The 142,985-nt window shown below is 47.1% G+C and overlaps 5 protein-coding genes across 6 annotated transcripts; 3 read left to right on the forward strand and 2 right to left on the reverse strand.

The window, feature by feature from the left end:
• Nucleotides 1-58,774: 58,774 nt before the first annotated feature.
• Prelid3b (PRELI domain containing 3B) lies at nucleotides 58,775-66,539 on the forward strand. Its single transcript, XM_048441262.3, has 6 exons — nucleotides 58,775-58,934; nucleotides 62,106-62,274; nucleotides 63,145-63,234; nucleotides 64,184-64,254; nucleotides 64,342-64,444; nucleotides 65,672-66,539. The coding sequence occupies exons 1-6, from the start codon at nucleotides 58,903-58,905 to the stop codon at nucleotides 65,792-65,794; spliced, it is 588 nt and encodes a 195-aa protein (XP_048297219.1). The 5' UTR covers nucleotides 58,775-58,902; the 3' UTR covers nucleotides 65,795-66,539.
• A 975-nt stretch (nucleotides 66,540-67,514) lies between these two features.
• On the forward strand, nucleotides 67,515-70,074 carry Atp5f1e (ATP synthase F1 subunit epsilon). The gene is made up of 3 exons (XM_048441263.2): nucleotides 67,515-67,674; nucleotides 68,584-68,710; nucleotides 69,915-70,074. The coding sequence occupies exons 1-2, from the start codon at nucleotides 67,643-67,645 to the stop codon at nucleotides 68,705-68,707; spliced, it is 156 nt and encodes a 51-aa protein (XP_048297220.1). The 5' UTR covers nucleotides 67,515-67,642; the 3' UTR covers nucleotides 68,708-68,710; nucleotides 69,915-70,074.
• Nucleotides 70,075-71,857: 1,783 nt separating this feature from the next.
• Nucleotides 71,858-80,757, reverse strand: Tubb1 (tubulin beta 1 class VI). Its single transcript, XM_048441261.3, has 4 exons — nucleotides 80,562-80,757; nucleotides 75,341-75,449; nucleotides 74,588-74,698; nucleotides 71,858-74,456 (listed from the first exon to the last, which is right to left on the reverse strand). The coding sequence occupies exons 1-4, from the start codon at nucleotides 80,616-80,618 to the stop codon at nucleotides 73,372-73,374; spliced, it is 1,362 nt and encodes a 453-aa protein (XP_048297218.1). The 5' UTR covers nucleotides 80,619-80,757; the 3' UTR covers nucleotides 71,858-73,371.
• Nucleotides 80,758-93,956: 13,199 nt separating this feature from the next.
• Ctsz (cathepsin Z) lies at nucleotides 93,957-105,631 on the forward strand. Its single transcript, XM_048441259.3, has 6 exons — nucleotides 93,957-94,197; nucleotides 94,632-94,795; nucleotides 99,284-99,463; nucleotides 103,612-103,762; nucleotides 104,063-104,228; nucleotides 105,220-105,631. Exons 1-6 carry the CDS (start codon nucleotides 94,049-94,051, stop codon nucleotides 105,328-105,330), a joined length of 921 nt encoding a protein of 306 aa, XP_048297216.1. The 5' UTR covers nucleotides 93,957-94,048; the 3' UTR covers nucleotides 105,331-105,631.
• A 3-nt stretch (nucleotides 105,632-105,634) lies between these two features.
• Nelfcd (negative elongation factor complex member C/D) lies at nucleotides 105,635-116,964 on the reverse strand. 2 transcript variants are annotated; one of them, XM_048441257.3, is made up of 15 exons: nucleotides 116,817-116,964; nucleotides 113,298-113,413; nucleotides 112,989-113,098; nucleotides 111,678-111,787; nucleotides 110,777-110,884; nucleotides 110,185-110,337; nucleotides 109,897-110,027; nucleotides 109,205-109,370; nucleotides 108,703-108,837; nucleotides 108,194-108,333; nucleotides 107,170-107,284; nucleotides 106,746-106,841; nucleotides 106,529-106,669; nucleotides 106,210-106,339; nucleotides 105,635-106,126 (listed from the first exon to the last, which is right to left on the reverse strand). In XM_048441257.3, the coding sequence occupies exons 1-15, from the start codon at nucleotides 116,901-116,903 to the stop codon at nucleotides 106,092-106,094; spliced, it is 1,773 nt and encodes a 590-aa protein (XP_048297214.2). In that variant the 5' UTR covers nucleotides 116,904-116,964; the 3' UTR covers nucleotides 105,635-106,091. The 2 variants fall into 2 exon arrangements, with proteins under 2 accessions (XP_048297214.2, XP_048297215.2); XM_048441258.3 differs by having other exon boundaries at nucleotides 113,298-113,410; nucleotides 116,817-116,945.
• Between the last annotated feature and the right edge of the window lie 26,021 nt (nucleotides 116,965-142,985).

Here is a 142,985-nt window from a genome sequence, read left to right on the forward strand (position 1 = left end):
TATTAATTACAAACTCTTTGGCCAATGGCTCAAGCTTATGGCTAACTAGCTTCTACATCTTAAATCAAACCATTTCTATTAATCTATGCATTGCCACGTGGCTGCAGCATTACCTCACATCTTGCTTCTCCAAGGGCTGCTGGCCTCTCCCGGACTCTGACCTTTTCCCTCCTGTGTCTCTGTTTGAATTTTCTGCCTGGCTCTATTCTGCCTAGCTATTGGCCAAATCAGCTTCTTTATTTACCAATGATAATAAAACATATTCACAACATACAGAGGCACCCCACATCACCTCAGATCTCCTTGTACACCCCAGCCCTTTCCTATATTCTTGCTCTCCTTTTCCTAAGTCATTGATTGCCCCCCCCAAAAAAAAAACTATAATAGAAATCCCCACCTATATTAAAACTTCCTGGTAGGGCTGGCAAGAGAACTCAGTGGGTAAAGGTGCTAACGGCCAAGCCTGAAGACCTGAGTCCGAGTCCCGGGACCTACATAGAAGAAAAGTACCCTCAGATCTGTGTATGTGCTATGGCACAAGAGTGTCCTCACACTAATTAATTAGCTAATATGGTAAATTTACACAAATCTTTGTCATCTGTTTATGTGTAGAGTTTAGTGTATAACTGATACTTTTTCTAGTCTTTCCCCTCATCTGTCTTGAGCCCAGCGCCTTGTGTGTGCTTGGCATGTGCTCCAAGCTGCAATCTCATTTGATCAACTTAAATAAATGATAAATAAATTCCCACACGGGACCATCCGCTTGTGGGATCAGATGTGCCCTTAAAGAAGTGACCATGACTGTTTTTGGAGACAAAATCTCATCTTCTCTTGTCATATGACCATGATCTTACTGGACTTTAGCCTTTGTTGTTTAGGATGAGGCAGTTTACAGTTACAAGAGATTAAGTCAGGGTTGACGGGGGGAGGGGGGCGCTTAGAGCAGTGGTTCTCAACCTTCCGATGCTGTGACTCTTTAGTACAGGTCCTCATGTCATGGCACAAAGTGCTCGTCCGACCTCCACACACGCATGTTCTATCCAGCACACACACACACACACACAGACACACAGACACACACACACACACACACACACACACACACACAAGCATAAATAAGTAAATAAAACAATAGGGTAAATACTGAGGAAGAAAATATCTCTTTTGTGATGATTTCTATTTCCTTTCCTTTCATGGAGCCTCAAAATTGTCTGTAGAGTTGGTCACTAATCAGCAGCTTGTCTCTCCAGGCATCCTAGAAGTGCTGGGTGTAAGAACAGGGCACAGCTCAGTGACAGGACACCTGCCTAACACCATGTTCAGTGCCGGCTATTTCATTATTTAAAAAAAATCTTACCTATAAATTATAATGGAGGAATAATATTCTATGGGTAAGATAAATTACAATTTTAAGTTGATTTTGTTATTTCTAAGCTGTTGCACCTATGGTAATATATATATTTCACTTCTATGAAAAGTTAATAACAATGATGATTTTTTTATTAAAGGTATTCTTAAACACATAGGTAATTAATTCAAAGCTTTACTTTTTAAAAATTTTATCTATTTATCTTCTGTGTGTGCATGCGTGTGCACACGTGTGTGTACATGTACATCCCATGTGCACATATGGCACTCAGAGGACAACATGAATGACATTTCTCTCCTTCCATTACATGGGTCCTAGGAATCAAATTCAAGCAAACAGACTTGGCGTAAAACACCTTTTCCCACTGAATCATCGCCTTAACCTTTTAAAAAATCATTATTTATTTTCTCCCAAGGAATACACAGTCATCCGGTCTGTCTGAGGGGCATCCAAGTCACTGACTCTCGGGAGGCTCATGCCGCAGAGTTGCAAATCTGTACTTACTTTCAGCCTCTTAGGAAGACCCTGTCTCTAAATGAAATTTTTTTTAAAGGATAGGGATAAGTCTCCATGGGGAGGGGTAGTGCTTACCTAATGCTTGTCAGAGTCCTGAGTTAGCACCACGGAAACAAAATAAAATGAAAACCTCTTGACAACTAGGAGAACCTGTGAGACAGATCAGGGGAAACTTCCAGCTAGCTGCATCATTGAGACAAGCTTCGTAACAATGAACAAATCATGGCTGTCCCCCAACGAGCACTTTTGACTTGGTTTAGGCAAGCAAGGTGGTTTTGAATTCCCACTTTTGGGTGTGACCATCTCTGGAGGCAGGATTTCCTTGGGGTCAAGCAAGGCTTGATCTTGGGATGTGCAGGTGTAGGCAGAGACTGCTTGTCCATTTCCCGGTCACTCTGACTTGAATAATCACACTGAAATTATATTAATTAAAACACTGCTTGGCCAACTCAGGCATTTTCCTAGCTAACTCTTATATCTTAAATTAACCTACTTCTTTTAATCTGTGTGTTGCAACGAGGCTGTGGCTTAACGGTAAGGATCTGGCATCTATCTCCTTTGGCAGCTACATGGTATCTCCCTGACTCCGCCTATTCTCTCTGTTTGGATTTCCTACCTAGCTTCACTCTGCTATGCTATTGGCCAAAACAGCTTTATTCATTATCCAATAAAAGCAACATATCTACAGAAAGACTTTCCACATCATCTTTCCTTTTCCGTCTAAATAAGAAGGAAGGTTTTAACTTTAACATAGTAAAATTACACATACAAAACAGTTATCAAGCAAGGATTATAGTAGCAATATTTACTCCATTTACTATTTGTCAAATAAAGGGAAATACTCTATCATCTATCCTATCTTTGTGAATCTAAAGTTTTATATCTAATTTATCTTTTATCATAACGAAGGAAAGCTATAATTATAACTATCTGTCTTTAACTCCTTAAAGACCCCAGAAAGATATATTACCTAAGTAAACAGGAAGTGAATTGTAAGCAATTTTCAAAACTCTAGAATTGACAGAGACATTTCACTGCCTGGATAGTCACCCAAAGTTCTTCTGTAATGTTGGGGCATCCAGCCTTCAACCTACAGGTCCATAGTATCCAGCAGACTTTTCCGTGAAGCAGGAAATTTAAAGATCTCTTCTGTCTTATAATAGAAAAAATTCATTAGTTGCTTTCTTCTGTATCCTGCAGAATGTCTGGCAGACTCTTTCATGAAGCAGGAACCCTGAAGGACTGTCTCACCTTCTTTAGGCAAGTTTAGCAGTCATTTTCTATTGGTCCTGCATGTCCAGTTCATACAGCACAGCGTCAAACGGTACAGACAAGAGCAGTTTCTTACCCAGATGGTTAACCAACTCCATAAGGAGCCCCTTCAATGTCCATCATCCTCTTGACGTAATTGGTGTTGTCAGGAACAGATGTGTCTCATTGTCATGAAAAGTCTAAGGTCTTCAAAAATTTTAAATACCATATTCTGTAGGTCTTTGAAGTACTAAAGATTAGCTATCTAATGGAACTATATCTCTATATATCTAGAAGACCTAACTAATGTAATTAAAAGTTCGATTACAGATGACTATTAATCTGTGTTTCTTAACTATACATTGCATTTTTTAAAATGAGCTGTGCAAACACAATACCTTAAACAAGAGCAGAAATACAGATACAGTGTAGCAAATGGACCCTAAATTTGTATCACTAGACCAAGAGTCATACCAGTGCAGGGTATTCATTTTTATATCATATCCCCTTTATTTCATTATCCATCTATAACCAATCTTTTTAAAATAAAAACAAATATAAACAATCATCTTGAGAATGTGGGGATGCTGTTTTCTCCAAGCTGCTTCCTATTGTTTATTAGGTGAAGTATTTTTAGTGTTCATAGAGACCTTTAGGGGGGGTCTTGTTCCATCAAACCATGTTAGTCTAGAAGGAATCCACAGGTTCTTATCACCTGTAGAAACAAAAGCAGAATCTCATTTTCAAAGTAACATATCCTTAAAGTCAAATTTTGAAGTCAAGATACCTTTATGTTGGTTTAACTTAGCAGCCCCCAGAATCAAATGACTCTCTATAGTCAAAAAATTCAAAGAAAACACAAAAATATACCTAATCCAGACTCTCTGTTCATAGTCCATCTTTATGTGGCTTATTTTTCTTTACTTTTTTAATCTACGACTATCTGTACTCTTTTATATTACTTTTACTGTTTCTTTAAAGACTTTATTTTTTAAACTATTTTTTTCTTTTTATAACCATCTATTCTCTTTTTCCTCTATCTCCCAAGCCTGTGTACATTTATCCAACATTGTGACCCATTCAGAGGTCTTTCTCATCAGAATCTGTTTTTATTGCATATCCATAATCGTTTTCTCACCAGGAGCGTTTTTTTTAAAATGCTAAGTGGGCATGGCTAGGACCAATTCCATGACCCTGTCTGTTTGCTCTGCCCAGTCCAACATGTTGGAGGTATGTTTACTGCCTCTGTGAGCAGTACACACTGCCCCAGCTCCAGAGACACAGTGGGTCTATGTCACCATTAAGCAATTTGTAACACACTGTTCACAGACCCCATTTAAGTGAAGAGCTACCGAAAAAGCCAGAGTTTGTCCTACCAGCACGAACCAGGAAGCCAGATCTTAAAGAAGCTGTGCAACCTTTTGTTGCTAACACTGAGCCTGGAAGATGTCTCTCCAAGAAGCTGCGTGCGCCTCTACTTGCCGTCAGCAAATAGAGTCCATCTGAAAAAAAAAATGCAACTACCAAGAAGCTGTGCTTAACTTTGTTCTTTTGTGTCTAGAATTCCTTCCCAAGCTCTCTCAGGTTTTATGTGGATGTAGTGGCCCCACGTTGGTGTGCCATTTTCATTAACCAATGGCAGCAACACATATACAGAAGTACTTCCCGCATTACACAGGTTAGACAACATCTAGAAATGACGTCGCAATAAAACTCACATCATCAACCTCAGCCACAGGGAATCTAATTAGTCACTGTCTGCTTGATTGCTAATTTCCTGTCTCGGTTCTGAAACAGCCTCCTCTCTACTAAAGTGAAGAACACTTTCGTCCTTCCATTTTAGGGTTTGGAGATGTATTCTGTGTTGTGTTTGATGCGGTTTCCCATTTGCTGGTATAACTACTTAAGCTGTTACCATCCACACAAAGCCAAGATGTGTTTCAAGCTTCCTGAAGAGCCAAGATATGAACAAGACATGCCACAGGCTCCACAGACAGAGCTGACCCAGCGACCGCACCCCCACACCACCATGGAGTACTGTCATGGGATTCCAGGAGCCAAAATAAACCCTTATCCCCTTAAAGTTGCTCCTTCCAGGTTTTCTGCCACAGAGAAACAAGAAACAACTAATGCAAGCTTTGAGAGACAGCGCATCTAACGAGCCGACCACAGCCTCACGAGAGCGGGGAGTCCAGGACGACAGTCACAGGTGCCCCGACAAGCAGATACCCGTGGGAGGGACCCAGCTGGACCCTGGAGTTCACATTTTCTGTTCCTGCCACATTTGCCCACTTTGTAGGACACTGTCTGAGCCCTCTGGCTGGTTCTGTGAACCATTGCTCCCCTTCCCTTAAGACCCTGCCCTTTTTAGTTCTTTAGAATCACTTTCTGTTGGTGGCAATTTGATTGTTGACCGTTGATGGACAGGCGTGCACCTTGACATGTGAATTTTCAACTTGAAGCTGATTATGTCTACTGACTGAGGGTAAATTTGAAATTCAAATTTAGTAAAACTGTTTGGGACTGCTGCTGAAGACTACGGTTACCATGAAGATCAAAGACAGGCTGGTGGAGTCAACTTGTCTCCTGTCCATCACTGACCTTGGGAAATGATGCTCTCGCTGAACACGAGCCCTGTGGCTGTTCAAGTTGCCAGGAAAACAATCCTGCTGCCCAGTCTAGGATAGTGATCTGCGATGTAAGACCTACATTCGTGCAACTTTGAGGGAGTAAAGCAGAGATGGAGGTGATGCCTCAGGAGGGCGCCTGCCGTACCAGCATGAGGACCTGAGCTCAGTCACAAAACCCACGTAAAAAAGTCAGGCATGTTGGTAGGAATTTGCCATCTCAACACTGGGGAGGCAGGAACTTGCAGACCTCTGGAGCTTGCTGATGAACCAGTCTAATCCAGTCCACAAGTTCCAAGCCAATGAGAAAGACCTTGTTTCCAAAACCAAACAAAAACCTGAGAGTGGGTGGGAATTCCCTGAGAACCAACACTGGAGGTGTTCCTCCACATGCACACACGTGTGCATTCACACTCGCTCTCACACAAGAGTAAACCAAGAGCCTGTGCTTTAGCTCCTCTGTCCTGCTCACAAGTCCCCCAGTGGGCCTCATTGTCTCACCACACTGCTTCTCCTCCCAGAAGAAGCCCTAACTCAGCTTCCATTTTAATATAATAAATAAATAAGGCAGCGGTATTTGCCGACACCTGCAATTCCAGCAGTAGAGAGGCTGAGGCAGGAGGATCACAGATATGAGCCACATAGTAAGGTTCCTCAGCAACAATATTAAGGATAACATTCAGCTGCAGATGTAGTCTTGGGCAAGATGGGCCAGGGCTGTCTGTGTGGCACCAGCTCTTTCTTTCTGGTTGCTTTCATACTATTTTCCAAATGCCTCCCTTCTCTCTCTCTCTATTACACACAGAATCAGAACTCAGCCAACAGGACAGGAGCCGCTGCTGGCAGTGCGCTGTGCCTGCCCCATGCTCCTGGGCCACGCCCATCTCATTTTATCAAACACTACTTCAACATTACTTTCCCACAGCAAAGGAGGAAAGGGCTGTAGGAATTGCTTTCCAATTGTTGCTGTGCAATGGTATTTAATGGTTTATTTCTTCAAAATTTGCTATTCTGGATTTAAAATGTATTTGCTCAGGGAGCTGGAGAGATGGTTCAGTGGTTAAGAGCACTGGCTGCTCTTCCAGAGGTCCTGAGTTCAATTCCCAGCAACCACATGGTGGCTCACAACCATTTGTAATGAGATCTGGTACCCTCTTCTGACCTGCAGGCATACATGCAGGCATACATGGGGGGGCAGAGTGTTGTATACATGGTGCGGGAGAATTGTCTGTATTCTGTCAATCATATTTTAATAAAATACTGATTGGCCAGGCAGGCAGTATAGGCAGGTCAATCAGACAGGAAGTAGAGGCGGGGCAATGAGAATAGGATAAAGCTAGGGAGGAGAAAGCTCCCTCAGCCATTCCTGCACAGACAACCGAAGAGGCAACATGTAAGCTGTCACACTGAGAAAGGTACTGAGTCCATGTGGCTAACATAGATAAGGATAATGGGGTAATATATGTTATAAGAGTTAACAAGAAGCCTGACCTAATGGGCCAATCAGTTTATAACTTTATGGAGCCCTGTGTGTGATTTTCTTTGGGATTGGCCGGCTGTGGGGTACTGGGCGGGAACAGATACCCCAACAAGCCGGCCCTCATGTTACATATACATAATAAATAAATAAATCTATCTTTTTTTAAAAAATGTATTTGCTCAGAAAATCTTAAGTTTCAAGCCAAGCCTGGCAGCACACACCTGTAATACTTGGGAGGTGGTGGCAGGAGGATCCGGAGTTCAAGACCATCCTTGGCTACATGGTTAGTTTAAAATAAAAAAAAGCCTCGGTTCCATAAGTCTCTGTCTCAAGAAAGAAAAAAAAGTAGAGAGAGAGAGAGAGAGAGAGAGAGAGAGAGAGAGAGAGAGAGAGGCAGAGGCAGAAGACAGATAGAGAGAGAGAAAAGGGTGTGAGGAAGATGAAGAGATGAAGAAGGGATGGGAAGGAAGGGAGAGAGGAGGGAAAGAGAAGGGGAAGGAACAATGGAGAGAGGGAGGAAGGGGGAAGAAGAAAAACTTTAAATTTATTTTGTCTAATTTTTTTTATTTCAAAAAGAAAACTCAAGGGCCAGCAAGACGGTTCAGCAGGTAAAGGCACTTGCAGCCAAGCCTTACTATGCAAATTCAATCCCAAGCTCCCATATGGTAGACAGAGAGAGCACACTCCTGCTTGCTGCTCTCCAACCGCCACACTATATGCTCTTTCCATTCGGCAAGCATCAGAGCTGAGACCCAGAGGCTCATGGGGCCTGTGGCTGGCAGGGAGAGGGGGCAGTGGCCGCAGAACATCCAAACCCAGATCTGTGGGCACCACCCTTTCTACTTTGACAGTGACTCTGGTGTTTTCATTTATCATCTACCCTCATTTGGGGCGGAAAGAGCAACAGGACTTATTGAGGCTGCCTCTGGCATTTAACATAACTGTGAAAGTTAGACATGTAATTAAGGGGAAAGCAGTGAGAAGTGTCCTCTTTCCCTGCACTGTGCCACCGCTCTCTCTGGTTCTGTGGAGCTGCTCTGGTAGCGTATGTCAGGACCAAGCCATTATTCATTATTCAATGCTGTCTTCGCTTCCAGGGAAGCTTTGTGTACATGCTCAAGGGCTGCACCCCGCATAAAAGGATGGCATTCATGTTTTAAACTAGCTTATGGAAGAACACACAAGTGGTACAAAGATTTAAGGCCTCTCAGACAAGCTCTGGGTATCCCACACCTGTGCACACGGCTGTGAATGCATGCCTAGGACCGCGTATTCTATACACACACTCTGAGACAAATGGGGGTCTTCTCACCCTTGCAGCCCTTCACATCCTCACCGGACTCTGAACCCAACATGGTCCCCCAGCTTCAAGAGAAGGGAAGATGGGGGCCAAGCAGGGCATCACAGTATTCTCTGCTTCTGTGGATGTCAGCTCCTTGGTCACATAGAGCTCAGCAGCCTGCTCGGCACAGGTGAGACCTCTCCCCCCTTCACATCCTCAGCAGGTGAACAAACTCTGTAAGAAGGCAGCTGTACCCACCGCACCCCTATCTCTCACAACCCTTAGACTTGCCGCAGCTGCATGAATCAAGAATCTGCCCTTCCTACTGGCAGCAAAAGCAAGCTCACAAGGCCATGGGCCATTTTACCATGTTCAATAATCTCCTGGCACACAGTAGGGACTCGGGATATATCAGTAGAGAGATTGGAGGGTTATATAAGAGTCCTCAACAGTTCTACAGCAATCTCTTCAGAGGAGACTCTTAGCTTCCTCCTGGAAACTTCCTGATCCCTGAACTGACATTTTCTCCAAGAAAACCTGTCTATGAGCTCAGATTCGGGAGGGAATAAAGCCTTGCTGGCTCACCTCCCTTGCAAAGATACATTAGTCTCTTTCCTTTTCTTTAAAGGTCTTCCTTTGAAGTTCTGTGCCCAAGGACAGCGTCCACCTTCCAGGTCAGAATAGAACATGGAAATGTACAGGATCTGACTTCTCTCAAGGTGTCACAAATTAGCAAGTGGAATATTGTCTCGAGTTAGTAAGTGTGAATCAGTCTTAATGACTTCGGGCTCTATTTTCCTGTTGGTTGAATAGACACACAAGTAAAAGCTCATTGTGTAATCTCCCAGGCTCTGAAGGGACAGGAAATGAAACAAATAAAGGAATCTGGGCTTTTCAGCCCTAGACCTTCACATCGCACCCACGGAAGCTTTAAGAAACATGGTATTCTTAAGCCATCCAAAATGCTGTGAATGTTCTTGGGGAAGAAATGAAGCCATTTTCAAAATTACAGATGAATAAAGAGTGCCACTTTTTCATTAGAACTTGACAATAGCTGCTGCATTTAAAAAGATCTTAAAGGGTACCAGAGCCCTCCATTACCGTCAGGGAACTCGCTGCACAAAGAGACCAGAGGGGGCTGCTGAGTCTATCATCCGGCAACAATGTTGCTTGTTTCAATGATGGATAGCCCAGCCCTCGCATGTGATGGTCAAGATAACTCGGGTCAAGTCTGGTTAAAATGGGAAAGTCTACTTGAAGCTTCACTTTGGCACTGTGAGTCAGCCAGGTTGGAGTCTTTAGCTCAACAAGTACCATGAGTCATTGGAAATTATGTATCACATTCAAAAGCAGAAAACTTTTTCAATTGTGTTGCATCCCACCCACCTGTGACATTTGATTCTCTATAGAGTGGGGAAAAAAACAGTATACATTGTAATTTGGTGTCTATTTTTCAGGTAATTGACTTAATAAGTTGAAATTAAATCATGTGCCACCCAGTTTGCATAAGAGATGAGAGAACTGCGCAGAAACTTTGTGGAACGTTGGGGAAGCTCACCCTTGTTATTCTTCATTGGTTTTTTTCCCCCCTCTCTTCCCTGGTGACAGAACAGGCTGTTGGGGGATTTGCAAAGTTTTTCTCCTCTGAAACGCTACTCAGTTGCTCAGGATAGCATATATATTATACACTATTTTGAATTTTAAGCATAAAAATAAAATGTTGTATGGTTCAAGTTCTCAACAAGAGAATGGGAAATGGAGAAATGCAAGTGTATATGCATGCTTGCGTATGTGTGTGCATGTCTGTGTGCATGTGTGTATATATACATGTGTTCATGTGTGTTCATGTACATGTGGACATGTGTGTGCATTTGTATGGGCAGTCCAGAGGTCAATGAAGAGCATCTTTCCTTCACTCTTGACCTTTAGTTTTTGAGGCAGGGTATCTTACTGAGCCTGAAGTTCATTTATTAGGCTAACTTGTCTGACCAGCAAGCACCAAGGATGTCCCCTCCCCATCTACTTCCCATGTAGATTAGATCCATGTATGTCTCTCTTAGGATTCTCTTTGTTATCTAGGTTTTCTGTGGATGTGAATTGAAGGCTGTTTTTTCTGTGCTTCATGTTTAAAAGCCACTTATCGGTGTTTATATATTATATTTGTCTTCCTGGGTATGGGTTATCTCACTCAATGTGATGTTTTCTAGAACCATCCATTTGGCTGCAAATTTCAAGATGTCATTTTTTTCTGTTGTGTAGTACTCCATTGTGTAAATGTAACACATTTTCCTTACCCATTCTTTGGTCAAGGGGCATTTAGGCAGTTTACAGATTCCTAAGTCATCTCAACAGACCTCCCGGCTTAGCTCTCTACAGGGGGCTGCCTTCTAGTGACAAAACTTTCTTCCATAAGAAATGAATTCTGACTTCAGGATCTCCATAGGTAATCTTGGGGTGGGAGCTAAGCAGTTTGTTTTGGGGGATTTCCCACTCATTCTGGCTGTCTCCTCTGTTAAGGTCGCCTCAGGTCTCTCATGAGCATGGATTCGGGCATCTGGAAGTACCGAACTCCATGCAAGGTACCAAAACCAAATGACAAGAAGTGAAAACCCCACCATAGCAAGTATCTTAACAGTTGGTGTTCTCTGTACGATAGGCTCCAGGCACCCACATGGGCACGCTCCAACCCTTTATCTCCTCCTTCAAGGTGCGGCTCAACCCCATCCCTCTGTGGTTTCCTGACACTGAAAACTGCTTAGTACAACATAGACCATGTTTCCTAGCCTCCATCCTTTTTGCCTTTGACGGTAAGCTTTTCTGATCTTCACAGGCGGGCTGAGAAGGGACTTTACAAATGGGCTGAGGTCACAGTGAAGGTCGCCATGTATCTTTTGTTTTCATAGCACCAACATCCGTCCTGGGCATCATGGGCCCTTCAGTAAATCTCTGTAATTAATCAGGGCTGTGCTTACTGCAATAAATATATTCTATAATAGTTTACCAACACCAAACATTTATTATGAACATTTATTTTAAACCCCATTATTTTCAAAAGAGTCACAAAGGCCTCTTATTGATAAGAATAATCACACCCTAGTTTACGTCTTAGAGATGTCCAGGCTTGCATACTGGAGGAACTGTGGCAAGTGGGTTGGCCTGTTGAAGAGCTGTAAAAGATCGAGAGACTGTGTTTGCTGCAATGGCGATGTCCTTTCATGAAGTATTGGTCACTGAAAGCAGTAACACTGCAGTGCACACCCGTGGTGCCAGGATCAGGCACTTGCTCAGACCATCCCCGCCACACAGCCACCTCAGGCCAACCTGGGCTCGATACTTTAAGCCAAGCCCTGTTCTGAAAGCATGCTTGGTTGCCCTGAAGGCTCGCAGGTTCTCCCAGGGATCTGAACTGCTTACTTTCCTCATTTTTCTCCAGCAATCTTAAAAACGAGAAGCTAACAGTTCCTCTCAGTCCAGGAGCTCCACTGGGCACTTCCGATGGTATGCGTTTTTGAAAAACACTGGAAGAGAGAGAAGAAGGGAGTGAAGAAGGGAGGGAAGGAAGTAGGGAGGGAGGGAAGGAGGGAGGGAGGGAATTGCAGGCACCCACCCTTGTTGTGTCCTTTTACAAGAAACCCTCTCTTTTGAGAAGATAATCTCTGACTAGGAGGCTATGAGACTCTGGCTCAGGTGGGAGTTGAACTGACAGCTTTTGATTCACTTGTTATTGAGAAAAATAAGGTACTTGTCACATGGGCATTCCGGAATGTTCTGAGGGAGACAGCCTCCCCACAAGCTGCGTTCCTCCTGGTGGCTTTTCTGCCAGTGGTAACAAAAAGACCCTGCAGGAGCATCTGAGGAGTTTGTTGGCATCCGACCTTCTTAAGTCCCACAGAGATGCAAGGAGTATGGGGGGGGCAACCCTAGATGGTGTAACAGGTACACCCAGGCCAGCATGACAGTTTCCATAGCAACGTGCCACAGTTGGACTTAAACAGCACACACTGAGCACCTCACAGGGCTGTAGGGTGGAAGTCCAAACTCAGGAAGCCACGGGGCTGCTTCCTCCAGGGGAAGAGAAAGAACCTCTGTCCCAGCCTCTCTGATAGCTTCTGCAGTTTTATGTGTTTGCTGTGTCTGAGTCATTTTTGTAAGAACATATTGGGAGCCCACTTTATTGTTTGGTTTGGGTTTCGGTCTTGGTCTTTGAGGCAAGCTCTCCAGTATCCCAAGTTGACCTTGAACTCACTATAAAACCAAAGAGGACCTTGACCCTCTGATTCTCCTGACTCCACCTTCCAAGTAGGGGGATTACAGGTGAGCTAATTACCACATCCGGTTTAGGCCTTGCTGGGGCTGCAACCCAGGACCTCAGGCATGCTGGGAACCCACTCCATCAACAGCGTCCCATCCCCATCCCCTGGTTTAAGACTTCAGTCCCTAAACCCTGACGTCACTTCAGGTTGCTGTCTGCAAAGTCCTTTTCCCAATAAGGTCAAATCTACAGAGACTAGGACTTCAGCATCACGAGAACAAACACAGCTTAATCTGTAACGGTAAACAAATCAGGCTCTGCAGACCCAGAGATCACCAGCCAAAGCTGCTCATTGCTCTGTGATGACATGAAAGCCTCCACAGTGAGCGTGTGTCCAGACTGCTTGTGAAATGTGACTTCCATGTGGCTTTTCCTGTGTCACAGAGCAGGATTTTTTTAGGTCAGAAGTTATCACAAGCACCCTTATCTCATGGGCCTGACAGTGGCCAGATACAGCCTTGAAAATATCACCCCAAGCCGGCCTTGAAGCACACGTGTTCCTCCCTGAGTTTGTGTTCATGGAAGTCAGGCAAAGTCAAATTCATGTCTACCATGTGTTCACAAGACACATGTAGGAAGCCAGTGTCCTGGACCCACAGAAGCCCTGAAGACCTTGGTTCAGAGAAGAGATGCAAGTAACAGTGTGTTCTTTGAGTCACTGAAGATGGTGTTAAAAAAAAAAAAAAGAAGAAGAAGAAAGGAAAGACACACTGGGCTCCAGATGACAATGTGAGCCTCGTGCTTCACAGCCCGTAGCTGAACGTGTTCATTGAGATGCGGGCGGTCTCATCCCTCTGAGTGCTGCTCCCAACAGCAGGGGCTGAAAGAACCGGAAATTGGAATGAGTAAAGTGGACATCAGAAACCTCAGATGTGAAAAAGAAATGTTATGTGCATTTAATAAGCTGTGCTGGAGTCTCTTCTGAGAACCATAAATGGAGAGTTTCATTGCTTCTCAGCTACCAGGGTGAGAGAACAGGGCATGGCCCTGTCTGGGTTTGGAGACATGTTTACCTTCCTTCTGTCCCAGCTGAGGCTGAGGGGGAGAGGGGAGAGTGAGGCCCTGGCAGCTGACTCCCTCAGCACAGTCTCTGCTCCCCATTTTCCATCATAGCTACTGAGCAATGTCTGACAGACATAAATTCTAAACACTCAGCAGGGATTTTTAGGAGCCCTGTGCTAGTGGATCCACCTGGAAGCTAGCTAAGCTTCTGGCCTCCCTCTGCCAGTTTCCAGCATTGTGGCGAGCCCAGGATCATTACTCCAATTAAAGAATAACGATATTCCAGTTAAAATACCCTGTCTGTAATGGTTTGGTAACAGTTTTGACATTCTTAAACATCTCTTCTCCTGCTCTCATTTTTATTATTTGATGTTGTTTTATGGGTAAGAGTGTTTTACCTGAGTGTGTGTCTGGGTACCTCTTGTGTGTGTGGAGTCTGCAGAGGCCATAAAAAGGCTTTGGATTCCCTGGAACCTGAATTACAAATGGGAGGTGTTGGAAAAGGAACCCAGGGCCTCTACAAGAGCAACCAATGTTCTTAACTACTGATCATCTCCCCAGACCCTCACATTTGCTTGTAGCTAATGTCCACCATAATTTAAGGAGCCGGTCGGGATCCTGAAACTGCACCTCTCAGTGGCTGATAGGTGACTACAATTGAACAGGATAGCAATTTCTAAAAGGCATAACTTAATGTACAAATAAAATATCTCCTAACATTTTGATTACTTTTTAAAATTAAAATGTAATTGCATCACCTCTCCCTATCCCTTTCCTCTCTCTAGCCCCTCCTATGACCCCCCCATTCCATCTCAGGTTGATTGATGACCTCGTATCTCTTTGTGTGTAGTGTGTCTGTGTGTGTGTGTGTGTGTATTGTGTGTGTGTATGTGTGTGTGTACAACCTGCTGAGTCCATTCAGTGGCTTGGATGTATATGATTTTAGTGCTGACCACTTTGTACTGGGTAACCAACGACGGAGCTCATCACTGGGAGAGGCTAATTCTTCCTCTCTCTCTACCACCATTAGTTAGTTACCTGCAGGTCTTCATCTAAGGTTGGGGCCCCTTAAGATTTTTCCCCTTCCATGTTAGCATGTCTGTTGGTGTTGTCATTGCTCAGACCTTATTTAGGTGTTGTGTGATATGCAGCCATATTGTTGAGGGATTTCAGGTGAAGCTTCCCTGCCATTTCTAGGAGACACAAATCTCACCACAGATTTCGTGAACCTTCTACAATCTTTGCATCTTCTCTTCCTCAATGTTCTTTCAACCCTGGGTGTAGGAGCTGTCACTATGTAAGCTGCCTAGGGAAGGAAGCAGTCACTAGCCATACCCAGCTGTAACACCTATGAACTGCACTAATAACCAGCACGGCAAGATGTCCCTAAAGTTGCAATAGTGGCACATGTATCTTGGCAGTAACCAATGACTGTCTAATTAAGGCCTGCAAAACAGAAGGGAAATCATGCCGGAAACTAGAAACCTAACCAAGTATGGAGGGAATGGAGGTTAGAAGAGGGGCTATGACTTCCATTTGACTAGACCAGCACAATTCCTAACTGCATTCTAAAATGTATCCTTATACCCATGGGTAAGTGTAGCTCTCAAAGACACCTCTCTTGACAGCGGGCAAAGACAGAGAGAACCCTCGCTGATCAGAGTGCAGAAAACAATAGATCATTGTGAGAACCCAGTTTACAAAATACATCTAACCTTGTTTGTTTTTAAAGAAGTCCTACCAGTTGGTAAAGTTCTGTAGCCCTTGCTATTCATGAGGCTGAAGCAGGAAGGTCATAAGCTCAAAGCCTACCTGGACCACAAAGAATTCAAGAATGCTAGCCTGGGAAACTTAGTAAGACCCTGTCTCAAAATAAGAATTGGAAAAGGGCTGAGGACATAGCTCAGTGATAGAATAGTTGCCTAAATAAACAAGGCACCTAGATTCTAATACACACACACACATATACACAACACACACACACACACACACACACACGAGTGGACTGCACAGTATCCAGGGCTGAAGACTACAGCTACAAGAAGCCTTTGATAACATCATCCCTGACCATCCACAGTCATGCAGACCACCCGTTCTCCCCAGCATGTTAGAGATCATTACCAGAAATATGAGCTATTTGCTATCTTCCGTACTGTGCTCGGGGAGATAGCTCAGTAGGTAAAGTGCTTGCCATCCAAACATGAGACCTGAATTTGAGTCCCCAGCACCCGTAAAAGCCTAAGAGGAGCAGCGAGCACCTTTACTCCCAGGAGGACCCTTGAGACTCGCTGGCCAGGTGGGCAGGCCCAATCAGTGAGCTACAGGTTCAGCCAGAGATCTCGTTCCAAAAACTGAGGCAGAGGAAAGACACTTGACACCAACCTTTGGCCTCCAGTTGTGCACACAGACCTCACACATAAGTGCACATACACACCAATGTGTATATGAGCATACACACAAATCTGTGTTTCCATCCATGTGTTGTCATTTGCTCTCTTGCCCTTAACATGTACTGTGTCCTCTGAAAGACTTTCCTGCTATCTTCTGTTTCTGCAAACTCTGGTTGCGTCTACTGCCTCTGGCCTCCTTGATTATTGCTCATATTCCTTTCTTATTATACCAGGTAATTTTTTACTTTATGCCAGACACTGTGGATAATACATTGAGTTCCTGGCTTCAAGCGCCTTCTCATAAAACACGTTTTTAAAAATACTTCCTATTAATATTTTATAATCACAAAAGTAAGAGTATTACAGATGGGATGCTTTTTATTTCTCTGGAGCCAAACTGACATCTTTAGGGATGATAAAGGCGGAAAGATTTCATCTGACACATAGACTCCATTGTTCAGAACAACTGCGAAAAGATCCAGGCTGCTCTTAAGATGATTTCCTTCCTTAGACCATTCTAAATTGTTGCAGCCCCAAATTGCTTCAATCCAATAGCTATCTCTTTGTCATAAATGTGTTCTGTGCTTCTGAAGGTTCCAGAATAAAAGGGCACTGCCTGTCTCTTCCCCCCAGGAATCACGAGCCTTCTCCTGAGGAGACAATTATCCCTCCCGTCCTGCTGCTCCTTCAGATATTAACTCGGTGCTAATTAGAGAATTAGAGTCATAGCTTCCTGTTACCCAGCCAGCTTCTTTGCCTGTCTTGGTATTCCTCCATAATTTTCCTTAAAATGTTTAATGGAATCTGAAGTATTTTATTTTTCATGTTCTGGTCCAGAGAAATCCCCTCTCTGCTCCTCTTCCTATGCCATGAAGTTGCTTCATCTCCAAGGCAACAGTGTGGTTCCTGTGCTCTTTGATACAAATTCTCAGAACTAGCCATGTAGCTGCCCCTCTTTTGCAACATAAGGTAGAATGAAACATACTTGCCTTTTGCTCCCCTCAATGTTTGGGATTTGGTTCTGCAAGGATATTATGTTAAAGGAATAAAACACACAAGAAACAGAACTAGGGAGATGACTTGGGAGATGTCTCAGTGGATAAAGGCTGACCCCGTGGATAAAGGCTTTACAGCCAGGCCGGAGCACCTGGGCTTGATCCCCAGGAGGTTCATGGTGGTTGGAGGAGCTGACTCCCAAGATGTCCTCTGACGACACACCTGCACCATGACACATGAATACACTGGAAACACACACACAAAACAAATGAATGTCACAAAGTTGAGGGTACCTCAAACTTTACGGTGACTGTTTAGCATAGCTATAGGCAAGAACAGAACAGGAAATGAAATTAACTTGTTTTATGAAGTTGCTGCAGGTTCCTGAAGGGGAAGAAAGAATTTAAAAGATCAGTAGCCTCCTGGATTTTCTCTTTATAATAATTAAAAAAAATCAGAGCAAATCTTATTTGAAAAGATTAAAATTTTAAGCCATACTTTAAAGAACTACCATATTTAATTATTGCCTTTGTGAGACTTTTATAAATAGAAAATTTTGGTTGCGCAGGTAAATCCTAATTTTACCTTTATTACCATCAACTTGTGACTCAGAAGATGAACCGACGCCACACTTCCCACAGGTGATTGTTTTTATAGCACAAAATTGATTTTGCACTTAGAACTACAGATGTGCGCCAACTAGCTATTTGGTATTTATTAAATGTCAGCCATGTGTCCAGCTTTGGGACTGTTTAAATATTATTTTTGTGATTACATCCCCTCATGGGATCACTCGCTGGAGAATTTAACCATTTCACGTATAGTGTGCACTCACAGAGGCTTTCCTGTGGGAAGGGAGGGAATTTTGGAAGAGTTAACTAATATCTATTTTCCATCAAGAGAAGAGAACCAATTACATTAATTAAAACAGATAGTGCTGAAATCGGGCCAAATCTGGCATGCTGGACTCTCCTGGGTAAACAGTCACACAAGCGTATGGCACAGGCAGATCTATCGACTTCTTGCGGTTAGTGGTGGCAGCTTCCACGGTGAATGCTGCTTTCCATATATTCTGATGCATGGTCCTAAATTATCTCTAGAAGGTTCCACAAGAGACCGTAGATGCTGCAACATGGCAGAAGCCAGTGTCATGGTCGCTGCGCTGGGAGGAGCTGAGTGTGTTATGCTATGCATTGACCTCTAAAACTCTCCCTTGGTTTTTGTAAGTTAGGTGGTAAAGTCTGCTCCAACTGCTTGCTCTGGGAAGTTTTCTGAACACTGCCGAGTCTAGTGTGATTGGTAACTTTGACCCCCCCCCCCCCCGAGGTCAAGTACAAATTACTTTTCCTTCTACAGAGCAATGTAGCCTCCCGCCATCGATTTCATTTTCTCCCTGCAGGGTCATCCTGATTCATAGATGAGTCTTCACTAGTTCTGAAGGCTGGCTTCGGACTGACGTCAAGAGGCCCGGCCTGCGTCCGTCTCCTGAGGTGCCAGAGCCCTCGTCATCGGCGCCCTCCTCCACACTGGTCCCCTCCATCACGGTGACTCACTGAGCTGTCCTGTGCATTCATTCCACGCCCACGCGGATGTGGGGCCTTGCTCGGTCCGGCGTGAAGCTTCGTGCCTGTCTCCAGTCTCTGGAGAGGCGAGACCCGCCAAAGCAATTTACCAGGTCACAGAAAGAAGGGAAGATAAGACAGTAGAGCCACACTCCAGATAAATTACAAGCTGCAAAGAAAACAGGGAAATTATACAAGGCATCGGTGTTTGGGGTTTGGGAGTTAGAGAGGCCGTGAGAGGAATACAGAAATACATATTCACATTTTGGAGGAAAATGAAGCCAAGAATAAGGGCAGACAAGGGCAGGGGCTCGGAACTTCAGACCCCTGGTTCCCAGGGGCTTCTGGAATATTCCTGCCCATCTTGGCCCCAGAGTGGGGTGCAGCCTTGAAGACCCAGGCCCCAAAAGTTTTTCCATGAAGCTTCATTCCTCTTTACCAAGGAAAACTGGGATTAGGCACATGGTTTTGCCAGCAACAGACTAGTAGTTTGTATGGTATACACAGACGTTCCAAAGTGATCTTCCTCCATGCCTTTTAGTATTAGTGGGGGGGGGGTTGTTAAAAGATAGAGATGACCTGCCGGTTTTGTGAGCCTGGGGGGGGGGGAATCTGTCAGCTTCTGAACACCATCTAAAGCAGTTCTTTGTGGCATTCTGCGTTCAAACGTTTCACCTAATCAGCAGTCACGCTGCTGTATCTTTTGAAAAACAATCCTGTTTGTTAACAAGACATCAGTTCTCACAGTAGCTGCCTAACCTGTTCTCACCACTTCAAACCAGACAACTTTTCATTTTTTAAAAAATTTATATATGTAGGTTTCAGTCTCACTCTTCTGCCCCCTCTCCGTGTGTGTGTGTGTGTGTGTGTGTGTGCCACATGAGTGTGGTTGCCTGTGAAAGTCAAAAAGAGGGCACAGAATGCCCTGGAACTGGAGCCACAGGTGGTTGTGATGCTCCTGATGTGGGTGCTGGGAACCTAACTTGGGTCCACTGAAAGAGCAGCCCACTCTAACTGCTGAGCCGTCTCCAGCCTCAAACGGAGCAATTTTAAGGTCTTGCCACCAGACCTTAATCAGGGTGGGGGTTGTGCAGGTATGCACGCCCCTGTACAGATCAAATAACTAACTGCACAGCATTCTGTTCGTGTAACCAAACAGCGTCTCCCATTTTTCTCTCTAAACAATGGCCGTTAGTCGGTGTGACCCGCCACTAACACGATGTTTCCAAGATGGTGAAGGAAATGCTAAAATTCACCCAGCCTCCCCTGCCCGTGATTCAAGCGCTCATATGTGCTGCTCCTTCTGAATGTGGATACGGAGCTGTGACCACGAAGTCGGCACTATTTAGAATTCTGCCTTTGTTTCCAGCAAAATGTCATATCAGATATTTGTTCTCATAATTTTCCGTCGTCGTGACCGTGAGCTTGTTTGTGGAATGACTGGAGAACCGTGGACTTCACTGCTCTTCCTGCATTGGACACTTAGGTGCCTTCAGATTCTTCATTAAAACAAATTACCCTTCTGTAAACATTTATGCAAGCATTCATTAATTCATCCGTGTGAGGGAATATTAATTGGAGACTGTGCTCTATAGAAAGGGTTTTGGGGGTTTTTTTTGTTTTTTTTTTTTTAATGGATGCAGATGTAGACTCTCCTTTGAGGAGCTCTGGGCGGGCTCAGGACAGCGCAATCACAACACCAGCTAATTAGGGCACTTTATGTTTGCCAAGGCCCGAGGCATGACTCCATATGTCGAGGCTGTCCCTGGGCTCCAAACTCCAGCTGGCAGGATTTGCATGATCTGTGCAGAGCAGGCAGCCCCGAGGTCACCACCTGCAACCACTGCACCCACAACACGAACGAAGAGTGTTTGTCTGTAAATATTCTGAAAACCTTGGGAGAAAAGAATTGCCGTCCATGTCACAGCACAGGAGAGAATGTGGCGGAGATGCGAACTGTCCACGTGTCATTTCGGCCCCTCAGCTGGAGCCTATGAGGGAGGGACCGCAACTCCAGCTGCGCACAAAAGGATGCTAAGCATCATTAAATGTGCTGCCCCCGAAGTGTTAGCATCAGAACTGGAACCTAGAATTCCCAGCTCCAAACTCTGTGCTCCCTCCGGTCACTCCTTTTCTCCTCAGACAGAGGATTATGGCCCGGAAGCAGAAATATTCTTGTTAGCCTGCTTCGTATTGTAGACAGATTTTATTTTTTATAGGAAGGAAGTGATTATTGGCTCACAGTTTAGAGGTGATATTGTGGGGAAGTCATGGTGGCCAGAGTAGGAGGCAGCTGGTCCCATGCACCCACAGTCGGGAAACAGAGAGAGATGAGCGCTGCTTCTCAGCTGGCTTTCTCAGTTTCCTTTTTATTTCGTCTGGGACCAAAGGCCATGGGAAGGTGCTGCCCATAGTCAGGGTGGATCTCCTCTGTAAAATTCTCTGAAAACACTCGTAGACATCCTTCTTTTATTTCTGTTTGGAAGAGTCTTGCCCGTGCCGGGCAAGTAGTAGCTGTAACCTGTCAACAAGAGGCTTTTCGTCTAAGCTCTGGAACAGAGAACCATACCACCCAAGCTGGCCTCCAACTCTCTGTATAACTGGAGGTGACTCTGAACTTCTACTTCTCCTGCCTCTGCCTCCTGAAGCCTAGGGTGACAGGTTTGTGTCATCATATTTGGTTTATATAGTCCTGGTGATGGAGCCCAGCCTTGTGTATTCTAGGTAAGCAATATACCAACTGAGGCCCAGGCTCCATTAATAGATATTTTGTGTGTGTGTAGGGTCTCACTATATAGCTCTGGCTGGCTTGGAATTTAAACCAGGTCAGCCTCAAAGATACGCCACTGAGATTTGCCTGCCCCTGCCCCTCAAGTGCCAGGATTAAGTGCATGTACCCCCAAACATCGCCCTGATAGGTATCCTCCTAAGCATTTTGCTCCTGTCAATAGATTCAGTCCAACGTCTCAATGTTTCTCATGTTTGCTGACTTTTACTTCTGTATGTATTCCACTCGTGACTTTTCCATTTCCTTCTGCCTAACTGGTATATATTGAAGAGGATTCCTTAAATATCAGCCCTTTGCCATATTCGAGTTTCGTTTATTTCAAAGCTTTTCTTTGGAGTTTTGTATTCATTTTATAAAAATGGCAGACAGAGCCAAGGAGATAGCTCAGCAGGGAGAGTCACGTGCCACCAAGTTCAGCAGACTGAGTTTGACTCCCAGGGCCCACAGAAGGAAAGAGAGAACAGACTTTGGACATCCTAACCTCCACCTGCACACCCACACATGCACACAATACATAAACATTTTTAAATGACATATAAACTGAGCGGGACAACACAGGCCTGTAAAACTGGCCCTGGGGAGTCTGAGGCAGGAGGATGGCAAGTTTGAGGCCAGTCTGAGGACTAGAACAATTTCATGCACAGCCCAAGCTACAGAAACCCAGTGGTTTTTAAATGTTAAGCGCTCCTAACTACTGACGGGCTTGGTTTAGGTTTCTGAATGGAATACTACCTGACAGGGAAAAGGAAACCGAATCCTGTCATTTGCAAGCTCATGGAGGGGAGCATTGCGTTCAGTGACAAACACTTCGTTATCTTATGTGGGTTAGAATAGGCTTTGGGGGGTTTGTTTTGTTTACCAAGACAGGGTTTCTTTGCCCTGGCTGTCCCAGAACTCGCTCTGTAGACCAGTCTGGCCTCAAACTCACAGAGATCCACCTACCTCTGCCTCCTGAGTGTTGGGATTAAAGGCATGTGCCACCGCCACGCCCAGCCGTGTTAGAATATCTTTATTTATTTGTTTGTTTGCTTGTTTATTTGGGTTTTTTTTTGAGACAGAGTTTCTCTGTGTGACATTCCTGAATGTCCTAGAATTTTCTTTGTAGACCAGGCTGGCCTTGAACTCACTGAGAATAAGATCTGCCTGCTTCGGCCTGGCCTCCCAAGTGCTGGGATTAAAGGTGTGTACTACCCCTGACTAGCCTAGAATATTCTTCAAAAAGAAGATCTGATAGAAGTTGAGAGCTGAATGGGGGATTTGTCAGTGGGCACTGGTTGACAGTCATGTGGATCAAGAGGGTCAGCCAGGCTTGCTGTCCTGTGTGACTGCAGACAATGCCCACGTGCCACTCACTCCAACATGCTAGAGAGCGCTTTGACAGTTGTCAGGTAAATAAGGTGGAAACTTCGAGGCTAGGGATGCCACTCAGCATAGAGCATCTCCTAGGATGTGCAAGGCCAAGGCCCTAGTCCTCAGTGATAATAATCATACACAGTAAACTATTATAAAAGCAAGAAACTTCTGAGGATATAAATTTTTTACATTACACACACATGTGTGGAAGTAGTAAATATTTGCCCACTCATGAATCCAATTTCGTGTGATTTTAACTTTATTTGTGTGTGTATATGTGCTATGTGTGAGATACATGCATGAGGACGTCTGTAGAGGCCGGGAAAGGGCATCTGAAGTTACAGACGACTGTGAGCTGCCATGTGAGCACCAGGAACCGAAACAGCACCCTCTGGAAAACAGTGAGAGCTCTTATCTCCTGAGTCATCTCCCCAGCCCCAATTCCTTTATATGTGTGCATGCGTGCATGCACATGTGTGTGTGTGCGTGCCTGTGTGTGTGTGCGTGAATGTGTGTTTGTGTGTGTGTTTGTGTGTGTGCATACATGCGTGTGTGTGCACGTGCGTGCATGTGTGTGTGTGGGGGGTGTACATATCACCGTGTAAGTACAGTCATCCGTTCTCTTCTTCACCATGTGGGATCAAACTCAAGTCTTCAGTGTTGGCTGCCAGCAGCTTTCCCTGAGGGACCACCTTGACATCCCACAGTTTTCATGTTTTGAGGTATCATTAAAATATAAATTTAATTCTAATAGTGAAATATTTTAAAACGACTTGTGTTCTGGCTTGGGTCCTCAGTGGCACGGAGGTTGACTTCTCTGTGACTTGTGGTGAATGCAGTCGTGGTTTAGAGCTAAGCACTGGAAGTGGTGACGGACACCTCCACTTTCTCTTCTGCTAGGGCTGGTGGCCAGGCAGGTCCACGGTGGGGCAAGCAGCGCCTACCCTCTCCGCTGTCCCGGGCTGTTCTCACTACTGTCTAACAAGTATCTGTCCTACCTTCTTAGTTCTGTGGTCTTTCCTATGTCTTTAAACCTGACATCATCTCCTTTTCTAGAGGCTCATGTATCCTGCTGTTTCTTTATATTCTATTGGCTGCTTGTTTTTTACTTTGCTTGGGTACTTTTTCCCAAATGGTCATTGAGAATAAGCTTGGATAATCTTTGAATCATTGCAAATCTGTGAGATAAATTGTTTTTGGACAGGGTCTCACTCTGAGGCCCTCAGGACCCACCTGCCTCGGCCTCCTATGTGTGGGATCATGGGCATATACTATCACACTCCACCAAATATAATTTTACACCTTGCCTGGTACTCATGTGGTTTGACTCCTGAAGTCCATCAGTGACTCATGAGGAAGGTAGATGTAGTTTGGTAAAGTTTGCAAAACTGAGTAACCTGGAGAACATGAGGCCAAAGTTCTGCCAGGTGCCGGAGGATATGACAGCCAAGTTTTGAGGCCGTCTGATAGCCAGGCCGCCACCAGGCTCATCTACACTGAACTAAATAGTTTGGATTTCCATAAAGCTGTTCTTTTCTAAGGTATCTTCTATTATTTCTGTCAACTAGCTTGTCTGGTCATTTTAATGTCTACAGGCACGTTAGGTAAATTTAGGGAATTACCATCCCCAGAAAAAATCCACTTCGAGGGCAGGGAGGAAACTCAACAGTGGGCACTTACTTAGCAGGCATGAGGTGCCAAAACTATGTTAGGGAGCAGAGATTACCATGAGGGGGACACGGAGGGGTGAGGGCTTGGGTGGGGGGATATAACCACACTGATGGGTATGTATGAAAATGTTATCAGGAGTCCATTATTCTGTGTGCCACCCAAAGCAAACTTTGAAGGCTAAGGGGGAAAAAAGAAAGAAGGAAAGAAGAAAAAGGGTGGGGGCTAAGGGGTGGAGGATGGGGGGGGTATGAAGGGTAGGCTTAGGGGGTGGAGGGTGGAGGGTATGGAAGGTGGGGGTTAGGGATTTTCCTTTCAGAGCACAGCATGGCTCACATTCAGAAAACTTCTCTGCAGTTTCCAGGACAGCTTCACATGCATGTCGCTTGTAAAGATGGTTTGGAAGGATTTGCTGGGCCTTTATCAGGCTGGTGCATGGCGGTGCTCCTGAGCTGGTCTGTGTGACTCAGCCCTCCATCCATTGCCTGCGTATGGACGGACACTGTGTGCCCCCTCTCTGTGAGCCCACTCTGTAGTCTCCTCCTGTCTTAACTATCCCACAGCAATATTACATGAACCTAGACTTTAACTTCATCGTTGTTGTAAATAGCTCTGTAGGTGTTTATTAGTGTATACGTATCCATATAATTTATGTATTACCAAACTGTGCTCACATGGCTCATAAGAGGCGGTTGAAGTCTGTCATGACAGCTTTCAGAATCTCAGGCGATGGGTCCCTGTGGATCATCGTTTGACTTGCTTATGTCTTAGATTATAATTTTGTGATTGAACCATCCTTGCATTCCAAGGATTCTGTTTTCCTACGATGCATTTTGGGTGGATTTTAGGACTTTGCCCTCTGTATTCCTGACTTCGTCCAGTCCTCCACTTGCTTCTGTTCAGCAGTTGGTGGAAGACACTTCCTGAGGTATACTGTTCACCTCTTCCTGAATCATATTTCTGAAAATTCAACATACAGTCCATTTATTTGAAACTTATTAGTTCCTCGATGAGTTTCTGAATTTATTTCCTCCCTTACCAATCTGTGGAGGCATCCCTCATCTTGAACCAATTTTGAGAACTTTACTTCAATGTAGAGAGACATAGTTCTTTGAGACTTACCAATACAGTAGCATATTGACACATACTTCTTGTAATTTCTGTTTCCTGTCTAACTCCTGGGTTTTCTACAGCTTCATCTCCTCCTTATCTATACTAAAGCTTCAGGGAATCCACTTTGGATTTCCTCAGCATGTAGTGGGTTTTGTAGCTTTTGTTTTGTTTTTAAGGTTTTGGGGGGGGGTATTTTTTCTTATTTTTTTCTTTTTTTGCTAATCACAGCTTTAGTTTTTGCTTCTCTTCTGTGTTCTTTTCTTCTCTATGTTGTTCACTGAGTGAGAAATGTACCTCTTTTTCATTGGAAGGCAGAAATAGTGCGTGCTTTCATTGGCTTTTTCTGTAAAGCTTGATTTGGAGACACTTGGATTCCATTTTTGTTATTTTCTTTCTTTTTAAATAATTTATCTCACTTTATTGTATATGCATTGGTGTGAAGGTGTCAGAGATCCTGGAGCTGGAGTTACAGACAGTTATGAGCCGCCATGTGGGTGCTGGGAACTGGACCCGGGTCCTCTACAAGAGTAGCCTGTGCTCTTAACCACTGAGCCATCTCTCGAGTCCCTGCCAAGGCTTTTATTATAAAATTTTAGTCAGATGTAAAACATCAAGAGATAAAATCAGTAAATGTGCATTGAATAATTCTAAAGAAAACATGTCTTGTTTTGCTCACAGGTTTCAGAATTTTGTCTGATTTGTCTGGGGTAGCATTTGAACACTCTATCTAGCTGAACTTTGTGAGTTTCTCAACACAGTTCACACATCTTTTCCTTGTGTGTTTTGTTTCTATGCTTGTGGGTGTGTTAGTCTCAGCTGTTATATCTTCAGTGTGTACTGGGCCTGTGTTTGTGCAACCATCATTTTCTTTCATTCCAAATGCTCTCTTGAACCACCGCCACCTTTGCTTTTTGTATTGTCACAGCCGTATAGTTATTGTGTTTTCTAATTTGGGGTTACTTTGTGGCTTTTTAAAAAAATATGTTCCCATGTTCTGCATACTATTGAAAGATATTTTAGAAATAGGCTGAACATTTTTGCTTTGTAATGGATGTTCCAATCGTATTTTTATTTGACTTTCATTCTTGGTTTTGTTTTTTTTTTAATAAAGCTGTTAGACTTTTGATTGAATTCAAATCACCCAAGTAACCATTTTCATAGCTTCTATTTTTCTGCTTTAAGACAGCTCGTAAGCATTTTAAAGAACCTGGAGGAGGAAAACTTCCTGGTGCTCACTATACCATCCTGCCACATGAGCGTGAATTATCAAATGACATGTAGCCGCCTCTTGGCTTCCACATCCACCCGCAAACAACAGCTTCCCTGCCTTGCTGGAGCGTTCTTTGCTTCTATAGCTCTTTATTTCTGCTCTGAAATGCTTGTTCTTTTCATGCTCTGAGCCTAAAGCTGATTTAATCCTTCTTCTGTTATGATATTGTTGTCTGTGTCAAGTTTTAAATATGCCATTCAAATTCCTTTTTGTGCCCCAAACACTACCAACCCACCTCATTTTATTATCGTCTCAGTTCCTCTATGCAACTCCTTAAAATTTAATAAGCCATGGCATTTCATCAATTATACTTCATGAAGAAATTTGAAAAAAAAAAAGAAAGAAAGTTTCGACAGCCAAGTCCTTTCTTTTAATGAACACTTCATGAAATATCCTTTATCTAAAGGTCACCATTTTTCTTGGTTAACATCCATGTGAAATGTTGAATGTTCACCTCAATTTTCTTCTAGCGCTTTCTCTCTTGCTATGATGGAAAACTTGTCCAGAAAAAGAACCAACAACCAGCACAATTGAAGTTGTTTTCTACACAGTATCAACTCCTCAAAAACATCATACTTTTGACAGCATACTAGTAGCAGCCTTATATTGACTCTTATTAAAGTGAGAGCTTTATCACTTATGGGATGCATGGTGTTCTAAGTTGGCATCAGTAATGTGTCCTGAGTGGGGAGATGGAGAGTCACCAAGATGAAGGACCAGCCTGAGAACTGCGCAAGTGCCACTCTTGGTGGACGTGGGCATTCCCAGCATCAGTGCACCCCCTACTGACTGAAGTCCAAATGAAGCTGTTTGAAAACCCTGTTCCAACTGACTTCCCTATGAAGAACCTCTGCCAACGGTCTAAGACGCTCTGTTGGGTCCCCAACAGCTGATGGTCACACCTTAACCCTGTCACATGGAACTCAACACACTCAACATCTCAAAGAACTGTCTTTCTGTGTTTCCCAACAAGCACGCCGTCCACACCAACAGAAATATGAGAGGACACAAGGTTGGCCAACGGCGTCCTCACATCCTAAATCCTCTGAGCTTGGCTTGTCTCCTGCCACTGTGCATTCCAAGCCACCATTCCAAGTGTACAACTGTCCCCAGCCCCCCTTCAGTACCTTTTCATGTACCTCCCTGACCCTCGGGTCCTTCCTTCTCTCTAGACCTCCATGAAACACGTCTTTCCTTTGTGAAATGGACAATGTTTCCAACACCGGAGAGGGCTTCATGTTTTGCTTTCCATTCTACATGACAGATAATTCTGCAGTCTGTATCGTTGTTCAATATTCTAGATATTCATCTGTAGAAGGCTCCATTTGTAGGACCCAACAGGGCCAACAGGAACCTTTGAAGCGGTCCCAGCTATTCACCCTTCAGAAAGATTACGTCTGTCCCTGTGTTGGGTAGAAGTGCATGGGAATCTCTATTCCACTTCGCAGGTGACAGCTCTGAACACATGATGTATTTTGATTTGGTAAGTTTGGAAGTTCCAAACTGGTGTGCTCCTTTAATTTGCATTTACTGGCTCCCCACTGAGGGGGATCTTTGTTTATAACACTCAGGACAGACTCCTTTTCAGCCTTCTGTCTTCTCATAGAGTTTTTCTTCTCTAAAAAACAGCTTAGTAGGATTTAGGTGGCTGGTATGAGTTTAATAAACTAAGAAAACAGATTCTGAATGCTTCATGTGTGAGATATTTGCACATTCTCTTTTCTTTTTTTGTGACTTTTTCCATGTTTTCCCATGTTTCTGAATAATATTCATCCTTCATATCCACTTGAGTCATACAGACCAATGGGCTTCTAGTATTTTCTCTCTGGTTGACCCAGGTTGATTGTGACACACTGCCTGAGCAGTGCCCTTTCCCCCAGGATCCTAGCCACCTCTCCCAGCATTTCATTCATTGGTCCCTCCCCTCCCTTTGGACTCAAATCAAGTGCCAATGTGTGACACACACTAAAGTTGGTTTGGAAGCTACCCATTTCTCTCGGCCCATTTTTTAGTATCACAGTGTTTTCAGAGCTGTGACAACATCCCATGGTGCTGCATGCAAAGGTCAGGACCTTCTCTTTGCCATTTCAGGGAGTCCCTGGCGACCCTGCTCACTTTAGCCATTCTAATGGGTTCTAGAATCACTCTGTCAGGTTTCTGGAGTGTCCTGTGGAGATTTTTATTGGAGTTTCATTAAATTTATTTAGGGATAATTGAGAACATGGAAACAAGCTTTTTCTGCCCAGTAGCATGGTCAAGTTTCTTGTAACATTCTTTTGAAAGTGTTTTTGAGGCTGGAAAGTCCCATGATCAAGAACACTTGCTACTCTTGCAGAAGACCAGAGTTCAGATCCTGGGACCCACAACAGGAGGCTCACAAGCCCCTGTAACTCCTGCTCCAGAAACTATGGCACCCTCTTCTGGCTTCCACAGACACCTGCACTCACATGCTCACACATGTGTGATGTGTGCACACATACCACACATACACACAGAGAAACAAATGTAATAAAAGCATATCTTTTTTAAAAAAAAAATTGCTTCTAATTCTTTTGATTTAGGGTCCATATGACTCTTGCTAAAATTTTCTTCCAGAAAACCCACATTTTGAAGGGAATTTTGTACCTGATGTTTACAAATGATCATAGCAAGTATGAACAGAATGTGTCAAGTTTGAGCTTTTCAGTTGACTTTTAATAAAATGCAAAAGGCGGTGGTTTGGGTTTGTTTGTTTAGGACAGAGTCTCATTTTGAAACGCTGGCTGACTTGGAACTCACTGTATAGATCAGGCTGGCCTCAGACTCACAGAGGTCCACCCGCCTCTGTCCCCCAAGTGCTAGGAGTTAAAACATGCGGCATCATGCCTATCCACAAAAGATGTTTTCTTAGGAAGCATAACTACCAAACTGTAACCTCAGTAGACACACAACCAATATGAAGGATTTGTCAGCTGTATTTAAAGTGTAGATATTGGGATGCAGTTGTGGTGCAGGGCACCAAGTGGCTGATGCCAACAACAAGCATCCCGCATTCCAGCCTTTATTTAATACTCCTCTATCAACTGTTTTTCTTGTTGCCACAGCAAAATACCTAACAAGAGCAACCTAAGGAAGAAAGACTTGACTTCACTCTGGCTCGTGCTCTAGGTAATGGAGTCTGTCATGTCAGGGAAGCCAGGGAAGCAGGAGAAGCATGAAGCACCAGGTCACATCCCACCCACAGTCAGGAAGCTAAGGGCCATGACGGCTGGCCAGTGCTCAGCTCACTTTCTCCTCTTTATTCAATCTCCCTCACTTGCCCGGCAGATGCAATAAGGCTCTTAGTAGAATATTTCCTTGATGCACAAATGGAAGCCGAAGGAGCTGATTACATGCTGGTGACACCCAGCCCATTGAAAGTACCGCCCACTTTTAAAGAAGATCTCCTCGTAAGCATTAACCTTGTCTTGGTGATACAATCCCTCACAGGCACACCACCCAGAGATCTGTTTCCAAAGCAATTCTACATCCCATCAGGTTGATGGTCAACATGAACCATCACAGATGCTGTTTGAAAGACACCTTACTTCCTGTACCACTCTTGGGAAATGGGAACTGTAAAGGAAAGAGACTAGGCGTCCACTATGGTCTTCTATCCTTCTCTGTATCCAAAGACCCTCAGCACGTGGGTACCAGACGCTGTTATTCCATTCTCTTGTTGTCCCTGTGTGTGTGCTTAGAACAAAGGCCTGTGTAGATTTAAGGCCCCATCACAGGGTTGGGGAGGTGAGCCATCCTCTAAAGTGCTTGCCCTACCTACAAGCATGAAGACATGAGTACAATGCCAGAACCCATGTAAAAGGCCAGCAGTCTTAGTTAAGGTTTCTATTGCTGTGAAGAGACACCATGACCATGGCAATTCTTATAACGGAAAACATTTGATTGGTGCTGGCTTGCAGTTTCAGGAGAAACAGTCCATTATCATCATGGTGTCTTGCAGGCAGACATCGTGCTGGAGAGGGAGCCCAGGGCTTCTATATCTTGATCCTCAGGCAACAGGAAGTGAACTGAGATACTGGACATAGACTGAGCATAGTAGACCTCAATAGTCACCCCCACAGTGGCACCCTTCCTCCATCAAGACCACACCTACTCCAAAAGCCACACCTTCTAATAGTGCCCCTTCCTATGGGGGTCATTTTCTTTCACACCACCACACCAGGGGTAGTGGTGCACACTTACTGTACTAGGGCTGAGGAAGCAGAGGCAGAAGCATCCCTGGGTTTACTGGCCAGTCAGCCTGATTTAAAAAGCTCCAAGCCAATACAAGACCTTGTCTCAAAGGAAGTGAGTGACAAGTCATCTGAGGTTGTCATCTGGCTTTCTCACATGAGCACACGTATGAATACACTCACACACATACATAATCATCATCATAGTCATCTGTCACCATCGTCTGTGGCGAGCTCTCATTGTTAATGTAACATACAATCCATGAAAGGAGTTTTTATGGTTGGATTTCTGTTTTACTTTGAGTTCCAGCTCCCAAGAACCTGTCTTATTCCCTCACTTGCCCGGCAGATGCAATAAGACTCTTAGTAGAATATTTCCTTGATGAACAAATGGAAACAGAAGGATCTGGGTACATGCTGGCGACGCCCTATATTGAACTCACCTGTGATCATGCTCAGAGGCTGGCTGGGGGCTCTCCAATCTATCTACTGGGCACTTCTAACAGAGACACAAATTGGCTTACCAAGGACATATGGGTCAGCATTTTTTATCTTGGCCTTGAACCCAGACACAGCAGCTGTTTTTTCAACTGAAGGCAGTTTGGGCTGTGGGCACAAGCCTCCTCCAAGCCCTGCTCTGAGCAACCCACTAAACCACAGCCCTGCTTCTCCCCACTCTGATCTCCTTAGGCATGCTCTTGAGCCCAGGGGAACCAGTGAGGCCACTGGGCATATGTGAGTGCCTGCTGGTTCTCTGCCTGTAATGTCCTGTCCATTTTGGGGACCTTCACAGCACGCTTTACAAGTTCCAAATTTTGTTAATTGGTTAGGTTCATTAACTGTCCCCACTTCTGTTGAGTCCCACTGCTAAGTGATACTGGGTGTGCTCAGACGCTGTGGCTCAACTGATCCCCTGTTGATTTCCTTATTTATTCAATAAATGCTTGCTGAGCAGCGGCTCTGTGTCCAGCACTGTGCTTGGGGACTTGTCAGGATCCGTGTGCAGGTGACAGAGATCACCTTAGCCCACAAGGCTGCCTGGTGTTCTTGTTCTGTGTACTGTCTCATGGCAGACCTGAGCAAACCAAGACCCTAGACCCCTGCAGGTTTCTGCATCCCTCCAATCAGGTTCTGTTTGTTTCATCGACCAGATGCTATCAATTGATGTTTTATTTAAAACAGCCTCTTGGCGCATTTCCAGCCTGCTGTTGAAGCAACAAAATGGACAAATTACAGAGTGAGAAGTGGATTTAGAGCTGGAAAGGATGGGGCTTTGTTCTGTTTGCTTTGAGAAGACTTATGATGGGTATGAAAGTGTGAATAAGAATGACCTCCATGGGCTCAGATATTCAAATGCTTACTTGGATTAGGAGGTGTGGTCTTTTTGGAGTAAGTGTGTCACTGGGGGATGGGCTTTGAGGTTTCAAAAGTCCATTCCTGGTACAGTCTCCTCTCTCTCTCTGTCTCTCTCTGTCTCTTTCTGTCTCTCTCTCTCTCTCTGTCTCTCTCTGTCTCTCTCTCTGTATGTCTGTGTATCTGTCTGTCTTTTGCACACACACACACACACACACACACACACACACACTCTCTCTCTCTCAGCTACTTCTCCAGCACCCTGTCTGCCAGCATGCTGCCATGTACTTCACTTGAGGGTAATGGATGAAGTCTCTGGAGCTGTCAGCAAGTTCCCAGTTAAATGCTTTCTTCTAGAAGAGTTGCCTTGGTCATGGTGTCTCTTCACAGTGATAAAACAATGATTAAGACAATGGGCATAGAAGAGAATGTCTTGCCAGGCAGTGGTGGCACATGCCTTTAATTCCAGCACTTGGGAGGCAGAGGCAAGCGGATCTCTGTGAGTTCGAGGCCAGCCTGGTCTACAAGAGCTAGTTCCAGGACAGGCTCCAAAGCCACAGAGAAACCCTATCTAGAAAACAAAACAAAACAAAACAAAAACAACAACAACAACAAGAGAATGCCTTCACACTGTTACTTCCTAAATGTTGTTCCGGGTGATATGTGGGTATTCAAAGGCTGTGCAGTCTACTGGCAGACACTGGCCAGTCAAAGTCTGCTTTCCATGTTAGATATCAGCAATCCAATTTAGTCTTTATGATGCCCCACTGCAAATGGAGACTACTCGCTCATCTCCCGGTCACCTAGACCTGAATAATCACACAGAAACTATATTAATTACAGCACTGTTTGGCCAATGACTCTAGCATAATCCTAGCTAGGGCTTACATCTTAAATTAACCCATTTCTATTAATCTGTGTATCGCCAAGAGGCTGTGGCCTACTGGTAAGGTTCCTAAGGTTCTGGTGCATCTATCTCCTTCAACAGCTACATGGCATCTCCCTGACTCCACCTACTCTATATCTCTTTCAGCCTGGCTATTCTGCCCTGCCATACGACAAAGCTGCTTTATTCATTAGCCAATAAAAGCAGCACATATACAGAAGGACCTCCCACATCAATCTACCTCAATTGTCAATGCAGTCACGTAGAAGCCACACCTGGACTTGTCTGTTGGGGTGTTTCCAGGGAGATTTAACTGAGAAGAGCCACCCTTAATGCAAAGAGTACAATCCACGGGCTGGGGTCCTGGACCAGATAGAAAGGAGACAGAGAGCTGAGTCCCTCTGTCTCTCTGTCTCTCTGTCTGTCTGTCTCTCTCTCTCTCTCTCTCTCTCTCTCTCTCTCTCTCTTCCTCTCTCCCCCTTTCTCCCATTTTCCCTTCCCCTCTCTCCCCGTTCCTCCCCCTCTCTCTGCTTCTTGACCTGATTGTGAACACATGACTGGCACCTCATGCTCCACCTCCACCCCTTCCCCATCATGATGAACTGTATAGCAAACACAAGCCAAGGTAAAGTAAACTGTCCCTTCCTCCAGGTGCTCCCACCAGGTGTGTCAGCAAAGCGTTGGGACACATAGCCTGTGCTATCTTCTTTTGCCTCGCTTGGCAGCCTGCTGAGCTGGTAGGCAACTACCCCTCAAGGGCATGTTGATCCCAGGGCCTTGGAAAAGAATTACTTTTGAGGGCTTCATCTAAGAACCTTCTACCTACAAGGTACCACATGTCAGGCTTCCCTGCTCTGGGTCTCTGTCTGTAGGATGCTGGTTATGTTTTAAGGTGCCAGGTCAGTCCTTACAAGACGACTCATGGCAGACAACTGATGTTTCTTCCCACCCTTCCTCCTTTATATGTTGCTTTTTTGTTTTAATTTTTGTTGGCTTATTATTATTATTTGGACTGTTTTAGACAGGGTCTCATGTAGCTGAGACTAGCCTGAGACTTGCTACATAGCTGAAGATGACATTGGAACAGCTGATCTCCCTGCCTTCACCTCCCACGTGGAATTCCTGACTTATGTCACCATGCCCAGGTTATGTGGCACTCAGGACCAAGCCCATAGCCTGGTCATGTGCAAGGTAGGCATCCTTCCAACTAAGCTCCATCCTCAACCCTTTTAAATACAATTTCTGAATTTGGGAAGAATGTTTACTCTGAGGGATCTCTCAGGGAATCCAAGATAAAGCAAAACACCAACTCTATCCCAAATTCTTTTTTAACGTTTCTATTTATTGGGGGGAGGGCACATGCCTGCCCTAGCATGTGCATGGAGGTAGGAGGACAATCTCAAGGTAATGGTTTTCTCCTTCCATCATGTGGGGTCTTGGGATCAAACTCACATCACCACGCTTGGCATCAAGTGCCTTCACCCACAGAGTCATCTCGCCGGCCCACTACCCCCAACTCTCTGAATAGAATCCACCCGCTATTTAATCACAGTCCACTTATGCTCAGAACATTGCATGACAGGGACCACCTCACCCACTAATGAGTAAGGGACACTCAGTGGGCCATGCCCTGAGAGTCAGCTACTGTACTTTACCGTGGCTGGCCCGGCCCTCAGAATGTGGGAGGGTGCTGCATCACCCAAGTGCATCAATACAGACATTCATGCTGTTGTTGACTCATACTTCAGTCTCCTGCACAACCCAGCAATGAAAGGTTCAGCCAGGACTTGGAGAGGGGCATCTTGCGTCCCTTTGCCTCCATGCCTTGGTCCTGATGTGGGTGAGAATAATAGTCCCTACTTCTCTTCTATACTAGACCCCATACTGGTCAATGTGTGAACAGAGAAGAAGTTTGGAGTCACTGTAGAGAAAGATAAGATCCTGACTCACTCCAGATGGTTCTCTGGCGCTCACCAGTGAAAGGGTTCGGCCCATAGGTATGAAAGGAGTTTGATCCTTTGGAACTGTGGGAAGTCCCAAACTGAACCCCCACCCCCACCCCCAGCAAACGAGTAGTTACTCTCGCTGCCCCCAGTCAACCCACTAGGCACCGACTGATATGTTATCTCTCACAGGTCATCAAGATAAATACCAACAAGAAGGGGCCACACCAAAAGAAGCCACCTGAACCTGTCCCTGGCCAGCACACAGCTGCAAAAGTTGTACTTCCAAGATCCCTGGCGAAGACTGGAAAAGGAGCCCCCTGCAAGGCCCAAGCCTGCTTCCGGTTTGGTCCAGTCTCCCCCAGCATAGCTGGAGAACTAACTTGCCTCCAGTCAAAGGGAGAGAACTGCCAAGTTCCACAGAAGAGCCAGGCTCTGTCCCCTTCAACAAACCTAATTATGCTTCTCACAAAGAGAATGAATCCTGGCTCACAGATTGTCATGCTCTCCCCATCGGTGGCATGAAAGACCCACAGTCATGTGGGCCATGGCCACCAAACAGCAGGCCATCCTTTGAGTGACTTCCAACCTTTCAAACAAGGAAAAAGAAAAAAGAAAAGAAAAGACAGGGTTCTATGCACACCTCATGAGTCTGGCAGCTGGCTTCGGACCTCCTCCTGTCCCTGTGTTCTTCTGAGGAGATAAGGACCAAACAACATCAATTAGAAGAATGGAAGGCAGAAGGGTTCCGGAACAGCTCCTTCAAGGCACACATATAAGGTGACATTTTAGCATCCGGTAAGGATTTTTAGCCAAATTACATCCCCCTGCATGAAAGAGTCTTTTCATGGAAAATGCTTTTAGCATAGAAAGAGAGGGAAGTAATTTAGGTAGAGGCCCCACCGGGTGATGGAAGATTGCTAATAAGGCAACCTGGCTTAGCTTTTCAAAGAAACCTCACCCTTTGTGAATCAGGCAGATACCTCACTGGGCAGAGAGCTTGTTTTCGCCTCCCAAACACAAGAACCTGAGCTTAGTCCTGAGCACTGTGTTAGGAAGCAGGGGTGGTGAAGAATACTGAGCATGTCCCCCTGCCATCCCTGTGCTAGGGAGAGAGAAACAGGGGGATCTATGGAGCTCACTGGCCAGCCAGCCCAGCCAACATGAGCCCCAGACCAGAGAAAACCCTGTCTCCAAACACCCAGGGAAGAACAGTACTTGAGAAATAATAATCTAGGTGGTCGATAGGCCTATATACTGGACACATGTGCGCACACCTGCATATATACAGATTCACAGGCAGACAGACACACACAAACACACACACAAACACACACACACACACAAACACACACACACACACAAACACACACACACACACACACACACACACACACACACACGAAGTTACCCTGAACTTCTCAGGATGAAGAATTACTAAAACTGCCAAGAGACAGGAATTTAGTGATTATTTTGTTAGGGATGTAGGAAATGGAAAACAGGGAAAATCTTATCTAGACAAAAAGTTCTGGGCAGTCACCTGAACTGCTGTAGTGGGGAAAAGGTTGAGTTTGACTAGGGTTTCTTTTTAAAATAATAATAATAATTAGTTCTCTACTTATTTATTGGGGGTACATGTAGGGGTCAGAGGACACTGTATGGAAATCAGTTCTTTCTTTCAACCACGTGAGTCTTGGGGGATCAAATTCAAGTCACCAGGCTTGGCAGCAAGGGCCTTTCCCTGAGGCACCAGCTCACGAGCCTTGAAGGGCAGTCTTGTTAAATGGTGAGAGCCCCACAGTGGACGGGTCTCCTTGGCAGAGGCCTGTAGGCTCAACACAGGGCTAGAAAGACCGAAAGCCTCGGAGACTCCTGCTCTGGTCACTCCTTCTACCTAGCTGAACACTTCAAGAAAGACCGGAAGGGCTATTGTGTTCTCTGCTTGCTCTTCTGGTCATTTCGGTCACTCACTTCGTGGCCAGAGAGACTCTTGCAACATTGCATGAAGGCCACCTGGTCCAGGAAGCGAAAGGGGGAGAATGATCTAAAATTCTTGCCAGGAAAGCTTCCTGAACACGGCTGCCCTTCCATCCTTTCCTTTGGCTCAGCACTCCAAGCTTCTACACTAAATACACATCGCATTCTTCTTCTGGCTGCTCTTCCCTGTGTCCCATCTGTGACCAGTATCTGAGCTAGGGTGACTGTCACTGCAATGAAACACCAGGACCAGGAATAAGGTGAGGAGGAAAGAGGGGTTGTCGTACTCACAACTGGAAATCACAGTTCTTCTCTGACAGCAGTGAGGGCAGGAACCGGAGACAGGAGCTAAAGCAGAGGCCACAGGGGATGCTGCTTACTGACAAGCATGTCATGGCTTGCTCAGCCTGCTTTCTTATAGAACCCAGGACCACCAGCCCAGGGATGGCACCTCCCACAATGGCTGGGCCTTCCCCCATCAGTCACTAATTAAGGAAATGCCCTACAGCCAAATCTTAGGGAGGTATATTCTCAACTGAGGTTTATAGTGGGATATTATTTGTGTTTTAATAACAAAGCTTACCTAAAGGTCAGTGCAAAGCAGCCGCAGTAGTCAGCCATGCAGTCCAGGCAGTGGTGGCACACACCTTCAATCCCAGCAGCCATACTAGTTTGTCATAAAGGCCAGGCAGTGGTGGTGTACACCTTTAATCCCAGCACTAGAGAGGAATATAAAACAGAACGAGACAGGCCTCAGCTCAGTCTCATTCTGAGGATTTGTGGAGTCAAGATGCCATTTCAGTCCGAGGTAGAGGTAAGAGCTAGTGGCTGGCTGCTTTGCTTTTCTGATCTTCATGTTGAACCCCAATCTCTCTCTCTGCGTTTTAATCACTCATGCTACAATTGGCATCCAATGTCCGGGATACAAATTCACGGAAAAGCTACCTGCACAGACCTGAGCTGCCTGTGGGGCTCCAGCCCCTCCTGGCTAGGCTTTCTTTAGCTTTTTCCTCAAGCCTCTGAGCAAGTTTGGGATATTCCTGTTGTAGCCTCTCTGAAACAATCTCCAGCTGCCACTCAAATCCAGAAGCACCTGGACTCCAAACGCCACAGGACTCATCTGCCCCAGACTGGCTGCTTCTTCACTCAAGCAGATCTCCACACATGCTTTTTACAAACAATCCCCTGTGCGCTGTTCAGACAGACAGTGTTCTCTCTGTGTCTCTGTCTCTCTGTCTCTGTCTCTCTCTGTCTCTCTGTCTCTCTGTCTCTCTCTGTCTCTGTCTCTCTCTCTCTCTCTCTCTCCACCATGGGCTGCAGGCTCTCCCTGACCCCCCTCTTGGGCTGCTGCCAAACTAGGTTGCTGTTGTACGCAGCACCATTCAGCCTCACCTCTCCATCAACACCGTCAGTAGATTTGGTAAGGCAAATGGGAATTCTTAAAGGGAGGAATTCGTTTAAAGAGAGAGTTTTCTCCCACGTTAAAAAATGGGGGGAAAAACCATTTCAATGGAGAGATTTGAGCCTCTGTGTGATAAAATGCTAGACAGTTTGAAAACGGAACAATTCAATGGGAGGATATCTGATTAAGATGGGATTTATGTAATGTCAATTGTAAACAATAACTGCCTTATCATTTTTTTTCTTATCACTAAAAAGTTGGTTAATCTGAGCACTAAGATACAGGCCTTAGGAAAAAAACTAATAAAACAGACCACAGAGATATTCAAATCCAGACAAAGGAATTTAATGGAGAGCCAATTTCAGCATTTCATTATAAGAATAGAGAAGAACAGCCCAAGGGTTTCAGACAACCAACATTAATATATCCAGTAACCTTACAGGAATTGCCAATTGACAGAGGACCTATTACAGCTAACTGGACTCCTGTGCCAATGTTAGATTTAAGGAGATTCAAGGACTCAATACTCTCATATGCTGTGCATTTACCCTGATGAAACAAATGTTAAACTCGTGGTCAGTTTGTAATAGAATTGGCCCTAAAGACTGGATAGAATTGGTTAATGGTATTTTAGAGCCTGGTCCACAATTGCAATGAAGTTCCTGGTTCAGAGAAGATGCTAAGATTATTGAACAATGGAGTAAAGCTAGAGGTAGGGAAACTTTCCAAGATCAAATTCTTGGAAAAAGAGACTATGCTATTACAGAAAGGCAAGATGTATATGATAATCGCACCCTGGATTTATGCTTCACAGTAGCTTTGAGTGCTTGGGACAGAATTGGAGAAATACGAAAGAAAATTGAGCCACTTACTAAAGTTATACAGGGCCCAAAGGAAGCCTTTATAGATTTCTTACAAATATTGACAGAAGCAATAAATAGAATGATACCAAATTGAGAAGCTAAACAAATAATAATTTAAACTTTGACTTTTGAAAATGCCAATTCTCTGTGCAAAAGCAAAATTGGGCTGTTAAATACAAGGTCAGCACCTTTGAACGAATGGATCCAAGATACAATTAATATTGAATTTCATGACCATGATGATACATGAATAGGAGAGGTGATTTCCTGAGGTCTGAGGAAAAATCAATATGTCAAATGTTATAATTATGGCAAACAATGTCACTCTAAAGGTGATTGTAGACCGGGAGTTCTTAGAAACAATATTTTTCTAAGAATAATCCATTCAGAATTCCCCTCTCTTCTGGATTATGCGAAAGCTGTGGCAAAGACAGGCATTAGACTAATAAATGTAGGTCAACGAGAAGCATTCAAGATAATTCTTTGCCACTAGGAAACTCCATGAGGGGCCTCTCACAAGCCTCAATGACAAATTCAATTCAGTCTCTTCCTGTCATTGTAGAGAAAACTCCTTTACAGAACAATTAAAGAGCATAATGCCCATAGGAAGAAACCCTGCTGCTCTGGATAAAACAACAGCTATAGAAGAGAGACAAAATTCTCAGAAGAAACTATAAAGCCAATATTTTGACAAACTTCTATAAATGAACAAAGACCAAAATTAAAAATACAAATCAATGACATTGTCGTTGAAAGTCTGGCAGACACAGGTGTGGGAGTAACAACAATTTCATCAGAATCTTAGCATCCAAAATGGACTCTTCAGGATATAAATGTTCAGTTTTTAGGGTTTGGAACTTTAACTCAGGTAAAACAGAGCACACAATGGGTCAAATGATTAGAGTCAGGAGGATAGAGAGAAATATTAAAACAATATGTGGCTAATGTAGCAATGAATTTGTGGGGACATGATTTGTTACAATAATGGAATACTCAGGTTAACATTCTCCCAATCTTAGAAACAAACCATAAATTAATGTATGTTTCTGGGGAAAATATTAGAATGTTTTTTAAAAAAACAGTCACTGATCATTCAGGTTGTACAAGTACAGGGCATAACAGCTGCTGATATTTCAAAGGCACCAACAGCCCTACCTTTAAAGTGGTTGACAAACAAACCTGTATGGGTTAAACAATGGCCTTTAACAATAGAGATACTTCAGGCTTTAGAACAGCTGGTACAGGAGCAACTAGATGCTCAGCATATTGAAGAATCACCCAGCCCTTGGAATTCTCCTGTATTTGGTGTTAAAAAGAAATCTAGAAAATGGAGAATGGTAACAGATCTAAGAACTGTTAATAAGGTGATTCAGTCAATGGGCTCTCTACAGTCTGGCATTCTTTGTCCTAAAGAATGGCCTCTTATAATTATTGTTTTAAAAAAATGTTTCTTCACTATACCTTTACAACAAAAAGACAAAAACTTTGCCTTAGCAGTACTTACTTGTAATAATTCTCAGCCTGTTAAAAGATATCAATGAAGATTCTGTCACAGGGAATGTTAAGTAGCCTCACCTTGAGCCAACAGTTTGTAAGTCAGCCATTGGAAATGATACATAAGCAATTTTCTGAATTTATAATTTATCATCACATGGACGACATTTTGCTGAGTCAAATGTAGGTACTTCAGAAAAATGTTTAAAGAAGTAAAGAAAATTTTGGCATGTAGGAGATTACAAAATGCTCCTGAAAAAAAATACAAAGAGAAGATTATATTAATTATTTAGGTTATAAAATAGGTTTACAAAAAATTAGACACCAAAAAGTGCAAATTAGAAGAGATCTATTACAGATTCTTGATGACTTCCAAAGATTATTAGGAGAAATTTCCCATCTACTGTGTATAGGAGATTACAATAAAGTAGTCCCACACTAGCTCAGAATGGAGTATAATAAAGGATTGATTGATTGATTGATTGATTTGGTGGAAGACTCACAGATCAACAGTCCTCTGCACTAGTAGAAAACAGGAACTGAATGCAACAGCCGAGAGAGAGAGACTGCACACATTTCTTCCTATATCTGTTTTTACAGTACCCATGGCCATGCCCAAAGTGGGCCAGCATCTCAAAGGCCATTGCCTGAAGGGGCTCCCCAGCACCTCCCCTTGTTGTCCAAATAAGACAGTTCCAAACCCAATACAAAACTGTATACAATAAGAACAGATATCAAGTATAAAAATTAGAATTACAACCAGCATAAACAATATCAAGCAAGAAACATATGCTAAACGTTTCAATAATTATCCTATCCTAAGGAGTATAAGTCTTGTATTAGAAATAGCTTAGCTAAGTCATGAGAGGAAAGTAACTATGACTATCTAGTCTTCAGCCCCATCGAAGACCTGAGAAGGGAAATAATATTTCTTGAGTAAACAGGAAGCACAACCAAGCAACTTCCAAAATGTGCAATAAATGAGAGAGACAACTGGCTACCTGGGCAATCACCCAAAGTCTCATTTGCAACGTTGGAGCGACCAACTTTGGTTAAAGCCTAGAGTAATTCTGAAAGAGTTCCCCCAGCAGCGGCGAACTATTAAGATAGGTCCTGATGACAGAATTAAATCAGCTGATATGTTTTAAAGATGTATTGAACTCAGAATGAAAGCCAGGACATACGCGATGTTGGGGAAGGGGTTCGTTTCCACATGAGAAGAAAAGTTATGGATACCATCAAAATTGATAAGGATTCTATTTCAACAAGAGACACCTCTTAATTAGAAGAAATGATAGTTCACTAAGAACAAAGGTCATTTAATCTAAACTAACCTATAAGACTAACAATGCTTTTCATTTGATCAGATATAACTTGCCAAAAAGACTCTCCCCAAAGTTAGGGTGGGGGAAGGGTTTTGTTTGTTTCTTCAGGAGAATGAAGACATCCAGCTAAGGAATCTGAAGACCACTGGACAAATGAGACATTTGAAGAAAAGGGACAAAACATCCAGAAAAAAAAAATGTCTCAAGAAAAAGAGTAAATTGACCTATTGGTATATTACATTTCTAACAGGCTAAAATTTTATAAATGTTCCCAAATGTTTGTTTCTGCTGTTCTCTACAGACATGTAATGGAAATGGTTCTTTTGTAGTCCCAGTCCAATTAAAGATTAAAGCTGGCTTTGGAGTAGGAGTGTGGCTCTCTCCTTCTCTAAACCCACGCATGCTTATTAAAGTGAAATCTAAAATATCTCTCTCATGTCAGAGGAGCCACCTGATGTGGGACAGAAGAAAAACAAAAAAATTAAGGACTACTTTATTGCTACTAATTTCATAATCCTTGGTTATGTATTGACTCTTTAACAACTTTTCTTAAGGTGTAAGATTTATAATATATATTTATATATATCTTAAATATACATAAACACATATTTTTTAAACTTTTTGTCATGATGGTAATGATCATATAGAGTACTAACTAATCTAGAAAAAGTTTTCCTCTACCTTCCTGTACATGGTTTCGGGTTTGAGTCTCTATCAGTTTTCTGCAGTGAACCATGAACATGCCTAACAGTGACCTATGCAGTCTCCAAAAGGAGGACTAGGCCCCACATGCCTGCATGTGTGTCTGTGTAAGGGTGTCAGATCCCTTGGAACTGGAGTTATAGATAGTTTGAGCTGCCCTGTGGGTGCTGGGAATTGAATCTGGGTCCTCTGGAAGAGCAGCCAATGTTCTTAACCACTGAGATACCTCTCCAGTGCCTCCTTTAGAGTCAGAAAAGCAGAGACCCCCCCCCGGTTGGACCAAAGGCTAGACTAACGGACAAAAGTTCAGCGCCCACCCTGACAGAAACTCCCAGGTGAACCAGAGGTCACCGCTGGCTGCCAGAAATACAAACCATAAAGACAGAAGACCAAAGAGGACACAGATCTCAAGAAATAAAACACCCATCAAACAAAGACAAACTCAGAAATCGGCACCTAGACCTATATTCATCCCAAAGCTAGATGCCTGTACATCAGTGTAAGAACACAGTCAGCCAGGGCAATAGGATACCACCGAGCCCAGTCATCCCACTGGAGCAAGCACGAAATATTCCAACATGATGGATGCACATGAAAATGATCTTAAAACCAACTTAAAGAAGATGATAGAGGGCCTTAAAGAGGAAATGAATGAATTCCATAAAGAATTACAGGAAAACACAAACAAACAATGGGAAGAAAAATTAAATCCATTAGAGAAACCAAAACAAACAAACAGAAGAATGAAACCATCTAAGACTTAAAGATGGAAATAGAAGAAATAAAGCAATAAAGAAAACACAAACTGAGGGAATCCTGGAGTTGGAGAAACCAAGCTCAGTGAACAGGAACTACAAATGCAAGCATCACCACCAGAACACAAGGAGATGAGAGATAGAATCTCAGGCATAAAAAAAAAAATAGCAGAAATTGATACACCAGTCAAAGAAAATGTTAAATCTAAAAAGTTCCTGACACAAAGCATCCAGGATATCTGGGACAGTGTGAGAAGACCAAATGTAAAAAAAATAGGAGTAGAAGAAGGAGAGAGTCCCCACTCAAAGGCCCAGAAGATATTTTTAATGAAATCATAGGAGAAAATTTTCCTAACCTAAAGAAGGATATTATTATAAAGGTACAAGAAGCTTACAGAACACCAGATAGATTGGAGCAGAAAAGAAAATTGCCCCCTCCTTGTAATAACCAAAACACTAAACATACAGTGTTGCAGGGGGCTGCTTGTTTGTCCCAGCCGCCCAGACCAGAAGTAATCACACAGAAACTGTATTAACTAAATCACTGCTTGGCCCATTAGCTCTAGCTTCTTACTGGCTAACTCTTACATATTAATTTAACTCATTTCTTAATCTGTGTATCGTCACATAGCTGTGACTTACTGGCTAAAGTTGTATCTGACTCTGGTTAACTACATGGCTTCTCTCTGACTCCACCTCCTTTCTCTCAGCATCCCATTTAGTCTTCCCCACCTAGCTTATTCACAGCATACAGAGGGGAATTCCACGTCAATACTGAACAAAGAAAGAATGTTGAAAGTTGCAAAGGGCCCAGTAACATAAAAGGCAGACCTGTCAGAATTATACCTACCTTCTCAGTGGAGACTCTAAAAGCCAGAAGGGTCTAGACAGATGTCCTTCAGACTCTAGGAGACCACAGATGCCAGCCCAGACTACTACACCCAGCAAAACTTTCAATCACCATAGATGGGAACGCAAGATATTTCATGACAAAGTCAAATATAAACAATATCTATTCACAAATCCAACCCTACAGAAAGCACTAGAAAGAAAACTTCAACCCAAGGAGATTAACTCCATCCATAAAAACACAGTAAACAGTCTCACACCAACAAAACGAGAAGAAGAGAAGCTTGCATGTGTGTGTGTGCGCGTACACACACACACACACACACACACACCTTCCGCAAACAACAACAACAAAATAACAGGAATTACCAATAACCATTGCCACTGAGCTCTCTCATTACCAGTGGGTTCAAGTCCCCAATAAAAAGATACAGGCTAACAGAATGGATGCAAAAACAGGATCCAGCCTTCTACTACATACAAGAAACATGCCTCAACATCAAAGATAGACATTACCACAAAGTAAAGGGTTAGGAAAACAATTTCCAAGCAAATGGACCCAAGAAGCAAGCTGGTATAGTTATTCTAGTATCCAACAAAATAGAGTTCCGACCAAAATTAATCAAAACAAGTGGGGAAGGACACTTTATACTCATCAAAGGAAAAAATTCACCAAAACAACACCTCAGTTCTTAACATATTTGCCTCAAATGTAAAAGCACTCACATTTTTAAAGGAAACACTGCTAAAGCTTAAATCACACATCAAAGCTCACACATTAATAGTGGAGACTTCAATATCCCACTCTCTCCGATGGACAGGCCATCTAGACAGAAACTAAACAGAGAAACACTGGAACTAAAAGACATTATGAATCAAATGGTCCAAACAGACATCTACAGAACATTTCACCCAAACACAAGAGAATAAATTTTCTTTTCAGCACCTCACGGAGCCTACTCTAAAATGGAACACATCTCCAGTAACAAAACAAGTCTCAACAAACACAAGAAAATTGAAATAACTCCCTACATCCTATTAGACCGCCATGGGCTAAAGGTAGATTTCAACAACAGAAACAACGGAAAGTCTACAAACTCATGGAGACTGAACAACTCTCTACTGAATTACCACTGGGTCAAGGAAGAAATAAAGAAATTAAAGAATTCCTAGAATTCAATGAAGATGAATGAACAACATACCCAGACTTCTGGGACACAATGAAAGCAGAGGTAGGAGGGAAGTTTACAGCACTTCATGCCTTCATAAAGAAACTAGAGAGCTCTTGTGCTAGCAACTTAACAGCACACCTGAAAACTCTAGAACAAAAAGAAGCACAGCCAAGAGGGATTGACAACAGGAAATAATAAAACTGAGGACTGAAACCAATGAGATAGAAACAAAGAGAATAATACAAAAATAAAATTAAAAAAAAGTAAAACAAAGAGTAGGGTCTTTGAGAAAATCAACAAGATAGACAAACCCTTATCCAAATTAACTACAAGGCAAAGAGAAAATACCCAAATTAACAAAATCAGAAGCAAAAGGGGAGACATCAAAACAGACACCAAGGAAATCTGAAGAGTCTTTAGGTCATACTTCAAAAACCTTTTCTCCACAAAATTGGAAAACCTAAAAGAAAGGGATAATTTCCTCCATAGATACCACATACCAAAGTTAAATCAACATCAGATAAACAATTGAAACAGACCTGTGACCCCTAAGGAAATAAGAAACTGTCGTAGGATATTTGTTTACACTGTATGCAGATGGGTTGTTGCACTTGGTTTAATAAAACTGAACGGCCAATGCTAGGAAGGAGAGAATAGGCAGGATTTTCTGGGAGAGAGGAATGCTGGGAAGAAGAAAGGCAGTGATGCCAGGAGACTTGGAGCAAGTTGGACATACAGTACAGAGGAGAGATAACTGAGCCACATGGCAGAACATAGGGTAATAAAAACAGGTTAATTTAGTTATAAGAGTTAGTTAGAGACAAGCCTAAGCAAAGGCCAAAGTTTTCATAATTAATAATAAGTCTCCATGTTGTTATCTGTGAGCTGACGGGTCAAGAAGTCTGACTACAAGAAGCAGTGATGAGAAGTCTCCCCAACAGATGATTTTAGTGTAGAATTCCAGTCCTTCAAAGAAGAGCTAATATTAAGACGCCTCAGACTATTCCACAGCATAGAAACAGAGAGAACATCACCAAATTCTTTTTATGAGGCCATAGTTTGACACCCAAACCACATAAAGATTCAACAAATAAAGAGAATTATGGTCCAATTTCCCTCAGGAACACGGATGTAAAAATATACAGTAAAATCTTTGCAAACTGAATTTAAGTGCACATCAAAAAGACCATCCACCACGACTAATTAGGCTTCATCTCTGAGGTGGAGAGACGGTTTGACACACAAAAAACTGTCAGTGTAATCCACCATTTAAACAAACTGAAAGAAAAATAAAACATGGTCATCTCATTAGCTGCTGAAAAAGCCTATGACAAAATCTAACACCCCTTCACGGTAAAGGTCTTGGATAGATCAGGGATACAAGGGACATACCTAAACATAATAGAGACAATTTACAGTAAGCTGATAGCCAGCACCAAGTTAAATGGAGAGAAATTCAAAGCGAGTTCACTAAAATCAGGAACAAGACAGGGCTTTCCACTCTCTCCTTATCGATCCAATGTAGCTCTTGAAGTTCTAGCTAGAGCAATAAGACAACAGAAGGAGATCAAAGGGATGCAAATTCGAAAAGAAGAAGTTAAGGCGTCATTATTTGCAGGTGATATGATAGTATACATAAACGACCACAGAAATTCTACCAGAAACTCCTACAGCTGATAAACACCTTCAGCAAAGTGACTGGATACAAGATGAACTCAAAAAAAAAAAAAAATCAGCAGCCTTCCTATATACAAACGACAAACAGGCTAAGAAAGAAATCGGGGAAACAACACCCTTTACAGTAGCCACAAATAATATTAAATATCTTAGGTTAACTCTAACCAAGTAAGTGAAAGATCTGTGTGACAAGAACGTCAAGCCCTTGAAGAAAGAAACTGAAGAAGATATTAGAAGACGGAAAGCTCTTCCGTGCTCATGGATTGGTTGGATCAAGATAGCAAAAATGGCCATCCTATTAAAAACAATCTACAGATTCAAAGCAATGCCCATCAAAACTCTTACAATTCTTTACAGACCTTGAAAGAAGCATATTCAACTTCATATGGAAAAAAAACAGAATATCTAAAACAATCCTGCACAATAGAAGAACTTCTGGAGGCATCACCATTCCTGCATCCCTGATTTCAAGCTCTAGTACAGAGCTATAGTAATAAAAACACATGGTATTGGCATAAAAACGGGCAGGGGAATCAATGGAATGGAATCAAAGACCCAGATCTAAATCCACACTCCTACAAACACCTTATTTTTGATAAAGAAAGCAGAAATACACACTGAAAATAAAAGGCATCATCTTCAACAAATGGTGCTGGTCTAACTGGGTGTCTACATACACAAGAAAGCAGATAGGTTCACACTTACTACCCTACACAAAACTCAAGTCCAAGCGGATCAAAGACCTCAACATAAAGCCATACACACTGAACCTCGTAGAAAAGGAAGGGGGGACAGCCTTGAATCCATTGGCACAGGAGACAACTTCCTAAACAGAACACCAGTAGCACAGGCACTAAGACTGACAATTAATAAAGGAGACCTCAGGAAATCTAAAAGGTTCTGTAAGGCAAAGGACACCATCAGTAGGACTAAACAGCAGTTCGCAGAATGGGAGAAGAACTCCACACAGGACAGAAGACTGATATCCAAAGTACAAAAAGAACTCAAGAAACAACATCAACAAACCAAATAATGCAATTTAAAAACCAGGATACAGATCTGAACAAACAATTCTCAACAGAGGAGTCACAGATGAGAAGCACTTAAAAATGCTCGATGTCCTTAGCCATTAGGAAAATGCAAATCAAAACGACACTGAGATTCCATGTTACACCAGTCAGAATGGCCAAGATCGAAAACACCTCACAGCTCATGCTGGTGAGGATATGGAGCAAGGTGAACACTCCTCAGTTGCAGGTGGGAGTGCAAACTTATCCAGCCACTTTGGAAATCAATATGGTGATTTCTCAGAAAACTGGGACTCAATCTACCTCAAGCTCCAAAGGACACTCCATCCTACCACAAGGGCACTTGCTCAGTTATCTTCATAACAGCTTTATTTGAAGTAGCCAGAACCTGGAAACAACCTAGGTGTCCCTCAACCAAAGAATGGGTAAAGAAAATGTGGTAAATTTACGCAGTGGAGTATTGCAGAGCTGAAAAAAAAAAATGACATCATCAAACTTGCAGGCAAATCCCATCCAGACTCAGAAAGACAGACAAGGTTTGTATTCACTCATAAATGGATATTAGCTGTAAAGTAAAGACGGGATAACTACGCTACAATCCACAGACCCAGAGAGTCTAAGTAACAAGGAGGGCTTAAGGGGAGATGCATGATCTCTCTCTCTCTCAGAAGGGAAATAAAATAGATTTTGTGGGTGGACTGGGAGCAGGTGGGGATGGGAACAGGAAGAATCATGCTGGGGTGGAGAGAGTACTGGGGGAGACAACTGGAATTGGGGGGCACTTGGGGGGCAAGGTAGAAACCTAGTGCAACGGAAACTCCCAGGAATCTACGAGGATGAACCTAGCAAAGACTCCTACTGAAAGGAGATAAGGAGCCTCGGTCCACCATCCTCTTCAACCAGGCAAGGCTTCCACGGCAGGGACTGGGACACCAACTCAGCCACCAAGTCTTCAACCTACAGTTTGTCCTGCCTGCAGGATGTGCTGGGGTAAAGGTTATGCAGCACTTGTGGGAGTGGCCACCCAATCATTGGTCTGACCTGACACCCTTGCCAGGAGAGGGAGCCAGTACCTGAAAATACCTGGAGTGCCTAGACCCAGAGGCTGGATAGCCCGGAGACCTAGGGAGAAGAATAAAACCAAGCAAGGCAGATTTAAAAAAAAAAAAAAAAAAAAAAAAAAAAAGTCAATAAAATGCTCCCTAATGATCCTCTGCTGTGCTTGTAGACCAGAGCCTAGCATAATTGCTGTCAGAGAGGCTTCATGCAGCAACTTCAGGGAGCAGATGCAGAGACCCACAGCCAAACATTAGTTGGGGAAGAGGGGGAGGAAGGATTGTAGGAACCAGAGGAGTCAAGGACACCACAAGAAAATCCACAGAATCAACTAAACAGGGCTCCTAGGGGCTCACAGAGACTGAACTGCCAATCAGGGAACCTGCATGGGTCTGACCTAGGTCCTCTGCATGCATGTTACAGTTGTGTGGTTTGGCATTCTTGGGGAACTCCTAACAGTGGGAATGGGGATTATCTCTGGCTCTTTTACCAACTTTTGGAACTCTTCCTCCCACTGGGCAGCCTTGATATGAGGGGATATTCCTAGTCTTATTGCACCTTGTTATGCCTTGTTTGGTTGATATCCCTGGAAGGCCTGCCCTTTCTTGAAGGGAAATGGAGGAATGGATCTGGGGGAGGGACGAGATGGAAGGGAGGGACAGGGAGGAGAGGAAGAAGGGATGCAATGTATGCAAGAAGAATAAATTTAAAAAGGAAGAAAGGAAGGAGGGAAGAAAGAAGGAAGGGAGAAAAATCCTCCTTTGGGGTGTGAACTGATACCCAAGAAGCTCTCCCAAAATGAATTCACTCAAAAGCAAAACCAAGTGAACAGTAGAAACAAACGAAGCATAGCTGGCAGTTTTATTCAGCTGTGACAACTGAGAGCTCCATGGCCAGAGAAACAAGTGAGACTCAACAAGACAGACCTCATGCTTCCTTTTGCTCCTGCATTCTAGACTTAAACGTATAGATACACACCGTGTGTATGATATTATACGCACACATGATATTGAAGTAGCTCTGGAACCATGAAAGGGAGGAATGGGCCTAAAGGGGGGGGCAAAAGAGGACAAGGGGAGGGAGGGATAGACAGACAGATGGAAAGAATATATACGTGATGTATTAGAGTGGCTTACAGACTGTGGTCTGGCTATTCCAACAATGGCTGTCTCCTGATGGAAAGGCCAAGAATCTGGTTTTTTGTTTGGTCCATGAGACTGGCTGTCTCAGCAAGTCTTCAGGCTACATTGGAATTCTGAAGAAGTAGGACTAATACCAGTGAAGGAATGCCTCAGCAACAGGATGGATGAACTTGCAAGGGAGGGTGAGGGCAAGCAGACAAAAAGCAAAAGGTTCCTTATCCATGTACTTTAATGTGTAGTGGCATTTCATTTGTACTTTAATAAATAAAGCTTGCCTGAGGATCAAAAAAGTAAAACAGTCACACTGGTCAGCCTTACAGACCCAGGCAGCAATAACACACACCTTTAATCCTAGTAGCTACAATGTCATGCACCTTTGATCCCAGAAGCCACACTAGCTTGCCATAGAACCAGGCAGTAGTGGTGCACACCCTTAATTCCAGAACTAGAAAGGATTATAAAATGGGAGGAGACAGTTCTCAGTCTCAGTCTCATTCTGAGATTCCTGGAGGCAGGATCACCATTTTTGGAAGGAGGTCGCTGTAAGAGCCAGTGGCTGGCTGTTTTGCTTTTCTGACCTTCAGGTTGAACCCCAATTTATGTCTCTGAGTTTTTATTAATAGTCCTTCATTTGATACCCAATGTGGGGTGCCAGATTTAGGGTGGGTCTTCTCACCTCAAATAGTTCAATCAAGAAAACTCTCACAGGTGTGCCCAGCTGCTTGGGTTTTAATTGATTCCAGATGCGGTCAAGTTGACGGCCAAGATTGGCCAACACAGAGGAAGCAATATAAAAAAATCACTTTTTCTGCCACATACAGAATCCGTATGTGATATCTATTCTTTTTTATCAACTTGACTACATCTGTAATTAGCTAAAACCCAAGCAGCTGGGCACACTTGTGAGAGCTTTTTTTTTTTTTAATGAAATCATTTGAAGTGGGAAGAGCCACTTTTATTCCAGATCTTTTGAGTTCGAAAGATCCATCTTTAATCTGGGCCACACCTCTGCTGGCAGCCTATATAAAGGACACTGAAGAAGGAAGCTCACTCTCTTTGCTTGCTTGCTCTTGCTCTTGCTCTTGCCAACAAGTCTATTCCTTCCCTGGCATTAGAGCCTTCTTGTTCGGGATGCTGGAGTATAGTCAAGACCAGCTGAGACATCCAGCCTCGTGGACCATTGAACAATGTGGGAATCTTGGACCTTCTGTTGGTAGACAGTCCTTGGGACTAGGTGGACCACAGCCTAGAAAATCCCTTTCTTTATGCATATGTAGATTCATTCTCTGTGTTCTGTCCCTCTGGAGAACTCTGACTAACACAGCAGACTTAACCAGACAGGGCCGTGTGCACAGCATGTAAGCAGAAGCTGGACCCTTCTAAGGTGGGTGCAGCAGGGAAAGAGAGGAGGGTGGGTAGGAGCCAGGCGCAGAGATGTGCTTGCATGCGATGTCATAATGAAGATCTGTTCTTTTGTATGCTGCCTTAAAATCTAATTTTTGTTGCCAGGCATGTTAGTATGCACTTTAATTCCAACAATCAGGACACTAAGGCAGGTAGGTCCCTATGAGTTTCAGACCAGCCTGGTCTACAAATCTCAAAAACAAACAACAAAAAGAATTAACTTTTGTTAAAAAAAAAAAAGTCCTACCTGTGACTTTAACATGAAAAAAAAATGAGATATAAAATTATGGTAGTATATTTCTACATGGACACATACATATATGTAGTGGTACAAACATATTGCAGATGAAGTCTATAAACCAAACTTAGAATTGGAGCTTCACAAGTCTGTATTACATTCGGGAGCCAGGGACTCATTCTACCATAATTTGCCCCCCACGACTGCAAAGTTGTGCTACCTGCATGTTTGCATTTCACAGGCCCGTTGCGGCCATGGATGTCTGCAGAAATGTCAAAGGACTTGATTCCCTCCGCAAAGGTCTCTCCCAAGCCATCATTCAAGTCATTGTTTCACAGCACGCTGGTCTTGTCCCTCATGGGGGTAGGGTGACCCTGTTGTCTTCCTCTTCAAGTGCTAACTGCCAGCTTGGTATAAGACACCAGAATTCTGGAGTGATCTTCGATTGATCTAGAGTTGTCTGAGAGACTGACCTCTGGGCGTGCCTATGGGAGGTTATCCTGGTTAATTGAGGCGTGAAGACTAAGGGTGGCGTCATTCGACCTGTGCTGCATAAAAAGAAGAATGTGAGCTCAACACAAGCATCCATTGCTCTCTGATCTTTATTATGTATTGTGTTACTCTGTGTGCACGAATGTGGGTGCCATAGTGCTCTTGTGGCTTGTCGGGGTCAGAGGACAACCCTCAGGAGGTGGTCATTCTCACCCTCCTCCTGCTGAGGCTTGGTCTCTAGCGGTTCTGCTAAGAACTTCAGGCTAACCTAGCTAGCCCACAAGCTTCTGGGCAATTCTCCTGTCTCCACTTCCCAGTTTGCCATAGGGATGTTTTACATATTCAAGTCACCAAAGCTGGCTCTTTTCTGACAGTTCCAGGGATCAAACTCAGGTCACCAGGCTTTGAAAGCAAGCGCTTTTCCCTGCGGAGCCAACATGCCCACCCCTTTTGCATTTTTGTTCATTTATCTGTTTCTTGATTGTGGATATAATGTAACCAGCTGCTGCAAGCTACTGCAGCTGGGACTTGCTGCCACGGACTGTAACCTGAAATTGGGAACTAAAATAAACCCTTCCTCCCTCTTGTTTGTTTTCTGTCAGCCCTTTTATCACACTAGTGAGAATAGAAAGACAGCAGCTGAGGGTCTAGGCTGGGGTTTGTGAGGTGGCAATTCTTTGGTGGTGAATATATTTTCATGAATGATCCTAACTTTTTTTTTATGTGGCCATGTGCCATTAAGGACTCAAAGATGAAGAGTGAGTAAGAAGGACTTCGGTATCTTTGACACGGAAGCCCTCCATTTGCCCTTTCCACTGCATGATCCTCGTGTGATGATATGAAATGCACCATGCAGAGTGGGCTTCACTCAGAGTTCCACGAAAGGCACCTCCAAGAGGCCTGTAAGGAGTGGAGTGTTTGAACAGAACTTCAAAAGCTACGATTGCTGGTGGTAAATACAGGAAGAGTACATTCAGGGAGCAGAACACCCAGTCTCGAAGTCCAAGGGTGTGGAAGTATATGGTCACAGGTGGCAGGTTGCTCATGCCACAGTAAAGTGCAGTGGGGTTGGAATGTGGGAGAACACAACATCCAAGCTGGCCAGGTAAACGGACCAGAGTACCAGAGTCTGCCAGCCACATACCAGGGTATCTATCCTGGGATGGCACTGACCTTTGGGGCTACATTCTTTTGAGTTTTGAGGTGGCTGTCACCATCCTGTGCTTGGGAGATGCTGTGCAGCCAACCTGGCCTCTGCCCAGTGGTACCAAGAGCAACTCCACCAACAGCGGAGGCAACCAACCATGCCTCTGAACTGCCCAGTGCCCCATGGGGAAGCTGCCCAAAGCAGTTAATATAGGCAGTGAGGATAGCAATGGCCTAGGGTCCGTCAGGAGCAATTCCTATAGTGAGCAAAGACAAAAGACAGGAAAGGACAGACAGGAGGCTCTCTGAATCGAGGGGCTGAAGAGATGCTAGGGCAATAAAGTTCTTACTGTAGATGCATGAAGACGCAAGTACAACCCCCAACTCCCACGTAAAAATGTTTGACACCCGCCTAACCAGCAGAGTCAATTGGTAAATTCCAGGTCAGTGAGAGACTCTGTCTCAAAGAAATCTGGGGAAGGATAGAGGAAGACACCTGACATTGACCTCTGACCTCTGCACACAAACACACATACATACACAGAAATAACCTACACACACACACACACACACACACACACACACACACAATAAGCATGGCAGTGTGCATACTTCTAATCCCAGAGTTTAGGAGGCACGGACAGGAGAATTCCTGGAATGGGAGTATTGCTGGCCAGCCTAACTAATTGGTGAGCTCCAGGCCAATGAGAGACCTGAGAATAATACCCAAGGTTGTCTTCTGACACACACACACACACACACACACACACTTAAAGAACTAGGATCGAGGATCACATACCCATTTTAAAGGGGAGGGAAGGAAGGAAGCCCAACCCTTCGTGCCAATTAGAGATGAAGGTCATTGCCCAAAAGGTCAGGAGAAAAGTTGAAGGTGGGCACCAGTCTATTCCAAAGTGAGTGACAGTTGGAGAACCTACGGCAGGACACTGGTGGGCCTGGCCTCCTTTTAGGAATTATATGTTTAGCCCAGGCTGGCACAGACACTGGCTGTCTCCTGGAAGCAACCGTAGTTACACAATGGAGCTGATTCTGAGAGTCCCCTCCTATTGCTCTCTCCACACAAACACTGAATTTGAGAGGAGGGCACATCCGTGCAGCCATTGTCCTGAGAACACTTTACTTGGGAGCAGTCTAAGCACCTCATCCTTTGAGACTGCCCCAGTCTCTGCTGTCTTTGGATCTCCGATCTCAGCTTCCACCTGGGCCCTTGCTCTCCTGAGCGACCAGCTGTAGACTGTGTCTCTGGACATGCCCTCCCTGTGTTTATGACTTGCTAGGCTGTCTCAAAGTTCTCAGGGAAAACCCTTCACATTATTATTATAATAACAGATAGTGAGAGTCAGGTGGAGAAGTACACGGGGGAGGGTCCACAAGGGTCCAGGGCACGGGAGTCTCTGTTCCCGTGAAGTTAGGGGACCATCCCTTCCCAGCCTGTGAATGTGCTCGCCAACCCAAAGACCATCATGTCTCCTTGTCCATGACACTTTGTAGGCACCATCTGCAGCTTTGCCCAACCTTCCTTGGAAGTTTGGGAGCAAGGATAAAGGTCCTAGTCCTCAATTGTTCTTTCCCATGCCTGGCTCCATCCCGAGGCTAGTACAGCCCACTTAAGCCATGCCATCTTATTGGCATCTTTACCGTGAACTGAGACATCTAAAGGAACCCAGTGTGACAAAAGATATTCCTACTCCCCAGGAAAACACAAGGTGTCAGTGTGATGGAAACAGGGGACAAGTACCAAACACATACGTAATTACAATCATAGCTGCTTAAGATCCTCTGAGATGTGTTTCAGGACCCACAGTGGATTCCTGGGGCCATAGATGAAAAGCGTACATGACGTGGACTAGCTAGAGAGAGAGGATTTACATCGGTGGGTAGCCTACACAGCATGGATACACTGGAGAAGGATGCTCTCTGCTAGTGGGTGCTACACACCGCAGGGATGTTCTGTACCGCAGTCTGGTGCGTGTCCAGGGTAGGGAAGAATGAGCTGGCACAAGACTTCATCGCCATACTCAGAGTGGCAAGCAATTTAATCTTGTGGCTTATTTACTTCCGGAAATCTTCATTTAATATCTACAGTAGACCATGGATGGTTGAAGAATTATGGAAAACAAAACTCTGGGTGACGATGGATTATTGTATACCACACTGAAACAAAAACTCAGTAGCAATGAATCAGATGGAATAAGGATAATGTAAAATGAAAAGGATGGAGGGCAAATAAGTGGGGCTTATAAAGCAAAGGAGCTGAGGCCCAGGCGGTGTCAGGGCCAGGGCTTGTCCCCGAGGTCCACTAGCACCTGTGCTTGGATGCAATGCCTTTTTTCACAACCAGTGTCTGGTGTCAGTCCCACAGCCACCTCCTCCTCAGTTGTGTCCCTCTCCCCCCACACACAATCTCAGTAAGACCTGAGTTACTGCTCGCTGGTCTCCCCAAGATACAGAGCCTTCTCTTTAAACACCCTCCAGTTTCCTCTTGACTTGGAGTCTGGCTCCCCAAACTACTCCTAGTAGGTGGGAATCACATGTAACAGGGAGGTCGCAAAAACCTCAGTCAACAATCACATCTGTATTTTTCCTCCCAGCCGCAGACTGGGCAGGGTGTTACTCCAGAAGGGCGTGGGGACAGGTGTCATCCCTGGGCCAAACCAAATCAAGTTAATGACCTACTGATGACTTCTCTTTCAGCAAGAAGCAGCATCAGTAATACAGTGCTCAGGAGTCTAAAGAACCTTCCTTTGCTCCCTCAGTGAGCCTCTTAATGGGTTTCTAGGAGGTAGTGACGGAAGATCTTCCTCTCCAAACCCCAGAGTTGCCAGCATGTTTACCACAGGGAGACACAGAAAAGACCCTTGGGCCCCAGACCTCCATCCCACCCATCACTCCACCCCATCACTACAGGTAGCAAAATCAGTAGATTGGTACCGTGGTGTAGACAGGTACCACGGTATAGACTGGTACCGCGGTGTAGACAGGTACCACGGTATAGACTGGTACCGCGGTGTAGACAGGTACTGCGGTGTAGACAGGTACTGTGGTGTTTAGCAATACAATGAAAATGAAGTCAATATTCTGGTATGACTTTGACGACTAAGAACCTTGAATTATGGGGCAGGATAACATTCTTCGGAAGGAAGGATGGATTGGGTGGCTGGCCGGTGAACAGCTTCACAAAGCTCCAGGGCATCAGGGACAGATATTTCTGTACTGACGGCTCCAGAGCCAGCAAAACTCAGCGACAATAACTTCACACATCTTCATCGAGGTTGAGCCCCTCTCAGCAGCCCTTAAAGCATTACCTCCCCAGAAACCACTCAAAGTACTAAATATTAAAAAAAAAATAAAAATCCCAGGTACCACAAGTTGCACTTAGCAGCTATCAACCGTATTATTTCCTTCCATCTAATGCATTTTTTCTATTTTTAAAAATATAAACGGCTTTGGCTATTTAAAAAAAAAGAATTATCCACCCTCCTAAATGACTCTGATTTTTATTTGTTTTTCACAATTGAACAAACTAGATACAAAAATGAAGCAGTAATTCTAAGTAGCTCCTTAAGTACGGAGAGTTCCCTCCACCTGTCATTTCAAATCGTACATTGTTCAGGCGGGAGGCACAGGATGGGGGGAACCGGGTGAGCAGAAGTGGGAAGCTCTACCTGAAACCCAAACCAAGCGGTTCGTCCACCTCACCCAGTGCATCTCTGAATAGAACCGCATGCCATCCGCTCCTGCCCCCTCACTTCTCAGTCACTCAGTCACGCATGTCATCCGTAATTACTAGGTAGGTACAGGGAGGAAATCACTGACAGAGCCTAGCGAGAGCCTCACCCTCAGGTGCCTACAGACTAGAAGTCAAGCATATTAACTAGATGGCTTAATTAATTCATTCCCCCAAATAATTACTGCCTTTTCCAATAACCTTTGAACCTCTGTTATCCAGAGGCGCTGCCGAGGGCCATCATGGAGACAGGCCAGACCTGGCATTCAGGGGCTGATTCTGGTGGGAGGTAAGCAGATAAACAAGATGATCTCAGAGTGATAATTGCTGGGAAGTATGTTAGAGGAAGTTGTAATGGAAGCACAGGAGGGCGTGGGCATCTAGGAGGGGTGGTGATGGGGATGACCTATGACCCCGGGTCATTTGCCTGGGCAGCTGGCTTCTGCTCCAGCCCAGTCTAGGTCTCCACGCTCCGACTGCTCCCGTGGGGGTGCGGGGGAAGAGTGGTCACTGCTTGGTGGGTGAGCAGGCAGGCATCCTGTCCTACCCAGGGTCACGACCCCCAGGGCTGGCAAGGAGAATGCGCATGGAGCTGATAGCGACCCACACTCCTTTAGCCTGGAGCAAATGGTGGAGTTAACTGTCAGACAGCAGCAGGGAAGTGTGCGCCGGTGAACGTTGCCAGGCTCGACCACGTCCAAAGAACCCGCCAAACGCAAACTGGACCGCTGCCAAGGCCCGCGCATGCGCAGGATGGCGCCTGCCCGCCGACTTCCGCGCTAGCCTGCCCTGCGCCGGCGCACTGAACCCTGCAGAGTGCGCCAGGCGCGAGGGACGGGGCCTGAGTGCGCTGCGCCGAGAAGGCGGGGCCTGCGGCGCCGGGGGCGGAGCCTAGCCCAGCTCGGTGAGGCCTTGGGACGGCACTTCCGGGCGTCCCAGCGCTGGGCCCGACGGCGCCTGCGCGGTGCGAGGCCGGCCGGCTGGGACGGGGCGGGGCTGGTGAACTTCTGTGCCTCCTCGTCCCGGGACGCCGCGGGACGCCGGGCGGGCGGCTGGCACCATGAAGATCTGGACTTCCGAGCACGTCTTTGAGTGAGTGTGGGAGCGGCTACCGGCTCCGGCGCCGTCGGGGAGCTCTCTGGCATCGGGTGTGGCAGAACGAGCGGGGCTGACCCCGGGACCGGGGACCGCCAAGGTCACGACCCCTAGCATAGCTAGGGCCTCCGTGACCCCGGGCATGGGCCCTCCGCCACTGACGGAAGACAGGAACCGGCCGTCGGGCATGACCCGGAAGTGACTCCAGGGGTCGCAGAGCGCTAGGTCCCGACGGCCTCATGGTGGCCTGGGGTGTTCGGAGCTCCGACCACCTCGTGGTAGCCTGGAGTGACCTGACGGAACCCCGACGGCTTACGGTGCCCTGACGGAGCCCCGACGGCTTACGGTGGCCTGGGGTATCCTGACGGAGCCCCGACGGCCTCACAGTGGCCTGGGGTGTCCTGACTGAGCCCCCATTGCGTGAACCTTCCACGGACAGCCAGGCAGCCGTCCATCTAGGTGTAGTTCAGTTTGGTGAATTCAGTTTGCACCACCATGGTGCCAAACCTTGGTGTCAGTCAGCCTGAGGAACAGCCAGAGATTCTAGACCAGGGCTTGCTCTTCTGTATAGTTTGTGACCGTGGTTTCCCATATCTGTGAGCCATAACATCTGGCCAGATATCCATTCTCTGCCATCACATCTGGTCATCGTGTTGTGGTTCTCTGAACTTGTACTGGAAAACGACCTGAGTCTGTCGGGTGTTGGGAATGACACCACCCAGGTTCACAGTGCCACATACAAGATAAACAAATGGTTAACCCCTTGTTCCAGCAGCATTCCTCGTTGACTGACCCATTGTTCTGTGACATAAAACGTCCCCTTGTCATAATTATTGTTGACTTAGCCTTTGAGCCCATTTCTGGATGATCTGGGCTCTGCCTCTGTTGCCACACCATTGTAATAGTATAGCTTTGTGGTGTGTTTAACCCAGGCGTGCCAGCACTGTTATGAGGACCCGAGGCCTCTGAGGGCCCACTGTGTGCCCCATAAGGACAGCGCACTGGAGTTAGATGGGACTCGCTCGTTCTTCTGGGACTAGAGTCTGTTCAGAAGAAGGGGTTCTACAACCTCCTCTGCTGGATCTGAGTGCTTTGAAGTTGCTGACAAGTCCCATGCTTAGAACTTAGTCCTCCCTTCTGGTCCTCCACATTCTCCCCTCAGCTTGTCTCCTCTCTACACTCTCCTGCCCTAGGACCTGTTCCTCCCCTTTCCTGCCAGGACACATGTTCAGTGAAATCTGGTCACTGGACTTCACGTCTTTTCATCCATGAGCTTAGTCTTTTGTCACAGACCTCTCAGACTGGGGAGCGCTCCAGGGGCTGTCTCCCAGAAGATAGATCTGCAAATAAACGCTGTTTGTGCCCTGGGAGGAGACCCAGGATGTCATCTCTCCAGATAGGTTGAGCCAACCAATCAAGCTCCCAACCCACACACACTTACAGCACCCAGATCTGTATCTCAAGCAGGTTTGCCGCATGCCTATAGCCCTTACATTGCCAAGTCTGAGGCTAGCCTGAACATAGAGCCACACACAGAGTGTGTACTGGGCAGCCGGGACTGTTTAGCAAGGTGAGTCTCAGAAAACAGGATTTCTGAGCTTCCAACCTAGCCTCCTAAATTACAGCCCCAATGTCTCACTGCCGTTTTCATGGTTCCATCTTGAGAATGATGCTCTCTCAAACAGGTCCCCAAGTCATTCTTCATCCATACATCTTGGATTTTTCAGGCATTTCTGAGGCATGGCATATCGTTAGCACCCAGTGTGGCGTCACTTGCTGAGCCTTCCAGCATCTGCGTGTGCAGTGTGTCCCAGCACAGCTTTCATAGAGTCCAGGACAACCGTTGCCCCTGTCAGTTAACAGTGCGTCCAGTTCCAGGGATGAGATTGACCAGGCTCTCAGCTCCACATTGGTGCTCTATGAACGTCTGCCAGGGTCTTTCACAGAGTCATGCTTTGCTCAAGAAGCTAAAACTAATTGCCAGAACACTAGTGATCACTGGGTGCCCTTGGTCAACAGTGATGTTTAAAGTTAGCCTAGAGAGCGCAGATGGGGCAATCACAGTAAAGCAGAGAGCTGTTTATTAATTTTTCAGAAAGGGAGGGAGAAAAGGTTAGCGCATGGATGATAGACCAAAGATGGCCGTATCTGATCTTCATTTTAGATAGTTGCCTCCGTGGTAGTCAGAGGGCTTGGCCAAATCACTGCCATTGGGGCTGCTTAGATTACGAAGCTTCCACTTAGATACCTGCATTGACTTTAATAGAGCTTAAGAGTAAATAGAAAATCAGGCTTGTTCATGGATATTTTTGACTAAATGAAAACATTACAAACCATGTCACTGGTTGTCTGTGGTTCTGGAGGGTTTTCTTCTGTTGACAGGTGTAGTTGTGAGGCCGGGTTCTCCACAAGGTTGAAGTGATTAATGCCCACCTGCTTTGCTTTTAGATAACAAGAGCACTGTGGTTTGTGTTCATGGGTGAGCGTAGCTTGATATCCATCTCCAGAAAGCAAGGACACAGATAAATAACACACTAAGGGGTGGGGTCAGACGGCAGATAGACCAACCAGCTGTGGTGCTTCCTGAGAAGTGAGTGCCTTTTGTGCCCAGAAGGCAGGTGTGAGTGTGGCGCATTTTGAATGGGTATGTACCCTTTTTCACGAAAGTAAAGAAACTGCAGGTTCTCAACCACTGGAGTGATGAGCAGGTGCTCGTGCTCAGTCATTAGGCCTTGGCATTTCCTCCCGAGTGACCTTTGCAGAGCTGAAGCCAAACTTGGAGGAAAGCAGCACATGACACCCAAGGACGGATGTTCAGCCAGTGTCCCCACGCGCCTTTACTCCTACTCCCAGCATTCGGGAGGCAGAGGCAGGCGGGTCTCTGAGGTCCAGGACAGCCAGGGCGTTGATTCTTCTCGGCTGTGACTGAGGAAGGACTGCTGTGAGACACATGCTCCTTAAGGCTTTGCTTCATGGGCGTCTGCTGTGCCGTGCGGTCTGTTTCTGGAGACACTGGCATCTGTACGCATTTAAAAACCATCAGCACTCATGTCTCCAGAAGTTACTTCCCAGGATAAACTCATCCCACCCTAAAGCACAGCCTCTGTGGTGGAAGAACGGCTTACCCCATCCGCCATTTTACATGTTTGGTGTTTGGTTTGTCTGCAGCCACCCATGGGAAACGGTCACCACGGCTGCAATGCAGAAATACCCAAACCCCATGAATCCAAGCGTGGTTGGCGTTGACGTGTTGGACAGACATGTCGATCCCTCTGGAAAGCTGCACAGCCACAGGCTCCTCAGCACAGAGTGGGGCCTGCCTTCCATTGTGAAGTCTGTAAGTATGCCGAGCCTGGAGCAGTGCGCTAGGGTGTTGTACCGTCTTTCCATTCCGGTGCCGCGTGGGATTTTGCATAGGTTGGAATTCCATTCTAATGGTTGGGGTGTGTGCTGAATTAGAAAGGCTGCTCAGCGTCCTGAGGTACCATGGCTGTAGGGAGCTGGCTCAGTGGAGAGGGAGTTAATGTCTTTCCTTGCTTTTGCTCCAGCCTGAGGCTTATTGTGAAGTTTACAATGGTTGGGTCCTCGCTATTAGGTGACATTGGGTCCTTGTTAAGTGACAAGAGCACTCTTTGGACTGCTGCTTCACCTTTAGGCCATGGTCTGGTACTTTCTCAGAAGTGGTTCTGTTTCCATGACAAACCCCCAAGCTTTAGTGAGCTGATAGAGCCAGTGAGAAACTAGGATGCCTGCTGGTCACGGTACAGCTGGTGGGGTTTGGATCCGGGCTTCTGTGTTGGGTCTCTCTGTTTAGGGCAGGAAGGAGTCTGCTTTCTACCACAGCAGAGGAGGGTGAGCTTGGGACGGACCCCCTCAGCTGTGAGGCCTGCTTTCTTATCTAGCCAATGGTGGGGGGGTGGGGGCTTCTCCCTGGCCTTGGTGAGACACTTGACTGAACTCTACTAGACGGGTCTTCTGACTCCCAGATGTCCCCTTCCATGCCTCATCATCACCCCGTGGCGAGTATGACATCACAGCTCAACAAGCTGTCCCTGATTGCCTCTGGAAGGTTCTTAGGAGGTGTACGACAGTCTTGCTTCCTCTGTGTGAATCCCTGTTAGCTTGTAGTTGACAAATTTGTACCTTCAAGAGAAAGATGGAGGTGCTTGACTGGAGCTCTGGTTACTAACTCTAGTGTTGCCCGTAGCTCATTGGTGCAGCAAGAACGAAAACATACGTGCAGGAACATTCTGTAGTTGACCCGGTAAAGAAGACCATGGAGCTCAGGTCCACCAACGTGAGTCCTACCTCTTTGTTTTTATTCCTTTCTCTTTGACCTGAGATTTCCTTTCTTACACATGAAATAGGCAATGAGGATATACTCTCAAAAGGAGTGCCTGGCTGGACGTTGTGGTGTGTCCCTGTAACCCAGCTTCTTTGAATACAGGGGCAGGAGAATCACAAATTAAAAGCCAGCGTGGGCTACAGATTGCATTCAAGGCCATTTGGGGGCAACATAGGAAGAGACTCCCTTATTTTGTGTGTGTATGTGTGTGTGTGTGTGTGTGTATTGTTTTTGCTCTATTCTTTTTTCAAGATAGGGTTTCTGTTTGTAGCTCTGGCTGTCCTGGAACTCAGATCCTCCTGCCTCTGCTTGGGGGATTAAAGGCGTGTGCCACCACCATCCATCTTCTTTATTTTGTTTAAAGGCCATGGGTGTTGTAGAGCACTAGCCTAGCGTGTTCACGGCCTGAAGTCCAATCCCCTAGTTAAAATCCCAGAGTTAAAAATAAATAAATAATAATGAAGAAGGAAAGGTACTGCACACTTCCTAACCCTGAAGTTCCTAAACTCATTTTCTGTTTTTACATTCGGGGGTGAGGGCATGGCATACTCGGGAAATCCTGTGAAGGGGGTCGGGACGGCTTGCCTTGGGAGTCTGTGCTCTCCTACCAGGAGGTAGAGCTGCCACTGGGGTTGAGCTCAAGTCATCAGGCTTAGGGGAAACACTTGTCTTTACTTGCGGAGCCGCCTCTCTGCCCAAATAAAGTTTGGTGGAATTTAAGTATAAATTTAAATAGGGAAATTTAAATTGTAGTTACCCAATAACGTTAGCCAAGATAGCTTATCTGTAAGGTTTTTTTTGTTTTGTGTGTTTGCGAATAAGAATTGGGGTTGTGTGTTGACTTTAGAAATCTTTCTAGTATTGGTTTCCGAAGTGGCTTGACTTTTTCCTCATCCTGTAGATCTCATTTACAAATATGGTCTCAGTGGACGAGAGGCTAACATACAAGCCGCACCCCCAGCACCCAGAGAAGTAAGTAAAGCTGCATGGTGGCCTGGCTCCATCGGGCTCTTTGAAAATCCAACATGAGTCATCTAAGGCTGTGGGTTCTTTTGCCAGAACTGTCCTGACCCAGGAAGCCATCATCACCGTGAAAGGGGTCAGCCTCAGCAGCTACCTTGAAGGGCTCATGGCAAGCACCATATCTTCCAACGCTAACAAAGTAAGTGGGCCGGGCACCTCCCATCAGCAAGGCTTGTGCTGAATGCAGCTGTCCACGAAGCTGGCTGGTCCAGAATAATGGGCAGTGATTTGTGTGGCTCTGGAGTCCTGCACACCTTTGCTCGCACACCAGCATTGCTAACAGCCCAGGGAATTGTAGACTTGTGTGGGTGGTGAGCTGACACATGTGTGGGTGGTGTGTGTCTGCTGAAAGTGCTGGTCCTCCGCAATGTTTTGTTATGCCCATGGGTTGTAGACATTTTAACTTCTATTACCTTCATGATGAGATTGTCTGATGCACATGCCACATGTACATAAAATAGTGATTTTTTTCCCATGCCCCCCCCCCGACTTGTTAGCTCCACTGGGAATCACCCCCATGTTAAAACAGTTAATTTAGTGGGAAAGATGCCCAACCCATTGTGTAACAGTCCAAGCTGTGCTGGAACTACCTCTGTAGACCAGGCTGGCCTTGAACTTGAACTCAGGGATCTATCTGCCTCCCAAGTGCTGGGATTAAAGACGTGCCCACCACTGCCCAGCAAACACGTTGTTTAACCATTTCATAAAGTCACTTTGTCAGTGCTTACTCGATGTGCAGGCCACAGAACAAACAGGCTCTGCCATCACAGGACTCAGGAAGGCAGCAGTAATCACACAGCAGTCCGCTAGGAAAGGAAAAGTAGAAGCAGGCCTGAGTGTTTAATGAGAGTTTGGTAATTGATGTTTTTGCCAAGTGCTGAGAGGGAAGGAGTTGGTGCAGGAGTGTCCAGGAAGAGCATTCGGGCGGGGGAGCTGCACGTGCAAAGGCCCTAAACAGGAAGTGGGAGTGTTCCTCCTTCATCCCTCAAGACACTGTAGAGCCTGAGGAAGGAAGAGGGCAAGTGAGAGGAGGGTCAAGGACCAGATCCTGAGGTGTGCACGTTTGGGTTACAGTGTTGATGATACAGAAAGAAAAGGGGCTTAACTGCCCCAGTCACAGTGGACATCCTGCCGCTCCACTGCTCGCTCTTCTAGCACATCTTCTGCACACAAGATAAAACGTGGCTTCTGAGCAAGCCAATTGCTCAAGGCATTTAGTGTTTGGTAAATAATAACTGAAAAGAAAAAGCCAGGACAAGAGATCTGTCCCTGAGGTTCAATGAGCCTGTAACCCCTTATCCTGGCCGCCGTTTCCTGTCTACATACCTTTGCCCTTGGTAACAGTGAATTCATTGCACTTTTTAAGGGCCGAGAAGCAATGGAATGGGTGATCCATAAACTGAACGCCGAGATTGAAGAACTGACAGCATCAGCCAGAGGAAGCATAAGGACCCCAATGGCGGCCGCAGCAGCGTTGGTGGAAAAATGACAATGGAAATTGGTGTGCAGCTGCAGGGCCCCAGGACTCTTCAAGCTGACATCATATTTATTTGTTATTTAAAAGAATATAGCTACTTTAGGTAGATTTATTATTTTTTTTTTAATAAGCTGGGGAAAGGCTGTGACTTTTGATCACAACAAAAGATGGAGAGGGTCTGAGTCAAAGTGATCATCTTGAGGTGGAAGGGCTTGAGGGGCTGGCTGGAGTCTTGTGTTCACATGGACAGTTAACAGGCTTGTTTGTTGTTGTTTAAGTGCTTAGAAGAAATTGATGTTGGTCTTGAGTCTCCTTAGGTATAGAATCTTAGCCTTTCAGGTACTGAAGCCCTGCGTGACTGTGGACCAACCAGCACAAAGGCCGGCTGCCCTCCAGTGCACACAGTTGCCCGACGCGGTGAACTAGAACCCCCTGCGTGAGGAACTCACTTTAAAAAGAGACATTGTATAATTTCAGATGACATTAATTTGTATAAAATAACTTGCCCTGCTGGAAACCAGTTTTGATTTGGTATTTAAATGATATTTTTGGAGTGAAAATTAACACTAAGGTAATATATGATGACTCCAGCAAAAATCGTATTTTATTGTATTAACGGGTACTGTATTGACTTGCCAAAGTTTTGTGACTTAGTAAAGGCATTCCCTTCCTCACATTTGTACTTTGTGATCTCTCATGCTGTACTGTGGGCTGGTTACCTTAACTGGAAAATAAAGTGACTGTCTCATCCCTCTCATCCCTCGTCAGCAGCACTGACAGCGCAGCTGCTCACAACTACTACTGACCTTAGCGATCGCTGCACGTCAGATCCATGTTTCTGTAATTGCTAAGGCATGAGATGTCAGGTTATTTGAATGTAATTACTTTTGGGGTAATTATGACCACAAAACATCTCTTTTACGGGAAGAGTTCTCCATCATTTGGGACGACTCAGATGTCACCTGGATCATTGGTGCTTTCTTAGCTCCTGGGTGTTGGGTGAGGACAGAGGGGTGGGAACACAGTGGTCAGAGGAGGACTGCAAACCAGCCCCGGACTGTCAATCACTGCTGTTTGCTTTGATACTGCAGTATTGTCGGAGGGGTTGCCTTTTGCCTTTTATGGGATGGGCTTCTACTTGGTTTTTTTAGAAAGACCGGTTAACATGCATACAAAACCACAGAGAATGTTTTAAGTGGCTTTAAAATTCCTGGTTTCCTACCTCAAAAGGTTCCTTAGCTTAAAAATTGAGACGTTTATAAAAGCAGGTTAAATCTAATGAAAGGGGTTGGGTTTTGTTTGTTTGCTTGTTTGTTTTTGTTTTAACGAAGCTACTTTGACATGCAGAGTAACATCCCAGCTAAACAGAACACTGCTTGGTGTTACTCTCGGACAAAGTGTCTGTGAGTCACACCCGAAAGGGTCTGATGCCCTAGTGACTATTTAAACTCTAGTTTAAAGTGATGTAAATCTTGGTTTTGCCATACAGTTCTTCTTAGATAGCTGTCTAAGCACAAACGCAGGGCCAGCGAAGTTGGGCAGTCACGGTCCTGCCCGGTAGAGGAGGTCCCGCCCTCTGCCACCACACCTGGGAAGGTGACCGGGACGCGGCAGCCTCACTTTCCCAGGTCTCCGCGCGCGCGACCGCGGTTTCCGGAGGCCGCTCGGCCAATGAGCGGGCGCCACCGGCTCTCCCATTGGCTCCCGGCTGCGACGAGGGCGGGGTGAGGCGTTGACTGGCGGGCCCGCACCCCGCCTTTTCCGGTACTCAGGCGCCCTGACCTTCCTGCCGCCGGTCCCAGCTGAAGAGACTCTGAAGCAACCCCGCGGCTCTGCCCGACGCGTCCGGCTCGCGACACCATGGTGGCGTACTGGAGGCAGGCTGGACTCAGGTATGCTCGGACGGCGTCGGGGAGGCCCGGCCCGCCCTCAGGCCGCGCGCGACAGCCAGGCCACGCGGCCACCTGCCAAGATGGCGTCGCCGTGGACAAGGCACGCCGCGGGGTCACGGGGTCATGGCTCCACACAGGAGGCCTTTCCCTAGACTGCAGAGCTGTGCTGAGCCTCTGTGAGCAGCCACCCCCCTATGACACTTGGTCTCCCCTCCCAGAAGGTCATACTCCAGGCCCTGCCACAGTGAGTGGCCCAGTGCCCTGACAGAGGTGGGCCTGCCATAGGTACCACATGTTGAACTGTCTCCCATGGCATCCGCACACCTGCACACCTTTCCTCCTCCCAGCCCCTTGCAGGCCAGGTGTGAACGCCTTCAGATAACTGACCACCATAAGAAGCACTGTTTTAATTCAAAAGTTTGTGTGTGTATGTATATATATATATATGTGTGTGTGTGTGTGTATAATGTGTGTATATATATGTGTATATATGTATATATGTGTGTATATATATATGTATATATGTATATATATATATGAATAATGTAATTAAACGACTTAAATACGGCAACGAGCTGGGGAATCATGCATGTGAGAGCTATGTTCACATTTTGCTCTGTTTCCTACACTGTGACTTAAAAAAATCCTTCATTTTAAATTAATATGAAAAGATACACCACCAAGAAGAAAACTTTGGACCTCCCAGTCAGATGCCAGCTAATCTGGGGCACAGTTCTGACTGTCTCCTTCGTATAGATTACTTTTGGTGTTGCCCAGTTTTCAATCCAATTTTACCATAGTAACCAACCAAAAGTAAGAGTATGGGAAGAAAACCAAGATGTCTCCTGTAACACCACCATTGTCCAGCTGTTGGTAACAAGTCTTTCATATTCTCTCTCGCTTTGCTAGCTACATCCGCTTCTCCCAGATCTGTGCGAAAGCAGTGAGGGATGCCCTGAAGACCGAGTTCAAAGCTAACGCCGAGAAGACGTCCGGCAGCAGCATAAAGATCGTGAAGGTGAAGAAGGAGTAGCCGGTGAGTGGCTGGCTTGTGGGAGCTGCCTGGTCGGGTTCACCGGAACTCGCTTGGGTTCGCAGCTCTGCCCCAACACTGGCGTCTGCAGCCCCGAGAGAGCCACAGGCCTCAGACGGCTCCTGGCATGATGAAAGAGTGCCCCGGACAGCCCCAAGCAGAATAATTGGCACATTGATTTTCAGTGCAGTTAGCATCCTCAGATAGAAAGCCATCTTATTTTAATTAAACCTGGTTCATCTATCTGCACACAGTCAAATAGTTGGAGGGTAAGCTCCCCCCCCCCGTTGTGATTGCTCTTGGAGTTACTTAGCAGACTGGGAACCTGAGAAATGGCAGTTCTTTGCATGTTTCTCCCCCATCGCTGCTGGTGCCTGCACACACTAGCCCTGGGTGAGCCCTGTCCTGCCGAGTTCACAGAGCCTGGCTCATTTCACCTGTGCAGCCGTGTGGGGAATCGTCGAGTTGCAGTCTTCTGCTGTGCCGAGTCGTTGAGTTCAGGCCACGGTTCTCCAGACTGATTTGATCTCCCAGCTACTTTATTTACATTGTTATTGTAAAGATAAGCAAGACCAGTTATCAGGGAGATGTTCTTCAGATTTCATTTGTTTTTGCAGCCCACAGCATCCGACTGCGCTCCACAGCCTATGCCGTGAGCAGTTGGCCTGATTGGAACTCTCTGCCCTAAGCACTTTTCATTTTCATCTTGAATTAACAAATATTTTATTGCAAACCAGGGAGTGGGGGTGCAGTGTTTTGAATTGAGCCCCTGTTCTTGGTTCAGTCTAATCAGAATCTGGACCTGTAAAACCTCAGTTTTGGTGGACTGTTGATTCTCCACAGTGAGCTGAATCAGAACAGCCCCTCACCTGCCTGCAGGCACACTGCCTGTCTGTGGTTGACCCCAGTGACTTTGTCGGAGCCTTGGGGTCAGAGAGGCAGGTCTGGCTCCTGCAAAAAATGTGTGGTCTCTGTCTTAATATCTTACAGCACGGAGGACCCCAGTCTGCTGGCCTGGGGAATGTGGGGGCCGGGGGAGACTACAGGACAAAATTGTTTCTGTCACAAAAACGGTTTACCCAAGGACAGGCAGTCCAGGCCTAGGGTCACTCCAGCTGTGCTGCAGCTGACACAGCAGGTTCCAGTCATGGTGGGTGTGAGGCAGACACGGCAAACTAGCAACTGTTGCGTTTTCTTCTCTCCGTAGGCACTGGCTAAAGCAGGAACTGCCGAGTCGTCACAGTGAAGACATGTGGGTACCTGCTATGGCAGATTGAAATCACCCTCACCTCCTGGGGACAAAACTGCCCTTGTTGATAAATTGACTATGCCAATAAACTGACATGGTTCATGTCTGCTGGGTTTCATTTCTGTTGTACATTTTTAAATAGGAACTTTCCACAGAGTAATGTGAGTGTGACTGTGTGAACCATGACTTCCTGAAAGGATGGACAGGCTTGTGTGTGGCTGCTGTGGGAGCGCTGCTTAACTCTATCAAAGTGTTGCGGCATGGTTTATGAAAATGTGACACCGCCGTGGAGGTTGTGCTGTCCCTAGTCTGAATCGCATTCACGGTAAACCGAGGCTCTGGGTGGTTCCAGGTAGCTGGTAGCCCAAACGAAGCAATTAGAACAGCATTAGAGAAACAAACTGTATGACTCATCTCGCTTCACACAGACCTGGAGAGGAGTCATTAACATGAGACTTTATCCAGACAAAACGCTTTTCACCTTGTATTATTTTCCGGGTGCATTTGTCACCGGAAATGAAGCAGAGCCGATCAATGCCTTGTGTCCTGTGTTGACGGCTGAACTGCAATTAAAATTTATGATTATTTATTTATTTGGTTTTTTGGGGACAGAGTTTCTCTGTAGCTTTGGAACCTGTCCTGGAACTAGCTCTTGTAGACCAGGCTGGGCCTTGAACTCACAGAGATCCACCTGCCTCTGCCTTCAGAGTGCTAGGATTAAAGGCGTGCACCACCACCACCCATCTAAAACCAGTTTGGATACAGTGAATAGGGCATTCTGATCATATCTGAATGGACATAGATTCATCAGTTAAATATTTAGGAACAAAGTGCTTTGTTTTGGGCTTTAAAACGTGAACCCTCTGCCAGGCAGTGGTGGTATATGCCTTATTCCCAGCACTCTGGAGGCAGAGGCAGGCAGATCTCTGAGTTCAAGGCCAGCCTGGTCTACAAGAGCTAGTTCCAGGACAGCCAGAGCTACACAGAGAAACCCTGTCTCAAAAAAAATAAAGACCTGGACCCCCTTACACTCTTGATTGAGTAGAGCTACTGCAAAGTCGACCGTACATTGTAACTTTCTAGAGAGCAGAGAAATGAAATGGCTAGAATCCGTGTTTCAGGTCACATGAGGCTGAAGACAGAGAAAGTGTCTTTGCCCTCGGCTCCTGGGGACTGACTGCTTCCAGTCTTCACACAGTTCCCCTATGGGTTTCAGTGGACTCTCAGCACGGGGTGCTTAAGGAGGGACATTAACCAAATGGGACGGTAGTGGTCCTGAAAGGTTAGGAGCAGTGGCATCTGCTGAAGTCCTGATATTAAAAACTTAGAGCGCTTAGTTTTACCACCTTCTCCGAGATTAAGGTCCCAAAAAGCAGCTCCCATCACCAGCGGTGGGACAGCTGACTCGTGGGCCATAGGATAACCAGGCTAACTAATAAAGGGCTAAAGGATTCCCAGCTTTGGCAGTAATTTATTCAGGGAACCATTGGGGTGGCTAGAGATGAGACTTGGGGCAAGGATTGAAGTAACCAAATGACTGTCCGTCAAAGATCCTAAGAGTCTGATCTAATAAGATTAAATACTAAGGCAACACAGATGAAGTAAACTCAGGTCCAGCACCTTGGTGGGGTATCTCCAGCCAGACACAGGTCTGTTCCTAACTGGTGGTGTCAGAGCAGAGGGATCCAGAGAGCTTTGAAATCTTCCGACTCCTGCTGATTTCAGCGACACAGATGTCACCGTGGCAACCATACCACTGAAGAGACCAGGTGTCCCTGGACTTTTCGTCAGTTGGCACTTTAATCTCTTTGTGCCATTAGAACAGTTAGGTGAGATACGTCAGCCTGAGTGGTCAAACTCCAAGAGAAGGGGTTTGCTGAGTCAGAGATAAAATGACTTGGTCATTTAAAATGGAATTTATTCACACTTTAATGACATAATGAACAAGTATAAACAGTCATAAATTTTAAAAAGTTAGAATTTAGGCCTCTTTTTGCATCTGTGTGATTGCCTTCCGCAGGTTAGAATGAAGGCATCCCGGGAAGCCTGCAGCAGACTCCTGCAGAGTGGTGGGCTGTGAGTCTTGTTAGCATCTAAGGAAGAATGGGGAGGTGCAGATCTCACTAATGCCTGTACCTCTCAATCCATACCAGAGTGGAAAGTATTTAAAATAAACAGGAGCCTGGTCAGTCACACCAACAATGGGGCCTGATTTCTCTTGCTGTGAACTGTAATTATTTCTTCCCGGTGCCTAAATGAAGAGAGTGCCGCCCACCTGCCAATTTAGTATTGGTTATAAACAGGCCCAAGAGTAGCTGGTAACAAGGCCTTAGGTTCCATCCCCAGCACCGCAGGGACAAACCAAGACACTAGGACCCACTTTCATGCAAATAATTCCCTTTGGAGAGATCAAAGAGCTCCTCCGTGACAAGTGCAGACCACTGAGACCACAGGCACCTCAGACCTAGGTGAACTACAGCCAAGAGGTTACGGAAGGCTGCCTGGGCTCCTGTGTGTTCAGTCCTGTTGAGATATGAGATTACAGCTGCAGTGGTTAAAGCTGTGTCATCCTGCAAATGTCCATGGCAACTTCTGCAAATTAATCTGAACTATAAAGTTCGCTAATGAGACCATGTCCGCTGTCACCAAGGAGGACACTGTGGCATTGCGGCTACGTTCCTGCATCCAAATGGTTGCTAAGCATGACTCGGGCCCTTTCCCAGAGAATGGAGAGGCTGAACAGGAGCTGCAGGGGTGACTGCTGAGGGGAATGAAATGAGTGTCTACAGACAGCCTTTGGGAGGAAAACCAGGACAGTCATTAGTGAACATTGGCATCTAGTTCTAATGAGAAACACAGGGAAATACGTTAGGAGCCAGTAACTGGGAGACCAGGGTCTGAGGACGGGAATGTTTTGTTTCTCTAGTCTTTTGGACAGCGGGAGCTGAGAGGAGGAGCATGCCTGCTCTGGCTTCCCTTTGTCTTTTTCCAGCCAGTCTGTCGAATAGCACATAAGGTTTACACAGTGCAATCATGGAGGCGGACTCACACTTCCCTTGGCCCTGAGCCTTCCCAAAGGGGGACTCAGAGCTGCCCTGGTTATTGGGTACCCAACAGTGCTGCTAAAGGGTTGGAGAGGGACCATCAGCTGCAAAGGACTCCTAGCAAGCTTCATCTGGGTGTCTACCTATAGCTACTAAAAAATAAATGGGCTCACTACAGTCAATTCACTTGCTGCTTAAAGAGAAGGAACTTTGGGCAAAGGCCCTGGCACTCCCAACTGTCACTACCAACATACACCTGTTGTCCCACCCCTTGGCTGTGCCAAGATGAGGACAGGCTCCAAGGGCTTCAGGACAGCCACAGATCTTTGTAGAAATTATTGAAAATGGCTGCCCTGTAGCCTCTCTCCTGGCTAATGTTCTTTATCTTCTGCCTCCATTCCCGGCTCCTCTTCCTCCCTGTCCTCTTCGCTGTCCTCCAGCCCCACTTTGACATCTTGAAATTGTTGGTACTCAGATACCAGGTCATGGATATCACTCTCAGCTTCCCCAAATTCACTTATGTCCATCCCTTCGCTGGTGTACCAGTGCACAAAAGCTCTCCTTCTGAACATGGCGGAGAAGTGCTCAGAGACCCTGGTGAAGAGCTCCTGAATGGCTGTACTGTTACCCAGGAAGGTAGCTGCCATGTTCAGCCCGCGGGGTGGGATGTCACACACAGCTACCTTGACGTTGTTGGGAATCCACTCCACGAAGCAGCTGCTGTTCCTCGTCTGCACTGACAGCAGCTGTTGGTCTACTTCCTTAGTGGACATCTTCCCCCGGAAGATGCAAGCCACAGTCAGGTAGCGACCACGGCGAGGATCACAGGCGGCCATGATGTTGCGGGCATCAAACATCTGTTGGGTGAGCTCAGCCACTGAGAGGGCTCGGTACTGCTGACTGCCCTGGGCCGTGAGTGGAGCAAAACCCGGCATGAAGAAGTGGAGACGAGGAAAGGGCACCATATTCACCGCCAGCTTGCGCAGGTCCGCGTTGAGCTGGCCGGGAAAGCGTAGCGAGGTCGTGATGCCACTCATGGTCAAGGACACCAGGTGGTTGAGGTCGCCGTAGGTGGGTGTCGTCAGCCTCAGGGTGCGGAAGCAAATGTCGTAGAGTGCCTCGTTGTCGATGCAGAAACAGGCATCTGTGTTCTCAATCAGTTGGTGGATGGACAGCGCGGCGTTGTAGGGCTCTACCACCGTGTCTGACACCTTGGGGGACGGCATGACGCTAAAGGAGTTAAGGATCCGGTCTGGGTATTCCTCCCTGATCTTGTTCATGAGCAAGGTGCCCATGCCTGAGCCGGTGCCCCCACCCAGAGAGTGCACGATCTGGAAACCCTGCAGGCAGTCGCAGCTCTCGCTCTCCCGCCTCACCACATCCAGGACATTCTCGATCAGCTCGGCTCCCTCTGTGTAGTGGCCCTTGGCCCAGTTGTTACCAGCTCCTGAGTTACCTAGGACCGGGAGAGAAGGACCAGAAGGGGAAAGGTGAGGTGAGCAGGGGGCCACCACAAGGCAACCTCAACTCTTCCTGGTAGAAGCTTCTGGTAAACAAACAAACAAAAAACAAACAAACAAAACCTACCATGAACAAAATTATCAGGCTGAAAGAGGGCCCCTAATCTACTGGACCGGATGCTGTCCATCGTCCCAGGTTCCAGGTCCACAAGGACAGCTCGGGGTACATACTTTTTACCTGTGCGGATTAAAAGGAACAGCTCAGCACATGGTGGTTTTTCTAAAAGTTGATGTTTCCTCAAAATGGATCCTTGGGGCACTGACCAAAAACCGTCAGTATTCTAGAAGAAGGCCTTTGGTAAGTAGACATTTTATTCTTTGTTGTTTTTTTTAAAAAAAATTATTTAAAAGGTTTTTTTCATTTTACATACTAACCACATTTCCCCCTCCCTCACCTCTTCATGCTCCCCATCCTGCCATCCCCCCAGGCAACCAACCTCCCATCCACTCCTCAGAAAGGGTAAGGCCTCCCATGCAAAGTCTGGTAGGTAGACATTTTAATATCCATACCTGATCATACCTGACCCAGACTACCATGACACAGGTCTGTAAAAAATAGCTTTTTAAAACTCCGCTTCTCTCATTACTGTGTTTCACTAAGAACATGGATTTCCACTCTTCCCGTGGGGAATGACTAACTAGCATGGGTGATTGCACCCCATTCTGCCCCTTGCACTGGAGTGGGGCACCCGCTATCTAGGTTCTGTGGCCCTGCCTATCTGCCAACTTCATGTTGGGACTTCAGTCTTTCACACTTGGACCATTTCCTCTGCCCATGCTCCCCAGAGGATAGGCCAGCCCAGCGGCCAACGCTACCTACCGTAGGCTTCATTGTAGTACACGCTGATTCGCTCCAGTTGCAGGGCAGAGGCCCCACAGTATCTCCCAGCATAGTCAATCCCATGTTCTTCTCCGATCACCTCCCAGAACTGTAAGCAGAAGGAGAGAAATCAGCTCAGAGAGCCACCGGGACAGCTCAGTCAACAGAGGGGCTCGCCACCAAGCCTTAGGACCCAAGTTCAATCCCTGGAATCTCACCTGGTGGAAGGAGAGAACCAGCTATCACAAACTGTTCTCTGACTACCACACACACACCATGGCATATGTACCCTTTCTTGCAAGCACACACACACAGATACACACAAATAAATAAACAGACTGAATAAGAAAAAAATTAAATGAAAGGGTAGGATGGCTCCCGTGAAGATGTTGCTCCTCTGGGGACTGCCTGAGCCTGCCCAACACTTCCTTCTCGTTCTTCCTCTTCTTGCCTCCATTAAGTGTGACTATGAAGGCTGTGCTTTAGGTCTATCTGAAATCCTGGAGCGAAATGTCAAGCACATTAAATTGGATTTTGCTATTAACCCCGGTGCATTATAGCCGGTCCTTTTAGAATCTCACTTCAGATGAGGGAGCTTAAACTTCCCCTTGCCGTGGTCTGAACCGGAGAAGTGCCGATCCCAGGAAATGAAAACAAACTGAGTTCTTATTTCATTTCACAATGGTGTCTCCTTTCACTTTGGGGATTTTTTTTTTCCATGAACTTCACTTCAGAAGTCCATAACCAGGGCCTGCCCACACAACCTGATATAATAGGATTTGACTGTCGGACATACTCCTAATTCAGAATCCTGCATAGCTGATGTCTTGGAGCTGTTTGGAACACCCTATGTACCCAATCATGCATACAGCATTTGAGATACAGTCTTACTCAGTAGACCAGGCTGGCCTCAGACTCACAGATCCGCTTGCCTGCGCCTCCTAAGTACTGGAATTGAAAGCATGCACCATCACACCCTGCTGAGAACATCATTTTATCACTTCATTCATTCATTCATTTATTCATTCAGTGTGCACGCATGTTTGCTGATGTGTGCAGAAGCAGCCAGTGGTTGTCCATTTTCTCTACCATGCGGGCCCTGGGAATGTAACTCAGGCCATCCGGCTTGGCGGCAAGCCCCTTTACCCACTGAACCATCTTGCTGGCCCACAGCATTTATTAATACAGAGAAGATTACTAGGATGGTCTCATTAGAGCATTCTGAAAAGCTCTCATATTAAAGTGCAATAAAAACACCTTCCCTTGAGTCTAAATCTCCAAGGGTGTTTTCCCAAGCCGACTTTGTAAACAGCACCTCGGCCTCAGCCACGATCTTAACAGAACAGCGCCGGGCTCTAATGGGCTGTGAAGAGTAGAAGAGGAAGTAGGAAGACGAGACAGCTCAGAGGAACTGTCTTGTCACTGTGTGTATGTGCTCATGATTGTGCCTACATGTGCCTGTGGGTGGACACACACTGCGTGGACATGCATGCGGAGGCCAGACGTCGAGATCTGGCAGCTCCCTCACTCTTCACCTTACTTCTAAAGACAAGGCTGTTCATGGAATTGGAAACTCATTGACTTGATCAGGCCGTCAGGACAGCAAGCTCCAAAGAGCTGCCTGCCTCTGCGTCCCCCAAGCAGGGGGTTGCATACATGACTCTCATGATGTGCGTGTTTGGGACCTAAATTCAGGTCTTTTTGCTTCCATGACAAGAGCTTTACCAGTTAAGCCATCTCCTCAGTCTAGAACATTCCCTAACATTCTTATAGGTCCCACACGAAGTCATGACCAGGACTCCAGCCACCAGATGGCACAATCCCGAAGGCAGCGGGAGTTGCTGATCCCTATCCTTCCCGCCCTTCCTCCCCAGGGCCTCTCTCCACCCTATCACCTAAGGTCAGAGCAGTCTCCCTGAGCCCTCCCCACCCCATTTCTCTATTGGTTATGACGGTCTGACTCAGTGACAGCGTTTGCCCCAGACTCAAAGACCTTCCATTAAAGACAACCCAACTCCAGCTTTCCTGGGTGTTCCTTCAACCAAAGGCCTCCATGCCAACACAGTACAGAGATGCTTGCTCCTCTTTGCAGACTGTGATGTTTATGGCAGTTGAGTAAAGGGATCAACCGGCCAGTCCCTGAGTAGAGTGTTGGATACAGGAAATGTGGCTATACACAGTGGGATTTTCTTTTCAGCCACAAAGAACAAAGTTTTATCTTTTTCTGGAAAATGGTCGAAACTAGAGACCATTGTATTAAGAGGACTAAGTTAGTCTCCAAAGACAAGTCTTGCATGTTTTCTCTCATTGCTGTGTCCTGGAGTTTATATAGTCATATAAAATCAGGCATGTATACTTAAGATACTGACAGGGGGAATAAGGGATAAATGGGGTAGGGGCGGAGGAAGATACTCAAGATATAATATAAATCTGAATAAAAATGTAAAAGTAGATAAATAAAATTAGAAAAACCAAAAGAGCCTTCTCTAGTGTTTCACAGCTGTGTTCCATACGGTAGCTGGCAACGTCCATTCCTCGGCTAAACACTACATGGTTCATACACATTGCTCAGCTCAAAATAAAGGGGACCCCAAGACTGCTGTCACATGGATCTACTCAAGGTGTCTAGAAGGGCAGACACGCACAAAGACCTGAAGGGCAGCTGTCAGGGAAGGGAACAAGACAAGAATGAAGTCAAGTTTCAACAGGGCAGAGTTTCCATTTTATAAGTCGAAAGATATTTTGAAGGTTACACAATATAGTCAATATGACTGAATTTGCATGCAAAAAATGGCAAAGAAGAAAAATTTTCATAACATATGTCCTACCACACCCAAAGGTTTAATTTTTAAAGCTCTATAATGTTTCATTATAATAAAATAGTAGGATAATGAGTAGAGAACTATGGCTTCACTGTTCTTACAGTATGATATATAATATATATATATAATATAATTAGGATAATGAATAGAGTACTATGGCTTCACCTGTTCTTACAGCAGGTGGGTACCTGGGGATTCCCTGCTTTTGCAATGTGTTATTTACACTGATTTGTTTGTTTGTCCTGTGGGTGGGGGGCACACATTGCCACAGCACACAAGTGGAGATCAGAGTGCAGCTCGTAGGAATCAATTCTCTTTCTATCACACAGGTCTCAAGGATCGAACTCAGGTCATTAGGCTTGGCAGCAAGCATCTTTAACCACTGAGCCATCTTGCTGGCTGCTGGTCCCACTTTTGACTATTGTTAGTGATACTGCTTGGAAGGAACAAAGACCCTTCACAGCAGTGGCTTGAAACACATAATTCATACACATGAAAGTAATTTCAAAGCAACACAGGGAGCTCTCTCCATAGGTGCTGCAGATCTGTTGTTGATCTTAAAATTCAGAGTGGCAATCTTGACTGTCAGAGCCTGCCTTCCTGGTGTCTCCAAGGGAAGGAAGGAGTCAAGAACCTCACTCAGAACAGCACAGGAGGAAGGCAGGGTAGAGAGGAAAACTCACTTACATGCCAGAATATTCTAATCACTTCTCTCCATGTTTAGTGTTTGCCTCTTTAATTTTCTATTGCATTTAAGTTTTCTTTGTAACATAAGTATGGACCGCAGCCTACCCATGGCTCAGAGACCATTGAGAAAGAAGGGGCAGAAAGAAGGTGGATAAGGAACCAGAGGGTGGAGAAGGATACTGGGAAATGTCTTCTAGACACAGCGTGACTATTACATTCAAATTCATAGAATCTGTGATGACCAGTACAAAATCAAGCCGAGATTCGTTAATAGATCAGTGGACAGAACTGACTGGACTCAGTGAGTTATAAAACCATGTGTGTATGTGTGTGTGTTTGTTTGTGTGTGTGTGTGTGTGAGAGAGAGAGAGAGAGAGAGATAGAGAGAGAGACAGAGACAGAGACAGAGACAGAGAGAAGGGGGTAGTAGATGGGTGTATTACACAGTATCCAGGGATAGTGGTAGGAGGTAGGGGTGGATCTGATCAATATATACATGTATAAAATTGCCCAAAAATAATCCAGGTAGTGGTGGTGCATGCCTTTAATTCCATCACTCAGGAGGCAGAGGCAGATGAACCTCTGAGTTTGAGGCCAGGCTGATTACAAAGCTAGTTCCAGGACAACCAGGCAGAAAACTCATCTAGAAAAACCAAATTAATTAATTAAATTTAAAATTGCCAAAGAGTAAATTTTGAAAAGAACATTTGGGAGACGGAAGGCATCACAGTGACAGGGTATTGACAAAAACCAAACCAAACCTTCCAAGAGGACTCAGCAGGATAGAGATGCTGGCCACCAAGCTCGCTGAGTTCAACCCCTGGGGTGAAAGCAGAGAACCTGCTTCAGCAGCGACTGCACCCAGGTCCCAGATAAACAATCCAGATCGTAATATGGGCAGTTTTAAACACTGCTTTGTAGATGGCTCTCCAGGTAAAGGAGCTGTCAAACCTAGGGACCTGAGCTCCATCTTAAGACCCCTGTGGAAGAAGAGGAGCAACTGAGAAAATGGTCCTCCGGCATCCACATGCATTCTGGGGCACCATACCTGAACACACACACACACACACACACACACACACATACACACCACATGTATACACACAACACACGCTATACCACATACATCCATCACACATACACATACACCCCCACACACACACCACATGTATACACACAACACACGTTATACCACATACATCCATCACACATACACATACACCCCACACACACACCACATACACACATATCCACCACACAAACACCACATACCACACACACCGCACATATACATACACACGCTCACCACACACACACACAACAATACGTTACATACACACCACACACAACACCTACATACCACACATACACACACCACACACACAAATTATAATAAACACAATTTTAAATTAAGAAAAATTCCCAAAAAGCTTCAGAAAACTCTTGAAAGAAATCACTGGTTTTAGATGTGGAAAGCTCATTTCTAAAATGCTAAAAGCAAAATGGCTCCCATACCCATTTACACACCAATTACAGGCAAAATTAACATTAATTAACACTCTAGCTCTAATGGTTTTGCTAAAAGACCTTGTTTAATAAGCTTTCTATTTAACAAGTATCTGCAAACCCGCTAGGCCTCCTCGTCCTCCTGGGAACCTGGGCATCTGTTGGTTTGGCTGCAACCTGTGGCCAACTGCTCTGGTCTTACCCACCTTAGATCCGATCTGGTTGCCGCACTGGCCAATCTGAATGTGCACGATTTCCCGCATCGTTGCCTTGAACCCAAGGGTTAGTCAGGTCTCAGAGTGTGGGAGAGCCTGGATTGTCAGGGAGAGCTGGGTGCAGTTTCTTTCATGGCCCTGGTGGGACCAGCCCACCCCAGCTGCTCTCCCAATTGGCCTATGGGGGTGTCTGGCTGAAGGCCCCTCCCCAGGCCTTCCCTGTTTTCCACAGTCATGGTAAGAGGAGTGCTTGTCTGTCCTGAGCTCTGCCCAGTCACTTCCTCGATAAGAGTTGGACTGAGGCTTCCTTTGTGCGGAACCTAGAACTAGCCGGTCTCACAGACCTGGTCTCAGCAGCCTTGGGCTATGTGGGGTCCCATCCGTGGGTTATGGCTGAATGGTGGGCAGCCGGGAGCCACCCCCAAAGGGCTTTCCCTACCCAAGTCATCATTTCGCCTGTCCGTGGCACGTCCTACCATCTTCAGCAGTGTTGTCTACAGAACACCTTGGGAACCAACCTCAGCACTAAGGTGACCTTGGAAACATCAGAACTTTTCCTCCTTAAATTACCAACTCAACAGTCAGAAAGAGTTCCAGCCTGACCAGGTGGTTTCTCGGGCAAAGGCACTTGCCACCAAGCCGGGGTCCAATCCCTGAATACTGCATAGTGTAGAGAACCGACTCCTTTGAGTTGGCTTCTGACCTCCCTATACGTGCCATGGGGCAGACACACATGAATCAAAATAAAATAAACGGTGAAAGTAGCTAGTACTTATTGCAGTAAAATGGTCAAAAAATGAAGCTTTTCTCTCTAAACCTGACCAGAGCTGAGAAGGTGACACAAACTTCTTAAGAGTTTAAGAAATCGTTGGGTGGTGGTGGCACACGCCTTTAATCCCAGCACCCGGGAGGCAGAGGCAGGCAGATCTCTGTGAGTTCAAGGCCAGTCTGGTCTACAAGAGCTAGTTCCAGGACAGACACCAAAGCTACAGAGAAACCCTGTCTTGGGGAAAAAAAAAAAAAAAAAGAGTTCAAGAAATCGGTATTTTTGTCTAGAGAGGAGGACTGAAGTTTGGTTCCCAGCACCCATGTCAGGCAGCTCGCAACCACTTGTAACCCCAGCTCCAGGGACTCCAACCTTCAGCCTCCGAGGGCTCCTGCACTCATGCACACACAGCACCCTCTCTCCCTCCCCAGACACAGTCAAAAATAAAGTCCATCTTCTAAACGGAAACACACCGCCGTTAGGAGAGAAACATGGACCTGGAGCAACAGAGGGTTCAGTCTGGTGGTGTGCTGTCTATTGTGCATAAAAGCTGGGTTAGTTCCCAGCCCTGCATGAACCAAGCCTGTGGTTCATCTCCATAATCCTAGCACATGCAAGTGTAGGCAGGAGGACCAGAAGTTCAAGATCACCTTCGGTTACATAGTGAGTTCAAGTGGGCTACCTAGTCTCAAATTCCCCCCCAGTCCCTTTTCCAGAGATTGGTCGTCAGAAACCTGATGATGTGACAGACCACAGAAGCCACCTTCTAGGGTATGAACCTAAGGGAGGACAATGCTGGGTTCAAGGCTAGAAGTGGATGGTTTGCTGCGTCAGACTAGTGACAATGAGTGGGATCAACCTTGACACTCTATTTCCCAAGGGCCCATGCAGGACTGTCTCCAAGGAACTTTCTTCAGGCTTCATGGGGCCCCAATGCATGGCCAAATGACTAATGGGGGAAAGACAGGAGGATAGCCTCTTTCTCCACAATATTTGAATCAGTCCTTGGAAAGGCCTGGGAACCAAACCAAAGAGAAACCCTGTGAATGACCTTGTCTCCAGAGGGTCAGGTCAAGTGCACCGTTCTTCATTCTGACCAAGGCACCCATTCCAGGACCCCAATCCCAGTGGCATTCCATGGCCAGAGGCGGAGCTGTCGTGATGAGAGATCTTAGGATTGCCAACATTATCCAAACGTGAAGTATGAATTTTGGGTGGAATATCATGTCCACATTCTATGTCTTGGCTTTGGCTGTGAAGCAGTGGCCCACGAGTGGCAGGAAACACTCCCCTAGGGAGCATGTACAAATTATCTAATGTGACCTCAGAAGTGAATGTGCAGGGGGCACTGAGCAAACCCATCAAGATACCACTGAAGAGGGGCCTCTCTGCAAAGTTGGTGCAGGCTTTGTTTCTGCAGCTCTGGAGCCTAGTTCGCAGCCTGAATGACCACATGATTCTCAGACACTCCTGTCCCAACCATCTGCCCCCCAAAGATAAAGAGAATGTGCAAACTCGGGAGGTAAAAATTTATATGCTTCAATGCAATGCCCATCAAAATCCTAGCAAAATTCTTCAAAGACCTCGAAAGAACAGTACTCAACTTCATATGGAAGCAAAAAAACTAGGATAGCCAAAACTATCCTGTACAATATAAGAACTTCTGGAGGCATCACAATCCCTGACTTCAAACTCTACTACAGAGCTACAGTACTGAAAACAGCCTGGTATTGGCGTAAGAACAGACAGGAGGACCAATGGAACCGAACAGCAGACCTGGATATCAATCCACACATCTTCGAACATCTGATCTTTGATAAAGAAGAAAAAATATGAAATGGGAAAAAATAAAGCATATTTAACAAATGGTGCTGGCATAACTGGATATCAACATGTAGAAGAATGAAAATAGATCCATATCTATTACCATGCACAAAACTCAAGTCCAAATGGATCAAAGACCTCAACATAAAGCAGTCACACTGAACCTCATAGAAGAGAAAGTGGGAAGTATACTTGAACGCATTGGCACAGGGAACCACTTCCTAAATATAATCCCAGCAGCACAGACACTGAGAGAAACAATTAATAAATGGGACCTCCTGAAACTGAAAAGCTTCTTTAAAGCAAAGGACATAGTCAACAAGACAAATCGACAGCCTACAGAATGGGAAAAGATCTTCACTAACCCCACATCAGACAGAAGTCTGATCTCCAAAATATACAAAGAACTCAAGAAATTGGACACCAAAAGATCACATAATCCAATAAAAAAAATGGAGTACAGACCTAAACAAAGAACTCTCAACAGACGAATCTAAAATGGCTGAAAGACACTTAAGAAAACGTTCAGCATCCTTATTCGTCAGAGAAATGCAAATTAAAACAACTATGAGATTCCATCTTATACCTGTAAGAATGGCCAAGATCAAAAACACTGAGGACAACTTATGCTGGAGGGTTGTGGGGAAAAGGGAGCACTTCTGCATTGCTGGTGGGAATGCAAGCTGGTGCAACCCCTTTGGATGTCAGTGTGGTGATTTCTCAGAAAAGTAGGAAACAATCTTCCTCAAAGATCCAGTAATACCACTTTTGGGTATATATCCAAAGGATGCTCAATTGTGCTACAAGAACATGTGCTCAACTATGTTCATAGCAGCTTCGTTTGTCATAGCCAGAACCTAGAAACAACCTAAATGCCCCTCGACTGAAGAATGGATAAGGAAAATGTGTTACATTTACACAATGGGATACTACACAGCAGAAAAAAAATGACAGCTTGAATTTTGCAGGAAAATGGATGGAGCTAGAAAATATTACTTTGAGTGAGGTAACCCAGACACAGAAAGACAATTATTATATGTACTTACTCATAGGTAGTTTTTTAACATAAAGCAAAGAAAGCCAGCCTACAAACCACACTCCTAGAGAATTTAGACAACAATGAGGACACTAAGAGAGACTTACATAGAGTTAATCTACATGGGAAGCAGAAAGTAGAAAAAGACAAAATCTCCTGAGTAAATTGGGAGCATAGGGACCTTGGGGGAGGATTGAAGGGGGAGGGGAGAGGCATGGAGGGGAGCAGAGAAAAATGTAGAGCTCAATAAATGTCAATAAAAAAATTGTATGCACTTCTCCACATCTTTTACGCATTAACGACGGCAGAGGATGCAGAGATGGCTCTGAAGTTACAGAGCTTGTTGCGTGCATGAGAGGACCGGAGCTCAGATCCTCAGAACTCATGGTGTTAGGTGGTGTGGAAAGCCACTTGTATTTCCAGCTTTAGAAGAAAGAGATGGGGACTCCAGAGCAAGCTGGCCAGGGAGACCAGCTCAGCGGGGGAGCTTTGGGTTAGACTGAGAGACCCTGCCTCAATGAACAAGGTAGAAGGACAATGGAGAAAGATTCCTGATAGTAACAGCAAGCTTCCACATCCAGGTACATGCCTGTGCACCCACACACAGAAAAACAGGCATATACATACATGAAACCCCATGCACATGCACATAAAAAGGGGGGAAAGGAAAGGAACACACACACAAGCTTGGTGTGTTGGCACATACCTGTCATCTTATCAACCGGGGAAGCTAAAACAGGAGGATTACCACAAGTTAGAGGCTGACCAGCCTGGGCTACATAGTGAGGACCTGTCTCAAAGCAGTAAGAACCAGGGAAATGGAAGAGTGGGTGAAGGTGCCATCCATTTATCATGATTGACAGCTGAACTCAACCCCCAGAGCCTCAGATGCGGGAAAGAGAAAGCCAGCCCCCACACATTGTCCTCTGATGTTCACTTGCACTGTGGCATGTGTCGCCCAACACGAAATCAATCTATAAAATATAATTAGCTAAATAAGTGCACACACAGGGTCCATCCAGAAGCCAGCACACCCTCTAGCCTCCCTCCTTATTTACTCTTAATTCCCTCTTGTCTTCGGGACCCTGATGGCTCAGAGCAGCTGGCTTGCCCTCAAAGCCCCACACACCCTTAGGATCAGAGCTCAGGAGTGTGCAGTGGCCATGGGCAGCTGTTTGCTAATTACTCAGATGCAGGCCATATCTCCTGGCCAGTGGAGTTGCTAGTCTCATGTGGACTTTAAGACCCCTTTGATACACAACAGGACCTCAGCAGCGCTTGTCAGGTGATCATGAACAGCTTGGGTGAGTTAGAGCAAACCAGCTCCGAAAGACAGGTTTCCTTAAAACCCCTAACATGTTCATTTGGGAGTGTGCCCTTGGCGTGGCTGTAGGGACTCGGTGCTCAAGGACACTTCCCTCCACACCGAGAGGTAGTCTGAGTTGAAGGTGGAAGGTGTTCCAAGAAACCTGGCTGTCAAGCACAGCTCGGCAGGGAACAGCCAGGCACAGAGAGCTATTGTGGGAAGCCATGTCTGTGGTGGCCCTGGCCTCTGCGCAGAAGCCTTGGAAGGGGCCCGTGTGGCTGTGTGCAGCCTTGCTGTGTGGACCTCAAGGCTGGCTCAGGCAACCCTTTTTGATCTCCATGTGTTCATTCTTCACCGTATGACCAGGACCCAGTGTGCTTGGGTCCCCCCAACAGCAGCCCTCTCTCGAGCGCATTCCTTTTGGTCATCTCAGTTTGCTCAGGGAGGGGAAAACCTGGCTTCCAGATGGGCCCTTAAAAGGGTTTTCTGTTAATGGGGCAGCTGGCAAAAAGAGAAGGCTTGTTTGCTCCGATTCCTGTATCATCAGCAATGTTTATTCAGTCTCGGACCAGTGCTCAACCTTGGATGCTAGGCTGTAGAGAGGATAGGGTGGAGGGGGTAGCTGCTGGGCAGGAGAGGGCTGGCAGGTCCTCAGAGCTGCCCCTGACAGGGGCCCATCTCCCTCCTGGCTGAGAATTTCTTGATCTGCAAAACCAGGATTAACAGTCTCACAGTCACAGCCTCTTTGGAGCAGTTAGTGTGGTGAGATTGACCCCACCGACTCAGAGGTGCTCCTGGAGGATGGGGTGCAGCTGTCTGAGTGGATTCCACCTGTGGCTGCAACCTCATGGGCATCCCTGGTGCTCAGGGTCCAGGGCACCGGGTTACATTGCCAGGGATAGGAACGCACACATAGAACTTCTGAAGAGAGGAGAGTCTTAGCTCAGCTCCTTGCTCATGAAGACACCTGTTCTCCCAGAAAGAGAGCTTTTCATTGTCACTTTGTTATCTGCCAGTCCAGGGGTGATTATATGACAACGTCTCAGGCCAACAGAACTGCCCCATTCAAGATGTGGGTGAGCAGTGTCCCCAGAGAGGACGGCGTCACCCTCAGGTCTGATCTCCCGCCTGTCTGAAAGTGACCCCGGTGGCGAGGGATGAAGGGTGGCCCTCTGTGCTGAATAGCAAAGTCATCTCTGGCCCCTGGGAAGCAGTATGACGAGGGCGGGTTAGCGATGACTGAGCTCAAGTGCACAACTTCACCTGGTGTCCTTCTGGGGCACAGAGGGCGGAAGCAGGGGGCTCTTTCTAGCACGCGAGGTAGGACACCAAGCAGAGGCACTGAGATTCCTGAACAGGGACAGTCAGTCCTTCCCAGGCAACACCTTCCCCTTCGGGCTGCCACAATCAGCAGGCCACAGGAAATCAGTCGGAGCAAACCTTTTCCTGGATGACTCTGGGGGTCTATTATGGGAATGGAACCAAGAAGATAAGGAAACACCAGAGTCACACAGAAGCCCCCAATCAGCCACTTTCAGACTTCCCCCTACCCCAGAGCTGTCCCCAGGACTCAGATGGAAACTCCCCAACTCCTGCTTGGCAAATGAAACAATGCTCAGGGGCACCTGCTGACTTCACCCACCCACCCCCCACCCCGGATCCTCCACTCGGAAGTCACGGAAGTTCCATGAAGAACTAAGAGAAGACTGTTGAATTACAGCATTCGCTTGTGAATCAGGAGCCAACCACCCTCCTAACATCTTAGCAGGAGAATGCCATCGGAGAGGCCGTGACGGGTGACTTAGCAGGTGTGGGCAGTCCCTCCGATGGACCGAGCACCTTTCCGACTGCACCCTGCTTCCCCGCGTGTCTCTAACTTGAAAAGAAAGTTCCAGAGAGGAACTGGAGGATGTGGATGGCTTCCCAGCTCTACAGAGGAGCTTGGCATCTTGCTCCCCTGAAACTGAAGTGCCCGTGGAGCTCATGCCATGCTGTGTTCCTCCCATGCTGCACTCCTCCTCATCCGGCCTGCAGTCACAGACCATGAAGAAACCTGGCCACCTCTTCGGGACATTGACACCAGCCTCTTGAGCCAGGATTTCTCTCACTAACAGACAGACATATGAGGATACGGGAACAGGTGTACACACACACACACACACACACACACACACACACACACACACCCCACTTCCCCTGACCTGCTGTGATTCTGAAGGCAATGGATCTTGAGCCTTCTCAATTGCACTTTCTGTCTCCCGAGGTGTGCAGTCGCTGATAAGCAATGATCTGTGGTGGGAACAGAGATAAGCTCGTAGCCATTAGCATCTGGAGCCAAAATCAAACAAAAATATAGAGTTCTTCAAGCCTGGTGTTTGTCTGGGCGAGCTGAGCTGGCATGTGCGTTTCAGAAAAGATCTATTTACTCAGCAGATACCATCAGAGGGACCTTAGAAAAGGTCCTGCCCTCCAAGGACTCGGAGGCTGACAGGAGCCTGGGCTTTCTCTCTCAGGTGCAGCCCAGAAGTGGGGGGTTGGGGAAGAAACTGACTCACCCCAACTTCAGCATAGCTTGGTGGATCTTCAGACTCCAGCCAAGGGTTCAGTCCATGGTGTCGGAAGACAGGCAAGTGATAGGACTTGCAGTCATACATCCTGGGGGCCTTGTGTCCTCTCAGCACGCTTCTCTGTCCCTTGATGAACAGCTGCATCCTGCCCTTTCTTCAAACCTCTCCAAGTAAAGCCTTCATCCACTGCCAACAGCCCTCTGTACATGGCATTCGAATCAGCGCCCCCCCTCCCCCGGAGACTGCGCCCTTCCAGGTCCCCTCAACCATTCTCCTGAACTAGTGACGACTGTGATCTCTTAGTTTGGTTTCTCTTGCTGTGATAAACACCATGACCAAAGAAAATTTGGGCAGAAGGAGTCTACTTCATTTTATAGATTATACTCCATCGCCGAGAGAACCTAAGGCAGGGGCTCAAGGCTGAAGCTTGAGGCTGAAACCATGAAGGAACCTTTTCCTGACTTGCTTCCAGGCTCATGTTCAGCTCTTTTTTTTCCTGGAGTCCAAGCTCACCTTTCCCTGGATTGTGACACCCATGGTGGGCTGGACCTTTCTATACTAATTAATAGTCAAGAAAAGGGTCATAGATATGCCCACAGACCAATCTGAGGGTGGCAACTCCTCCATTGAGGTTTACTCTGCCCAGGTCTGTCAAATAGACAACCAAGATTAGCCATTGTACGAAGTAAGCTGACCTTTGCATTGCTGTCATGAGACAGGCACCAGACATCCTCCAAGTGGGGAAACGTGGAGAGGCATGGAGAAGCCGGGTGAAGAGTGATGGACAGGCCAGGTGCAAGTGGCTTTAGGTACTCATGTGGCCTTAGGAGGTGGCAGGGACTTTCCCTGTGGCCTGGTGGTCTGATGTCTCGTCTGAGATCTCACCAACAGGCATTCTTGGCTTTATCCTACTGTTCCCATGTACCAAGGCTGAACTGGGCATACACATGGTTCCCTCCAGAACAAATGACGGCTGCGGCCTCATCATTCAGTCCCAGATAATAGGATAAGAAAATAATTGCAAACGACCCCAGTCTCTCAGTCTCCCCCTGCCTTATGTGTGGTGTGTGTGTGTGTGTGTGTGTGTGTGTGTGTGTGCGTGCATGTGTAGCTGTGTTTGGAGGTCAGGTGCCATCTACCTTGTTTTCTGAAACAAGGTTTCTCGTTGGCCTTGAACTGGCCAATTAGTCTAGGCTGACTGATCAACAAGTCCTAGGGATCTGACACTCTCCGTCTTCCCAGCACTGGGATTGCAAGTATGGCGGCATTGCCAGAGTTTAAGGAGGGGATTCTGAGCTGGAACTCAAGTCCTTACTCACTGATCTGTTACCATCTCTGAGCACATTCTACTTTCTCAGTCTTCCTTTGGCAGAATGCAAGTGTCCCTCTCTGTGACCCCATCCCCCACCCCAGGCTGAAAGCAGAAGCCTGCCTGGCACAGACTCCGTGTCACCCCATGGGTGCTGGTGTCCCACGAAAGATGAAGTGCCGCTTTGAAAGACCTCAAGGGTGGATTCACGTGTTAGCTACACATATATTAGGTGCCCGGCTGCTGGCTGCGTGTTCCGGAAATAATGGCCTTGAAACCAACCCCAGGAACGTGACTCCAGGAAGCTACTTTCACGGCAAGCGTGTGCCGACCGACAGCAGGTCAGGATGTGAAGCAAGACAGTCTTGGGGACAGTGATAGGGTCCATGACAAAGCTGAGCCACCGGATCAGAAGGCCGTCTCCGCCTGGATGTCTGTGAGTTAGCACGAGGCTTCTGGCCATTGACCGAGGGGATAAAGAGGAGGCCTGTGGCTGGTGAGGAGGCCATGGTGCCCTGCAGAACCAGTCTGCTCCTGGAACACTGTCAGCAGCCATCAAAACAAACGCCGTCTCCAGGATGTGGCCCCACTCAGGAATGCGCAATAATAGGAAGTGTGTGCAGCCCGCCAGGGTGGGAGCCAGACACTACCACACAAAGGAAGAAGGAGAGAAAAGATCTTGAGGCCACTCCGCTATGCACGAACCCTAGTCCACCCTCCCATAGGCTTAGGAAGGTGGGCTGACCCTGGCCTAACTCAAAAATACACATGTTGTTCTTTATTAGGACGAGGGGGGAAAAATCAACCTTATTTTTAGAAATGAATAGTCTTTTGTGTCTGTGGCCTTGGATCATGTGTTTGCCAGGAGACTTTATGGAATATTAAAAAAAAACAACAACAACAACCCCCGCCCCCAGATTCATATCTGCACCCCCGAGACTCATGCTAAGCGCTGACCTCACTGGCAGTACCATCTTCTCATGTATCTGTCGACCCCTTCCCACTCAGAACAGGAGGAAGACTCGAAGAAGGACGGAGTTACCTGCTCAGGGAACACCTGATACTGGCATGATTCAGTTACCTGAGAACAGCCCAGGGCACGCAGCCAGCTACTCAGGCAAAGAACTGTATGGTAGTTTCCGGAGACATGCCCAGTTCATGAACACCTGCTCAACTGTGCCCCAAGCCTGGGTGGCAGAGACACACGACTGCTCATAAAACAGCTGCTAGAAGCAACACGTGGGTAAGTAGGGCCTCCAAGGCAGGAAGGTGCAGGCCCTGCCCTGAGCCTCCTTCCTTTCAGGCCCAGATTAGAAGATGAATCACAATCTCCAAAATGATCTCCCTGACACGTGAAGTGCTGTCAAAAGGGAACACACCTTTCAGGCTGTGTGGCTCCACGCTGCCAGGCCAGTGAGTCTGGAGAGAGAGAGAGAGAGAGAGAGAGAGAGAGAGAGAGAGAGAGAGAGGGAGAGAAGAATGAACTCAGCCTCCAGCGTGCACGGGACCAGGGCAGAGGCAGACCACGTGCCCAGCACTTCCCAGGTCCTAGCAATCATGTCCCTTTATCCATGTGCCCTTCAGAGGACCCCTTAGGACCAAGGTCTTCAAGGGCCAGCCCCAGTAAAATTGGAGTTTGATTGGTGAATGTCCCTACCACAGAACACAGACATACACACCAAAACCAACAAAATCGTAAGAAAGGTTGCCCTAGCGTGGACTTAGAAAATGATAAAATGGGGCAGCCAGTGGGGTCTGACTGTAGGTGCAGGGCAATTGGTACCACCCAAGTGGCACTAAGATTCAAGCTTGGCCGTCCTGAGTCAGACCCATCACAAGGAGCTGAACTAACATACGGAGAATGAGTCGAGGCTGCATTTTCTTCTTGGCTTGAACCCTAGGACTCTCCACCCCCTCCTTTCCCACTTACCTCTCTTCTCTTCACCTCACCAGTTCTGGGTTAGGGAGGCTCCAACGAACTTCAATAACCCATCTAGGATGTCACACCTCACTAGCCTGTAATATTGCAGCACCTACCCCACTTGTTGGAGGAGGCCGCTTGTTGGTTCCTGGCCTCTCAGCCCAGAAATAATCACACAGGAACCATATTAATTAAGTCACTGCTTGGCCCATTAGCTCTAGCTTCTTACTGGCTAACTCTTACATCTAAATTTAACCCATCTCCATTAATCTGTGCGTCACCACGAGGTCGTGGCCTACCAGCAAAGTTTCAGCATGTCTGTCTCCAGCGGCAGCTCCATGGCGTCTCCCTAAATCCTCCTTTCTCCCAGCATTCAGTTTAGTTTTCCCTGCCTAACTCTGTCCTCCTATAGCTCTGCTATAGGCCCAAAGCTGTTCCTTTATTAACCAATGATACAGTATACAGAGGGGAATCTCACATCACCCACCCCTTTAAGCAGCATTTAGTGAGAAAATGCTACCTTGTGACAAGGACTTAGAGAGCAAGACTGGGTGCCTATTAGCCTCTGTGACCTCCTGCCAAGCAGGTGACACTAAGATCATTATACCTGCTATGCAATTTTCTGGGGCCAAGGTAAAGTGAACCCTCCCAAGTTTGGGGCACTACATGACTACAGGGTCACATAGCCTCACGGCAGGTCTTTCGGAGTTAACTAAATAGCTTCTAAGTGCATGGTTTGCTGGGATAATGCCAGAGCATGCTCACAGCACCCCAGGCTGCTGACATTACGTGGCCGGAAGGGCTGGTAAGCTGAGGGTGTATGTGTACAACACCATGATGCCTGTAAACCTGCAGGAGACAGAGGAGTTCAGTCCTGGACCTGCCTGCCTGCCTGCTAACTCCAAGCTGCTAGCAATGCCTTGGAATGTGTGCATGGACTTTGTACCACTAAGACCTGGCTAGCTTCTGGGGGGGGGGGTGACACACTGCTATCACCAAGTGTTTTCAGTTCTCTCTCTCTCTCTCTCTCTCTCTCTCTCTCTCTCTCTCTCCTCTCTCCCATCCCTTTCTTCTTTCATTTTAATTAATTAATTAGTTCAGAGGCTTCCCTTTCAGAGGACCAGCATTGGGTTCTCAGTACCCACATCTCTCGGCTCACAACTGCCTGTAACTGCAGCTCCATGGTGTTGGGCGTGCTTTTCTGGCCTCCAAGGGCACCTGCACTCACATGTACAAGTAACACACAGACACACACGTTATTAAAAATAAGACTTATTTTTTTTTAAATCTGTTCATTCATTTACTCATTATTTGTGCCAGGGATGATCTGGGCTTTGGACATGCTAAGTACATCCTCTCACACTGAACTGGATCGCTGGCCTCCATCGTCTTCTCCCAAGGCAACAATCCCTCCCCACTTCAGTAGACCTTACCCAGATGACATCATAGAATCACAAAGACTCCTGTAAATCTAGGGTCCCCTCCTGTCGTGGAGGCAAGGAGATGGCATTTCCTTCTCCCTCCTCCAGAGAGAATTATGGGACTCTAAGGTCTATACAGGGTCACCACTGGGGAGAATTGCCTTAGGGGGTTCAGACTGGAACACTTCTCGCTGGGTTTTGGGGGGCCTCATTCGTAACATCCTGTCCACCACCTCGAGGAGGAGGAAGGTCAACATGAGTTCCCAAGATGAAGGATAGCAACAGACAGATCCCAGTATTCAGGCTGTGTATGCCTCAGCGACCACTTTATAGGGACAGGGACCCAAGCTACTGTGCTGTTGGGGAGACGCAAATCTGCCTGTGAGACCTTGTTCTGCTCTGGCAGGAGGTATCCAGCAGCTTGAGTCCTGCTGAAATTCTGGGCGATCTGGAAAGGCAGGCAGCAAAGCAGCCATGTTGATTTCTGACCGCCATCAAGCGCAGGCAGGGAGTATCCTGGCTAGTCACTGGGACCCTGAGATAAAATACTAGGGGATTTTTCTTACAGAAAAAGGAGATGGCATTGTGGCCTGGTGCTCCTGACTATATATGGGGCATAGGAGGAATGGGAAATTCTGCGATTACAAAACCTAGATCCGGGTCCCACTTCTCTCTCGGTTCCTCATCTTGGAAGATCCTGGTTACTGGGACCCTTTCCCAGAACAATGATATATATGCCAAGTGAAAATTTCCTTTACGACTAAGTCTAGAAGGATCATGCCTTCCCCTCTCTCTGAAGGAGAGCCTGGACCTTTTGGGGAGTGGGATTCATAAAACCAGGCTAGGGTCTAACGTTGAGGATGACCCATACCTCGTTCTTTCAGACTCGGGAGATCTCTGTGTGCTCCTAGGGGAGGCCTAGCCTACGACTGCATCATCACTTCAGAACTGGGAGGCAGAAGAATCTGCCTGGAAGCCTGCAGAGCCACAGCCTGCCCCACACGATGCCTAGGTCTCTGGAGAGTAAGTTTGACAACTGTGCTCAGTGAGTCTCCACACGAACACAGTGAATGGTGACACTGTCAGGTCCGGGTCTGGTTGTGTGACCCCAAGTTGTGCTGATCCGTGGGGAGCAGATTCTGCCCTGGGGGCTGCCGGGCGGGGCCGGGGCAGGAGCAACGGGAAGGCCCCGCCTCTGGGGTGTGTCTAACTTGGGCGCCTCCTAAAGGACCGGGCGGGGTGGCCTGAGCGCGTGGGTCGCGGGTCAGGTCAAGGGGTCGAAAGTCCGGCTCGTGATCCAGGATCCAAGCAGGCCGAGGAGCAGAAGCATGGCGTCGTCGGGGTCGGTGCTGCAGCTGCGGCTGGTACTGCTGATGCTGTTGCTGGCGGGCGCGGCGCGGGCCAGCCTGTACTTCCGCCCGGGCCAGACCTGCTACCGGCCCCTTCGCGGGGATCAGCTGGCCCAGCTGGGGCGCAGGTGGGCGCGGGGCTGTGCCTGGGGAGGAAGAGGGTACACTTCTGGGCCAGGCACGCACCCCCTGCCACTTGGGACCTTGCTTCTCTCTGGTCCACCCTGCCTCCTTAGGCCTGGGAAATCTCATCCCTTCCTTTTGGGATGACTTTCATATCCGGGGAGTTTTGGTGTTTGCTAGGTTGGGCAGGCCTCACCTCTCTGTCCATAGTTGGTGAGCATTAGGATGTTGAAGTCATGCTCAGTCACCGGCAGCTTCCAGTAGTGCTGGGTTCTGCTGGTGGCTTTTCTGGTGGTGAAGGATCGAGCCCCGAAACGCTTACATTTTGGAAAAGGGAAGAAGGTCCCTAGGGCACTGCCTGTGGGTCTGTGGCCCTGGTGGGGGAGGGAAGGCCCTAGGTGTTCCAGGGTTGATTTCCATGCTGGTTACCTCTTCCCAGGACTTATCCTCGACCGCACGAGTACCTGTCCCCATCGGACATCCCCAAGAGCTGGGACTGGAGAAATGTGGACGGTGTCAACTACGTCAGCGTCACCAGGAACCAGCACATCCCACAGTACTGTGGCTCCTGCTGGGCCCACGGGAGCACCAGCGCCATGGCAGGTGGGTAGCCCGGGGCTCCATGATAAGCCCAGGGCAGGGCCAGGTGGGTGGCTGCTCTTCACCACCCGGTTGCCTGTAGGTAAGCCATGATGGCCACAGCTCACAGAGTGATGTGACTATCTTTCTGCCGTTCTCTCCTCTTAGGGCCTCTGTGAACGGCAGAGGCTCCACTAGAGGAACTAGAACCCATGACATATGAGCCCTGGGTACCCTCCCTTCCCCAGGCCTTGTGACTTCAGCCACTGAGATGGAAGCAGCCTTTCGAAGTCACTGAGCTGAGGCCCTACTAGGTCAGGGAAGTGAAACTGCGGTCAGTGTTTGAGATGAACAACTTAAATCTTAGCCTGGCCACCATAGAGGCAAGAAGAAGGTGCAGGAGGAAGAGACAGCCCAACTGAAGTCCCGCACATTCAGAGGGCTGCTGTGTCCTTCCTTGGAAGAGGAAGCAGGCAGGGGCCGGAAGTGTCATTTTGTCTGGAGTGTAGAGACAGTTTTGCCACATGCAGAGGTGACCCCTGGAAGCCAATGGGGAAGCAACTCTCCTGTCTGGGAGTGTGACTCAGGCAGTGACCTCTCTGTGATTTGTGTCTTTCTGGTCTGGCCTGCTGTAGGCAGAGCCCTGGTCGAGGATTAGTAACGGTGAAATGGCTGCTCCTGTACCTGTGGGGCTTATTCGTGTCGGCCTCTTGCCGCCCACCCACAAGACTCCACTGTAAGAAGAGTGACAGATGGGGTTCAGCCCTTCAGCTTGGACTCTTTCCTTAGGGTGAGGGGTTCTTGACAGAGCCAGCCAGGTGTAGCTGTGGCTCTTTGTAGAGTCACCTCTGAGGTCAGGAATGTGCTGCTGACCCTTGAGAAGGAGGTAGAAGGAAGGTGGCCTGAGAGGGTTCAGCATGGGAAGGTCGAGAGGTGCTTGCTTGTTTGTCAAGGAGGCAGGGTGTGTGGGGAAGGAAGGCCTGCAGCGGTGTGGAGCCGAACGAAGTCGAGAGCGTTTAGGAATGAGGTCGCAGGGCTGGTGTTGGGGAAGTGAAAAGACCTCAGCAGAGCACAGGGTGGGGTGAGGGTGATGGGGAGCAGAAAAGGTCAGTGGAGTGAGGTACATGGGGGTGCAGGACGTTGCTGGGGCGCAGGGCTCTTAGATGGGACAGGGCCTGCCTGAGGCTGCGTCTTTCCCATCACTAGAGCGGAACGGCTCTGGGAACATGGCTGCTTCATCCTTCCTGATCTCTTCCATCTTCATCAGTAGTCAAGGCCTTGCTTCCTCTTTCTCTGTGCCGACACCGAAGGGGACGTCCACAGGTCCCTGGCTGTGTGCCGGCAGGGCAGCCATGGAACCAGTCTGTCTTTCCCATCTCTGGGCGGTTAAGCATCCAAGCTTCTCCCTATGAGGCCACCTGTCCTCATCACAGGAGGCCATCTTCTTCCATTCATCAGTCACTTCCAACACGTGACCAAAAGCCCCTTGGTCCCACCCACCTCTCACTGTCCCAACCGCTTGCTCCCGTTGGGTTCTCCGAGCTTCCCACTTCACTCTATTTCTTGTCACTTTTGAGACTCAGGAGTCTGTACCTAGGCCTCCTCCCATTGGGGTGAAGTAAGGCCCTCACTGAGCCACACCCCCCATGTCTCTGCCTCCCTACCAGCCCCTCCCTACTTCCCCTCCCTACCATCCCCCTCCCTACCAGCCTTTCCCTACCAGTCCTCCTCCCTACAGCCCCTCCCTATCTCCCCTCCTACCAGCCCCTCCCTACCAGCCCCCTTCCCTACCAGCCCCCTCCCTACTTCCCCTCCCTACCATCCCCCTCCCTACCAGTCTTCCTCCCTACAGTCCCCTTCCCTATCAGCCCCTCCTACCAGCCCCCTCCCTACCAGCTCCCTCCCTACCAGCCTCTGTGCTACCAACCTTTCCTACTCCTTGACTTCATTGCTTCCCACACTTCTGAAGTCTGTGTTCCCAGTTGTTTGTTTGGTTTGGTTTTTCAAGACAGGGTTTCTCTAACAGTCTTAGCTGTTCTGGAACTCACTCTGTAGACCAGGCTGACCTCGAACTCACAGAGATCCTCCTGCCTCTGCCTCCCGAGTGCTGGGATTAAAGGAGTGTGCCACCGCCGCCTGGCTTGTGTTCCCAGTCTTTGCCTAGACTCACTTTTGTATCCGTCTGCTGCTACCCTCTGGCCTGCATCCCTGCTGCCTCTAGGCCCAGACGCGCAGGCCATCCTCTCCATCTCAGCCACCAACAAGGCCGCCTTCCCCTGAGGATATTCCGGAAAAAGCTTAGGGGTTATCTGACTCATTTTCTGTTGCTCCTACGAACTGTTCTTTAGTTCACAGGCTCTTTGTTCTTCCATCAGTCCTAAGGAGGAATTAGGTGGTGTCTTTCCCAGCACCCTGACTCCTGGCTGGTCTCAGACAAGAGATTTCCAGAATAAGCCTGTTAAACCTGAGTCCCATTGTATTTCCATATTTGAGACCATCGATGACAAGGGCCTTCTCTGACCTCCGGAGCGGAAGTCTGGCTCCCTCCTCCCTTGTGTCCACACAGGCAGCTGAGGCCTAGCTACCTTCATATGCAAGACTCTCCTCAGGTTCTCACACTTCTCTCCTTGGATGGCGTCTTAGTCGCTGTTCTGTTGCTGTGAAGAGACACCATGACTAAGGCAACTCGGAAAACATTTACTGGGGACTTGCTTAGCGTTTCATAGAGGAAGTCAACGACCATCATGGTGGAGAGCATCACAGCAGGCATGGCGCTGAGTCCTCTGGTCCACAAGCATCAGGCAGAGAACTCTGGACTTGGTGTGGACTTTTTAAATCTCAAAGCACAGCCCCAGTGATACACCTCCTCCATCGAGGTCACCTCTCCTAATCCTTCCCCCGAATAGTTCACCTACTAGAGACCAAGCATTCATACCTGTGAGGCTATGGGGCCCATTCTCATTCAGACCACCGCAGATGGACATTTGCCTGGCTGGTCTGTGTACCTGATACCTTAGCCCCTGGGTGCTCCCCAGAACATCTCCTGGCAGTGCTGTTCTGCTTGCCCATCGTCTTGCCCCCTGTGCCCTGGTTCAAGTTCACAGAATAGAGCTGGCTTGTGTCTACAGTTTGCACAGCACAAAAGGTGGGACTGGAACTCTCAGAATGGAAAGGGTGCCGAGTCAGAAAAAGCAGAGTAGATTGTGTAGAGGGGTCATCCCAAGGAGCCTGCAAATTCTGGAGCCACATCGTTGGTTAGGTTGAAGCCAGATGTTGTGTCAGAGGTAGGGGATGCCAGGCCTGAGGCTATTCAGCCGGCCACTGACGTTGGGCCTTAGCTGAGGTCACCAGAAGGGAGAGACCAGAGAAGGGGAGGAAAGGGCTCTCAGCAAGCCTCAAGAAACACTGCTAAGGTTGAATGTGGAAGACAGCCCAGGCACTTCTGGAAGGGCGGAGTGGCCCCTCTGCTGCCCCTCTGGAAGAGACAGTCTCATGAGGGTGAAGAGGGGTTAGGATGGATGGGTGATATCGAGCTAGGGACTTTGGCAAGAGCAACTTAGGAGGCCAAAGAGACATAGGCAGTGGTGAACCTCACCTCGCACTGCTGAGACAAGGCGTAGAGTCCTGGGACCCTGGTTGGACTCCGGGAAAAGTGGGTCTGTGGGCTTGGGGGTGCCCCTCACTGAGAGGTGTGCTCCTAATGGGCATGTAGAGGGAGGAAGGCTACAGGGAGCCTAATGGGGGAACAAGACAGGAGGGGTGGGCCCATGGCCTCGGGCAGCTCTTGTCGTTGGCACAGGAATGGGTCTAAATGGTGATAACACAAGGTCTGCTTTTGAGTATTTCAGTGATGTGCCCTCTGAGGTCATCAAGGGTATGTGAGGGGTGGTTCTAGAAGGTTCTGTGCTGCTCCAACCTTGTGGAGCAGGACCAGAGTGGGGGAGTATGGGAGGTGACCCAGGTCTGAAGTCTGGAAAAACAAGGATAGCTTTGGTTGGGGAAGAGCAGGTGAGGCTGGAGGAGACCAGGCCTGGGCAAGGGAGTGGCATGGCTGGTGTGAACTGTGTGTGTGTGTAGCTTGAGGGTGAAGAGCAAGGTGGCCTTTCAGGATGTAGGTCGGCCATGCCCTGGTGGATGTTGTGATGACCCTAGCTGCCCCTCAGTGTGTGGGACCAACACATGAGCGCCACGTGTTGGTGTTTGGCTCCCTAGGCTGCCATTTTCCCTGGAGATGCCCATGCCAGCCTTCTCCGTGTGGTCTGTAACTGCTCACTAGCCTCCTTACACTGGTGGTTTTGCTGCCATCCTGTAGCTCCTTGGGATCTGGCCCTGCCTCCTGACACTTGACACACACAGGTGTCACGGTGCTCGAGGAAGACCAGAGCATGTCCCTGAAGCCACAGTTGAGCTGAGGCCTGCACAAGAGAGGGAGCAGCGGGCAGAGCCCTGTGGCATGGGCGTGGGGGGGGGGGCACGACTGGGTGGTGCTGACCAGCGTGCTGACTGTTGCAGACCGCATCAACATCAAGAGGAAAGGCGCGTGGCCCTCCACCCTGCTTTCGGTGCAGAACGTCATCGACTGTGGCAACGCTGGCTCCTGTGAAGGCGGCAATGACCTTCCAGTGTGGGCCTATGCCCATAAGCATGGCATCCCCGATGAGACCTGCAACAACTACCAGGCCAAAGACCAAGGTAGGCCCTGCCTGTGTCCCCACATTGCTGTTACATGGTCTTTTTCCTCTTTCAAGGGAGAGTGGCCGAGAGTTGAGGAGCCCACATCTGTCATACTGTGGCTGGGATGCTGAAGAGGGTGGAGGTGGAGACTGCAGCCCCCAGGAAGAGCTGGATGGTCTGATGTCACTCGAACCTTGTGGGTTGGGGTTAGGGTGACAGGAAGCTGGAACACATGGTCTTTGTTGAGTCTGCATGGAGAGATACCAGAAGAGAACTCCAGACTGGAGATATAGCTCAATGATGGCGCTTGCCTGCCGTACATGAGGAGGCTCAGTCTCCAGTATTGGAAGTAAATAAATAAGCAGAGCCACACCCCTGTAGCCAGGACTGGATGTGTGCGCGTGTGAGTTCTCATACCTGGCATTTGGATGATTTTATGGGCCTTTTATAAGGGGCACAAGCAGGCAGCCGATGGAAGGAAGCGTCTCTTTCCCATGGTCTGGAGCAGAGAGCAGGTGGTGGGGCTGCTTTCTGAGCTGCAAGTTAACCTGCCCAGCTGAAATGGAGCACCAGCTGGTTCCTGGCCCAGCAGTCCTAGACAGATCATGAATGGGTAGAGCTGCCTGGCTCGGAAATCCATGGTTTGCACGTCCCTTTTAGGCTGCTTTCCTTGGAAACCAAAGAAAAGGAAACTCAAATCCATCCTTCATGGCTGTAAACTTTGATTCTTAGAACTCTCTCGTGGCTACAGCAAGATGCTGGGGGCGGGGGTGACGACTCAGAAGGTGCTTGGAGGGCAGTTGGTCCCTCATGGCTGGAGCAAGATGCTCTGGGGGACTTAGATCTGTAGACCTCCCTCATGGCTGCGGCAGGCTGTTCTGGGGATTCAGGTGCCTGGAGGGTAGTTGGTCACTCAACAACACCCCTGTGGATGGTGTCCCCTTGTCTAGCTACCTCATGGACCTTACTGCCTCACTCCCACAAGAATCAAAAGAATTCTCTGGCCTAATTGGCTGAGTCCATTGTCCTGGATGGGTAAACCCAGCAAGGACAGAGACCCCACCTGGGAACAGATTCAGGGTAGAGGGAAGGCAAGGCCGTGGACTGCTTTGTGGAATGTCCTTGGGGGTCCTATCCCTCCTCCACCCCCAAACTGTTGTCGTCCAGCTGAGGCTAGGTCCCCCTGGTCCCCTCCAGACTCATAGGTGGTTGGGCTCATCAGAACCACTCAACAATCCCCTCTTGTAGGAACAAATGGAGGCCACCATGTTGCTGGCCACCTCACACTGAGCAATGGTGCCTGAGGGACAAAATAAACTGGTGATGTAATCCTTGAGGAGTTTACTGCCCTGGGGAAGGGTCTGAACAGAGGTCAGTCTCGCGGGTTCACCGCCCAGGGCTTGGATTACAGACCAGCACCATCAGGCTGACTTGGTGCGGGTGCTGAGCCTTCGGGCTCAGGTCCTTAGGCTTGCAATGGCAGGCACTCGACTGGCCGATTTCTCCAGCCCTCAAAACTAATTCTTTTTTTCCCTTCATTTTTTTTAAAACAAAGTATATTTATTCAGCAACAGTGATATGTTTTTGAATTTATAACATACAGCGGAAACGCGCAGGTTTCTGAGGATTTTCAGATTCTCAGTATGTGACTCTGATTTTCAGTGCGATAAATGCACTATTCTCAGGCATCTCAGAAACTCCAAAACTACGATTATTATCAACATACTTTTAGCAACCTTCACATTCTGTTATTTGGACAACTACAATTCTTGCTTAATGAATACAAGTTTGGCATTCATTAAACAAAAGTGCAATTCCCTGCAGGAGTGTTCAGTACAAAACATAGCTTACAATTCAGATTCCCCAGTGAGGCAAGGGGCCCTTGTGAAATCACGTGGGGACACTGCCCAGCAAGGGCACATTTTTGTATTCAAAAAATGTTGATTCCACCAGCTGATTGTGGGGCACGCCTTTAATCCTTGCACTTGGGGAAGCAGAGGCGGGTGGACCTCTGTGAGTTCAAGGCCAGCCTTATCTACAGGTCAAGTTCCAGGACAGCTAGGGCTTCAGAGAAACCCTGTCTGGAAAACTCAAAAAGAAAAACCAACGTGTGATTCTTTGAAAGGATATTCAAAGGACTTTCACAAAACATCTTATAGATGTGATGTCATTAGCATTTTGCCCTTTTTATCTTTACTCGTCCTCCCTACGTTACACACATGTGCACTTGTGTACCTGCACACATGTGTATATATGGGCTAGGATCTGCATACAAAGGTGGACACGGTTTCTTCTTTCTGAGTTTGGGCCACTTTGCTTTGTAAATGCTAAGCCCGTTCATTGCAGATATTGTGATTTCATTTTTCTTTGGAAGAACGTTTTACATGTGCCAGGTTTTCGTTATCCGTTCATCTGCTGATGGACAAGGGGTTTGACTCCAGCTCTTCCCTGCTGTGGTGAATAAAGCAGCAGTAAGTGTGGACACGCAATAAGTGTGGACACACAAGCGTCTCTATGGTAGGGCGTGCAGTGCTCAGGGTATGTGCGCAGGGGTGTAACAGCCGGACCATATGGTAGCTCTATTTTTAATTTTTGAGCAGTTTCCAAGCTGATTTCCATAATGGCTGTATTAATTTGTACCCCCATCAGCCGTGAATAAGGGTTCCTTTTTTTCCAAAAATTCCTCTCCAACATTTGTGGTCAGATTTCTTGATGATAGTCATTCTGACCAGGATGAGGTAGTTTCACAAAGTAGTTTTAATTTGCATTTCTCTGACGGCTTGATGATTAGGGATGTTGAATTTTTTTTCGTTTTCCCTCTTTGAGACAGTGCTCACCTTGGCTGTTCTGGAACTTGCTGTGTAGACCAGGCCTCAAACTCAGAGATCCACCTTCCTGTCTCCCGAGTGACGGAATTAATGTATGCCACCTCTAATCCCAACACCCTGGAGGCAGAGGGAGGCGAATCTCTGTGAGTTCAAGACCAGCCTGGTCTACAGAGTGAGTTCCAGGAGAGCCAGCGATGCACAGAGAAACCGGCTCAAAAACAAACAACAATAAAAACCAAACAAACAAACGGTGTGTGCCACCATGTCCAGGCTGCCTTTTAAATTCAATTTTGACGATTTATGTTTCCTGTAGCCATTCGCTGGTTGAGTTTTACTTCCTTGATATTTGATGTCTGCGGTTCTAAGTTCTAGATTGCCGCCGTGTCTAATGGGGCTGGCAAAGATCCCCCCACCCCCCGTGGCCGGTGCTCTGCTGAATGTTTCCTCTGCTGTACATTTTCTTTCCAGTGGTCTCGTCTGTTATTTGGGGCTGACTCCTGTGCTTTCGGTGTTCTGTTCAGAAAGTTCTAGCTACCCTAGTATCTTGAGGGGCACTTATTCCCTGTATTTTTGTCTAGAGCTTTGTGTTTCAGGTTTTAAGTTAAGGTCTTCGATCTGATGTGAACGGATTTTTGTACAGGATGAAAAGTATGAACCTGACTTTTTCTTAGGTGAATCTCTAGTTTTCCCAGCATCCTTTGTTGAATAGGCTTTTTTTTTTTTTCCCAGTGAATGTTTTTGCTCCTTTGTCTTGAGTTAAGGGGCATAGCTTTGTCAGTTATTTCCAAGTTCTCTGTTTTGTCTGTTTTTGTTTCTACACCAGCACCGGTCTTTGTCACTATAGCTCTGTAGTGTAATTTGAGGTATCGAGACACCTCCATGAATGTTCCTACTCCTTGGGATGGCTTTGGCTATTCCTTAAACCAGATTCTGATATTTCTCAAGCCAAGTAAAAAGAGGACACATTTCTTTAAATCAAGTATTTTGGCCTACTTAGTCACTAGCCAGCAGTGCAATCATCTGGTTACATTTTAATAGTGATTGCACTCGGTTTTCAATTACAGCATGCTGTGAGGTCCTCTCCCAGCCTTTAAAGGAGAAGGGCAACGTCAGAGTGCCTACCATGCACTAATCAAAGTCTGTTCTTTCTGTTCTGCCACGGCCTGGAGGAGGCTTTCCCATGCCTGCAGCTGAGAGACAGGCATAATTAAGCGGCACCTGGAGGGCTTCCGCTATCAGCTAATGAATGGCGGGCTAAATTAGAAAAGTGGAGAGGATGGGGCGGGCTTCATTAGTGGGTTAATGAGGAGAGTGTCATGCTGACTTCTTGTGTTCTAGAGTGTGACAAGTTTAACCAGTGTGGGACCTGCTCCGAATTCAAAGTGTGCCAACCCATCCAGAATTACACCCTCTGGAGAGTGGGTGACTATGGCTCCCTGTCGGGTAGGGAGAAGATGATGGCAGAGATCTACACCAACGGTCCCATCAGGTAAGGAAAAGTCTGGGTCTGTGCACCTACGTGCAGCTGTGTCTTGTTCACCCCTCCACCCCCCGCCACTTTGACCCCAGCTTGAGCTCCACTTTGCCAGTAGACTTTGGCTTTCTCAGAAGTAAGCATGAGCTATTTGCCGCTCTGTCCCAGGAAACTTCTGTGTAGTTAGGTAGAGAAGGCCCTGGCTGTGGTGACTGGGGATGTTGGCGGGGTCACCAGGCAGGACTCAGTACTGTAAGCCAGTGGCCACCACAAGCGCCGATTGCTTCTCACATTGCTAACTGATGGCTCTCACAGCTGCGGGATAATGGCGACGGAGAAGATGGTGAACTACACTGGCGGCATCTATGCCGAGCACCAAGACCAGACATTTATCAACCACATCATCTCCGTAGCTGGCTGGGGCATCAGCAGTGATGGGATCGAGTACTGGATTGTCCGTAATTCATGGGGCGAACCCTGGGTAAGATAGTTCCCTTTTTGAAGGTCAGACCAGAGTCTGCACCTCTCCCCGGCAGCAGAGTGGAGGGCTGGCTTGTGCCTTACCAGGCACAAGCGACTTCTGAGGTCTGAGCTGTGCAGTGCTGCTACTGTCCTGTGCATCACCGAGTGCTTAGCAGCCAGTGGCTCCTCCCCAAACCTCAGCCTGAGCAACCCAAACTACTCCATGGCCGGGGCTGGGGCCAAGAGGTCTTGATGGTAGCGATGCTTCAAGTTTTTTCAGGAATACTTGTTTGAGTTAGGTCAAAAGCCCAAGGGAGCCAGGCGGTGGTGGCGCACGCCTTTAATTCCAGCACTTGGGAGGCAGAGGCAGGCAGATCTCTGAATTCGCAGCCAGCCTGGTTTACAAGAGCTAATTCCAGGACTGGCTCCAAAGCTACAGAGAAACCTTGTCTTGAAACAAACAAACAAACAAAACAAAAAAAACCAAAAAAGTCCAAGGGAGGAAACCTGCAGGGTGTGGTTTTGGGACACAGTTTTGAGTGTTGCTCAATGCAGACACAGGAATACTCTGGAAGAGGCCACGGGAAGACGTGGAGGTGACGAAGTGTCAGCCACGTCTATTGAATGGCCACAAGTCAGGTAGTAATAGGGAGACAGTCATGCTCTGAGATTGTCTAGCTGCCTGTGGAGCGTCCTTATGTTAAGAAGTAATAGAGGGGCTGGAGAGATGGCTCAGTGGTTAAGAGCACTGCCTGCTCTTCCAAAGGTCCTGAGTTCAATTCCCAGCAACCACATGGTGGCTCACAACCATCTGTAATGAGGCCTGGTGACCCCTTCTGGCCTGCAGGCAGAATATTGTATACATAATAAATAAATAAGTATTTAAAAAAAAAAAAAGAAGTAATAGAGAACCGAGTCAGAGCTTTGTCTGGACCCGGGGTTCTGCAGCACAGATGGTGAGCAAGGGACCATGTCCTGAGGCACTAATGCCCAGTTCTTGCTCCTTACAGGGTGAAAGGGGCTGGATGAGGATTGTAACCAGCACCTACAAGGGAGGCACGGGTGGCAGCTACAACCTGGCCATCGAGGAGGCCTGCACATACGGGGACCCCATTGTTTAAGTAGCCGTCTCTGGAGGCAACGGTGGAAACCATGGCAGGGATGGGTGATTATCAACACCGGACACGGGACAGCTAGAAACGTTGCTGTGGCCATGAGGAGCAGAGTGTGGGCTGCAGAAGCCACCCCGAGAAGAGATGGTAAAGGAGGAACCACACCTCATCGTGGCCCTCAGGACCAGAGCCCTGCTCAGCTACCTGGAGAAGACAGTGTAGAGCAGTTCTGAGGTCACCCTGGAATCCTCGGGAGGGGAGGACAATCCCAGACTGCCTCAGCGGTAAATAAAGCATCTAGCCCACCCGAGCACTTGGTCTGTGCACTTTATTTACATGGGAATAGCACATGAGGACACACGCCACCCAGCCCATCATTACTCTTGGCAAATTAAAGCAATAAAACAACCAACCACCTGGGTCATTGGTAGAAAGCTTACATAAGCCCTAAAAGTGACTCATGGAAGCATCCCAGCTCTGGATCCTCACCACCCCGAGGCCTACTGAGTTTCTCCCCAGAGGTGCACACACCCGACTCCTGCATGTGACATGTGGTGCAGGGGCCACACTGACAACAGAGGGGGCCGTCAAGCACAGCAGCTTCTCCTGGGCACTGCCAACACAGGCTTTTTGACAAAAGCTGCCTGCTCGCTCCCAGCAGACCTTCCTTCCAGGAGGCTGGCTGAGCCTCTTCACAAGTAGCTTCCTGATCCAGTCCTCCAGTCCTCCTGAGCTTGGCCTGGCAGGCTCTGCTTCAGCTCTGGAGGTTCTCAGTTCACCACGATGAAGTTAGACTTGCAATGGGCTGTGCGGGAACACGGGGCCACTGGGTTAGAGCAGGTGAGGAGCGAGGGGGCCAGTGCAGCAAAGGGACGTTTAGGGCCTTACCAATGAACTCGGTCACGGGATCGTGCTCGCCCTCGGCTTTGATGGTACCCGCGATGCTGTCATTTTCCAAGATGGGGAGGAATAGCTGCACAAAGTCTGAGGTATATGGCGGGGCGATGACATCCAAAACCTAGTGGGGAGACCTCAGCGTCACCACAGAGGCTGGTGTGGGGACACAGCACTCGGCGGCAGGCAGTGAGGTGGCCCTCCCACCAACAGGGCCTCCCCAGAGACTCCCCACAGGTGGGACGTACCTAATAAATCATCAGTGTCACCATGACTGCCATGGATCTCAGAATGAAATCAGGGTACTACTGACCTCAGTGACGAAGTAACGAATCAGCGAGATGTCGGTGTCCAGCTTCTCCAGACATTTGCGGATGTAACTGACCACAGGAAGCACGTAGCCACGGCTCAGCAGGTGCACCATCCTGTCCAGCAGGGTCTTTTTTAACTCGAGCTATGGAAAAGCAGGGCCAGGAGAGCAGGTCAGAACTGGAACTCTCCCAGCCCCGACAACCCGCAACACAGCTCACCTGCTCCATCACGTCTAGCTGGGAGTGTTCGGTCTCAAATAGCTTAACAAGCAGCTGCAGAACCTGGGGGTGCAGGAGCTGGTGGCAGGTGCTGATCTGTGGACAGCCAAAGGAGCGTCACCAAGGCACCCGCTGGCCTCTCTCTGGGCTCACTGGCAGCACACAGGGAATGTTCGGGACTGTCACAGCCAGCTGAGGTGACTTACCACTGATGGGACAGCACTAGTCAGCTTCTAGGCTTCCCTTCTGATAACACTCGATAAACACATCTATAGTGTCTGAAACTAGGTCCTTAAAGATGGCCTCACGGGGACACACACACACAAACCAGCTCTGAAGAGAGCATCTACTACCCTCACATCAGGACAAAGGTCCAAGACACAGACCACTGTGTACCCCTCAAGTGGCCTTTCTGCCCTCTCACCTCATCCAACAAGGCCAGGTGAACTGGCGTGTGATCAGTCTGCAGCTGGAAGTATCTCGGCTCTGACACAGTCCAGTCTACCCATTTCAGAACACCCATCGCCACCACTGGGAACCTGCAGGCAGACAAGGTACAGGCTTCCTTTGACTATGAGTGGGAGCAGGGCAGGGAAGGAGGGTGAACCATGCTAACAATAAAGGGCTGGAAAGCAAGAACAAAGTCTGGGGACACAGCGACACTCCTTCACTCTGCCCTGCAGGCTCGCACTTCTGCAGGGCAGAAGTGGTTTGATGAGACCAGCTCCTCCTCTCAGGAGGGATCTGATTCTCGGCTCCTTCAAACACTCCGCTAAATCACAAAGGAAAAATCATCAAAGCAGAGCATGGCGCCCGGCAGACCTGCTCACGGCTACTGTTATTTCAGATGCTTTCTTTGTCCCCAGGAAACAGGAAAGAGGCGAGAGCCTGAGAGGATGCAGTTCCCAAGATGCACTGTGTACTTAATCACGAATCACTCCATCCAGGCAATGCCTGCTGGCTTCACAGTCTTACTACAAATGAACCCACTCTTTAAATCCGTTTTTCTAATTCTGAATGCCCTTTCTCTACTCACTGAGGGTCTGCTGAACACATTTCAGGCCACAAAGCACCTGAAAAGCACACAAGCCGCCAAAGTTGCTTAAGCTCTCCATGTGTGTTTAAGGATCCACCCTGCCAGGCAGTGGTGGCGCACACCTTTAATCCCAGCACTCGGAAGGCAGAGGCAGGCAGATCTCTGTGAGTTTGAGGCAAGCCTGGTTTACAAGAGCTAGTTCCAGGACAGCCAGGGCTGTTACACAGAGAACCTTTGTCTCAAAAAACAAAGACATTAAAAAAAAAAAAAAAGGAAAAGAATAGGAATAGGAAAAAAAGAATGAGCAACCCAAGCTCCTCTTGCTTGCTCTACGTGAGAGTTCATACTCTAACCATAGGGATGCGAGGCCTGGCACTCCAGAGGCCAGATGGGGGACTGGTGTGACACTCACCTAATGCACTGATAGAGTGTGCTCAGCTCGGCTACCAGCTCCAAGGCCCCCTTGTTCTCATTACAACACAGATTGTGGACGGTTTCTACAGCCTTTGATGTGGACTTCAGCTCATCTTTGCCAATGCTCACCCGTTTGTTCTGAAACCATAAAAGCTCTGAGTGATCATGGGACTGTGGCTCTTGTGGAGGGCACCCCAGGATGGCCCCCTCCTGTCTTCAGACTCAAAAGTCAATTCATCTGTCAAACTACACAGTCCTATCGCCCACAGAAACCAGGTCATAGGCTGCATGGGTGGCACAGGGAAGTTGCATCCCACTACCAGCCCTAGTGGAAAAGACGCCACAAATTCCTGAGGGCACTGAGCTCTTTCAGTATCTTGTGCACAATGGTAAAGACATTTCCAGTGCTGGGCAGGCTGGAGAGTTCTTGCAGCCCAAAGCCCCACAGGGTACCAGAGCCGAGGAGGCCACTGGTCTGAGCCCACAGGTTCTCAGCACTGACGGTACCTTCTTCCAGGTCTCAACCACGCTAGCAGCGTAAGCCAGGATGTGGATGTACTTGTGCTTGTGGTCCTGATTGATCTTGGCTCCTGGCTTGAATAGTGACTGCATGAACAGGTCCAAAAAGGCAGGTACCCGGATCTAAGAAGAGGCACACTCAGGAGTGGGCTGGCAGGAGGGAGGCCCTGGATCACCCACCTGTAGGGCTCTGACAGGGTGAAGGCTGACAGGGGGCATAAGATGCACCTCCGTGGTGAAATGCTTGCTCAGAATGCAATGGGCCCTGGCTTCAATTCCAGTAGTGCCAGACAGGTTGGAAGGAGAACTTAATGTCAGGTGTAGCCATGCCTGTAACCTCCAGCACTCAGGGAAGCGAGGGCAGGATAGCTGGCCTAGTTTGAGACCCGTATGCATGGCCTTAAGAGAACGAGGGAACTCGGAGGTCTCCCCAAACCACCCTGACACCTGGTGTGGGGCACTTGGCCTCACTGAAGCATAGGTAGCTTACGAGTTCCACGGGAGGAGGGTCCATGCTGGTGAACATCTTGAACAAGACCGTGATGTCCGCAGGATTCAGGGCTCCCCTGGACAGCATGGCGCCGAGAGCTTGGCAGGCCCGAGGGTAGGAGGCAGCTGTGCCCAAGGCCAGCGTGATCTGACTGGCATCGTGGCCTCTGGTTGGAAAGCCGCTCCATCACTAACAGTTTTTCCCTTTCCTTCACCTTAAATGTGCAATGCTGAGCGGGCAGGACCCCTGGGCTCTCCCACATTTCTGCCATTTACTCTTTTGACCAACTGACCCCTGGGAACAACAGCTACAGTGAGCTGTGAGACTCTGTAACCTCCACGAGGGAGTCACACAACCTGCACACCTCCTCAGGGAAGTTTTGGCAGCAGAAAATGAAGCGCCTTGTACTCCATGACCAAGCAGGGCACTGGAGACCAGGCCGGGGCTACTCTGCTGTCTGTCTCCTAGCACAACCGAGCACAATTGCACACCAGCCAACCAGGGCAATCCTGTCCTTAGCAAAGAGCCACCAGCAAGCACTCCACCAGGCCGGGGAGTCCAAAGCTATACCAACTTGAGCCCCATGGAGGGAACTGGCCCAGACCTGATGGAGCTGGAGGCTCAGCTGTGCACCAAGGCTCATCTTTCTGAGGAAAAGAAGGGAGAGCAGGGCAAGCAGAAACATCTCTTACTTCTCCTGGGCAAAGCGCTGGACTTCTTGAGCGACCCTGCGTACTGCAGAGCCACCCTGCTCCTCCTGGGCCAGCACGGACATCATGGCCTGTGCGAACAGGTATGTGTGCTCCCCATGGCACACCATCTTCTAGAAGATGGCAGGGAGACAGAGTTCAGGTCACAGTGAAATGCAGACGAAGGGATTCTGGCAGGGCTCTCTGACCTGGAGATACTTTATGGAGGGGGGGTCTTGCAAAGTCTGACCCCGGGTAGCCCCCTTCTGCCAGATATTCAGAGGGGCTTACTGCAAACTCAGGAAGATTCTTCTCAAGGTTTTCTTCTCCTCCATCCAAGATTGTGGCTAGAGAGGTCCGAAGCACTCTGGAGAACACCTCCAACTGTTGGCAGGCTGTGGACACGCTGGTGATCTCCCCTTGGTACCCCGCATCAGAAATGAGCTGCCATATAACCCAAGAGCCAAGGGTCAGCATCTGGGGGCCACACCTTTCAGAGTGGCTAGCCAGTCAATTGTGTGAGCCAAGTGAGCACTGGTCTTTAACCCCAGCTTTTCCTGTGCTTCCTGCTGTGATACCATCTAGGTGCGCGCTCGCTCACCCAGACTTATACTCTCCTCTGGGCCTTGGTGTCTCAAGAGGTAAAGAGGTCACGTCGGCCTGAGGCCCTTCAGCATATACGCACAATCTAAACTCCACTGTGTCCAACCCTGAAACAGTCGATGCCGACCTAAGCACAGATACAAATTCTCTGCTTCTTTTGCTCAGTGTGAGGCTGATGGAAGGGAAAGGATGAAAACCCCACCAAGAAGAGCTCTACCAAGAAGAGAGCAGAGCGGACCCTCTTTTCTCCTCTTTTCTGGGCTCTAGGAACTTGCCCTACCTTCACAGTGAAGTTGAGCATCAAGCAGTCAGGATGGGCTTCAGCCAGCTTGTAAAACAGATCTCTCCACGTGGTGTGTGCAATCATCTGCTCAAGCCATGCTGGGGTCTGCCGGAAACAAGGGCAAGGCCAAAGGCCTCACTTGAGTCTGGGAAGTCTGTGCTGCAGGAGCAATCACTGCAGCTGGAAGAGACCCCGGGGTGTCCCCAGCTCTGGGGAAGCAGGCCTTGCTACAGTCATACAGTCAGCTACATGGCTGGCTTCCTAGGTGCCTGTTCACAGTTTTTGAAAGACCTCCCTAACTTCTCAGAAGGGTGCAGAAACATGCTTTCTGGGGACATGTGAAAAGTGCCATGGAAGACATATCCCTAGGCCCATTAGGTACCTCATGTTTACCAAGCCCAATGCCCTTGGCAGGAGAAAGAGAAGCAACTGGGATGCCACAGGTGGTTCTGCCCATGAAAATGTGTCTCCTGGCTCCCCTGTGAGCCAGAGGCTCTGTCACTGTCTGAGCACAGTGGGGCTCCCACAACAATGTCACTAGAGACCATTGCTGCTCCGGAGGGAAGGCCTGAACACTGCAGCATAGTCTGAGCCATTTCCTCCACCTTCCCTCCTACCCTGCCCTCTGCCCTCGGGGCTCACCCACAGCCTGATTCCCCCCCAGTCCCCCGCAGCATCTATACATTCTTGACGAGACCTGCGCCGTGACCTCCAGTGTTTCCTGGAGGACCCCCTACCAGCCTTCTAGCCCCATCTGCACCCAGGAGCTGGGGGAGGCCGTGGGCCTTCTCTTGGCCTCACTACTAGCAGCTTCCCATCAAGTACCTCACTCCTGAGAAGAGAACGCAGCAAGGAGGCTGGCAGAGGCCCAGGCTGTGCTGGCAGGCACCCCCCTCACCTCTCCTTCTTCCGTGAAGATAGAATCTGCCTTCCGAGGGTCAAAATGCTTGATCAGTAAACTCTTGAGGTGGTTCTCCACAGTCTCCTGCACCTGCACTGGCTCGACACCTGAGAGAAAATGGAAGCTTTACCTACCCCCCCACCCCCACACAAACAGCACGGCCAGCCTGCCAGTGTCACAGAGCTGCTACCAACTACAACAGTGCAAGGTTCTGGGCCCCTTAGAAATAGTTTCTAGATCTATTTATTCAGTGATAAGACCCTGAAAGGAACCGAGTATGAGTCTATGGGATGACTACCCTGTCTTTCTGTGTGGTCAGGAGAGGGACATCTCAGACAGAGGACCAGAGCCAACAGGTGAGGAGCTGGAAAGTACACTCTGTCCCCGCGGAGAGAGCAGGTGCAGCTATGGGCCACCCTCAGATCTCATCACCCTGATGGTGGTGAGGCAGCGGCTTCCGGACAGTGCTTGAGTGACGTCGTTGTCCCCAATTCAGTGGATTTACAGTAAGGCTCTATTCTGATCACATTAGCTAAATGCTATCATCGAACCAGTCCGAAATTATCCATTATTTAGCGCTGGCTGTAACAGGCCTCTTGAAAGGCAACACTGAATGCACATTGTGTGATGCTGTAATTCTATGGCCACGGAAGAAGCTCGGTGAGAACTCCAATCACAGGGTTCCTGTTAAGCCAGCGACTGATTCACAGCTCAGAGCTGAGCACACAGGGAGGGGTCAATCCTCTGCCTTTGGATCTTAGAGCCCAAGAATGCTCAGAATTTATCAGCATCTAAGGACCTAAAAGTCTCTTGAAGGGGAGATGGCTCAGTGTTCCAAGTGCTTGCCACGCGAACACGGAGACTGGAATTTGAATACCCGAAGTCAGGTAGGCATGGTGGCCCCGCTGTAATTCCACTCACACATCACAGACAGGGCATCCCCAGAGCAAGCTGCTAGTGAGACCGGCCACAGCTGCAAGCCCTGGGGTTTACTGACACCTCACTTTAACAAGTAAGGTAACAAAGCAATCTAAGTTGACTCTTGACTCTCAAAACAAGCTTGGGCCTCCATATGCCTACATACACATGCAATGCACACCCACCTGTACTGTATACACACACAAACACACACACACACTCAGAGAGAGAGAGAGAGAGAGAGAGAGAGAGAGAGAGAGAGAGAGAGAGGAAAAAAGGAAACAGGAGGGATGAGCGGCCAGGGAGAGAGAGAGAGAGAGAGAGAGAGGGAGAGGAAAAAAGGAAACAGGAGGGATGAGCGGCCAGGACAGGGTTCGTCCTCTCAGGCACCTGTCTGAATGAGCCACTCAGCCAGCAGGTTCACAGTCTGGGCCACCGCTGTATAGTTCTCAGACAGGAGCTGGATGACATTTTCTGGAGACCCTCCTGCCTGGAAATACCTGGGAAGAACAAAATGGCGGCTTTTACAATGAGTGGCCACAGAGGAGCCGGGGTGGACAGGCGGGCAGGAGAAAGGCATGGGCAAGTGTAAGGGCCTTCCAAGGTGTCAAGGGACTCTTCAAACCTTCCACTCCAAGATCACATTCTCTACACCATAAAAGTCTCAGGAGCCCCTGAGTGTGCACTGCGCTCACACACCTCTTCAGCGTGTTGAAGATGGAGGGCTCCATGATGTAGTCCCGGGTGGAAAACTTGTGCAGACATTCCTGCTGTACCTCGGCGTCATCCTCTCCTCCAGAATCATCGTCTTGCTGCTGCGAGAGGCAAGAGCCGGAGAGGTGCGCGCTAGCCTGAGTGCCCTGCCGTCTCGCCATAAAGAGGTAATCACACATGTGATTTCATCTGACTCATTTAGACCAACCCCATGGCATGAGCTGGGCAAGCGGCAGCTTCAAAGGGTCAGGAGCCACACCAAGCAGGCCCACGGTGGCGAACCGCATGCACAGTGCATGGCGTCCTCTTTTACAAAGGCGCTCATGACGATACACCCATCAATGCTTGAGAGGATCCCACAAGCTGACCTACAGGAGGGTCAAGAATAACAAGTGACATTCAGCTCAGCAGCCAGTCACCACTGCTACCCCACACTGCTACCTGGTGCTCTCCAACAAAGACCAATAAAGTGGTCCTAGGGTAGGAGTCACCAAGTTACTCTTAGGAAGTCAAGATCACTAATCCTCGAATCAGCAGGCTTGGCTAGAGCTGGACACAACCTTAGGCTGAACCCACACAAGCTGCTTGGCCGGCTGACAGCTACATGGTATGGTGGACCGAGCGGCCCCAGGTCTGTCTGCCCAGCAAGACAGTCAGAACAGCAAGCAGGTGCCCTGTAACTATGGCTGCATTGAGACTGGGAACCTAGAACATACAAGACAAAGCTTTCCCATGGAAGGAGTTGACAAACGAGGAGACCAAATTCCAGGTCCAGGCAGCTGACACAACAAGGTAGGAGCCAGGCCAGGAACCAGCAAAAAAAACAAAACAAAACAAAACAAAACAAAAAACAAAAAAAACCATAAAAACAAACAAACAAAAAACCACCAACCCAACTCAGCCTGCTTCCTGTTCTTGTAAATAAAGTTTTATTGAAACACTCTTGTATCCACTTTGTCATGTAACTACTTTCCCTAATCTGGTTGTTAGCTAGCTGTGCACAGCACCACACAATCTAAGGCATTTCCTATGTGGCTCTTTGTAGGAACTTGGCTTCCATTGGTCTGGACTCTCTGAAAGCAATGAGCTGGAGGCAGACAGAACCCAGTGACTTCATTCTGAAAACCGGGATATTCTCTCAGAATGCACCCTGAGAGCTGCTCAATACTGCCAGGCTTTTACCCTGTCGCCACCAACAGCGCTTTTCCAACGCCAGGCCACGCACCTGCCCACCTGGACTGTTCCTTGTTGTGCCCACCCCAGATGCCAGCATGCAGCACTATTCTGTCTGCTCAACATTCCAGCAGGACTGCAAACTCCTGGACACCAACTGACCCTGTCTTTCCCTGGAAACAGATCTGCTCACAAAACTATTTTAATAAAGAACTCCTCCCACCTGTCCCCAGAAGCCTTGGAAGTACCCTCAGTTCCTCCTCCCCTCACTTCCCCCATACCCTGCCAGCAAGACCCTCAATTCCATCTCCCATACAGGGGTCCCGTTTGGCCCTTCTTTCTTGTATGCTTACTGTAGCAATAGCTCCGCATGCCTCTGCTTCATCCCCTGAAATCACCTTCCACATTGATGCCACCCTCTCTATGTCACAGATCTGATCTAGTTCTTGGTTTCCTATCTCTCTGGGGTTGGGGTAGGGAGGAACCCAAGCTCTATATGACTCTGTGCAGCTTACCTGCCCAGTCTCACCAACTGCCACCCCCGTGTAAGACCAGCAGCCCAACTAATCCAAGTGTCTGTCTACCAACTGCTCTCAGGGTCCATTCTCTGGACTCAGAGGCCCCAGTTCATGCCATTGTCTTCCAACTCTCTGGACTCTCTCCCCTCCGAACACAGTCAGAAAAGACAGATGTTCATGTGTGCAGAGGTGTCCAGTGTTTGCATGCTGCACTATACTCTCATCAACGAATGTGGTGCATCATATAATTATCTCAGGACACGTACGTCACAGGCTAGGTACTCTGACAGCTCATCACTCTCATTAGGGAGAACTCACGGGGGGCCAACGGGACACACCAAGGTCACTGAAATCCAGTGGGATCTAGGCCAGACCCTGCCACTCCTAACCCCCAACATGGACAAAACATGCAAAACCCCCACCACCAAGTTAATCCACAATGTACTCTCTTGTGTCTGTGTGGTCTATCATGTGTTCCTGTGTGTATGTTGTCTGTGTGGACGTGTTCGAGGTCAAGGCTAGGTGCCTTCGGTCATTCTCCAGCTCACTTTCTGGCCTCTCACTGACTCAGTTTACCAATTGGGTTCAAGTGCCTGGCAAGGGAGCTCCAGAGACCTCCCAGTGCTGGGCTCACAGACAAGCACTGCTGTGCCTGGCTTCTGTGTGGGCTCCAGGTTCCGAGTTCGGGACCCAGTGCTCTTGTGGCAAGCACATCGCTTGCTGAGCCCTTTCCCACGTCTTCCTTTTTTTCCCCATCAGGACCACCTCAGTGACTAAGGCACTCGAGTGACAGGAGACATAAAGGCATCGTTGTGTGTCTTCCTTTCTTTGTTTTATGGCCTTAAGACGGTTTCTGAGTCGTTCTCCTTACTTCCCTTAGGGATAACACTCAGTTCAAATTCTAGAGCCAAGGAATGAAAGATCACACAAAAGCGCTTAGCCCAGCCTTCCTATTAGCTAACTCTGGCTCCCTACAAGCTTCCACAATTGCACGTGGCCTGCAGGATGCTCTAGCACACAGATGTCAGGAGTCTTAAACAAGACCTCTGGTCAGCAGCTCTCCAGGATCCCTGGAAGATGTGACGGATGACTGTCAGCCCCTGTTTCGCCAACCAACAGGATTTCCAGTTTCAGGATCCCCTCTCCCTGTCACCGTCACAGGTAAACCTCACTGCCTCCTGCTCATCATCACCCAAAGCTCATCTTGCTTCCTGTAAAAAAGGCAAATTCTCAGGCTCCCCTGCACACTGCCCAGAAGTACCTGCGAGGTTTATGTCAGCTACACACCGGATGGGTCTCTGTTGGGGACACCGAATGGTGCCACTCCCCTATCTGTCACCCCAAACCCTGGACAGTTGGGGCTGGAAGATCCTTCCTGTTCTGTACTCTAATGATGGATGACATCGACCCATAAGTGAAAAGAAGAAAGTTTGGTCTGTCCTGCCCCAGAAGTCTTCCCCACCCCACCCCCAAGATGCTGGAGTGAGGAGTAAAGAGTCTGTTCACTGTCTGAACTGCCTGATAACTGTGGTCCCTTGGAGTCAGTCTGTCCTGCTGCCTGGAAGAGAGATCAGCCTAAGAGTCATCGCGCAGGGGGAAACTGAGGCCCCACAAAGGGGCAGGACAGGCCCGAAGCCCTCAGGGCAGCTCCTGCCCCACTGGGCCCGGGTCGGAGGTCAGGGGGTCAAGGGTCAGCGGGCCGCCAGAGACCCCAGCGTTCACGCCCCCCCGGTACCCGGGTTTGGGCGGCGCGGGCGACGCGAGCACAGGGCAGAGAAGCGGCTTTCTGGCGGGACGCCTACTGCCCTCTCACCTGGCCGCCGTCCGCCTCTTCGCCCCACTCCGGAGCATTGCCGAAGTAGTCTTCTCCCATAATTGTACCCGGCGCTGGGCCCGCCATAGTTGCCGGGAGTCCTTACTGCGCGTGCGCGGGAGGCGACACACGAAAGTGCGCATGCGTGGTTCCGGCCGGGCTTCGCTAGAGCCGGGGGGCGGAGTTTGTTGTGGGGCGTGGTTAAAAAGGAGGCGTGGCCTGCGCGTTGGCTTGCTAGGCTGAGGGACCGCCTTGAAGGAGCTCCCCAGAGCAGGACTCATGGTATAGTCTCAGAGCTTTTTAGAAAATTCCCATATAGTTTACTGTTTTGTTATTTTTTCCTTTTTGAAACAGAGTCTCACCTGACCTCGATGTGTTATGAAGAACTTGAACCTTCAGCCAGCTTAGTTTTGCCAGTGCAACTGGCATCCATCTACTGGGGACAGAGTCTAGGGCCCACGGAAATGTTATGATTTCTTTTACCAGGGATAAAAAGTACCCGGTGCTATGCAGAGCATGATTTAAAATGTATTCCCAGTGGAGGAGGCCCTACAGCCTACAAAAGTCATGACTGGGGCCTGGAGACCAAGGCCGATGGTAACTGGAGAGGATTCCTGGCAGGTAGCCAGTGGTCCCAAATAATGACCTTTGAGATCAACGCCATGGGCTCTAGATTTGATGGTGGGAGTTTAGAGCAGTGGTTCTCAACCTTCTAATACTGCAGTTCTTTAATACAGTTCCTCATATGACCCCATCCATAAATTATTTTCGTTGCTACTTCATAACCGCAATTTTGCTACTGTTGTGAATCATAATGTACATATCTGACATGCGACTTCTGTGAAAGTGTCATCAACCCCAGAAAGGGGTCAGGACCCACAGGTGGAGAACCACCGGTTTAGAGAAAAGAGCCATGTGGTACAGACATCGGCCACTGCCTTCAGGGGTGGTTGAGACACTACCACACTCGTTCCTCCCTTCCACCACTCAGTAAATATTTGTTGAGTAACTCCTAAGTGCCTGGCTCACACCCAGCTCACACCTAGAGCTCAGGGACACACACCCAGGTGCAACCTACATTCCGTGGAGGGAGCGAGCCTGGAAGCAATGGAGGGAAAGAACGAGAGTACCCACACTCTGGAGTAACAGAAGAGACTTTGCCAAGGTGGTCAGGGTGGCTCTCCCCATTTCACACCATCTGATGCGGTACCTTGCATTTTAGTTGATTCCAGACCTGCATAGACTGACAACCAAGATTAGCCACACAGGCCCCTAGAAGAATGTAACCCCCCAACGATGTGTTGAAGCATTGCATCAGACACAGATAATTAGTGAGTGTCAGATGTTACAAAATTTCATCTGGATTTCTGGTTGTTTGAAGAGAGTGATGGGACAGGTACTCCTGGAGTGTCTGGTCATTTTCTTCACCTGCGGAGGATGACCGGACGGGAGTGAAGAAACCAGAGGAGCTAGGACCAACGGATGGGTGCCATGGGCTGTGGGACCAAGGCAAAATGCAGAGACTTTGACAGCACTGGAGCTAAAGAGGGGGCAAGGAGGTCAGGCAAAATGCGACAGGCTTGAATCCCAGCACTCGGGAAGCAGAGGCAGGCAGATCTCTGTGAGTTTGAGGCCACCCTCGTTTACAGAGTGAGCTTCAGGACAGCCAGAGCTATGTAGAGAAAGCTTGTCTCAAAAAGGGTGGGAAAGCAAGGGACAGGGTTCTGTAAGATGCTATCTAGACTTCCAGTCTGTACCCACAGGTGGCCCAGCAGGTGAGTAAGTTCAGGCTGGGACCTTTGGAGGTGACCTTGGGCATCTGCCTTGTGGGTGGTGATTGTGACAGCTTGTCAATCCCGAACCAGGGGGTCTAGATCCAGATCCCACAGCAGAGGGGTTTTCCACTCCTTAGTGCCCTGCTGTGTGTTTGTTTCAGTCTCATTTTTATTTGTTTTCTGAAAGTGTTGGGAATAATAAACAGCTGTTAAACTCCTACTATGCCTTTTTAGATTTAAAAGACAAATACCACCCGAGTAGAAAGCAGGCAAATTCTGAATAATTATTTACACCTACCGAAGCCGGGATTGTCTAATTTACCTCTCCTTTAACACAAAGGCTACTTATGTGAAACAGGTTAACAGACAACCTCCAATGTTCAGTCTGCATCCCTGTTGCCAGAATAACTGATCTCTAGGTCTTGCCCCCTGAGATGCTGTTCACCCGTTGATATCTGGGAAGGTTCATCTTGAATTACTTCATTAGCTTTCATCGCCTATGATTAATCCTCCAAAGTTATTTGTTCCTGTGTTTAAGAACTCTAATGGAGAAGCTCCATGGAAGAGAGAAGAGAGAAGTCGAATTCACTGGATCCATTAAAGAAGTCTTTACTGAGCCCCTCCTGGGTGTCCCGAGCTAAGAGCTACCTGAGTTGGGGATACAGCCTGTCAAGCACTAGGAAAGAAAAGAGAGAAAAGAGAAGCAGAAACTGCGAATACGGCTTATGCAGAGGATTTCCAGGGAAAGGCAGAGACTTAAGTCCTGGAGTGAAGGATAAAGTGAGAAGTGCAAAGAGGGGGAATGTGGTCCAGTCTGGTGGAGCCTGAGGACTTGATTCCCATCCTTGGGCCCCACGTGGTGGAAGGAAGGACACCCACGGCTTGTCCTCTCATCCCCTCCGCCATTAGGAATGTTTTAAAAATCATCTAAGTTTACAGTAGAGAGAATGATCAAATATCCAAGGCTGGGGGGGTGGCACGAGAGCGCCCACGGCACCACCTCCCTGGGGTCCCTCACTGGTTGTTCCTCTGTCCATCTCATTGGGCTTGGGACTCGGATGTAGATAGATCTCTCCTCCACTTCCTTCTTCTCCTGGGGAATCTCACCCACCCCTCCTCCTCCAAACCATCTATATGCTGTGAATTCTTATTTGCATTTTCATGACTTCTCAGGTGCTTGAGCATCTAACCAACAAACTCCCTCTTCATTTCGTCCTTAGGGAACCCAAGGACATCGCAGCAGCTCCATGGGAACCCTGAACGTAGCTCATCGGCATTCTTGCTCTTTCAGGTGGCCCTATGGCTCCCTCCACAGCCACCAACATCAGACACTTCTGATCCTTTCCACTCCATCACAAACCAAAGGCAAATACTACCCAGGTCCACTGCCCACCACCTCAGTTCAGTTCACACCAGCTCGCACCTGTGTGACTATGGTAGCTCACACTGATCTGGTACACAGCCCCCAGCTCTGTTAACTTGGTTTCTTAAGCTTTCCCACCCCTCACCTCTTCTCACCTGAGACATCTGTGCATGACCCCACATTGTGGAATGTTTGTACACTGTGTGAAGATGCATTGTTGTGATTGGTGTAATAAAAACTGAATGACCAATAGCTAGATAGGAGACGTAGGCAGAACTTCCAGGCAGAGAGAGGAACAGGAGTTAGCCGAGATGCCAAAGGTGTAGACACACTGAATGGGAGACAGGTAAAAGTCACATGGCGGAACGTAGATTAATAAAAATATCGGTTAATTTAAGTCACAAGAGCAAGTGGGAGAATCCTAAGCGAAGGCAGTCTCCATTTGGGAGGCAGCTGGTGGTACAGGAGGAGACTCATTGCTGCCCTGAGTACAGCAGTCCAGAAAACAGGCGTGTAAGCGAAACAGCTACTGACAGTACCCATAGATTTATCTTAAAGCACCAGGGATGCCGTTCAGTTGGTAGAATGGTCACCTGCCCTACAAGAAGCCCTGAATTCAACTCCCAGTGCAGTAACCGGGTGTGGCAGCACACACCTGTAATCCCTGTGCTTGGAAGACTCAAGGTCATCCTTGGCTGCATAGCAAGCTCAAGGCCAACCTGGGTTAAGTGAGACCCTGACTCAAAAGCATACAATTCCTTGGTAGGTATGTGATTTTGGCATTTGTTAAAGATGGAAACAAATTTGCATGCTAACAAGATCTCTGTGCTTGTTCATTTTTGCATAGGAAATTAAATCTTGGCTGAAGATTTGATCCTACAGGATGTAGAGCATCTTTAAGTGTTTCCAGAGTTGATTGATATTTTGATTTTATAATCGTCAATGCCAAGAACGCCACTTCGCCTAAGTGCATAGTGCAAAGAGGCAGAAGTATGCTGAGGGCTGTTTCCGCAGTTGTAGTGAATTCTGTCTTGTTCCCAAGACAGAATGCGTGTGTGTGTGTGTGTGTGTGTGTGTGTGTGTGAGAGAGAGAGAGAGAGAGAGAGAGAGAGAAAGAGAGAGAGAGACTCAAGTCAGTAACTTAAGCACCAATTTTTAAAATCAAGCACTCTAATACAATACAAACCCCAAGTATACTAATCTAATACAGGCTGAGGAATGCTCATAGAAAAATATTGTCCTTATTTTCCTAAATTAAGCCATTATGTTTCTATAAGTGGAAGACTTTGTATGCATCGTGAGAACATTGCAGCTCATAACACAAGGGTTTCAAACTGGGGTGCAGTGATAGAGGCAGCGTTTGTCTGTGTGGTGTGGGGCACAGTGGCTGGCAAGGTGTATATGTGTGTTCAGAATCAAGGCAAGGATGATGCCCAGGCTGCAATATTGGCGGGGTCTGGGAGAAAAGTCTCAGATGCCTTAGAAACTTGATTTTGCTTTCATTGCTTTGGTCATCATAGATTCAGATACCTCTTATCGTTGCCTTATTTTCCATAGTGCCCACATTCAGTTATGTGGTCCCCTTGGCAGAGCATGACCTACTACAGTTTAGGAAGCTGGGTCCCCTGTCCCAACACATACATCTACAAAACAACATCACATCAAAGGTGTGGGGAGCACCTCAGAAGTGGGGGACAGCAAGAATGAAAGAGCCAGAGGACCAGGGAGGTGGCGGTGAGACTGTGTCTCCTAGTAACATCAGAAGTCACCCCCAGAAGGTCTCACCGATGTGGTTGCTGGAACATGAGCTGAACAAGGCCGCAGGCAAACCAGAGTGGACAGAAAAGGCCTCAGCCCTTCCGGCAACTACAGAATGCTGGGAGCAGGAGAAACCGTCTTCCCCAGAGAGGAGCCCTCCAATTGGTTATCTAATACCAAATGGTCAACCCTGAAAACATACATGTAACATTATACAGACTGAGTGGGTGTATTTATGTCTTTAGAGATATAAGGAATGACTAAAAGATACCACGGTTTTAAAAGAGAGCAAGGAGGGGTGTACGGGACGGTTGGGAGGGAGGCGGGAGAAGGGGAGGTGATGTAATTAAATTGCAATTTAAGAAATGAGAGAAATATTTATAAAGGAGAAGGTAAGTTTCACTGCATCCCACGCCCAAACAACCACACAGTGACTTGCCCCTTAGATCCCTGAGATCTCCCACACACTTCTTCGAGAGGTGGAGCTCAATCTCAGTCTCCCCTGTCTGTGCTGATTTGAAATTCCCTTTGTTGGAGCAAAAAAAAAAAGGCCTTGGAAGACTTGAGACCTAGGTGGCATAGAGACATGTGACCTCCCTCCATCTTGGCCATTGACTCCTGGACTATTCACATCAGAGGAGTCCAAATGCAATTGTGAAACACCCTACTGAGAAGCTTCTGGAAAATTTAGCTTCCTAAGCATGCCTGAGATGGGTCTCCACACCTGATCTGAGCTTGACTGACATCTTGTCTGCAATTTCATGAGAGCCTTAAACAGAGCCGTCTAGCTGGGCTGTTGCAAATTCCTGGCTCACAGAAATAATGGAATAAAATATTTGTTTAAACAGACAAATTTGTAGATAATTTCTTATGTGTCAATAACTTACTCACATGCACACCTTAAGTGCGTGTTTAAAATCACAAGCCAGGCGATAGTTGCACGCACCTTTAATGCCAGCACTCAGGAGGCAGAAGCAGGATAATCTCTGAGTTCAAGGCTGGCCTGGTCTACAGAGTCAGTTCCAGGACAGCCAGCACAACAGAGAGAAACCCTGTCTTGAACCCATCCCCCACTCCTGCCGCAAGCAAAACATAAACCAGAGCCAGGCATGTGGTACACACCTGTAATCTCAGCATTTGGAAATCTGAGACAGGAAGATTACTGTGAGTTCAAGGCCAGACTGAGCTATACAGTGAAAACTGTCTCAAAACCAACCAACCATAGAACTGGCAAGAGGGCTCAGCGGCTAAACAAGCTTGCTGCTGAGCACGCTGGCCTGAGCTAAGTCTCAGGAACCCGTGGACGGAGAGAACTGACTACCAAGGGCTCTCCTCTAAGATGGCCTCACTTGGCTACATCTGGAATTAACTAAAACCCAAATGACTGGACACACCTGTGAGGGATTTTTTCTTAATTAATTAATCATTTGATCCGCTTTAAATCTGGATCTTTGAGGTGGGAAGATAAACCTTTAATCCAGATCTTTCTGGGATAGGAAGATCCACCTTTAATCTGTACCACCCCTTTTGGAGCCTATGTAAAATACACGGAGGAAGGAAACTCTTTCTCTCTCTCCTCCTTTATCTATCATCTATCTGTCTATCTATCTATCTATCTATCATCTATCTCTCTATCATCTATCTATCTATCTATCTATCTATCTATCTATCATCTATCTATTATCTATCTATCTATCATCTATCTATCTATCTATCTATCTATCTATCTATCTATCTATCTATCTATCTATCTCTATCCCCCTACTTGCTCTCACCCTTGGGATTCTGGCATACACTGAAGACCAGCTGGGGCATCCAGCCTTGTGAGCTGAACAACTACTGGGTTCTTGGACCTTTGGTTCATAAGCAGCCATTGTTGGATTAGCTGGACCACAGACTGTAAGCCATTCTAATAAATTCCCTTTATATATATATCACCTATATCTATATATCTATCTCCAGAGGGGGGGAGAGAGAGATTCATTCTATATGTTCTGTTACTTATAGAGAACCCTGACTAATCAATCCATCCTCTGACCCCCATACAGACTCTGTGACATGTGTGTGCCTACACTTTCACACACATATGTTATGTATGGGATGAAAGCCTCTAAGGGCACTTGCCTATCCACACGAGACTGTAATTCAATCCCAGGAATGCAAACAGAAAGACAAAACCCAGCAATGAGTTTATGGTCCATATGCTAAATTCACCTCAGTGACTTCCCTTTCTTACCTGGAAGAAACGAACCACCTCTCTGTCACCTGGCAGAGAGGTGACAAATTCTGCCTCTCCAAATCAGCAATAATAAATTAATAAATACCGGGGAAAGCTTTCAAAACTTGACATTTAAGAACTCTAGGGGTGGATGAAAACACCTCACACACTTAGGATCCTTAATTCATCAAAATCACTAGAGGTTAAGCAAAAAAAGATGTGAATTGGGCCAGTGAGAGGCTCAGATGGTAAAGATGCTGGCTGTTCAGGCCCAGTGGCCCATGTGATGCCTGGCTCCACGGAAGGGTGGAAGGGAAGAGCTGACTCTCAAGAGTTGCCCTCTAGCCTCCATAAATGCTCTGTGGCACTGCCTCTCCCACAAACAAAACTCAAGACGAACAGTGGGGCTTTGTGGCATGGTCACCTGCCTAGGCTCCTGTTCTTGAAAGCAGAGAGGGGTCGAGGATGAGAAAGTGAGTGCTCAGCAGACGCATGGTGGGGGGGGGCAGAGGAGTGGTTGCATTACTGTCTGGAAGCAGGCGCTGCCCGCCAAGCGCCATACCCAACAGACAGCAAAGCTGAAGGCAGAGGAGAGAAGTCTGAACTAAACAGAAATGGAAAGGAATTGCCGAGTCCTGGCTCACACGGAAAGCGAGGCAATTCTGTAAGCTCTGACTTCAGTTCACAGGAAGTTAAAGAATACCAGAAATGGCGTGTATAAAAGCTGGACACAGCTGTAAATGAAAATCCGTGTTGCGGCATGTGTAGCATCAAGACAGTGCCGGACAAGGTGAAATACATGAAAGAAAAGATTCTGGGTTTCATGGAGATCACTTTAGCCTTGTTCTGAAGGAGCACACACTAAATTAAGGTTGGAATCTCCAGAGGAATCACTAATGAAAAAACTGAAATGATAGTTAAAATTCAACAATTAAATCAAAGTGGCTCGTGAAAACATTTAACATGAGCTAAGAGAGCATAAATCCAATCACATCTGGAGTCTTACTAAAAGCGAGTATAGTAAATACGCCAAAATGTGAAGACCCAACAGTATGCTGTCTGTAATGAAAACCCAGAAAACTGAAAGCCACAAGGATGACAGAAATAGAGGTCACTGTACAGGCAGTAATGGTAAAGTAGAGAGTCAATGTGAGTGGCAGGCAAGGAAGAATGGAAGACGTAGCAGCAGAGCACGCTGGGAAGGGGCTCCACACGAGGGAGGCGTGGTTATTAGTGTACGCGGATCCACCAGCCCCTGCTGATGAAGTCAACGCTTGATGGGTGCAAGGGCCAGTGCGGTGCCACAGGCCAAGATGGACACAGTGGGCCCGTAATCTCAGGAATCATTTCAAATTTTGTGTCTATTTTTATATTGGCAAATTTATTTTCTTATTATTAAAAGGGCAGAACTTAAAAAAAATCCTGAGCAAGTGTTTTACCATCTGCATGGTCTGCAAATATTTCCTAAAGTCCATGACATCCTCTTGGTTTAACAGTCAGGCTCAGAGAGTCCGACAAGAGATGAGGCCGACCTACCCTCCTTTGCAGGTTGTGCACATTGTGTCCGGTTCCCGATTATGAAGATACAGTTTCTCCTACATCTTTTGGGACTTTTGTAATTTTGGGTCTTGTGATTATATCTGTGATCGATTTAAGTTAATTTTTCATTATGGTGTAAGATCCGGCTCAGGTTTTATATTTCTTCATAAAATGTTTAATTATCCCGGCATCATTTGTTGGAGAGGCAATTATGTCTCCATTGAATTTCCTCTGTAGCTGTATAAAAAATAAATTGGCAATCTCTGTGTAATATTCTTCCATACTCGTCCATCCATCTACCCACCCATCCACCCACCCATCCACTCATCTACCCATCCATCCATCCATCATCCATCCACTGATCCATCCACTCATCTACCCACCATCCACTCACCCACCCAGCCACCTATCCACCTACCTATCCACCCACCCATCCACCCACACACCCACCCAGCCAGTCACCCACCCACCCATTCATACACCCACCCATCCACCCACACACCCACCCAGCCACCCATTCATACACCCACCCATCCACCCACACACCCACCCAGTCACCTACCCAGCCACTCACCCACCCAGCCACCTATCCACCTACCCATCCACCCACCCATCCACCCACACACCCACCCAGCCAGTCACCCACACACCCATTCATCCACCCACACACCCACCCAGCCAGTCACCCAGCCACTCACCCACTCACCCATCCATCCTTACACCAGGAGCTTGCAGAATTGTTAATTAGAGCTTGAAAGTAAGTCTTGAGATCAAGGAGTTGAGTCCACTCACTTTGTTCTGATTTGGAACTGTTTGGGCATTTCTAGTTCCTTGGCATCAATGTATCAGTTTGGGAATCAACTTATTTGATCTGCAGAATCTTTTCTAGGATGCTGATTGGCATCACACTGGATTTACATGTGAGTTTTGAGAGAATACACATCTTAAAATGTTTGAATGTTCTAACCACGAATACAGATTATCTCTTCCATGATAGCAGACCGAATCTTTCTGACCACAAGTTAGGAAAAATTCTCTGAAGCTACAACACCAGGGAAGTAATCCACAAGAGAGAAAGGTGCCAGGCGGAGGTGGCACACACCTTTAATCCCAGCACTGGAGAAGCAGAAGAAGGTGGATCTCTATGAATTTGAGGCCAGCCTGGTCTACAGAGTGAGTTCCAGATCAACCAGGGATACAGAGTGAGACCCTGTCTTTAAAAACAGAAAATGTGAAGTTAGGCTTCTTTGAGGAGAAAGGACACCGCCAGTGTTTACGGGTCACCGCATTGCATTCTTTGGTAGTTAGTGGTTTTCAGTTTTAGACTTAGATGGTGTATTTCTATATTTCCACAGCTGTTGGAAACGGTGCTTCAAAGTTTTCATTTTCCAATTATTCACCGTGACTGAATAGAAATCCAGCTAATTGAAGTTACCTGGCATAATGCGACCTTGGTAAACGCAGGCGCCGGTTCTAGAAGCTTTGAAAGGGAAACTTCTTAGTGTTTTCTATAGAAACAACCACGGAATCTGGGAGTCAAGGATTTTTTTAATCACCAGTCTATACGGCAAATGTGTTCCTTATCAGTATAAATTAAATGTGTTTTTTTCTTTATTCCGAAGGGCTAAGGTCTCCAGGACCATGTTTAACACAAGTCATAAAGCTGAGTGGTATTGACAGAGACAACACCACGGGTTTTGTTTCTCATGCTGGGGATGGAACCAGCCTCAAGGTCTGGCCCAGCGAGCTGCATCCCAAGGCTCTGTTTAAAAAATTTCTTAGTTGTTTTAATCACAAAATGTGGGGTTTTGCAACTGCTTTTTTAAAATTTTTGATTAGGGGAGTTCTCTTCTATTCCTAATTTGTAGAAATTTTTTATATAATGAATTTATGTTTAATTTTTCTAAATTATCTTTTAATTTTTTTCTGATGAGATAGTCACCTGTCCCTCCCCCATTTCTGATTGATTGAACTGTATTAGTTGATTCTTGAATACTGAGCCAATTTTGCATTCCTGACATAACGGCCCACACTTTGACGTGGTACTTAATACTTTAAAACCACCTGCATGTATTTATTTGTTTGTTTGTTTGGTGTGTGTGTGCGTGTGTGTGTGTGTGTGTGTGTGTGTGTATACACATGAGTGTCAAAGTGCACAAGCGGAGGTCAGAGGTCAACCATAGGGACTTGGTTCTCTCTTTCCACCCTGCAGGGCCAGCCATCGCCCTCAGGTCATCAGCCTTCACCGCTAGCACTTTGTCCCACACTCCCCTCCCACCTGCCTGGTATTTTATCCTTTTTAATGAACTGACGAATTTAATCTGTCAGTATTTCATTGAGCGTTTTTGTAATTGTGCTCATGAAGGATGCATTTGTGTTCATCATGGTCTGAAAAGCTTCTTCCCGTCATGTTTACTCTTTGTCTGGCATTGGAGCAATAGCCTCATAAAAGAGGCGGATGAGCTCTCTGTTCTCTTTGATTTTTTGGAAGAAATTATTAAGATCATTGATTCACCAGCTTTCTAATATTCTTTTTTTATTTTTTAAAGCAAAAACAAACTATCTATTTTCATTTTACATACCAGTCCCAATTCCCACTTCCTCCCCTCCTCCCATTCCCTCCACCTTCTTCCCCAACTCTCCCCATCCACTCCTTAGAGAGGATAAGGCACATTGCTTTGAGGAAGGACCATATTGTATCCATATTGTGTCTAGGCTGAGGAAGGTATCCATCTGAAAGGAATGGGCTCCAAAAACCCAGTACAAGCAGTAGGGATAAATCCTGGTGCCACTGCCAGTGGCCTTGGAATCTGCCCCAGCCATACAATTGTCTCCCACATTCGGAGGGCCTAGTTTGGTCCTATGCTAGATCCTTCCCTGTCCTGCCAGAGTTGGTGGGCTCGCATTAGTTCAGGTAAGCTGTTTCAGTGGGTGCCCCCAAAATGCTCTTGACCTCTTTGCTTGTTTTCTCACTGTTCAGTTGGACTTTGGGAGCTCAGCCTAGTGCTCTGCTGTGGATCTCTGCCTCTGCTTCCATTAGTTGCTGGATGAAGATTGTATGGTGACATTTAAGATAGTCATCAATCTGACTACAGGGCAAGACCAGTTCGGGCACCCCTCCACTATTGCGTAGGGTCTTAGCTGGAGTCATCCTTGTGGATTTCTGGGTATTTCTCTAGTGTTAGGTTTCTTGCTAGCCCCATAATGGCTCTGTCAATCAAGAAATCTCTTTCCTTCCCCCACCTTGATTATCCCATTCTCTCAAGTTCTCCTCCCCACTTCCCTTCCCCCCTCTTTCTCCCCTTCTGCCTTCTCCCCCTACCCCAATGCTCCCAATTTTCTAAGGAGATCTTGTCTGTTTCCCCTTCCCAGGGGATCTATATATGTTTCTCTTAGGGTTCACCTTGTTACTTAGCTTCTCTAGGGTCGTGGACTGTAGGCTCATTATCCTTTGCTTTACAGCTAGTATCAACCTATGAGTGAGTGCACACCATGCTCATCTTTCTGAGTCTGGCTTACCTCACTCAGGATGATTTTTTTTTAGTGCCATCCATTTGCATACAGACTTGAAGGTGCCATTGTTTTTAACCGCTGAGTAGTGTTCCACTGTGTAAATGTACCACGTTTTCTTTATCCATTCTTCAGTTGAGGGGCATTTAGGGGTTTCTAAAAAAATTGGGAATCAATCTACCTCAGGACCCAGCAATACCACTCTTAGGCATATACTCAAAGGATGCTCAATCACACTACAAGGACATTTGTTCACTATGCTCACAGCAGCATTATTCGTAATTGCCAGAACCTGGAAACAATCTAAAATTCTTATAGGAAGAATTTATGATGTCCTTATAATATTTACTATGACCGTTTTTCATTAAGCATTGCTTTTTCTGAATCCAACTTCCAGCAAGTTGTATGCCTTTTCTAATTTAATTTAAAAAAATGTTTTCTATTATATTTTGTGTATGTGTGTGCTTATACACACACCACAGCGCCGTATGGAAAGGTCAGAATATAACTCCAAAATCAATTCATTCCATCCACCATGAGATACAGGGCTCAAACATGGGTTACCAGGCTTGAGCAACTGGCTTTACCCACTCAGCAATCCCACCAGCCCCCAAACATTCATTTTAATTATACAAAAATTACTTGAAAATTTGTGCTCTCTGTTCCTCTGTGTTTAGTAGACCCATCACTGCAGCCAGCCAGGCCTGGAGGAGGATTGATTGGCTGTTATTGGAAAAGTATTGGTTGTTATTGGAGGGGTATTGGTTGTTATTGAGGAAGGAGTATTGATTGTTATTGGAGGAGTATTGGTTGTTATTGTGGGAATATTGGTTGTTATTGGAGGAGTATTGGTTGTTATTGTGGGAATATTGATTGTTATTGGAGGAGTATTGGTTGTTATTGTGGGAATATTGATTGTTATTGGAGGAGTATTGGTTGTTATTGTGACTTTTTAAAATAAATTAAATTTCTTTGACATAGGCGTAGAGGATCTTTCCCATGTGGAACCCCTAATGCTCCAATCTTGCTTTTCCAAGTGAACACAATCCATTGGCACTCGACTGTAATCCCACTCTAAGCGTGCAACTCAGCGTGCCCTGGCTGCATTAGAATACTGAGCCTCCTGGATCCTCAGGAGAGAGGGTGAGGAACAAACACGCCCCTGCTCCTTTGAAATGGCCTTGCTGTAGAAAAGGCTCAGAAACTCCTCTGGGCAGCTGTCGCTTCTTCCCTTCCTGATCTGCAGTAAGGTCCACGCAGTCTACTTAGCGATGCCGCATGCGCACTGGGGCCAGTTTATGCTCCCTGCTGAGGAAGGGCTTTGAGAACAGACGGTTAAGAAGACAGATGAAACACATCGCCGGGGATCCTCTCTCTGCCGGTTGATGAAAGTGTATTTGTTCCATCAGACATGCGCGCCAGAGCTGGGAACATGGCTCAGTCAGAAAAACACTTGTCACTCAAGCTGGAGGACATCCCCAGCAGCCTTAGAGGAAGTCTGGCCCAGTGACACACACTTGTAACCCCAGCAGAGGTCTGGGGATCCCTGGCCAGCACAGCCTACCTGGTGATTTCCAGGCCAATGAGAGATTCTCAAACAGCAAGGTGGGTAGCTACAGAGGAATGACGCTTGAGATTGACTTCTGGTCTCCACACAGATACGTGCGCGCGCGCGCACACACACACACACACACACACACTTCTATGTACCTTGCTGATTCTCCCAGGAAGCTGAATACAGTAGATGGGATTCACACTTGGAGAAATTTCTAGACTTTACTGATGCTGACCTCCAGTCATTCTGCGTAGTGGCTGAAGAGTGGAAGAGTGTAGTGGGGTATTGTAGCTGAACAGTGAGCACAGGGCTGTGTTGACCTGTGGCATCAATGGGGTGTCCTGCCAATCACCAAACACAGCCCTTCCAGCTCTTTGATGTTCACAGTCTCTATTTTCCTCCGAGAGGTCATATGGCTTTTGAGTGCTATCTGGGAGGGATTGGGGGAGTTCTGGGCTCTTAGTAGGGACTGCAATGGTCCCACCTACTCCATATTTTAGCAAAACAATGAAGGAACTATCCCTGGCAGAAAAAGGCCAGTTGTTTACATCTGAAATAAAAAAAGTTTGCCATTGTCAATCTTGACCCTGACCCATCCATATTAGAGCTTCACGGACCTCTCTTTGAATGGAGGCTCATGGTCCTCCAGACTCCTAGGATCCCTACAGCTGTGGTAACTTGGGTCTAGGATTGAGTAGACCTAAGGTCGGAGCTTGCCTGCTTCCCTGAGCGTGTTTCTCTTTGGAGGAGGGTAAGGAGAACCGCAGCTGGGTCCAGACAGATGGCTCAGTGGTTAAAATGCTCGCCGTCTGCGCAGTCTGTGTGAGCATGAGGACTGTGCAAGCGAGTGTGAGGGCCTGAGCTCAGGTGTCCAGAACCCATGTAACCCTAGCACTCCTACGGTCAGATGGGAGATGGAGATGGAGGGATTCCTGGAGGCTTGCAGGCCAGCAGCTGGGAGCAAGAGAGTCTGCCTCAGACGAGGTGGGACGCAAAGACTGACATCAAGTTTGTCCTCTGATTGCCACATGCACAAGCACACACACACGCGTGCATGCACACACACACACACTCTCACACACATATACACACTCACATACAGATACACGCACACACATACACACACATACAAACATACACAGATACGCACACTCACACACATGGATACGCACACTCACGCACACGGATACGCACACTCACACACACGGATACGCACACTCACACACACAGATACACACACTCACACACACAGATACACACACACTCTCCTGTTGGCCTTTAGGCCTTTATCTTCATGTGGATGTCAAGGCTTCCTGACATCTAGAAAGACTGAAGGGACATTGAAGGAACCCCAAAAGGTCATTGATGGGACACAAAGGAACCCATCACAAGGATTAAACAATAGGTCCCAGCTAGCTTCCCCATGTTTTGATTTTCTTAATCCAAGCCTCATTTCAGTCCATCTGGACTTCATTTTAGGGTCAGAAGAGTGCATGAGCCACCTGCGGCTTTAATTCCTGGGAACTCTCTAATTAATTAACCATGGTGGACACTCTCTGGGCATTGTACCATTCTGTGAAACCAGAGAAGCTTGCTTGCTTTGTTGCCAATCACGATAACCAGGTCTGCTTTGCTTCTGGCACATGACAAAGGCCTTCTGGGCCAAGATACCCACTCTGAACCTCCCACTGAGGTCGGTGACAAGATCTCCAGTGTCCCAAGGTAAAAGAATTGCCAATCAGAGCCCACTTCATAGCGTGCCAATCTAAGCTAGTCCTCAAGGCAAATGGATGGGACATCCCCAGCCTGGGAGACGCCTCCGGGCAGGGGCAGTGGGATGAGTGGGAACTACGGGGCAGCTCCAGCTCGGCGTTCTTGCCTCCTGACGTCTTCAGATTCTTTACTCTATCTTAAATCAAAGTGTGTCGGGCTTCGCCACACCATTTTACACAGAGATGCTTTCCATCAGCCAGAACAGTGAAGTGTGCAGACAGCTGCTCACGCCTCTTTACAAGGATGGACCCAACTCAGTAACTGTTGTCTGAGGATGCCTCCCTCCACATCCATAAGCCAATCCATCACCTGTGGCCATCTTAGCAGATTCTCCTCTTTCTTGAAGCTAGAACTCTGAACTTCCCTTCTCTAGTGGGACTGTCTCTTCAGAGCCTTGGTGAATTGGGTTGTCATTATAGCCAAGCACAGATGGGAGGTGGTGGGAGAATGGTTGGTTCTCTTTCGCTCCTGAGGAAAAGCACTGACGAGTCGGGAGGGGGGTCTCTGATCCGTGGGTGTTCTATCTTGTCAATCTCTTTTTCTTCTTCAACCACGGCTCTGAAGAAGGAACTGTGACCGTGGCAGGGAAGAGAGTGGAACTTGAGGTCGCCACATTAGCAGCATAAGCTGTATTCAGAAAGACAAAGGCTATATATTTTCTCTGAAATATGAAATCTAACCATTGGATCCACCATGGTCAATACAGACTCACTTGTAGAGTAATTTAGCCATTGGATCCACTTGGTCATACAGACTTGCTTGTAGAGTAAGTCCAGGAAGATTTAGTTTTCAGTCACTGGAAGCCTACTTTTTTCTCAGTTAGAAAGGGCTTCTTTAAATTAAATGTTTTACATTCATACACGCATATACCATTTTGAATCCAGTCTCCTTTCCTCCTCTCTCACCTTCAGTTCTTCCCTTATTTCCCCAACTTTTTCCCCCAGACTCCCTTTCCCTCTGCTCAAAACATCACCCACTGAGTCTTCTTAATGCTGTCTGTATGTGCATGGTGTAGGACAGACATTTCTCCTGGAGGGTGGGTAGCATTCCAGGCCCACATTCCTGAAGAAAACGGTCCCAGCAACCTTCAGTTGCTGGTAGCTCTTCATCTAGGGGCGGGGCTTGAGAATGCCCCGCCCATATTGGGATTTTTGTAGGGGCGGGGCTTGAGAATGCCTCACCCATACTGGAATTTTTGTAGGGGTAGGGCTTGAGAATGCCCCACCCATGCTGGAATTTTTTGTAGGGGCAAGTCTTGAGAATGCCCCGCCCATGCTGGGATGTTGACTGATTTGATCATGTGAAATAACAGCCACTGTGACGATTGTGGTTACAAAAATTCAACAGCATTTTGGGTGCCACATGTGTTACAAAAGATGAGCGGGTATCCTTCCATTAAAAACTAGAAGGGACCAAAGTAGACTTTGTTGTGCTTGTCGAGTGTAGTCAGTATGGCTTGTATTATTATGGGATTGCCAGGAGAAACACGGTGCTTCTTTTGCAATGAGGTAATAGCTGAACAAGTGGGTATCGGAGACATCAGCTTCAAAGACCACGACATGGTGGGGTTTCCTCACAAAAACTAAAACTGAGAGATGGGGATGTGACTCAGTGAGTCATGATTTAAGAGTTCAAGCATGTGGACTTGAGTTCAGATCCCCAGCACCCAGTAAACTTGGGTGTGGCAGCACATGCCTGTAATGCCAACGCTAGGGTAAAGTAAAGACAGGTGGATCCTGGGAGTTCACTGGTCAGCCAGACTCACAGAAACAACAAACTCCAGATTCAGTCAGAGATCCTGTCTCAAGACATAAGATGCAGAAAGGACCTGGAAATACACCCTAATGACCACCTCTGATTTCCACGTACGCCCATACTGGCAAGTGAACCTACACTTGTATGTATACATGCATGCATACCACATATGCATACAAAACACACATACACATATCACACACACACAAGCACAGACACACACACATGAACACACATGCACACATAATGCACACAATATATGCACACCAAACACACAAGTATACCACACACACATGCACACACATGCACATCATACAGAAATACACTCACACACACCATAAAGAAACACACAGCCTAAAAATGACAAAGCTATGAGACTGAGTTCGCAAGCGTCTATTTGTCAGCCAAGAAAGAAGTCTGTTGATATATTTCTGTTCATGGGAAAATATTTGACAGCAACAGCCAAATAAATGTATCCAGAAGAACAAAAGCTTGTTTGAAAATACCGGGCACACATCGAGAAGGGTGACTAGTCCTTTAAAACCAGGGCCAACCGCGGTGCCCAGCTGTCCCCTTAGATGTCCGCGCGGCCTGTGCAGTGTAGGCTGAAGAATTCGCTTCTATGAATAGTTTGCGTGGGACAGCAACAGGTGAGGGTATTTTTAAAGAAGCTGTAGAGGGGCCGGGGTTGGGGCTCAGTTGCCGAAGAACTCGGGAGGGAGCCTGGCTTCCTCTCCCAGTAACACACACACACACACACACACACACACACACACACACACACACACACACACGAAGACCTGGCATGCTGCTAGATGTCTATAATCCTAGCTGTTGGAAAATTGAAGAAGGAGGGTTGCTGAAATCAAGAGTCATGCAAGCCTGAGCAATGCAGTAAGGCACTGCTTCACAAAGAAGAGGAAGAGAGGATGGAGGAGAAGCATTAACTGATCCGGTTGGGAGTGGACTCTACGAGATGTGTGACAGCTGGCGCAGCAGAGCGGGCTTAGCCGAGAGAGCACACACCATCTGCAGAAATGCGAGGCCTTCAAGCCTAAGGAACTTGTATCATCTATCAGTCGTTGTTCTCATGAAAACATTGGAACTGTTCAAGTGTGCAATGAGCCAGCACTGTTAATGCTGGGCTTACTCTTGAGGACTTAAATCAGTACCATGATGTTCTATCCAAATCAGGCAAACCATCTTGACTCCCTTTACCTGCAGATTTTGAAGACTTGTGAAAGCTCTGAAGTTTTATGGAGATGTTTTGAGCTCAGAGAGAAGATTTAAGTTTCCCTGAACAAAAGGGTCCACTCACAATGACTCTTATAATAAATGTTTGGAGATTGGATTTTACTGTGTACTTAAAAGGTTTTCAAAAACCCAGGCTAATTAGAAAGGCAAATCCATGTGTAAATGCAAAACCTATATTGTGGCAAAGTCATCTTGACTTTACTGATATTGTTTGACTGAGAAGTCATTCTAAGCTGCTTTATACTCTTCCTACATCAAAGAAAGTTTAAATACAGGGTGTGGCGATGGCTCTGTCAGCAAAAGCCTGCACACAAACATGAGGACCTAAGTTCAGATCTCAGGCACTCAGGTAAAAGAGCCAGGCGCAGGGGCTGGAGAGCCGGCACAGAGGTTCAGAGCACTTGCTGCTCTTGCAGAGGACCCAGCAGCCGTATAGTGGCTCACAACCATCTGCAGCTCCAGTTCCATGGGATCCAACATCTTCCAGCCTCCAGAGCATTGCATAGATGTTATGTACAGACGTGAATGCACACAAACCTCCCCCACACAATCCTCCCCCCACCAACAAAGGCAGACATGGCAGCTTGCATCTGTAACCCCCAGCCTTGCTATAGGACCAGGAAGGGACAGGGAGGACCTTGAGGCTCATTATCAAGCAACCTAGCTAGATTGATGACCTTCAGGGTCAGTGAGAGACTCTGTCTCAAAACATAAAGGTGGAGAAACTGAGGAAAGACAACTGACTTCAATCATGGACTTCCACATAGATGTACATGGGCACATACATACACCCACACACACACCCATATACACATAAATGAAATTTAAATACACTTCTAAAAATTTCACCTAGGGCTCCAAGAGAAGGCCTGGTGATTAAGAGCACCTGTTGTTCTCACAGAGGACTGGCGTTAAGCTCCGGGCATCCACACAGCCCTCCTAGCCATCCATAACTCCAGTTCCGGGAATCCGACACTCTCTTCTGATCTCTGTGGAAGTCTGGCTTTATTTCCCACTAACACACACACTCTTGAAGACCTGCATGTAGTTCACATACATACACTCAGGCAAAACATTCATATGCATGAAATAAAGAAATAGCAGGTGGTGGTGGCACATGCCTTTAATTCCAGCACTCAGGAAACAGAGGCAGGATCTCTGTGAGTAAGAGGCCAGACTGGTCAACAAGTGCTAGTTCCAGGACAGGCACCAATGCTACACAGAGAATCCCTGTCTTGAAAAACTTATAAAAAAATAAGAAATTTAATATATAAAATGTATACAATAATTGAATCTATATAGGGAGCTCTCCATCCCTACACAGATTCCCAGTAAGACCATGTATGGAACTCATACCTTGGGGCCAGTGATATTTTTTCAGAACTTGATAGACAGGAAAGAGATTTATGTGCTAGTTGACTGTCGGCAGAGGCACCCCAATACCATACACAATGTCAAGGGGTTAATATGGAAGGGATGACAGGCGGAAGGCAGACCTCAAGAGAAGGCTGCAGTGGAATCATACGAACGCTGCTCCTCACCCAACACATGACGAGTAAGCTCAATTAAAATCACACGCAAGGTGTGTAGTGGCATGAGCTGTCACCAGGAAAGCACACTTTCATAGATGAACACACCAAACCTTACCACATGGCATCAGCGTGAAGAGCTCAGGACCTTCTGGGTGAGGAGAAGAACCGACTTCAATCTTCCCTGAATCTGACCTCTGTCTCACAGGGAAGAATTTCACTCTTTCAACTGGTCAAATGGAATCATTTTTAAAACTGCCTTTATTTAGATTCTTTTTTAAAAAAAATTTCATCATTTAAAAATTTTCCTAATTTCTTTTTTCTTTTTTCTTTTTGTTTTAAATAACTATAGAAGAACATTCTTGAGTTTGCCTAAAATATATCAAGGTTTGGGACCAATGAGATGAATAAAGCGTGCTCTCTCTCTCTCTCTTTCTCTCTCTCTCTCTCTCTCTCTCTCTCACACACACACACACAGAGAGAGAGAGAGAGAGAGAGAGAGAGAGAGAATACTGAATTTTAAAATAAACTTGGAATGGGGATGTGGTTCACTTGGTAGAGTGCTGTCTGTCATGCGTGAAAGCCTGGTTTGGAACTCTAAGACTGTATAAAACCAGACACGGGCACAAGCCTTGGGAGTTCAAAGTAATCTTCCTAGGTGAAATAGTGAGTTTATGGCTAGCCTGGGCTACAATAAAATCTTGGCTCAAAAGTTTTCTGGGAGGGAGGGATGGGTAGTTGTGGCACATTCCTTTAATCCCAGCGCTCAGGAGGCAGAGGCATGAGGATCTCTGAGTTTGAGGTCAGCCTGTTCTACAGAGTGAGTTCCAAGGCAGGCAGGCAGGGCTACAAAGAGAAACCCTGTCTTGAAAAACAAACAAACAAACACAATAAAAAACCCCTCCCCATTAGCAAAGTTTAAGGCAGTTAATGGAATGACAGGAGGAATTTATAAAAGATGTCAAAGTTCTCTTCTGAAAGGAGGAGAAAACTGGAAACTGTGAGAGAATTAGTATCCTTAGAACTCTGTAAAGTAGCTCCAGCTGTAGCAATCTGCAGAGCGGTCCCTGGAGAAGAATGAGATTGCAACAGTGTAGCCGGCTTGCTGTATCTCTAGTTTCCCTCCCCAGCTCTGCAGTAACCCTGAAACAGTGAAGCCAGGAGCCTCCTGGAGCAGAGAGGGCAGAACTTCCCAGAAAACCTTTAGTACCTTGTTCCCTGTGCACGGCCACCATCCAGCCTAGGCCGACAGATCTCCTTTGTGTTGACTAGGAACTCAGAGTCTCTAACAGAAAGCTTTTTTCCTCCAGGGCATTTGTTGAGACAATTAGAGACTGTGACACATCCTGCCTGTGCAGGTCAACCCCAGTGGGGTCTTCCGGGCTCACCAAAAAGCTCGCAGAAGGAAACTAAAGCAAGCAGCTCCACGGACTTTGGAAAGCCCATGTCCAGGGCTGCGCTAGGGCCTGAAGCTATGATCTCCTGCTAGAGTGACCCAAGGAGGCTCCTGGTTCTGAGCCTACCTCTCCTTGAGGCTCCCAGAGTGAAGGAAGTGAAGGCTAGGACTGAGTCGTCAATGGCCTGCTGCATTATCGAGGGCATGACTCAACAGAAGAAACAAGGCCTCAAGCAAAGACTCAGTGATTTTCTGACTACAAGGATGGAATGGTCTCTGTCATGATTAACTGATCACTAAACAGTGTTCATTTAAACGGTGTCCAATGGTGTTCATTGCCAAGCACACAGCAGGACCTGGAGACTTGGGGCTGGTGATGTACTTCAGCTGGTAGAGTGGTTTACAAAATATGTATGACACTCAGGTTTGATCCCAGGCACAAGGGAATCAGCTGTGTTATACAGGTATATAGTGTTATCATTTATAAAGAGGTGGTGGGGTACCAGACCCATGAGGGGAGGTGGGGGGTCACCAGAGGCCTCGGGTGGGTCCCCTGGCAGGTGGACTGAGGCCTTGGTGGGAGACAGACAGATAAGCCATAGAGAGAGAGTTTGGATATAGTGGGTTATGGAGGGGAGAGGGAAGGGAAGAAGTAGGGGAGAAGAGAGGCAGAAGCTGCCTCTCTAAAAGAAGGGCAAAGAGAGAGAAAGAGAGAGAGAGAGAGAGAGAGAGAGAGAGAGAGAGAGAGAGGAGGGAGGGAGGGACAGAAAGAGGGAGAGAAAGGGAGGACTGGTGAGGAAGTGGGATAAGAAATGGGGGGGGGGGGTTGGGAATGGGTGGAGCTTGTCTCTTAAAGGGACAGGGTACCCAGGTGACAGATCAGCCCAGCAGATTACAACATTCTCATCTTTTTCTTAAAATAAAAAGCAGGGAGTTAGGCACAGCAGGTTGAGGAAACTGGGATGGCCAGTGCTCAAGACTGCTTCCTGCTTATTTGTGGGTGTTGAAGTTTTTCTTGGGGGGGGGGGTGAGTAATCTGGGTGCTGGTCACATCCTGGGATAGCTGGTCACTTTACTCCTGCCCAGGATTTGTGGTGTGGGACTTTCCTGCGTCTCTTGGAGCTGGCAAGGTGTTGGCAGAGCAGAGGACAAAGTTAACTTTATGAAGAAAAAAATTAGAATCAGGGAATTGAAAGGGGTATATCTGACCTGTTTAAGGTGAATCCTTCAATTTGGCTCCCTGGAAATCACAAGAATTTTTTGAGTTTGTAGAAACATAAGTTTTGGACACATACATTGTATAAACAGCAGCATATTTATGTCAGAATGACTGTGATAGATGTTTTTGCACAATGAAAACTATAGAAATTTAATAACATGCATTTGTCCTCACACCTTAATAACTTGCATTTGTATATCTTAAAATACCTTTTATTCAGAACATGGTAAGAAGTTATACTGAAATTTGTTTGGTGAGGTTGTCCTTTTAAACTGACAGAACCTATCAGCTGTCAAACTGCATCAGAGATCTTTGAGAAGGATAAAAATTTACATGAGTTATTGATTTAAAAAATGACAGAGGACTTTCTCTATTGGCTACCTAGAGCCGCTCCTCAGTGTCCTCCATGGTTGTTGAGGGCAGGGGCATCAGGACTGTATTTGTCTTCTGCTGTTAGAAGCAGGGCCTGCCAGACTCCAAAAGATCCTGTGTGTTAGAGAATCTCCTCTCTTCCTCCCTCCCTACCCCTCCTCTGTCCTTCTGGAGAGATCTTCCCCCACCTTCTCCCTTTCCCCCTCCTTTTTCCCTCTATACCTAAACTCTCTCTGCATGGCTTATCTATCTGTCTGTCTCCTGTCAAGGCCTCAGGCCATCCGCCAGGGGACCCACTGAGGCCTTGGGTGACCTGCCACCTCTCCTCGTGGGACGCCCCCCCACCTCTTTATAAATGACAACATATAGTCCATCCCTCAGGAGAGTCAGGAGCTCAGTTGTCCTTGGCTACATGGAGAGTTTGGGGCTAGTCTGGGCTACATAAAACCCTATCTCAAAGAGAGAAAAACAAATTGGTTCTTGACTTTATACAATAATCAACTCAAAATTGATACCCCTATTCAAGGGTTAGAACCAAGACCTTTTCCAGAGAAAATGTAGATATGAATTGTTCTGAAATTAGACTAGCCACCAGCATCTTAAACATGATATACAATCAGCTACAGAAAAGTCATTAAACTCTACTTCCTAATTAAAGACCCCAGTGCTTCAGAGAACAGGAGGAAGACAGTGGAAGCGCAATCCACTAAGAGGCCTGACTGCTCGCTAATCACACTCCTGGGAAGTGTGGCCAGGTCTGCTTTGCAGGGTCGGAAAGAACTCAGAGAACTCAATAGCCTAAGACAAATGACTCAATTTAAAAATAGCCTCGGGGTACGATGGTGGATTAGACACCCTGCCCTTTCGCATCTTCATGAATCTGAAATAAAGCGAGAAGTCTGTGGCTGCAGGAAGCCCTGGGTGGCGCACAAAGGAATCGAGAGGCAAAGTAAGCAGTAGATAGACAACGGGGAGAAGACAGACATATGGAATGCTAGATTGCTTAAAGAAACGCAGACCCTGACATAGGATGTTAAGCAAAACTATAAAGCAAGAGGAGAGCTCCTCCAAGTTGGGTGGCAAGTCAAAAAGAAAAGGTGAAGCTGGGGAGGTGCCACAGGCACATGGACAGGCATGGGCTGTGGAAGGAAAGGCTAAGGTGGCAAGGCTGCACAGAGAAGGGCACCTGTGCTTCTGAGATGGCACTCACCGATAATTCGCCCTCACAGCTCTTACAGTCAAAATTCCTAACCAGAAAGATCAGAACTCCCTGAAACTTTAAGGCCTCTGCCTCCTCCTCTGACTAAGAGCACCCATGAAAGAATGGTTTGGGACCAGGAAACTGACTGTGACCTGCGTTCAGATCCACAAACATAGACTCACTTGAGTGGGAAGTACCATCCACGCTTCATTTGGAAGCTGGGGTAAACTAATTACAGGGTAAAAACACAAGAAAAAGGACAAGGCAAGGTGATGGGACTCCTCCAAACCTCATGAGCTCTTAGTGACTGAACTCAAAGATCCTGAAACGGTCCAAATACCAGACACAGAGTTGGCAAGTTTAATTTTTAAAATGAGTGACTTCAAAGGGGATTCTAAGAAACAGATGGGGTAAGAAAGTCCGTTTAAGACCTGAATGAGAAAGGCTAGGTAACGTGGCTGAGGAACTCATCATGGATGTGCAGATTCTGGATCTAAGACAAAAGGAAATGCTGGACATAGTACAGGGTGAAGCTGACCAGAGGAGATCAGTAATGGAACACACAGTTGAAGGATTTCTGCATTCAGGTAACAACAAAGACAAGAATATCCAAGCAAGATCCCAACTTTCAAGAACTCTGGGAGTTAGTCAAGAATCAGACTTACCAGGAATGGTAGCACACACCTACAAACTCAACAATCAGAAAACCGAGGTATGAGACCGATGCAAACCTGTTCACATGGTATATTCTAAATCAGCCTGATATATAGCAAAATGGAAAGAGATACAGCAAGAGTGTGAAGCATGATTAATAAAAACTCAGAGAGAGAAATTAGAGTTTGACCTGAAGACCCAAAAAGCAAGGCAGCCAATCACTGGCTCTTACTTCAACCTCAATCTGAAATGGCAATCCTACCTCCAGGAATCTCATAATGAGACTTTGTCTGAGAACTGTTTCCTCCCATTGTATAATCCTCTCTAGTTCTGGGATTAACAGCATGTGCCGCTACCACCTGGTTTCTATGGCAAACTAGTGTGATTACTGGGATTAAAGGTGTGTGTCATTGTGGCTACTCAGATTAAAGGTGTGTGTTATTGTTGCCTGATCTGTAAGACTGACCAGTGTGACTATTTTACTTTTCTGATCCTCAGGCAAACTTTATTTATTAAAATACAAGTGAAGTGTCACTACAAGAGTGAGCACAAATGTAACGAGTAAGAGGAGCGAAGATACAAACTAAAGACACAGAAAACCTCTTCAGTGACATTTTGGCAGAAAAGTGCCAAAATCTTAGAGAAAAAAAATAAAAAAGGAGAAAAGAAATGGACATTCTAGTACAAGAGGTGTTTAGAATCACAGACTTGACCAAGGGGGCTGGGAACCTCTCCATGTCCCATAATAATTACAAATCCTAAGATTATAGAATTTAAAAAAAATTGAGAGAGAACTGCAAGACAAAAATATCAAATTATTTACAAAGGCAAATTCATCAGAATTCTATCAGATCTTTTATTAAAATCCCTAAAAACCAAATAAAGTGTGTGGAAGGATATGTTTCAAATCATGAGATTAATTAACCTCCAACTGAAATAGCTATATTCATCAAAGTTAGCCTTGCAAGTTGATGGAGAAATAAATGTCTTCCAAGACAAGCAGAAACTAATGGGATCTATCTAGCATTTCAGAAGGAATTGAAAGGGACCCCAGGCAGAGTAGAGGGAAGAAGAGGGTCAAACATAAGAGGTCAGAAAATGTTTCCTGCGAGTGAAGGAGGAAAGACTTCATCATGTTTCCTTCAGTAACCAAGAAACCCAGGAGAATCAATAGAGGCAAAACAGGAGAGCAAACAATACTGAAATCAACCAATGACTGGAGGGATGGCTCACTGGGTAAAAGCTCTGGCTGCCCTTCCAGAGGACCGAGGTTCGATTACCAACACCCACATGGTGGC

Source organism: Myodes glareolus, chromosome 10 (assembly GCF_982192425.1).
Source record: "Myodes glareolus chromosome 10, mMyoGla1.1, whole genome shotgun sequence".
In the NCBI taxonomy this organism is placed as follows: Eukaryota; Metazoa; Chordata; class Mammalia; order Rodentia; family Cricetidae; genus Myodes; species Myodes glareolus.

Coding starts and splice junctions, on each gene's coding strand:
- Prelid3b (XM_048441262.3), top strand. CDS start 58,903: ATGAAGATCTGGACTTCCGAGCACGTCTTTGA. Junction 64,255..64,341: donor CACCCCCAGCACCCAGAGAA/GTAAGTAAAGCT, acceptor TTCTTTTGCCAG/AACTGTCCTGACCCAGGAAG. Junction 64,445..65,671: donor TATCTTCCAACGCTAACAAA/GTAAGTGGGCCG, acceptor GCACTTTTTAAG/GGCCGAGAAGCAATGGAATG.
- Atp5f1e (XM_048441263.2), top strand. CDS start 67,643: ATGGTGGCGTACTGGAGGCAGGCTGGACTCAG. Junction 67,675..68,583: donor TGGAGGCAGGCTGGACTCAG/GTATGCTCGGAC, acceptor TCGCTTTGCTAG/CTACATCCGCTTCTCCCAGA.
- Tubb1 (XM_048441261.3), bottom strand. CDS start 80,618: ATGCGGGAAATCGTGCACATTCAGATTGGCCAGTGCGGCAACCAGATC. Junction 75,450..80,561: donor GCAACCAGATCGGATCTAAG/GTGGGTAAGACC, acceptor TTCTGCTTACAG/TTCTGGGAGGTGATCGGAGA. Junction 74,457..74,587: donor GCCTGATAATTTTGTTCATG/GTAGGTTTTGTT, acceptor TCCCGGTCCTAG/GTAACTCAGGAGCTGGTAAC.
- Nelfcd (XM_048441257.3), bottom strand. CDS start 116,903: ATGGCGGGCCCAGCGCCGGGTACAATTATGGGAGAAGACTACTTCGGC. Junction 109,371..109,896: donor CAGCGCTTTGCCCAGGAGAA/GTAAGAGATGTT, acceptor CTTTCCAACCAG/AGGCCACGATGCCAGTCAGA. Junction 108,334..108,702: donor TGGTTGAGACCTGGAAGAAG/GTACCGTCAGTG, acceptor TTATGGTTTCAG/AACAAACGGGTGAGCATTGG.
- Ctsz (XM_048441259.3), top strand. CDS start 94,049: ATGGCGTCGTCGGGGTCGGTGCTGCAGCTGCGGCTGGTACTGCTGATG. Junction 99,464..103,611: donor CTACCAGGCCAAAGACCAAG/GTAGGCCCTGCC, acceptor CTTGTGTTCTAG/AGTGTGACAAGTTTAACCAG. Junction 103,763..104,062: donor TACACCAACGGTCCCATCAG/GTAAGGAAAAGT, acceptor TGGCTCTCACAG/CTGCGGGATAATGGCGACGG.